Source organism: Passer montanus, unplaced genomic scaffold (genome assembly GCF_014805655.1).
Source record: "Passer montanus isolate IOZ18808 unplaced genomic scaffold, ASM1480565v1 scaffold13, whole genome shotgun sequence".
In the NCBI taxonomy this organism is placed as follows: Eukaryota; Metazoa; Chordata; class Aves; order Passeriformes; family Passeridae; genus Passer; species Passer montanus.
The window spans coordinates 241,935-386,113 of NW_024359832.1; the positions used below are offsets into that span (position 1 = coordinate 241,935).

Here is a 144,179-nt window from a genome sequence, read left to right on the forward strand (position 1 = left end):
CTGTCAGCGCACACTGACAACTCTGCTAAAATTTGTTCAGTTATGAATATGTCTTTTTTCCTGAGTCTTAGTTGAAGAAGTTATTATTATTTTTTCTCTATATGTATTCCCAAGTTTTTACCTGTCAAAACATCCCAGTCTTACCCATCAAAGTTTTTGTGGACTTTTCTCCAAACAGCACAGTACTGTGAGCTTATCTGTAACACAAGTTGCAGCGCACATGCATTTTCTACACCTCACTGATGGAGATGCATTCAAGTGGTCCCAGCACCAGTTTTCAGGAAGGTTGTATTTCTGACTTTACTGCCATAAAAAGTGACCATTAAGCCCTATCCTTCTTTGTCTCTTAACTGGTTTTCAAGTCATGAGAAGGACATCTCTTCCAATTCCATATAAGGTACTTTAATAAATCCTTACCAAGGGATTTTTATCAGTGTGCTTTTCAGACACTATTTTTGCCATCTAAAAGCTTTGTGAACCTAAATTCTCCTTTATACGAGTCCTACACCTTTTTCAGATGACTATGTATATCCTTGCTCTCAGTAACCTTACTCTTTATTGCCAACTAGACCATCCCATCAGTACTGGAAATTGTTCACTGGTCTGTAGCTTAGCTTTCCCTCTAGACTCTCCTTTTTATCAGTGATAGCTGTGCTGGCCATCTCTCAGGCCTCTGACACAGAGGCAATCTGTAATGATATGTGAAGGCACCTTGCTCAGCAGTTCTGCAATGTCACATGTGATTTCTTTCAGAGCTCTTTGATAAATGCCATTTGGTCCCAAGACCTTACCAGCACCTAGCTTATCTATTTAAAAAAATTACACGGAATGTGCGAGACCATGTTGACCTAAATCTTCTGGCCTACCTGCTGCAGAGAATTTGGCCTCTCTACCACAGTCTTTATCAATGGGTGTCCCTTCTTATACCTTTGTCATTAACTCTCTGACTAGGTACCTGCTTTGGGTGTATTTTAAGAAGTGTCTGCTACCATGCTACCATGATGATCATCATTTTCAGATTTTTTTTTAACCTGTTGTTTTTACGCTTGACTTGTGTGCTGCTGTGGTTTTATTTCTTTTTTAATTGTGGCACATATTTTATCTGTGCTTCTAATGAAGTATTAAACAGCCACCAGACTGTTTGTAGTTGTCTCGCTTTTTACTTATTGTTTGTTGTTGTTTGAGGGGGGTAGGTTGGTTTGCATTATTAGCTGCCTTTACTTCTAATATACTCCAACTTATTTCAGATTTCACTGTGTCCTCTCTTGCAACAACATGTACCCTACTGTACTGTGGTTCTTGTTATAGAGTAGCTATCCCATGAATACCTCTTGCATAGTATCTTAGCACCTATGCATTACTCAAGCTGCTGCTTTTGATTTGAATACTATTTGAGATCTATTAGTTGTTCCAGCAGGCAGTCATGTGTCACTGGGATGCTTTACCTCATCATAAATATTTAGTCTGCTCAGCACAAGGTCTTAAGGTCTCTCATTATTACTTCCCATCTGAAACTTGCAGTTTTTCTTCTTTCACTTTCCAGTCACTTGTCATCTTGATCAAGTAGCACAATTCTAATTATTTTTTTAGAGTACAACTTCCAGCCATGGAGACTTACTGCTTTGCTTCTTCTTTTTGCTGTAAGAGGTCCATGCTGTCGCACTCTATGTTGTCTTTCCCATACAGTCCCGCTTTGTCACCTGCACATCCACCTGTGCCATCCTTAAGTCATTAGCCTGATAACTGACCTAGTGATTTATTTCTTTTCCTACCAGGGCTTTGAATGCTCGTTATACAAGGGCTGTTGTTCAATATCATACAACTTAATTTTTCCATCCCTTTCTCAAGCCTCTACCACTGACACAAAGGTCTTGCAAATTCTGTCCTGGCTTCCTTGCCAGGAACTGCATGTGCCAGTCAACCAGAATCATGGGCAAGCTGATTGGCCTTCCTGAATAACAGCTGAAGCATCTCTAAAAAGGCTGAAACCCCCTCCACAGTCCACAGGTGTTTTGAGTTTGTTTTTACTCAGCTTCTATTCCACAGTCCACATCAACCAGGTGTTTTGAGTTTGTTTTTACTCAGCTTCTAATTTAAATATTGCTCTACAACCTTCTAGTGTTTGCACTAGGGTAACGAGTAGATCTTGCTCTGTTTTTGTGTAAGATATAAGCTGTCTTTCCTCTTTTTTTTTATTTTCTCTTGTCCAAAAATGTGTCCAGTTCTTAACATACCAGTATTTCTGGAGAAATAGGTAAAAACATAAGATGAAATTAGTTTCATGAAGTCTAGGCAATCTTATTCTCATATTTAGAGGCATTTTTCTATTATTAATGAAGAAAATCCTAATGCTACTGACAGTGAATTGGTACTTGGAAAAATTCCAGTTGAAAACTGCCAGTAGGGAGGAAAAGAAGTAGGACTGAGGTAGAGTCATCTTGTGATGATTGTTGTTTCCTGAGCCACTGAGAATATACTGTGTAGGTGTATACAAGGATTTATGAGTAATTCACATAATATGAGATGTGAACTGCTAAAAAATGGCATTTTTAAATGGCATTACTAATTCCTATATAAGCTTTTCACAGAGCTCGGTGGACACATAAAACTGGCAACTGCTGTAACCCCAGTTCCAACAGACTCACCTGTACTGTGTTACAAGCATCATTGAGTAATACCTTCCTCCTGTTGCTGCTTCAGAAAATAAACATGTTTTGTGTTATGAAGTACTGTTGCCCCCCACCCTTCCATTCTGTCACCACAGACTCAGCTTAAAAGGATCTGAGTTCTGACTGCTGTAAGCCTTCTTGCCTTCAGGATTCCACAATGAATTATGAATTGCATCCTTTGGCATGAAAGAGAGATGAACTTGTAATGTATGTACTCTACACACTGCTGAGTCAGGAAAAGAACTCCAGGATGAAAATGTGTAGAATAGAATTTTATGTTAATGGCTCAGCATGTCAGAGGTGATCAGAGACTCTATACAAATACTCTGTTACAGAGCAAAGTGAGGGTAAGGTCTAGTCATTAAATAGTTTCCACCAGGGTGTATCTCTTAATAGTAGATAAAGAACTGATGTTTTGTTCAGTTCAAAAACACATCTTGCAACAAACTTCAGGTGAAAAATCTCAGAAATACCCTTTGCATCCATGTAGTACAGTTAATAAGGAAGACTGAAACAGAAGTTCATTATACTGAAATTTATTTAAATTCTTGAGCACACTATATTCATAACAGTTTAGGACTTCCCAGTGAGATATTTACTATATGTTTCTATAAATTACGCATTCATTGCATAAAACTGCATTCATTTCTCTATCACCATACTATATAAATTATCACAAAAACAGATGAACCAACAAAAGATTCTTGAATACACATAACATTGGTGGGCTGAAAATAGCAGTTATAGCTTATCTTCATGGTAAGCAGCTCTAAATGAATCCCTCTTGAATTCATTTAATTAAGAAGCTGAAAAGAAAGAAAACATGATTAAATGCTGAAAAATGCATATAAAACATAGCACCAAAATTATTTGAAAATAATAATAAACAAGGACTTCAAAACATTAATTTGAAAAGTCATTTGACATTTATGTAATAATCTCTTAAGTTTTTATATTCCATTTAGTAATTACTAAGCAAGCATGAAAGCTATCAAATAAAACATAAGTGATTGAAACTTAAATTTGCCTATTTAAAAAAAAATTAAAAAGAAAAACACTCTTCAAACATCTGTTCTCTTTAATCAAGTGCTGCATCTGCTCTTACTACTTGAAGTGAGAAATCTCTCCCAGGGGATGTTTCAGGTTTATTTAAAGCCATCTTTTTTTTACTGCTGAAGTGGCCCCAGAGTTGGGAGAGTATAAAGTGATTGGCAAGGCTCTGTAGGGTTGCAGACTCTTAAATTCTAGGTATTTTTAAAAATTAAGAAGTTTCCAATGATATTGCTGTTTCTTTACACCTGGAAGAAAACTTTTTATTTCTAAAATGTAGATATATATTTTATGTCACACCTTTCCAAGTACTTTACCAAATCCCATAGACTAGGAAGTGGGAACACAGAGAGAGAGAGACTTGTGCAAGACTATGGACTAACTGTACAAACACAAAGCTAGGAACTACTAAATGCAAGTACTGCCTCTAGATTTGTCTGGCAGGTCTTTCAACTCCTAGATATACAGTGTGCACTAGCATACATGTTGTAGTAATTTCACCAGTTTTTCCATTCATGGCATTAATTAATTAATCATTATAAAACATAAATACAAGTGCCACAAGCTTAAAAGACTGTATCAGTATAAAGATGTTCACTGCTGCAAAAAGCAGCTGATAAGCTTGTTAGGCAAGACATACAAAGCAAGGCAAAACAGATGGCAACTGTCTGGTGCTGGAGGGTAAAGGGATTAATGATAGGGAAAAGCTGGTGAGAACAACTTCATGGAGAAAAGAATTGCAGAGGGCTGAAGGGGAAGTAAGTGAACGGTGAGCACACGTGACTAAAAACATAACCCAGGTCTAGAACAGATGTGTAAGGCCATACATGGGAAAGGATCTGAGAGGAGAAGAGAGAGGACTGATAGTAGTGAAAAAGTTTGGAGAGAAGAGTGGGAAGGGCTGAAGATTTCTTAAGCCTAGAATTGATAGGCTTAAGATGTGTAAAAGACTCAATGTAACAGCAAAGAAATATAAATACAAGAGTTGGATCACCATGCTACTACCACAGCTATTGATCCTTACTTTCTGTCTATAAGGGAACTCCACCTTTAGCAACTAAGAGACATGATACAGAATATAGATAAAAGAAATACTGAAAGTGCTAAAACAAGTGTAAGGAAAAAAAACCCACAAACAAAAACTCTAGGCAGAAAGCTGAAACACATCAAGTTCCATCTGAGTATGAGGACAAACTTTATTTCAAGGGTGAGAGAGCAGTGGAACAGAGAGGTTGCAGAGGCTCTTTCAGTCAAAACATCTGCCTGGAAGTGATCTTGTTCAAACTGCTATAAGTGAACCTACTTTAGAAGAGTGATTCATCTCCAGGAGTCACTTCAAACCCAGCCATTCTTTGACTCTATGGGAAACTACAAAAAGCCAAAACTCCATGAAAAAACCATAGAGTAACCACAAAGGAGGAGATGGGGGGTGGGTAGTTTCTAAAAAATCAAGAGTAACAAATTGGACAACATCTGTTGGGATAGATCTGCAGACAGAAGAAAACATGTTGCAAAACAGGGTGAAGCAGAATAGGAATGCCTGGATAAACTGTGCCCCTCCAGACATAAACTAGAGGGAATGGATAGAAATAGGTAAAAGTAAATGACAAACTTTAAGACTTAGAGGGAAGGCATACAGGCAAAATGAGGCGTTTTTAATGGTGATAATCACAGAAGGAAGGTCCTACTGGGAAGAGCATCCAAACTGTTTGCCACAGTAAGAAGCACATCTTATCCTTCCTAAGAGATCTGCTGTGGTCCAGACATCTAGAATTCAGAGCTGCCATTTTTGAAAGGATTGGAAACCAGCACTGATGTCAACACGTCCCATAGAGAAGAATATGGAGGTGTGTGGCTTTTAATGAATTCAGCTTGCTGCTAGATGTTTTAGATGAACAGAGGGAGACTGTACTGTGTTGCCTTCCATTTCCACAGGCAGCTTCTTTCTTGAACAACATACTGTTTAGCCACATTAACAGTAGTATATAGAAAATACTATATGTAAAGGCTTTATTTTAACAACTATGTATTGTTTTCCTGTCTTTTAAAATAATCTTGATTTCTGCTGTTTTAAAGATAGTAGCCAATTTTTCTGGGCACAATAGATCAAATTGTGGATCTTGGTATTTATCAGATATAGGTTTACCAATTCATAAACTTAAGGTAAATAAATTTAATTGTGCATGAAATATCTAAAAAGCTGGTAATAGTATGCTCACGTTTATTAATAAATTTAATTTCACATGTCTGTAAATACTATTTGTTCTATGTATTAATATTTTTCCAGTATATTTCCAAGAAATAACTATTCTATTTTATTAACGTGCATTTAATTTCAATTCTGTATTATACATCACTTCTTTACTGAAACTAATTAAATTACAACACGGGGTAGATGTGTATACAGTGAATGTGAGGATTTTTCAAGCTCTGGGGCATCTTGCAATTTGTGTATCCTGTTGCATTGACTGTCCTTCCCCAAGCAATAAATGAATACTTTATGTCTGACTTAACATTTATGGGTTTTTGATGAAAATAAGGCATCTCTTATTTATCATGCATTGCACAGCTTAGTTCATTTTCTCAGCTAGCCAATAAAGAATATGTATTTTCCATTCGATCAATACATAGTTCAGAAGGCTGATTATTTTTTTATGGTTTAACTAAAAAAATTACTCTTGTAAATAATACTGAAATATAATGGCTATGAAGGATAATTGGATAATGAAACATTCAATTGCAAGGCAGGTTCTAAAAAAATTCAAAAGCTACTTAATGAAAAATTATGAAAACGTAGAATTTTCAGGTGTTTAATTCATTTAAATTGAGATTAAAACAACTAATGATAAAATGTAGGCTTGAAAGAACAATTTAAAGCGTTAAGAGTAATGAAAATGTGCTAGAAGTTTTATTCAGAAAAAACAATCTAGGGCAGTTAAGGTGCAGCCAAAGCTAAAAAAGAAAAAAACTAGACTTTTTTAATATCAGTAAAGCGTGGATCAAACTTTTCTCTCTGTCCTCTTGAAGCAGTGTAACAAATATTTACATGCCTAAAATTCCCAATAATACAATACTGTGCTTATGTACTGATATCTTCTGTTCTTAGCATCCTCTCTCATTATTTTTCATATTCTGTGTGCTTTTTGGGCTGAAACTGCCTAAGGTGTGGTTTCCAGAGAGCCAAGCTCTTTCCTGACTTGCAAGTCAGGAGAGTTTTCCTGACTTAGAGCTCATAGTTTTGGCTTATAGTGAAGAATAGTCTCTGTGTCACTCCCATGTGTACGAGTTGACAGATGAAATTCTCTGCTGATATAAAGACATTTCATTGCTCAGTCACTGAGTATCTGATATTTAACATATAATTTATTCACTTTAAATAGCAGGGTGAGAAGGCTTCCTAAAAACATTGAGTAAGATATATAAACACACTTGTCTTATCCAGAAAGAATTATGAAGAGAAAATGCTCAACAGTATAAAATGACATTATTACATCATCTTTCAATAGTTAATGATATCAATTAAAGTGAAAGTTTTAACAAAATGAAATTTTTCATCTTGTTCCCATAAAAAAGGTAAAATAATACAGCCATGAAAAAGTCCTGCCATGGCAAAAATGGCTCTAGCAGAGAGATTTGCTGCGTGTGAGCTCATCCATCATGATTGTATTTGCTTAGATGAGTAGCCTTTATGATGATCCCTACTTTGCATCACCTTTCCCATTTCAATGTAAGAATATTTTACCAGTGTATTAATTAAACAATTTTTTTTGCCCAAGACTAGCCTTCAAGAAGAAAATCCTGTGAAAGAAAGAATCAAATCAGAATTGGAAATGTCTGAAGTGGATCGAAAAGTCTGTCAAAGTTTCTGTCCCTTTCTATATACATAGCCTCTAAAGAGCACCTTATAGACCCCATTAGAAAAAGAAATAATGGCCTTTCTACAGTTTTTGACTCTGACTTTGTTTGTCTACCTCTGTTTTGATTTGTCTTTGCTACATGGAGGTCACTGCAGAAAAGAGGATGCAGGTTGTGTTACCATGCATTCTGACCAATGCATGCTGTTTCACACAGGACTGACTTAGTTGTTCAGTGTCAGAGAACAGAAACAATTTAGGACATTTGAATTTTTTCTTTTTTAAGTAGGACAGTGAAGTTGATGCTTGAGGTCATGCATATAGCATTAAAGCAATTTCATTTTTCTTTAACTGTTGCTTTAGGCAGGACAATATAATGTCACTTTTTTCCTGACAGATCATTAGTATGCATTGTTGTTAGTATTGTTAAAGGCAAAGCTTTACTAGCCTGAGGACAATTCATCACATAAAGACTGATAGTTTCAAGGTGAAATCGACAACCATTGGAAGGAAAAGGATAAACATATTTTACGTCTTATCTGCACTGGGATCAATTGATGAGGTGTGGAAATGGAACTTCTTGGAAGATCTTAAGGAATTCAGAAAAAAAATATTAAAGTATTTTAGCATATATGACTGAAGTTAAAATGCAAGATACTAAATTAAAAGGGGAAAGAGAAAATAACACAGTTCATATGATTGGTCCTCCTTAGTGTTTTGCATGTTCATTAAAATTCCTAAGAAGTATCCACAAAAAACAATGAGACTTCTCTAAAAAATGCTATGGGATTGTGAAGAAGATGACACATTGCAACCACTGAAGTGTCAAAGAATCAACAGTGTTTATTTATAATAACAGAAAATTGGGTCAGAGCTACCCAAGAGACCAACAGAAACATGAAAGATTTAACACTGGAAGGACCTGATAAGTAAATTACACATTTACATTTTAAACTAGTAAATGAAATTTGATAACAGCAGAGCAAAAGGATCAGCTGTAGTGATGGTTTCCAATACTACAGTGTGGATTTAAGATTGAGTGAGGATTTAAGATTGACTGATTAATTTATTACCATGAAAACTTGGAACCATCCAGGACAGACCAGCTAAGCCCAAAAGATCTTGCTTAATCATGCAGAAGCAGTAACAGTATTTAAAAAACCCCAAGAAAACCATATCACACTTAGCCAGCTATTGAATGTTTCCTATGAGTTTAGGCAAACACACTGTTCATTTCTTTATGAATTTACTTGATTTCTAAGTTGTGGTATTGAATCTAATGAGCTCCTTAAGACAGAATTTGGTTTATGGATGTAGTAATTTCTTCACAGTAACAACATGATGTGGCACTACTTTATTTTATCAGGATTGTGATGAACTATCCTTTTTCGTGTCCTGGATTTATTTATTTTTTAATCAGCTTTAGCATACTAACAGGTACAATTACTTTTGATATGTATCACCTGTCAAATGAATTTATTTTAAATTAAGTTTTTAATAGAATTCTGCCCCTTAGCCCCAAATCTTGCTCTCCTTTATTCTTACCTTGGATAATAAAAGAGAAGTATAAAATCTACATAGGCCTCCAACTTCTGCTAGACACTCCCATTAAAAGACATCTGGTATTTCAATAAATTCTAGATTAATTGTAGGGAGAATAAAATTTAAAAATCCACTCCACCTAGTATTTACAGCAAACAGATTAACAAGAAAAGAGGGAAAAGCCCTACGTTATTTAAATTAAGACTCCCAAAGCTTATAGTACCTGATACTACAATATATACTCAGCAATTAAGTTTGTGCCAACAACAGTGGTATCATGTTCGCATGCAAACTCACAGAGCACACTAATGCTCACAATGCTGCTCAGCACCAGACATCTTAGGTATCATACAGCAGCCAAAAACCCCTATTGCAAACTTTCACAAAAGCAATGCGAGGTCTGGCATAGATATATCAGCATGTTGTTAATAGGTGATATGAACATTCCTAACATGAACTCAGGTTCTCTTTAGTAACTGATAAATTGCATGGCAAGGAACATGCCGCTACCAGCACCTTCTCCATTTAATAAACTTGTTATGAAAAGTTGGAAGGGAGCTCAGACCATGGGTTGCCATTCTTTGGCAGTGCTTCTCAAGAGAGCTTTCAGCTGCAGATTAAGCTCATAAATCCTGCTTCTTTAAAGTTTAAGATTTAAGCAGTTAATGGAAGGTAAGAAAAGCTCACACTTAGGAAAACTGGATCCTGCCTGTCACCCCAAGTCAGTCAAGCTAGAAGTAATCTCCAGAGAGGATGTTGAGAAGCAGGACAGTCTATCCCAAAGGGCTATTAATTTCATACTGATGAAATTTTGCACTATGATACTACTGAGTCCTTTACAGATCTCTTTCCTTAGCAGAAATCACTAAAAAGCAGGAGCACATACTGCAATGGGAGAAGTTTCCTTGTCTTCAGTATGGTGTTATTAAATAATAAAACTAATCTGAAGTAACCTAAATGTCAATTAAACAGCGTAAAGAGACCAAGCTCTGTAAAAATAAAAACAGTTCTGAAGTCTTAGAGGAAAAACTAATAGAAGGTAAGGTAAAAATTGTAAGGTTATAGCTAAAATGTTACATCTCAGTTGGCTTTGCAAGGCTGAATCCTTTTTAGTGGAATATAACACAAAATACAAAACTGGCTGTTGTACTAATCATGTGGCCTAATCAGAGAAATCTACTTGTCAGAAAAATTGCAACTCTTTAACTGACAGGTATGTGTATAATTTAAAAAACTATAATCCTTTTTCATACTGCATGGTGTGGCTGACAAAAGAAAAGGGTATTTTTAGTGAAGTCAAATCTTATCATACAGTGCTTTGTTTTTTGTGCCCTGTCTTGTGTACATCTTAGTTATACAAAAATAAATATCTAATAAAGCCTTACAAACTAAAGCATGTTTTCTTTTCACATTTTTCAGGGAGCACTGCATATGTCACGCATCTGTGCTCAAACCCTTTTAACTGCTCTACTTTAACAGCTGCATTCCAGCCCTCTTTGGTTTGCTTAAATTAATCACCATTCTGCCTGCTTCTACCACCTTCCATTGACTTCAGTGGTAAAGATTAAAGATTGTTTAGCTGAAAGCAATTCGTAAACTTCTACAAAGCTATTACAGTCTATAGGATGAGAATTTAAAGACAGTTTACCTGTACGGGTAGCCATGGTATTTGGAGCGAAATATCGACAGCAGGAAGCTGAAGAAAAAGACCACAAGACCAAGGCCTACCAGACATATTACTGGAAAGAAAACAACTTTGTTTATTAGCACATAAAAGATTTAAAACTGCAATCTCTACAAACAATATTATTTATGTCAATCATTTATAGAGAATTTTGACACAGTGAAATACAAAATGTTACTGCCTTGACTACTGAAGCCCACTATCTTCTGACAGGATTTCAAACAGATATGGAAATAACATTTATGGTTATTAGGAAAAAATAACCTGTCAGGGCAAATGTATTTTCAAGAAAAAAAAGCAGAAATTTGAAAGTCAAATGTATGTGGATGCAAACACCTTACTGCTGATAATGGATTTAATAGCCCATTAAATTATACATATCAAATAATGTCATTTCAGGTATTTGCTTGTTCTTTTTGGAAAAAAAAAAATTTAGAAAAATGTCCCTTGACTAACGGAATCATGTTGTCTCTAGTCAACCATCTATGGCTGAAGTAGCAGTAAAGGCAGCTTAGTAACTACTTTATCTAGTTACTAATGGCTAAAAATGTCATTGTTCGAAGTTCCAAGGCTGGCAGTCAAATCACTTTTTACTGTTAGGTCACTAGCAATATAAATCTTCAGGTTCTGAAGGTAAATAACAATGATGCAGATACCATTGCATCTTTTCAGACAAAGAATGAACTTACAAAGTAAATGCTTAAATGAACAAACAAAATTTGGAACATCTGTTGGCATCCTGCGGAATAATAGCATGAAACCTTCTTGATTGTGATAGCCCAGTCTATTGCAAGTAAATAAATTCTTTAAATTGCGGGACATGTTACAAACTGAGATGCAGCTCATCTACATTAGATAGCATTTTGATTCTAGTGAGCTACTTTGATTTTAAAAACTCCTCTTCTTATACTATTCCTACTTTAGCCAACCCTTGCTATTTAATTGCAATATTCATGCTTCAAAAGTGTGTTGCCTTTGAGCAAAGGATGAGAAAACATGAAGCCAAGGAAACTGACAATGATGCATTTTTTCATTAAAACTGACCATGTGGAAAGTGACACATGTCAACTGGAATATAAAATTTCTACAGTTATTTTGAGAAAACTAGCCAGGTACAAACCTAATAAACATACTTCACTATAATGAAATCACCACTCAGAAATATGATTTACAAGCATGGATGAATAAACCGGAAGCATGAACACTGCAAGGCAGATACACAGAAAGCATTTATATAATGGCTGCAAAGAGCCTGAATTTTTACTGCAGTCCACTGATATTTCACTGTGCCTGTGTTCACAGGCCCAGATCTACGATCACATTCCAATTAAACTTATGTCACTGTATCCTTTTGATACCTTGTGAAGGCTGACCTAGAACAGAGACTAGACAGAGCTAAAGAATGAAGTAGGGATTTATTAAAAGGCCTCAATGGATCCACCATGGGGAGCACAAGAGCCCAGGCCAGGGCTACACCCAAGATGAACCAGAATAGTCACAAAATGGACAACTGGTCACAGGGTCTCACATTTTATAAGTCTTGGTCTGTTTGCATATTGGAGTTAATTGTCCAATTATAGCTTTATGAAGTCACATCCCTCTTGTTTTTCTCTCTCCATTCCACTGTTTATGCTCTTGGACCTGAAATTTGGATTGGTTGCTCTTGGTCCCCAGGTAGAGAAGGAATTTGTCTACCTACTCTGTGAAGAGAGCTTATCATCCTTAATATGAAGCTCAGAACTACACACTAAAGCAGCACAGAATCAATCTGAAAAATATAAAAAGTTAAAACTTAAGGCATCACTTTGACACCACTGGTAAAGCTAGTTACTATAGAAGATACTCAGAATTAATGACAGATCTACAGCTTGCTGAAGGAGACCTTCAAATCACTAAAGATTAGAGATATCTCCAGACATTCACCCAGTTATTATCAAGAGTGCTAGAATACTTTTAAAGAAAATAGTTGGCCAGCTCTATCTGCAATACTGTGTATTACAGGGAAGATAAAGAACTGACTTCAAAACAAAGAGGAGACAGTGTAGGAATTCTCGTATCTTCCAAAGACCTTCAATGGCTTATATGAGAAAAATGAGTTAGGGAATAAAAAAGGTGCAAAGGCAGATGGACCTCTTTGTTTCAACCTATGTCATACTCAGTAAAACCTTGTTTGATGTAACAGTGAGGAAATTTGATTCTGGAGAAATCACTTTCATATTGTGTGTTTATGTGATTCATTGACAAAAAAATCTCATAAATATTCTGAGTAACAACAAAATTCAGAAAATCATTAAAAATTGCACTTCAAGCTAAATATCTTTAGACATTACAGATTAGGTATGTTCTGTATTACACCTACTGCTGGGCTTCGACCTTCCTCTGGAGACTCAATACTGGCAAGAGTACCAAATAAAAGAATTTTCACACTTTTTTGGATGTTGTCATCTTATAACAACGTTTTGAAACTCTTGTTCTTTAATATCACTGACTTCTGATATAATTCAAGAGCCAAACATCATTTATGCAATGTAGTAGAGATACTGTGTCAAGCTGAACCTTGGCTGAGAATGCTTAAAGTATTTTTTTACTGTTACTACTTCATGTGAATGCAGTTTTATTAACAGAATTTTTACACTCTTCTCTTTTCCAAACAACTAAAGGTAAATACTGGTTTAAGGTAGAGACCGTCTGGAAACTTAATCAGACATTCACTTGTAATTTCACAGTGTCTTCTAATTGTCCAAGCATTACTTTAGCTATAAAGTACAACTTACTTCTCCTTTTCCCAACATCCCCTTTGGAAGTAGCAGCTTCATTCAGGAGTACCATTCCCATGGTGATAGCAGCATCTGAATCGCCATTGTCAAGGAAAGCAGCAGATGTGTGGATACCTCAGAAAGCCACAAAGGTACATCTATGAACTACAGCTTGCAAGTTCATAAAATGAAAGAAGGTATTTATATATAACAACTGCATATCACAATCTGTACTGCGCCGATATACTCACCTGTGACAAAAATGTGCAGGAATTTCTTTGTGCATTGTGGATTTTAAAAAAAATGAAAGAAGGTTCAAGAAGCTTTAAAGGACAAGTAGGACAAAAATTTTGGACAGTTATGGAAATACCCACTCACCAACATTTTAAAGTATTCTGTATATTGGTAGCAAAAGATTTTTAAAAACCAAAAACTGTAAGATCCAGAAATCATTTACTGCAATTGCACACAATTCACCCGTTATTTGACACAAACTGAAGTAGTTGGACTGGTTTATCTTCCTCTGCATTTAGATAAGACATTAACTCCCTCTTTAGTGTCATATTGCTTAACAGTTTAGCAGAGAAACATCTCAGAGGCAAAGTGCTCAGTCACTTTCAGTGTTTTGTTGTCTCATTATAACTGTTACAAATGGGAACAAGTACATAACGATAAAACAATTTCAATAATCTAGCAAGCTCTTAAGCCATTCTCTTAATTGTTTATTTGAAACCATATCAACAAAAAGGAACAGTTACTACTGTGCATAACATCTGTTCTGAAGCAGAGGCAAGCCTGAACACTACTCTGAAGCAGGTAGGAATCATGAGAACCAAAGGTCACAATAGCAGCAAACACAAACTTAAACACACTTTTACAGACGATCAGATAAGGTTGGAGTTTTCAACATTACTTAATCCAGGGCATGATGACTACAGACTTCAAGACTAAGATGTTATTATTTATGCACACCATTCAAAAAGATACTTCAAATGTGCTAGAACATAAGTAATACCTGCATCTTGTAACATTACACTGGCACTAATCATAAGATATTAGTATTTTTCATTTTAGAAATGTTCAAAATTAGACCAAAATGTTCAAAGACACCTAAATTTTCATTGTAAAATTTTACTTAAGCTAAGCTTGAGGAAAAGGATTTAGAACTGTCAATGCTAACACAATCACACTTCCTAAGAGATGAGAAGCCTGATTCAGGTTTGACATCCAAATTTTATACACACAAACTAAGAAAAGTCAAATGAAGAATAACAAGATTTTAAAAAGTAAACATCAATGGTGAAAGATGGCAGAAGGAAACAGGCAACATGAAAGAAATATAATTTTTAGCATCACCTCTTTGATGCAGGCACCTACCTACAGTCCTAAATTAAGCTCCAATTAAAATCATGCTAGTAGCTCAAATTCCTCACACATGTACAAGCTGCAAGACATAGAGCCAGTCTATGAATAATTGGTTACGTTCAAGTCTTCCAAAAGCTTATGACTGCACTTGAAAAAATACTTAAAAAAAACACCCAACAAAATATTGTGAAAAAAATTAATCTTGGAATCCATGATACAAAAAATTGCTTTCTAAAAGTTTCAACTTCTTAAGATTCAGATTCACAAGCATATGAGACTGGGAATCTCTTGTTCTACTGCTATACTTCCAGCAGGGAAAGAGAACTGGGAAGAATGTAATGAGAATAACTCAATTCTTCATTTTTCAATGTTACAAAAACATAAAGATTAATTAATTGAGGCAGTTGTCACAAAAAGGGCTGAGAAAAAAATTTCCATATGTATGTCTACCCTATTAAAGAAAAGCCCCTAAGGCAGCATTACCTAATAACCTTATTTTACCAATTCCTCATTTAGATTTATAGTAGTGTTTTTCTCTCGAGTTTAACAGTCAAGGGAAAAAAAACACAGCCCCAAGATGTAAAGGTAACTCACCAGATCCTCTTGGGAAAGTGCTGCTTTTCAAAGGTTTTGAAATGCCTTGTAAATAATTTTTGGTTTTATTTTTGCTTGATTATCTCATGCAGTATCAGTACATAATGTGGTTCTTTCCTATTTGTCTTACCTGGCTGCTTCTGAGAAACAAACCAACCAACCACACACTAAAAAGCCATTTGGGACACATCCCTTCTGTAACAAAGTTCTTATTTTCTTAGCAGACCAGGAGTCTAATTCACTTTTCTTACCATCAGGAACAACAATCTCACAAAAGTAAGTTGTTTGTTCTGCAACTGAGAATTATAGGTCTGTAACCACATGAATTGTGCTGGGGTTTTCTTTCTTTCTCTTTTGGAGCTTCACATCATTACCCCTGAAGCTTCCCTCACGCTGTCAGTATTTTTGCTTCAGTTGTTGCTTTCTAACTTTAATCAACATGGCTGAGCTTTCAGCCTCATTGGCTGCCTTTTACCTTCAATGATATCAGCTTCACAGCCACACTGTAACACCGTGCATGGTATTTGCCTCAGCTGTCTGTTGCTAAAATAAAAATTCAACCTGAGTTGTCATTTTGATACAATAATTAGCTTTATACCACAGAATATATAGCTTGTTACTATTTTTCACTAATTTCTAACATTCTGTGTTATGCCATTACAATGTATTGATATTATACAACATAAAGCAACAGTCCCAGCTCTGAAAATAATCTTTTACAGTATCACAATTCTCTAATAGTGCAGAATGCAAAATTTTGGCAAGTGGTTACTTGAACAATTTTTCGTCTGCAAAAATGATGCATCAAAAGACGTACTTATTTTCCAGTTCCTCTTTATCTGCCTCACTATGCATTATGAACCTACTTTGAAAAGATGAGGGGAATGTGGCAGTCAGATAAGCCATGGAAAGCAAATGTTTTCTGATAAAGTCATTGCTCTACTGAATTTTTTTGTGTAAATCCTGTTCTATACCTTCTCAAATTATTACACTGTTACATATGAAACTTCCGCTTTTCCTTTTCCCAGCTGATACATGTTTTCATAAAAAATGAAAACATATTATTTACATAGGGCTTTTGAAAAGGTTTTGAATTTTGATACAGGAAGAACAACAGTTTTAAAGCAGGATGAAAAAGACAGTAATAATCACAATTTATAAGCTTATACAGAAAATAAAATATTCAGCCCTGAAAAAATCAATATGTCTTATCAGAAATAGGGGAAAAAGCAGACCACCAAATCCAAACCAAAACAGAATAAAAAATCCTGGATCAATAAAATCCAAGATTATAGATATCCTACAAAATGAAACTAATTGCTAGTAAATTTGGGATACTTATTATTAGCATACTTTAATAGAAAATTTAATTACAGATTGCCCAAAAGGAAGAAAACCTGATAATGCCAAAGTTTATTAATGTAATGCATAATTTATATCTTTACGTCACAAATTTATTCCTAATTAGTAGTAAGTGAGGAGTGAAAGAAGAGAGAAAATAGCCTGACTAGCATTTGGTTACTTTTGTGAAAAAAGTTTGGTGGTCTCATTCATATTCAGTTGTTTTTCTGCCAAGGGTGCAAAATCTGGCATTAGCATTACAAACACAGAAAGATACAGCTACCTTTTAAAATGCAGATCACGCAGTTGCTTAATAACACATGAGCAAGAAAAACTAGAGAACAAAATATTCATCCACTTGAGCCTGTGCTCAGTTTACTGTTACCTAAAATGGGGATAGATCATCATGCAATCTTTAAAAATTGCTGGTTCAGTTTATCAGACATGGAACAAATAAAATCACATAATTTGTGTCAAGGATTAATATGATTAACAGAAAGATCTACAGAGGTTTTGTTTTCTCTCTTTTTTATTTTTTTTTCTTTTTGATTTTATTTTTTGTTTGGCTTGCTTTTTGCTGGGGGGTGGTGATTAGAATATGAGAAATTCTTGCTGGCCCCTTACAAGAGGGCATATTTTGCTGATAAGAGATATTTATTTTAACCTTTTCCTACTGAGACTTAAACTTGTATGCTTAAGATGCCAAGTCCTGTATGTTTCATCTCACTGAAGAAGGATGATTTCTAAATCAGAAGTTGAAAAAGTGGAGAACAGTCTAAAAATTATTTATCTGAATATGGATTTATGGATGAATACACAATCAAGCTGTATTGAAGTATCTTTTAGTGGCCTGAAATCCAGTTGTAATGATACTAACAACAACCCTGAACATACTATCTGTTTAAAACCATCTGGCTTCAAGCTTAACTGAATGTTTTTTCAATAATTTTAGGAAGTATCACAAAAGTCTTGGCATTCACGGAATTCTACTCAACTCCTTGAAATATGCATGTCACAACAGTGAAGTAGCTCAAAGTTTGCATTTCTACCATTGAAATGCCAACTATACTATACCACTTTCCTTTTTGATTATTTTTCATCATTTTCAAAGAGCAGATAATAGATTTCACATTAATGTAGAATTTCCTACAGTGAAAAAGTTTACTATTAATTTGATTAGTTTCAGCTTTAGTTTATGAACCTGTCTCTCTAATCCACAGGCAATCTGGATAGAGGAATTGCTCTTGTGATGCTCTTAGACATCTGAGAATGGAAAGGCCATATAAAAGCATCAGAAGAAGAAAAAGACTCCGGAATCTGTTTTAATTCAGCTGCAAAATGGAGCATAGAGATACCTGATTAAGTTTGTGTTAAATCGCTAATCAAACATGCAGTGTTTTTCAGCCTGATTTACATCCTAATTATTCACATTTAGGATCAGCTAAAACTAACACTGGGGAAATGATTTTTACGTTTATTATTTATCACCTTTTTGGCTGTATGGATTACATCTAATGAAATTTCAGTTTTAGTCCTGTCCATCTTGCAAATTTCTATAGTGTGGTTTGCCCCATAATATCTTTTTCTAGCTTTACTTATATTTTATAATCCATTTCTCTAAATTTTCAAATATATATTTCAAATAAATATTGAAATCACAAAAGTACAAACACCTTTAGAACAGGTAGATGTATAACAGTACTTTACTTTCATTAATGTTAAGCATACCAGAGAAACAAAGAAATGAGGGAATTTCTTAACAGTTTAATTTAACTTTTAAATGCAGACACATTTCCTAAAACAAACTTCATTCGAGCTTTTTTAGGTATTTATGAGACTATATAATTTTCTCTCAGTATTCTAACACTTACAAACATCTACCTTATTTTCAAGCACTTTATTTCAAACACTAGACCTACTATGTCTCATCTGTTTGTTAGCACACACTTGATACTTGCATGCAGGTACACTCTCTCTTGTTTTGCCTAAAAACCTATAAATATTTTTAAGAATATCACATATTCTTTTTCTATACCATAAGTCATCATCAACGTGAGTCTAGGCTATCATTTTACTCTCCATCATTGCTAGGTTCTAGGCAATAAAATTTATTTCTTAGCTGAATGCACTTGAGGCTACTCCATTTAGTAAAAGGCATCTGTGGATCCAAAAGGTAAAAAATTTAACTTTGGACTAGATTTCTGCATCTTTTAGCCATTCAAGCTAATATGTTTCTTAACCATTAAAATAATTAACTGAAGCCTAAACAAACCCTTAAGAATGTCTTCAGTCTGTGGTCAGTCAATGCCTCTTGTTGTGTAGACAAGTAGTCAGCTATTTGTGAAAGGCAAATAAAAATGGGCCAATTGCCAGTGCAGCTGACAGCTAAATTAGCTTTGCAGGGGTCTGCACTTCCATTGGAAAATTTTAACCAGAAACTAAAAACGGCTGAAAATCACTGAAATTCAGAGTTGGTAAATTCATGCAGAGGACACACACCATATGTGAAGGTAGTTCACCAATTCCAAAGTACTGCAATTAGCTGATGAAAGATTATGAATTATGTTTCATGTTGTGTTAACAAATGCCCAACTGTAAATTTAAGGTTTCTGCATATCTCTCTCACATTTAAGGAACCTTAATGTCTTTTCTAAAGGGTCATATTATGAACTGCTTTAAGGTCAAGCAGTAGTAGACTTAGGTAATGTAAAACTGTCTTGACTTTTCTATCTATGATGTCCTTATGCTTCTTTACATTTAGGAGGAATCAGACACCTTCCAGAAGAATCAGAATAAGTTACAAGATTCACAGGCAGTACTGGCAGCTAATGCAAGTAAATAATAGAAAATGTGCAGGATGTTCTGCTGCTTCGATGTTGGTTTCCAAAGTTAATTAGCAAGCATGCTTAAATGTGCTGTAATGTTGTGGTTTTAGTCCTAACTTTATCCAGCATGGTTTTCTCTCTCTCTCTCTCTTTCTTTTTCTCTCTTTCTTTCCTTCTCTCTTTCTTTCCTTTCCTCTTTCTCTTTTTTTATTTCTTTCTTTCTCTCTTTCTTTCCTTTCTTTCTTTCTCTCTCTCTCTTTCTCTCTCTTTTTCATTCTTTCTCTCTCTCTCTTATTCTTCCTTTTCTCTCTCTCTCTCTTTCGTTCTTTCTTATCCTTAAGATCAAGACTATAATAATCCCGTCTCACTGCTTTAGTTAGTATCCTTATTCACTTTACCATATAATCTCTGGGGAACACAGAAATAGTTGTGCATGTTGATGCACAAGTGACAGAATCTTACTACTGAGAGCTAATTGAATATTATTCTACTGACTTATGACTCAAAATTTCAGATTCTTATGCTCAGTGACTACTCTGACATACAGAAAGTTATCTATTTACATTCATCTTACGGAGAAGTTCCCTCACACCACAGAGGCACTTAATATATTTAATTTAAATTCCCTCTGTAGGACAGGAAATCTCTTTCATAATAACTGTCATTTTAACACTACCAAAAAGCTTTCTCCTTTTCCGTTTCAATCAATATCTTGTATCCACCTACGCAGGTGTCCCATTCAATTTTGCCTTGGGAATTCAAATTAGGAAACTGAAAAGACATTTCCATTTTTACTTAGGTGCATGTGTTTAATTAGCGTGAATGCTAAGTTTAACGAGAAAACTTACAGGGTTAATCACAACTGCTAATTCATATAATAATGGGTTTTGGTTAAAATATCTCCTATATAGGAGCTATATTATATAAATATATTATATAAGTATATAAGTAAATAGTTTGTTTAATAACCGAGACTCCTTTGATAATGAAAATATTTACTTTTAAATTTACTCCTTAAAGTAAGGATCCACTGTTACTACAAAAGAGAAAAAACTATGACATACTACATTCAAAACAGTTTTATTTCTCCAGAGAATAACATAAAAACTTGATGAAAATTCATTAGAAATACTAAGTAGTATCTACAAAAAGGAGGAATAAAAGAATTTAAGAAACCTTTTAACTTCAGCACAGCTTATCCAACATTATTATTACTTATCTTTCTTGCTGTATCTTGACACCCAGAGCAATATTTACAGCTGCACACTTCAATGCCTTTTTGGATATAACAGCCATATGCACTATCTCTATTCAACTGTAGTTAATTACAACTACAGTTGTAATTAACAGTAACACTGATTGGGTAGTTTACTGCACGTCATTTCTCTTAGGCAATGACAGCTCTTCATTCCAAAGTTATCTCTCTTTTGCCTTTATGTCTTCTTAATAACTGTAGCAACAGTACTTCAATACCCTTGTCTTTACTTTCTTGTCACTCCAAGAATGTCAACCTACTCAGCAGTTAAAAAAAATTTATCAGTACCCAATAATTTTTGCTGACTCCTCTTATCTATGACCCAATTTTTGTCAGAAGAGGGCTGCAAGAATAGACACCACAAGTCTGGAAACTCTTCTGCATGTGGAAAGAGAATTTTTCAACCTTGAAAGAAAAAACTGAAAGCAGATTGAAAAGATCAGCATATTTTCATGGGTATAACCTCAAATTAAATTTATACCTAATTCTTATTCCATATTATTTTTATCATTATTTCCAGATAAAAAGTATTTTCTTTTTAAATTTTTTTTTTTACCTGTCGATTTATGGTGAACAATGATGTATAATGTGGCATGAATAAAAGCAAACCTTGGCTTTTGTTTTATTCCTAGAAAATTAAAAGCTAAAACATAACGGATCACACACTTTCATTCCATAGATTGTTCTCCATTTTTTAATGAAAGCTTCACTAAAGCTCTTCCACCAATTCTATAAGGCTGGCAAAAGAAATCCAAAGGGAAGCCAAATGTTATGTCAGACAAGATTGTAATTCATACCAGAATGCACCATGAACTGTAGGTTGGAAGGTTCAGACTAGATGAAAAACAGCTTCACATCTGAAACTACCCAGAGAGATTACGTGATCTCCATCCCTAAAGTTCCCTGAAAAAATTGCACCCGACAACACCAAGAAAGACAAGCTCCAATGTTAATGATAATCCTTCAGTAACAGAAAGACTACAGTATATAGTCTTCCAAGATCCCTTTCAACCAACACTTTCACGATTTCCATAATTATGTCCTGAAGTTAACTCTCCAATACAAGAGAAAGGGGAGCCAAAGAAAAAAACTGAGTTAAGAGTCATCTTGGCAGCATAACACAGACTGCTCCAAGTAATAGCCTGGAAGTCACAGAAGTGTATAATATACAAGCACCAGGATATCTTGGAAGTAATTTCCAACCAACCATGTCTTTTCACTGTTCTCTGCTACATGTTCATGAAGACATGCAGTTCATTAAGTTCATGAAGAACTGAAGCCCACAGGAAAGGCTCACATTGGAGAAGTTCGTGGAGAACTTTCTCCCATAGGAGGAAGCAAGGGAAGAGTGTGATGAGTCCTCATCCTGAGGAAGAAAGAGAGGCAGAGACAATTGTGATGAACTGGACACAGCTTCGATTCTCCATACCCTTGCACCACTGTGGGAGACCAGGTAGACAAATCAGGAGCAAAGTTAAGCCCAGGAAGAAGGGAGGGGTGGGGGGGAAAGTAATTTTAAGATTTGTTTTTTATTTCTCATTACCCTTCTCTGTTTTGATTGGTAGTAACTTCAGTTAATTTCCCTGAGTCTCTCCCTGTCCTTATCTTGACCCATGAGCCTTTTGCTACATTTTCTCTCCCCTGAGCATCTGAAGAGTGACTGAGTGGCTTTGGCAAGCCCCTGTCCAGCGAAGGTCAGCTCACCCCTAGTGCCAATGAAATTCACCTCTCGGTGAGTACACTGTATATGTACATATACCTATGTAATTAGTAGCTTAGTATAGATTTTACTGAATTTAATTTTGCCTTATAAAATGACTTAAACTGTATCTGACATCTTCAGAAGTCCTTCTTACCCAAGTCCTAATTATGTAGCTACAGCATGGAAAACCAGATTTTTATATAGAAATCATCTAGCAGATGGTGTAGGATCACTATCTAAAATAAAATACAGAAATCCAAAGGAAATTCATATTTTTTCATCTGAGGTATTAAAAATTCACTTTATAGAGAAATACAACATTGCATTTCAACATCCAGCAAGAAGTGACAAGCCTACTACTACAAAGTAAAAAGAAGCAACCAAATGAAACATGTACATTACCAGAATAGTAATGTCCTGTTTTAAAATTCAATGCATCTTTCAAAGGATAAAATGAATCTGGCATATTTTTTCTATTTCCCATATTTTATAACAACATTTTCTGAATTAAAAAAAATTAAGAAGCAATTGAGCATCTCATAATTACTAGCAACATTGAAAGAATAAAGGAATAATAATTTTCATGAGTAACTGTTAAACTCTGTCAAGATTTTTTGTGAAAGATTTCATTCTGAAATTTGTGTGTGACCAAAAATCATCTCAACAGTATTGAGCCATGAAATGAAACCTTAGAGAATTCTTTCTGCAAGTAGCAGTGAACAACATCACTGAAAAGATTCTTTCAGACAGCTGCATTAATGTAGCTAGCCAACTTCCTGATTTAGAGACAGTATCTGCCAACAAAAAGATATGACTTTCATGCCTGAGTCAGAGAAAATATGTAATCAACAAAATTTTTATTTTTAATGTTCTCTGGTTTGGGGGCCTACTTTTGTCAAGCAGTCAATGGGATTGTTTTAGATAACAGATTTGTTTAAATTCTGGCATTTCAAGAAAAGCAGAAAACTGTGAAATCATAAATTCCAGCTCTACAAAGGAAAGCATAAAGGTGATACAAGTAAGATACATACTCTATCTAATAAACAAGAAACTTTTCATATGGAATGCAATAGTTGTTTCCGTGTACTTTTTAAAAAATGCAGCATTTAAAGCAATAATCACTGCGTTTTGACTTGGCAGTTTTCAGGTGGAAACACTACACAGATGGAAACTTTGTAGCCCCTCTGGGTAACCTGCTTCCATGCTTGCACACCATTATGGTAAGAAGCATCTTTTTGTCTTCAGACTGATTTTCCTGGTTTTCAGTTTTAGTCCACTGCCTCTTGTTCTCTCAAAGGGCACTACTGTCTCCCTCCTCTTCATGTCCTCCAGATATCTATTTACATTGATGAGATCTCCCTAAAAGTCTTCTTTAAGTTTAAACAGTTCCAGCTCCCTCAGCCTTTTCTCACAGGATAATCCCCTAATGATCTTCGTGGCTCTTTGCTGGACTCGCTCAATTAAGTCTGCAACATTCCTGTACTGGGAGATCCAGAACTGAAAACATCATTCCTGTTCAATTGCAAATATTATATTTGCTCTGGAAAATATGATCATAACTTTGAAACTAAATTAATAATGGCTATTTATGAAGCATATAAGGTTTCACAGGTAGCAAAATGGATGCCAGGCAAATGAATGTAATGAAGGTGTAATGAAGGTGTTGTCTTTGGATAGGAAATGCCAAAGATGAAGGTAGACATGGAAGTTAGGGGAAGGGCAGGTTCTAAGGCAACATAACTTCAGAGAGAGAACAAAAGAGTAGCCACAATCATAAAACTAGGATCCATCTATTACCGCAGATTGGGAAATATTATTTTCTTTTGCTTGTTCCTCTTAGAGAAAGGTATTTGTGATGGAACTACTAAACTTTAAAAATGTTTAATGGTGATTAGAGTTCTCTTTCAATGAAGAAAGATGGAAAGAATCACCGTTTTAAAACCCCAGAGAGAACAGAAGTTTTTCTTACAGTATATTAAAACTTTCACAAAAACCCAGCGCCTGCCTCGCCCCTGCTGAAAACCCTTACTTAACTTTCTCTGACACATTAAGACTGAAAGAGTAAAAGTAGGTCACAAAGTCTTTCTGTGAGGAGGTGATGTCAGAGCAAAAGTGATTGAGTTATTTGTTTCAAGAAGCAGTAGTAAACTGTTTATATTAGGTGGAGAAAAAAAAATGCAAGGACTATTGGAGGACAAATCATCTTCATGCACACTTGGCAAATTTCTGTATGCCTTTCTTGTAAGTAAAAAGAAATAAATTTTTTTTCATTGAATTTTTAACTATTATAATAAAGATTAAAAAAATAAGAATATTAGTTTTTGCCACTGGAAGGGTAACAGTGAAAAGAAAAAAAAATTAAGAATCGTAACCAGGCATAAGACTAACAAAGGCGCACAGAGGTGAAAAGCAATGCCAGTGTTACTTAGCAGTAAATAGAAACAACAATGAATATTTATTTCAACATATGATAAGTAAGCCAAAATACAATACCTGTTTAAATGTTCAATAATATTCACTGCTAGAGTAATTTCATTTAACAGCACACTGTGCCTCACATTGTTTTTTTAATATTTATCACCAGTTTGAAGGATACTCAGCAGAAGAATAATATGCGACTCTGCCACAAACTGAGCCTGGCTGCTTCCATGTATGTAACTCTGTAAAATAAAAATGAAAAACATTCCTTTTGAATAAATCCATTGAAAATGGCACAACCAGATATGTGAGAATAAAACCTGTTTTGCAGAAAAAATGCAGGTAGCAACAGATAGATATTAATAGCACAGTTTATGTATATAGATTTAGTCAAAATGAATGCTAAAAATTTACACAAAACACACATATAGAGTAAATGTAATGTTTCAAACAGGAAAGCATTATGCTGGGCTCTTCTTCACAGTGCTTCTACTGTGGAATAAAGAGCATGCATTTATTTGCTCAGGTGATAAAACTTTTCAGAAGGGAGATGATAAAATCAAGGGCATTGCCACGGCATTGTTTTTACAAAGTTGAAAACTGAAGCCTGTCTTAAACAAATAATTCCACTTTAGTCTTTCTCAGATTGAGTGAAGTGCCTTCATACAAAGTCTATTTTGTCTTTCTCTGGTAAGGGACAATTGTGTCCATCAAGGTTCCTAATGCAGAAACCATCTTATTTACAGGGAAATATTGTAAAATAAATGTCAATACTAAAACTAAGTCTAACAGAGTCTACTGCTCTCTGTCCCAAATAAATATTATTAATGGGCCCCCTTTGTACACTTATTTTAAGAACCTGTAGTATACTAGTGAAAAGCTGTTAGTGTTTATTGTTAACTATCTATGACAGCAATGAGGACTGAAGGACTGTCAACACGCACGAAAACAGGGAGAATCTCTGTCTTCCTCTCCTGTATCAATTGCAAACACTGAGTACAGTTTGTCATAGCATGCTATGTGAAGTTAAATATATCCGTGTTCTGAAAGTATTATTTATATATATTATTCTTAAGCATAGACAAAATTTTCACCCTAACTAAATGGAAAGAAAAATGCTCACTAGTAAGGTAAAGAAACAGAAAATTTTTTGCCCCCAGTCTAAATGCAGGGGTTTGTTTGTTTATTTAACTTACACATGTTGATTTAGTTCAGTTTATTCTGAGTAATTCTGGCTTAGTAGCATCCTTGTCATGATTCAGAACTCAGATTTTAAATAATTGGATGCTTCATACAAAAGAATGCCTTCACCCTCATTAGTTAAATGCTAGATACTGTGTCAGCTCATATAATTTATATCTACTCAGTAGGTTGCTATCTATAGTTTTCAAAATTTAACCATATCATGCTCATTCAAGTAATCAATTCAAACCTAAACAAGGCGAGACCTTCATGCACCTAAAGTTTGTATTTCTCTCTTTCTTTAACAAGACAAAAATCACTGATCTCATAAGAATATCTCATTGAAGTCTGATATGACAATGGGCCAAACTTGATTGTATTTCTTGATTTTTTTTTTTGCATAACTTATAGATTTCACTAAGGCTAATATATACACACACACACACACACCCCTATTCATGCTCACATGTACATAATTGTATAACTTATAGATTTCACTAAGGCTACATATATACACACACACACACCCCTATTCATGCTCACATGTACATAAGAGAAAGGAAGAAAATAAGAATATTTCACATTAATAAAAATTAAAGACAAAGTTAAAATGCTTGATAGATTGTGTATTCTGATTCAGTTGTGACCATTGTCCTGTGAATAGTGACCTTCTGTCGTTATTTTGACATTGCATTTTTCAGTTTTTCTCCTAAGACGAATGAAAAGAGTCACTTGCAAAAAGAGCTACTGCTTCAGATGACAAAAACCTGGTCCATGCTGGGGAGGAATCACATTTCAAGTGCTGGTCTTCATTGTCCCTAATAGTAACTTTATTTAAAAGTATCACTCCAGTTTGTGTGACTTCTGGTTTCACTTGGGAATAAAAAAAAAAACAACTACAAAGAATTTTATTAATGAAATAAGACAGTTTCATAACCATGTATCTGTCAAACCTGTACAGTAGTGTTGGTTTTAAAAATGCCAGCAAATATGCTCTCAAGTCTGAAAATTTCGAACATGATTTTTCAGTTGCTATTCACACTTGAAAAATTGACTGAAAAATTATCTTAAGGATCTTAATTATCTAAAAAATTATCATCTAAGGATGATCAGGAAACCCAGTCTGCAATACTATCCACATAGATTACTTATAATGCAAAGCTGAAACACCACAAAAAAATACTAAATGCTTCAAAAATGAATTAGATGGTTGCTGCTTTTAAAATAATTTCTGGTTTTAAAAAGAAGGAAGTATTGGAAGAAATTCTGATTTAAAAAACTTTACGGAAAAGTTTTGAATGTTATTGAAGTGGTATAGTGATTTAATGTAATGCACTAGCAGGCTTGGTATCACAATAATATAAGGATACAACTGTTGGAAAGACATTCTCAGAAATCTCTCATTAGAATAACAGAATCATAGAATGGTCTGTGCTGGAAGGGACCTTTAGAGGTCATCTGGTTCAATCCCCCTGCAGTGAGTAGGACCATAAACTAGATTAGGTTGCTCTTGTCCAGCCTGACTGGATGTTCAGGGATGGGCCATCTATCACCTCTCTGGGCAATCTATGCCAGTGTCTCACCACCCTCATGATAAAAAAAAAATTCTTTCTTGTATCTTGTCTAAATCTTCCCTCTTTTAGTTTAAAACTATTACCCATTGTCCTATTGCAACAGGTCTAAAACATCTGTCCCCATTTTTCTTATAAGATCCCTTTAAGTACTGAAAGTCTGCAATAAGGTCTCCCCAGAGCCTTCTCTTCTGATTCATTGTTAATCACTGTGATAAAATCCTAATAACAACAAAGAATTTAGAGCAGAATATCTTTCCCTGCCTGTTGGTTAAATTAACAGAGCAATTAGTTTTATTACATGATGCAAAATATGCATATTTATATCAGAATTCAAACAGTCTCTCAAAAGATAAAAGTCCTCAGGAAACAAAATCATGAAAACAAAGATACACTCATTATCAATATTAATTAGGTCAAAATAGCTGCCATCTGATAGTATAAAGAAAAAAAAAATAACTAGATACAGCATATTTGCAAACGTGAAACTTGAACAAACCAAATAAAAATCTGAAGCAACAAAAAAACCTGACGGAAAAACCAGAATATGAATTTCTGGCTAAATGTCTCATAGGGATCCCTGTTATAACTCTATTTCTTTAAATGCAAAATGCTAAAGGCATAGCCTTGCTTACAAGGAGGTGGATGTTCTTTGCTTTAGTTCTGGAAATCTCCTGTGTATATTAAAAAGCTAGTAGGAGACAACTGTTACATTTTCAGAGAGGGAACAGAAATGAATCAAAGCAAAGAGAGTAGCCAGCTTGAACACAAAAGCCAAGTTTCACCTTTGAGAGGTCAGGAGACCTCAGGTCAACAGAGAGAGTTGAAGTAAGTGAAAGCACTAGTTGAAAGCCATTCTGTTAAAGTACTAAATAAGGCAGATGTTTATTGCACAGTATTGCCTTAAAAAAAAGAAAAAAGACAAATCATCATTTTAACTACCACCTTCTTTGTTCTGTTACAAATGTTCTTAGGTAGATTATTCTTAAAAGTTACCTAGCAATCTAGCAATAGATCTGTGTGTGATCAACAGGGTCCCCAAATTGCATTGCTTCCCTAAGACATTGTTCTCTAAGTACTCAAAACAGTAGCATGGCACATCTCCTCTGTAGCTATGGGTCAACTGGAGCAATGCTTGGTAAGTACAGAAAGTGACAGACTATTCCAGGGATGAAGATTAAACAAAATAATTTACATTTGACAACTTATTGTGAATCACCTGAATTTATGACAGTACCTTATCCTATTTCTTATGAGGAATGGATATTAACCACTTTACAAAAGAACTGCAGGGTGTGTGTCAATGAACCTTCAGACCTACTTTCTAAGAAAAAAAACTGAGTTAAGTTTTCAGATGACAGAAGAACAGTATTTAATGTAAAAAAAATATGGCAAGCAATTTTTCCTGAAGAGTGAATGGTGAGAACTGTATGGCATTTTTCTTTGTGCCCTTCCCTACAGGCATATGACAATACTTTGAGGCCACTTGAAGCATGGATTATATGTGTATTGCTACATATTTATGCAAATGTACCACCCACACGCCAGTTCTGTACACTGCAATGGCCACTGACTCATCAAATTCATTTCCTTCTGTGACTCATACTTACCTAAAATAGAAATGTATTTAAAGAAACATTTTTAAAGGACTATTGAAGGATTAGCTATTTATCAATTCTCAAACTAAAGAAAGGAACTGATCACATGTGAGGTTTCTTGCTTTTCATACTACTTCTTTCCTTCTGCAAGTAGATTGCTGAATGACATTCTCATGAAATTTTATTTGAAGCTACAAACTTTTAAAACACTGAGAAGTACAATTTCTGGTTTTGCTAAGTTTTCTGCTTTTTGACACTGAATCCACTTAATATTTGGAAACTCTATCTGAAGAGTCTGATAGTCTTGAAGTCTATCTGGCTGCAAATGCTTTAGGCAAGTGCTTTAAATAAATTCATTAATAAACTCAGATTTTTTCTTTCGTTTTAAAGGCAGCAAGAGGGAAGACCAGGTAAGATGCAAAGATAAAATCTGTCAGAAGAGAGGCAACCATAGCTTGAGCAGAAAATTGGACAGCCACACAATTAGCATTGCCACACAACAGACAACAGCAATGTCATAGTGGTAGGACTAATAGGGGAACCAGAGCCTAAGTAACTCACACTTTAAAAAAACAGTCCTTTTCCAACTCCAACATTCTCGTGTATCAGGTCTTATTTCAAAGAAGCTATTTGAATTCTGAACTGAAATAATCATATCCCTAAATCAGGCCATTTTTCTTTGGCAGTGACAAACAATTGTTCAATGCATGCATATTTTTACAAAACTGTGTTAAATGTTTATCTACTATTCATAAACTCATTAAATATTTAGTGTTATTGAACTGCAGATGGTACACACACACACGCATATATACATAAATATATATAAAATCCCACACCAGAATACTTAAGGGTAACAGCAATGTAATATCCTTTTTAAATTTCCCTAAATGCAGCATATGTTTGTGATTTCCCTTCAAGAGTGATAGTTGTCATGGTTCAGTAATAGACTTAAGTCTAACCTGTGCTCTTTTATTTCTTTCTGTTAATGCAGTGTAAATAAACCAGAAACAAAGTAAGGAGAAATAAGGGCTCTGCAAGTCATGTGGTTAAGTCTTAAGGCAAGAATAATTTTGGACTACCCAAAATTAAAACATGATTTCAGGTGCTTTCTTAAAACAAACGTCACAATGTTTATTTTTCATTAGAATGCACAGGAAGGATACTAGGGTGAAGGGAGCTGATTAAACTGAGCTGGGTTTAGTAATAGCCTAAAATACAAGGCTACTTCACAAAGTATAATTTGGGATAACTGAGAAATAACTCATCCTGAGTTTACGAGATATGACACACATCTAATTAAAAAGTGTTCTGAAAACTGATCAAAAGCAGACAATTTTGCTAATAACTACTCCTGAAAATGATGAACTGAATTTGGATTGTATGTTGAAGAAGTCCCTAGATGGAGACTGTGCCCTGAAGGAGACAACAGGCCAAGTTCAAGCTAACATATGTAGAAAGCAATGAAGCAACAGCGTGGTTAACTGCCCCAAAGAGAGAGTTATGAATTCCAAACCATGAGGATAAGCACTATTAATCTGTCTTCTTTCACTACATTAACATTCAGGGTGAAATTCATCAGAGAAAGGAATATTACAGAAAGCCATGGATTACTTAATTATGATTGAGCCTTTGGAATGGCATATTTTAATTAAAGACCACCAATTTTGCCAAGAACATGCATTTGATTTAAGCAGATGTTATTTTCTCTTAACTTAGAGAGAAAAAGAACCATGCAACATTATCTATCTATTCAGATTTTACATAATTTCCAAATCCAGGAACTTTCAGCAGGACTTTCAGAAGAATTTAAATGTTTAAAAAGCAGAAGTTCTAGAACATTGTCCCACAATATCATTTCCAAGACCTTTTCATTTTGAGTCCAGAAAAAGCTTAAACATTTTATGAAAGACAAATGATTCATTCAGTAAAGCAAACACTTTGAAACCAAACATCAAGGTACATAAATAAATGTTTTACAGTGTGATTTCATTATCATACCTTCATTTCTCCAGACAGGTTTTCTTCTAAGCAAACTACGTAACACTTCAAAAGCAGCTAAAACTACCCAGCAAGATTAAGAAAAAAAATTTTATATAGTTCAAAAGCTGAAGCTTTCTGACTCTGTTACTGCAGCTACCTATTTAAATATTATGATTTCTAAAACCAGCACAGTTTCACATAGCTTCACTTGAAGCATGCACTCCAAATATGATTCTTTAATTCCAATGTAGTAGTATTTGTTCAGTTCATACAGGCAAATCAGTTTTAACTTACTTACAGACCCAATAGGGGACTTCCAATGAAGTTATTGGCCTAGTCAGGTCTGTGAAAATCTCAGAATAGAAGCCTAATCTAATTCCCTGCTTTCTTTCCATCACAGAAGATACTATTATCTGCTGGGTATAGCACATGTTCGGTGACCTATTTTTCCTGTAGCAGCCAATCCTAAAAAGCTCATCTTGTGAGCAGTGATGTGAAAAACCAGGAGATGATACTGGTTTGGGCCTACGTTATTCACATGTGTGAGAATGGCTACCAGCTAGGGACATAATATGGGTATGAGTTTATTTTAAAGAACTTAACAACGAATCTCAGTAAATAAATTTGTGAATCCCATCACAAAAACTAAAGAAAGACAAGTCTTGAAGCTAGTTAATTTACTAAAAGAAACCTCTGACTAGTCTAATCACATATTATTGTTCAATAGTTAGGAAAATGTCCAAGTATTTAATAGGGCAATTGGTATTATTGTAGATAACTAGATATAAAAGGGGCATCTACAAATGATGCTTAATGACTTCAACAATTAATGTAGTAGTAAACACAAAATAAATCTAAACTCACCACTTACTGCTAACAGAAATCCTAAATAAATGAATTTGCATTTCTAGCAAAATGAAGACCACATATGACAGTAAGAAACATGCAGTCAGCTATTTGAGACAATATCTTCTCTAAAAATCTTCATTTTATTTAACAATGAACAGAAACAATAAACTTTAATTTAACACTAACCGTTTTGAAATAAACAATTTCTTTTGAACAGTTACTAGCTTTATGAACATTTCTAACTCAATTATAAACCAACAGTTCACCAGCATGGTGAAAATTTCATGTATTATAATCCTAGCAAGCAATCTCTCTAAGTAACATCTCTACGTGAAATGCCATCTAGCTCAGTTACAGACAACCAAGATCAGGACCAGCAAAAGAGCAGAACTGCACACACCAGCAGTTATATACACTATATACAAGATAGTGAGGAATAGACAGAATTATTAGATGTTTTATTTATGTACTTTCAGTAATTTTATTCCATTTACTCAATCACCTTACTCTAAAAATTATTAGGATATCTATAAAATCAACCGGGCCTCAAATAAAACTCCATGTGTTTATTATTTTCTCAGCATCCTTGGTTCAACAGTTAGTGCAAGTATTCAGACTTACTAAATAAGACCATAAATCATATCAGCCACTTTTGATGGGTGGGTTTAATAGCTATGGATGAAATCAACCCTTTTTAAGAAATATTTACTGAAGGTGTTTTTTTAAGAATCTATGTAACACAGATACACACAACAATCTCATACAGACTCTTTGATTCCCTCATTTTTAAATTCAGTGAATATGAGTTACATTTTCCAGACCTGAGCTCATTCCTGTGTTCACCATTGCTCAAAACAAAAACTGAGACAAGAGAAGCAACCAGTTTTCATAGGACTGGCTGTCTGAAACAGCCTGTGCTGGCTGCCTTCCATGAAGTCCATCTGGCATCAAGCTCACTTCAGAATATGATCTGGGTTTCCAGTCCTAGAACAAAAGTGGAAAAATGCTGCCTTACTTTTGAAGACTAGCAGGCTGGAAAGGGTAGCTGGTATAATTTAAAATAGCATACAAATCCTGGTTTACGCTGCTGCTTCGGTTGTTCCTAGACAGCTTTTATAGCTATATTGCATTATTTAGGGTTTCTAGAAGTACTATCAAAGGAGTCCACTACTAGAGATTATCTCACAAATCTAGAAACTGCAAACACTCCTCTCAAATATAGAGGCTTTGATATAACCTGCTGAATAAGAATTAATTCTGAGGGACTTCTTCCATATTTATTAATCACAAAATAGTAAGAGAACAAAAGATGCAGCAAGCCTTCAAAGAGTCATGAGAGTGGATTTCAGAAAAAACCCAGAACTTAAACCTCTCATTAAGAATAAAACATTGCTACCCTTAAAGCCTTAATTCCTGTGTTACATAATGGATGGAACAGGTGCAAAATATCTTCCCTCTAAATGTGCAATATGACACATGGTACCCAGGTCAGAGACTTCAACAGAGATGGAGACTTCCAGGATCTCTGAAATAGCATGCTGGTAGGCTGGGGAAGTTAGAGTGACACAGCTTAGCCTACGTGCTTAAGGAAATAATTTTTTTTGCAATTGTGATGCCTTGCTTAACAACTTGACTACTTTTTAATCAACTTGAAAAAATGGTAAAAAAATTCTCAGAGAAGAGTGATGCTCCTGCACATTTCATTACAGGTGAACAACCAAAATAGTGATTCTACTGAAAGAAAAGCTGTGATTAAAGTTCAACAGTTAATAGTTGTTCTGGAGTATGGACTGCTTGCATATTACATGGAAGCCAAACCATAACACTTCCAATTAGGAAACAAAAGTAATTGAGATGTTTTTTATGAACAGCATTTCACAGAATCACAAGGTTAGAAGACACCTTCAAGATCATCGAGTCCAACCCATGCGCCAGCACCTCAACTAGACCATCGCACCAAGTGCCATAGCCAGTCTTTTTTAAACACATCCAGGGATGGTTACTCTACCACCTCCCTGGGGAACCCATTCCAGAACTTTATCACTCTTTCCATAAAAAACTTTTTCCTAATATCCAACCTATATTTCCCTTGATGCGGCTGAGACTGTCCCCTCTGGTTCTGTCAGTGCTGCCTGGAGAAAGAGACCAGCCCCACCTGACTACAACCACTTTTCAGGAAGCTGTAGATGGTCATAATGTCACCTCTGAGTCTCCTTTTCTCCAGGCTGCACAACCCCAGCTCCCTCTGTTGTTCCTTACAGAGCTTGTGTTCCAAGCCCCTCTCCAGTCTCGCTGCCCTCCTCTGAACACGTTCAAGCATCTCAACATCCTTCCCAAACTGAGTGGCCCAGAACTGGTCACAGCACTCAAGGTGTGGCCTCACCAGTGCCAAGTACAGGGGAAGAATGACCTCCCTGGTCCTTTCTCCAAAAACACAAACGTATTTTTAATAACAACTAATTTCTGACTTCACAAATATCTCTTTACTTTTTGCCGTCTGATGCTGAGCACAATATGGGATAAATCTCATTAGTCTCAAAAAAAAGAAAAAAATAAAGGCTAAGTATGTACCTAGATTCTGCCATATATCTGTCTGTTCCACAGCATGGGAGTGTGATGATCTTTATAAAATTCATGTTCTGACAAATAATGGTCATAGCAAAACAGGAAAGAGAGCTACAGTACAGTAGAACAGAAGGTTTCCTTACAAACTATACAGATGGAAGAGCTGAGAGAGCCATTCAGCTAAGCTCACGTCGTTGCTGTTATCTAAATTATGGTTTAGAATCTAAGACTAGTGAAAAAAAAAATTGCATCTTTAAGTTTCTGTTCTCCTGGATCTGTAGTAATATTTTCTTTTGACAAAGAAATTACAGCCATTTTGGATAAAGCCTTCAGCATAATCCCATATACCTTCTCATAGTATTTATGACTTAAAAGATGTTTTTAATTTCCTAATCAGAACGGCAATATTTTCTCTTTTGAAACTTTGAAGTGTTATTTCAATTGGATTTCAAGCTGTGAGGCATAGGAGATATTTTCACTTAAATACTGAAGCGCTGCAAGCAGAAATGAAGACAGACAGACTACTATGACACTAGTTGCAAAATACACTGAAATCAAAAGGCTGTGAAAAACAGAAACAAAAGGAAGTTTACTTTGTAGCAGAAGCAAGAGCAGGTGTCAATACCAAATAACTTCAAAGCTACAATCCAATTAACAACAGAGAAGTTGTGAGACAGTGAATGAGTCTGTTGTTCTGATAAAGACCAAAACATTTACATTGGTATCTGATGATAATTAAGTAACATTAGGACCCTTAACTACAACTGAAACCACAGATGATTGTCAGGTCAGCAAAATGTTACTAAAATAATGCTGTATACAGCTACAGAGATACCAAAGTTTGGCCATAAATTAGGTGGGACTGAAATCCAGCAAATGGAACCCTATCAATACAAGCCATATATTTAGATTCCAGCTGATATGGGAGCACAACATTAATGCAGTGGGGTGCTGAGAAGCTGGGTGTACAATATGGATGGCAAGGAGTTAAAAACACTGGAGTAAATGGAGCAAGAATTGTTATCTGTCAAACTGCACAGGTTAGTTTGTGGCTCCTGGGCAAGCAGTAAAAGTCTTCTCATCTTAACCCTAAAAGCAATGCAGTGACTGAAGTGTGGCACCTGCACTCCCTAATTCAAGAACTGCTGGTGTATCACAGTGCTGTATTTTTGCTGCAGCACAAAACAAATGGATGAAGTTATATAGCTGCTTTGGCACCACTACAGCTTCAATACCAAAAAGAGGAAACCTAACAGCCACAATACAGGCACCTGAGGTGGTTTCACATTCTCCTAATTCTAATGCCAATGCTGCGGAACATGACAAGCTTTAATTGGAGTTTGTCTGGAAGGGAGGACAATACACCTTTAACAGGCTCCTGCATAAGTATAAACATTCACCCATGATTGCACAAGCTGTGCTTGCTGAACTTTTACAAGCTATCTCGCTCCTTCCAGACATCAAATTAAACAAAGAAGACCCTCCTGAAAAGATGGGAGAGGCACCACCAGCAGTGCAGCAAGCATTTAATGAAATAAAAGTTATAACTCCACCTTGAGAGATATCAAGTTCAGGCAGTTAAACAACTTGAAACACTGAAGGATAATCTATTGGGAAAAACCCCTCTGAGACTTGTGTTGTTTTCCTATTCCAGGAATAAAGCCAGAACACCCTCACTGAAGATCAAAGGAACCAGTATGAAGTGGGGGAACTGCCATTCTCTCAATTTACATGAGAAAGCTCACAGAAAACAGCCATGATAATGCAAAAAACACTTTTATTTAGGTCCTTTTATCTTTTTGGTTACTTTTGTGGTAGGCATAGGAACCTTATCATAATCGATGGATTATTTCTTTTTTAATAGAAGGTCTATAGTAGACGAATTGTCATGTTTCTTTTTATAGGAAGCTGCTAAGAAATTAAATTGATGAATGTGATGAATAGATGAAACTTTCAGTTTCCACCATAACTGCCAGTTTTTATTTTATTAATGTGATTGTGTTTTCATCACAAGTGCCTTGTCTGGAAAAAAAAATTAGCAGGATTGCACATTTTATCCGCACAAAAAATGTTAGCAGGACTGCACATTTTATGTATTATTAGTTTGATTTTTGCTAACTTTGTCTTTTTACGGAAAAAAATGCTGCGAAGAAAAGCTTTTATGTTTATCTTATGGATGTATAACTTTGTTTCAAACAAATTTAGCCTTGGAGTTGGTACAAGAATTCATATTTGGAATCAAGGAAAAAGTGTTCGGCTTCCCAGGTCCTTTTCAGAACGTTTTAGATCTATTATGGTTTGACTAAATTTTCCAGAGATATTAACAAGTGAACTAAATAATGTTGACAAAATAAAAGTGTTACATACAAAATGGTTCAGTACCTCTTCCTAGACCAGAAGGGGGAAATTCAAGAGAAAAAAAGTAAGCTGGGATTTATGATCCCACCAATAATAAAGTCACAGTTTCTGTTTTGTGTCAGGATTAAATTACATGGAGCTGTACTCTCTCTACGTGCTAAGAATACAGTAAATGTAATGTAAAGGTGTGTTTCCATGAAAACCTTTTATAGGGGAACTTTTTTGTATTTTTTTGAAAACTGTAAGCACAAGCAGTCTTGTTGAAGGTACACTACTACCAGTAATGCATCAAATTACAGAATTCTTAACTAGGTAGGGCTTCGTCTCAATCTTCCTCTTTTGGATTGCCTTAAAGGAGTTAACCCCCATTCCTGGCCTCTCCCTTGCTCTGCTCTCTTTTCTATTTCCTTCTAATCTCTCTACCTCCAATTTTATTGGTAAATAAAATCCCTACTGACTTTGGCATATGATGTCTTTTGCACCCTAATTCTTGTAGAGGCATCTCTCAATAATTGGACATTAACAACTTGTTATCTTCATGCCAGTACAATCTCTCTCATTTGTTCTTTGTTTTTGCTAATTAACACTTAAGATCACAAAAAAGCAGTCATTTGGAGAAAAGGGCTAAGGAAAATTACAGGCTTAGCATGATTGTAAAAAAAATCAAAATAGAACTGAATGCCTAAAAAAAAGGTCAAAACCAAATTCCCAATAAGTTTTGCTGCACTTGATTTTAAACTTTTTATCAGTATCCTAGAATAAGCCTATACTAATCAGAATTGTACAGCTGAGTTATTACAAAAAAAGTGTTCAGTGTTGCCCAGAGCAATTTTTTGTATAGTATATTAGGTCTAGTTACCAAATTGGAAGAAGTACTGCTGACATGACATAGCAACTGAGTAAAATGAAGCCTTTAGTAGGACAAATTGAGAATACAAGAATCACTCCATGTATAGAATATAAAGTTTGAGAGCAAGCACACCTGACAAACAGGAATTTGTTTCACAGTAACAAACTCTTTGAATCCATGCTTTATGAAGGCAGATATAAGAGTCACTTATTTAAAGGCATTGCTTAATGCACTAGCAGATGCTTCCTAATTATTCGAATAAAGAGTGAGAACATTTTTTTCAAAGGAAGTGCATGCCATTAAGAGTCTTGTACTGCAGCAACTATCACATTTGTGATGATGTCTTTTATAAAGTTTTGTTTATGATGTCAGGCAATCACTGAATATAACATAAACACCAGTAACTAAAACTTTTATGTTATGACACAAAACCTCAGACCTATCTGCTGTATTATCCTTAGCAAGCATTCCAGCCTAAAATGAACACAAATCGAATACTGCTGTCAGCAAGCCTAGCTGCATTTCAAATTTCTTCCATCTGCTGTCGCCAAGAAAAACACCCAAACAGTCAAGCACCAAAAAGTTCCAGGATTGCAAAAAGCAACACAAGTCATATACACACTCTGAATTATCATTACATTCAAGCTTATATTGAAATTTTTTAAAAGCTAGCTTTACTAAAGAAGCAACATTAATACATTCACACCTAGAAGAGGAGAAAAAAAAAATTGAACAGTGACTGTCCATGTATCTGGGACAAGGAAAACTAGGAATTATTTGATATGAAATAAAAAAAATCTCTTACCATATTTTAAGAGCTTGTTCACGTGAGACTTTAATACTTGGACTAAAGTTTGCAAGGAAGTTAAGAGTATTACAAGTACTTCATTGTGAGATTGCAGTTTGCTTCCAGCTCAGAAAGGAGAGAATAAGCTTAGTTGTATTCTACAAATATCAGAGTCAGAGTTATTTAATGTTCAATTATTGTGCCTCAAATAATAAAATAACAAAGTTGTACTTTTCAACACAATAATTGTTGTGAAATAAATAAACAGGTGACTCTGGACAAATAAGTTTTTAGGCCGAAGGCAAAGATAATATAATGAATTTCATTAACAAAGACTGAAACGCAAAGCAGAATTTTGAGAGCAAAAACAATACCTCATGATAAACTATTCTCTTTCTCTGCAGTAAGACAATAAGTTTCATAGCTTTAGTAGACCATGGCTTGCAAGCAAGTACTACTAATTTGGGCAAAGCTGTTGAAAACCAAAAAATTTAAGATGGTTCAGTTATAAGAATAGCATATTAATTAACTAGAAAAAGGCAAAATACTGATGTCAAAAATAAAAAATAAAGGTTTCAACACACACCTCTTTATACAAGGTATGAAGCTCTAGTTAAAACAGTTCAAGGTGACTTTGACCCAAGCAGATTCCTAGTCCCACATATTCATAGAAGAGCAAAGAATTTTCTTTGTACCTGAAATAACTTGGATGAAATAAAGATTCAAAAGAAGTCAATAAGCACTTTGCTATTGATTTCAACGAGCCAATATTTCATTCTGATGGTTTATTGCTGATAGAATTTCAGAACATTAATATTTAGAAAGATATATAATATTGAGTAAGCCACTTAATTGCACAGAACAAACTATAAAGTAAAACCATTTACTCTGTATTAAAGAATTTCAATATAACATTTATTTCTACATAACATTTAGCTGCAGAATCTAAACTGGCTGTCACAAGAAAAATCAAGCTTTCAATATAGAAGAATAGGCTCTGCAAATAACCTTGGGCAAGAGATTCAGCAGGTAAACTGTCAGACACATTTTTGGTGGTTAGAAATACCTCTCTCCCAAGTTCCTTCTAAACTGACCTGGAGATTAATTATTTAATAAACCAAAATATGACTTACATTGAGTGACTGAACAAGAAAACATGTAAGAAAAGTTTAACAACATCCTCCTAATGTTCCAGATTCAATCTGGTATCACACATTTAGCAGTTGAAGTTTCTCAGGTGAGGTTTTTCTCCACTTGTTCTGAGAATACTTTTTTTTTTTTAACCTAAGTGAATATAACTTGCTTACTCCAAAATGCAACTAACAGATGGAGCCTCAACTTTTACAGCAGTGTCTATCTTTTACAGCAGTGTCGATCAGTGATGGCTAGAAGCTTCTGTATGTAATGTATGTGGTCACCCTTCTCAAAGATTATGAAGGGAAGGTCTGATCACACATCAGGAGGAAAATAGTCAGTCCTTTAAGTACTAAGTACTACTACTACTACTCCTATCAACTAGTACTACTACTATCCCTCAACTCCTGCTAGTAGGAAGCAAGTTTCTGCCAATTCCATCTAACTATCTTTTACATGTCCTAAAACTCCTTCAAGTGATATGGAATATGGCATCTGCCTTGATAAAGTACTCCAAAATATAAGCTATTTTCACTAGTGCACTATATGCACTAGAAAGTACATCTTTATGTATTTTCTTAAGCAGTTTAAGAGACCCCTATTAGTGAACATCTTTTATAAGCATCTGTCCCCAGTGATCTGTAGCCCCTCAAAAGTTAATCTGAACAGCTGGCAAGTATTGCAACTGCATGTATTAGCATGACTGTGTATTGCTCCCGACCAAGCCACGTCTCTTCTTCCCTTCCTCTTTACACCTTGCTAACTCCAAAGAACATGAATTAGTACATACACTGTGTAAATGATTTAGGATGACCTTTGAAACAGGTTAGCTGGCCAGCAAAAAGTTAAGAGCAACTTCAAATATGGATAATTGCTTAGCTATCTTAAAGACACAATACTTTTATTTTTAAAAGTTAGTCTGTAATATTGTAAGTAAAACATTACCAATAAGCCTGTTCTGCTGTCAGAGAATTTTGAATAAAATTTCTTTAGTTCTCTATGTACCTGGAATTTTGAAGACAGTCTTTTGCATACGCATTACAAAAAAACCCTAAAACAACTACCTTCTATAGCAGAAAAGTGTAATTGAACCACTACTATCTGAATTACTCTGGTAGATGACAGTCTTCAGAAGCTTCCTCAAAGAATACTGCTCTTTATCATTATATGAACTAAATAATTGAAAGAAAATTTGGATAATAAATGAAGTATTTTTCATCTTGTGTCTGTATTTTAATTTCTTTCAATTGTCTTTACTTTCTTTTTACATATTGGAACCTTCTAGAAAGACAAAATCTACTAAGATTCAACTTGGTAAGGTATGAAGAGAAATATGAAAAGATATATTTGAAAATTCATCAGTTTAGGTATAGGATTTTAACATTAAATATTTTTATCATTTTTAGTGCACTTAATTACTCCATCAGAAACAGGAAAATTGAGAAAGAATGCACTTAACCACTGCTTCAACCATTTTTGCTTTCCTGAAGGCAGGGGAAGAGATAAGGTAACTAAGAACAGCAAAGCAAAAATAACCCCAAATTTAGCCTAATTCTGTAAGATGAATACTGTAGTCCAAACTTTCATGTACTATAAAATATGTATTGTCAAGCATGTACCTTGCTAAAATCAGTAATACTCTGACAAAAGTTTACTTTTATGTTATGACACAAAGAGTTCTTAGCACATCCAAAGTTGATCTAAATAAGATGAATACTGTAGTTCAACCTTTCACGTACTATAAAATATGTATTGTCAACCATGTACCTTGCTAAAATCAGCAATACTCTGACAAAAGTTTACAACTTGCAGAGTTCTTAGCACATCCAAAGTTGATCTAAAGGCCACTGTATGAATTAATTTGGAATCTTCCTGTCAAAATCAACATGTTTGTTATCAGCCTCTTGAGTGATGATAACAGGGAAAACAGGCAACTTTATGAGATTTGGGATGCTGTTAGCACACCGAAACTATCTTCAGTAATAAAAGTTCCAACCATTACGAATTAATTCGGACTCTTCCTGTCAAAATCAACATGTTTATCAGCCTCTTGATAGAGGCTGTTCTTATAAAGTTGCCTGTTTTCCTTAGGGAAAACAGGCAACTTTATAAGACTTGGGATGCTGTTAGCACACCGAAACTATCTTCAGTAATAAAAGTTCCAACCATTACAAAATATGGTCAATTATGTGTGATACTAACAAGGTCTAGCTTTTAGCAGAGCCACAATTCTGTCTACACAGAATTCTCCAAGCACTTAACATATTTGATGATTTTTTGATTTTCTAAGAATGACTTATTTGATTTAAGAGTTATTTTCATACACTTCAAATATTTCTGATTGCTGGTGAAACGTTAAGTTCTGTGAATCTTTATTTACTAACCTATATATTGGAAGATCAGGATTTCATTTAAGTAAAAACACAAATATTACTTCAGAATACCTAAATGCAGTAATTATTCATAAGACTACCTATATATTTTAGTTGAGATAACACATAATTCTTGTATAAATTTTCTCAAATAAGAGAAATATTGCTAACAATGACCAGTAAGTCAATGGAAATGAAAAGATAGTCTTCAAAGCTTTCTACAGTCCACCAGTAGTGCTTAAGCCCTTGATTAATTTCAGTGTAAATGCTAACAATATTGAAGTGGGCCATATGAAAGTTTAGCAGAATTTTATTACCATGCAAAATTTGCACGATACTTTTGAATGCATTGCTATTTTGTGCATTAGCTAGCCCATAGAAAGAAAATAAATTACAGTATTTAAGAAATAAAACTATCAAGGTGCTCTTGAAGAACTGCTCAAACAAATTCTCAAAGATAGGGCTTGAATGCATAATAAACCCCTCCCCCCCCTAAAATTCCTACTTTCGTGATCACAAATAGCATGTAATGGTATTTGTATATTACATAGTGTGCTAGTTTATACTCTGTATTTCACATTCCAGAGCAAAACTTGGAAGTTCCAACCCTTTTGTAATTCAACACACCCCAGAAATAAAACCATATTTAATGTCAATTTACTAAAGAGCAGGTTAGAAATGTTTTTGAAAATTACTTTTTTTTCCCCCCCCAAAAATGCTCATAAAAATCTCTGAAAGACACCAGAGTGTTATTTCATACTGTATCAGGACTGACAGAAACACTCAGAATTTATTTTAACAGTCTGACATATTTATCATTACATTAATATCAAAACTGTATTAAAAAGTGAATTTCAGTACATGCAATGAGAAATTGGCTACACTACAAAAGCACTGATAATAGTGTTATCTCTTCTGTTCCAGCAAATATAACCTCAAAGAGGAAGCTTCCCTCTACTGACAATTCAAAGTATTCACATTATAAGTCTGACGCTTGCATGACTGATAAGAGACAAAGTCAGAAAAAGTTTGAAGGTCATTCTTTTGTCTCCCTTGAAACTGGTATTTTTAATACCATCTAGCAAGCCTTTTCTGGGAAACTCTTTCTTTGGAAATGCACTCTATTTGGGTAGATATTAAAATGCAGCTACTGCGTGACAGAAAGTATTCTAGTCAGGTTTTTTTATTAACTTGACATATTAAAAAAACCCCAAAAACTTCAGGAATAATAGAACTGACCTTTAAAATTAAAATATACATATTTCCTATATGTATAGGAAATATACATATACATACAAAACGTTTTCTAGTTATGTTAAAAGATCAAGCTTTTAAAACTGATTATGTCTAGGATCTAAGTAGCAACCTAAATATGTATTTTCACTCAAATTTCCAAAGAGTTCTAGAGAATTATAAAAATATTAAAGGACTGAAAATTGTATTGGAAAGTCAGGGGAAACAAGATTAAAAAATATTTCTGTGGTGTGACCTGTTAAAAATAGAAAAATTGTATTCATAATATATTAAAAAAGCATATTATCCTGATAGTACATTAAAAATGAATATATGACAAAGGGGCCAGAAGTCAACCACTGTAATACTTCCAACAATTACAGATAATCCACACTGAAAAGTTTTTTACATACAAAGGATGCAACCTATTTTTAAATTATTATCACGCATAAATGACTTTTAAATGGTTTTATAGTTTTTCAGATGAGAAATTAAATTTGATAATTAAACAAAAATTACATCAAACTTGTTTCTAAAAGAGTTAAGTAAAGTAAGTCAAGATGTTAAATTGAAATATTCATTTAAATTATTGAGAATTTGAGTTAGCTATTAACTACACACAGACACCATCCCAATTCCCCACCACATCTCTTCTCAACCCCAAAATTACTCTACAAATTTGGAACAAGGAAGTTCACCCTTTGGTATACTCATTTTCTAAATATTCATTTAAAGAGGCATCTTTACTGTCAATAAAAAAAATACAAGATTGAAGAGAAAGGATCTTCAACCTAAGTAGACAGTATACTGTCATATCCAATGTACAATCTACCAAAGCCCTTAACTTAGGAAAGCAAAGCATTTAAGTCAAGATTCTGAGGAGCCTACAGACATTTAGTCTTCAAGAAATGAGAGAAAAGAGCAGTACAGTGCAACTAACATAAAAGCAGACAGGACTCAACTTTGTATCTTAGCTTTTGTTCATATATATATATATATATATAAAGCAAGAAATGGACATATATTTATCATATATAATATAATATTCTTTTAATGATATTTTACCAGAATATTTTTTTGAAAATGTTTTTTTAGAACACCGATTATATTAAAAAAACCCATAAACCAAATTCTTCTTTCATTCCACTGACCCTTATTAGAAGTGTGAGAGACTGGTAAATCCAGACAACTTCCTTCTTTTAAATGGTAGTGCTATTTTTATTTCATGTAGAGCATTTTGCTATGCTAAGTGACCCCAGGACCTGTAAACACGAAGGAGATTATTTCATGCTTTTGTTTACTGCTCAAAAGCTAGAGTTGCAAAACTTCCAGTAAAGAATGCTTTTTAATTTGCACTGTACCTGAAGTTGAAGAGCCACAGCCTTTAACAGCTTTGGTTTAAATATTAATTATAGACTTCTATGGGGAACAGTGAAAAATGTCTCTTTTTTGCAGTACAAACATATACAGAAGAACTACAGTCTATTTCAAATAAACATGAAAGTTTGAATCTGTGAGTACTGAATACTAAGAGCAGGTGATGCACACAAAATCTGCTTCTCAACCCACTTCTGTACATAATATTAGCTTGACACAAGATGCCTCTAAAATCTTTAAAGAGCAGATCAATTCTGCAAAGTCTTTTTAAGTGACAGACAGAAGTGTGTGTTCCTAAAAGCTAGTGTGAAACAAACAAAAATAATTCCTTGTTGTAAAGCTTGTGTAAAGCCTACTCCTTCTGTGAACTTGCTTCTCAACAATGTGGACATAAAAGAAGTTTGAATGCTGACCAGAAATCAGGGTAGAAGTTAAATTATGTCCTCCCCATACTCCAAGAATAAGGACAAAGCAGTTTGAAAACAATAATTCCTTTACAAACATTTTGGTGACTTTTTGGAGAAATAAGCTTGCTGCTTACATAGCAAGACATAGTAATGTCTGCTTCTAAATATAAGCATTTAAAATGCAACAGCCATGTAAGCGATTCTTGAGCAAGATCTAGTTGGAATAAATATAAATCAAACTTTTCACCAAATAGTTTAGCTTGAACATGTTCTTTGGACATAATGGAAGAGCAGAAAGCTTTAATATTAATAATACATGTTGTATGGTATTTCTGGTAACACAAGCTTTATAGAATTTGCAAAATAGTTTTCAGATTTCCAGGATAATTTACAGTGACTACTGAGAAGAAAAAAATATATATGCATACATTCAAATTCTTTTATAATTACAATAATCAGAATAAACAGAAGCACAACACCAACCAATGAACATAGATATAGAAATTATTAATCTGAGAAATGCAGAGGATTTAGGAAACAAGATCCTAATTAATTGAAAGATTCTCATTGTTTGTTCTAAAGCTAGAAAAAATTTATTTCTGCTATTGAAGTATTATTGTGCCAAAAGAAAAATGAATACAAACATGTTCCTCCTTTAACTTGATTTTCACAGTTGCTTTGAATAGGTCTATTGTTATAGAAGTCACAAACACCACCAACTCCTCCTCTGCTCTCACCAACAACAAAAACAGATGAACCCAACAGTCAACTTCTGCCTTTACCAGAGCACATACTTTCACATTCTGTTCACATGTATAACATTGCCAAGTACCAGCTTATTCTATTTTAATTTTAGTATAGGAGTAGGTTTTGCCTGAGCACACCAGATGAAGTCAAAACTGATTCCTCAGCTACCAGGGTTCAGACTCTGTTTAATCTTAATTCAGTTTTGCTGCTAGAAGTGGAGAACAAAAAAAAGCAAACTACCAAGAGCAGGACTTTTTAAAATCCCAAACAAATGGAACAAATAACAGTAGTTGCAGCATCATTAACCTTGAGAATATTTATAATGCTTCAAAACAATGTGTAAGGAAAACAAGGAAATATGCAAGGAAACCAGGTTTGCGTGTCTGTCCCTGATTATGACATATATCTACATAATTTGTGTGGTATCATGTATATATAAAAAATTAAAAGTCTTCTGTATGATTCAAAGAAAAGAAAAATGGAAAAAAACCCATAGAAACTGCTATTTAATATCGTGAAACTCAGAAATATTTGATATCTAATAGGTGATGTATATAGCACCACCCTACTTGCCTTTGAAGGCAGAAGAAGAGACTGCATGTACAATAAAACCTTTTAGTTTACCTTTTAATTTAGTCCTTATGTCTTCTACTGTATCTTCCTTCAGTAACAGTCAGTTAACATGAAAGGTTAGCCAAAGAAAGGAAATAATGCTGGCACCAGAGCTAGACGAAAAAAATATGTCAGAATAATTTTTGTTTCCATGAAAACATAGAAAAAGCATTTTATATTTCATAAAATATCGCACAGCAAATAATTTTTGCCTTGCAGGAAAAGAAGAAGAAAATGAAACCAAAAATATAAACACAAGCAAAAATTCCTTATGTTCAATAAAAAACCACCATAAAAAATAAGTAACAACAATAAAAAGGTATCTTTCTGAACCAGAGATTCAGGGTGAATTAGTCCATGGAGTACTACCTGAAGTATGCTGCTTCACGTACGTTAATACACTCAAATGCATGTTCCTTCTCTTGACATAGTCCACAGGCATAACAGAAGTGAATCTGTTACACCAACATGATAGCATTAGAGCTAAGTAGGAAAACTATATGGAAAACAAGAGCTTACCAACTCTAGAAGGCTCTGCAGGATAGAAAATATTTTGAAACTTTCCTAGTAGTTCACAAGACAATTCCCAACTGCTGAAATTTTACTTCAGGAAAAGAATCTTGCACACATTATATAGACTATGATTCTACAGAGAATAGATAAGATTCACAAAATAATCCATCAAAAAGAGTGAAAGATGGTGTTGCAGAACATGAAAAATATGCTCCTTTCCTCTCCTCTGCCTCCCCCAGTCTCCAAGTTGTAGGATTTTAGAACAAAACAATTGTTTAATACGTACAAGAAGAACATGTGCATGGCTCTATTGAGAGAGCAGAACCTATACAGCAGAGTATCTCTGACTACTCCAAGCATAACATTCTCTTGTTTTCAGTGTGGATTTTGTAGTGATATCATAGTGCAACTTAAGCAAAAGTATGCTGTCAGAAGGTCTGAAAAGCTGTACCACTCATCTAAGTACAAATTTTATTGAAGTCAATATTAAATTCTAATTAAGAACTCAGCTAAATCAGCTTTACTGAAGAGGAAGATAAATTTTACCATGACTGTTTCTGAGGGAAATTAAAAACAAAAGATAAAACAAATTAAAAGGTAAAACTAAAAAAAAAATCTGTGAATGGTTAAACACTGGAATAGGTTGGGAAATCTCTAACCATGGAGACATTCAAAATTCTCTTAGACGAAGACCTTTGTCTTTGTCTAAGAGCAAGAGAAAGAGCAACCTTTGAGCAAGCAGCTCGACTACACCATCTTGAAAGTTACCTATTAATTGTTTTAATAGATTAGGCTCTTACCATATACATCTCCACAATCAGTAATGTCCAGGAAGACAGAAAAACTATATTCCTGTGTGGCATTTAAGCTGGCTTTACAAGAATAGTTCTCGTTCTGTTAGCAACAGAACATGAACCAGTTATTCCCATGTGCCATTCTGGTTTTCTGCCTTAAAGTATATTTTACTGCATTGCATTATTGTTCTATCTTCAGATACTTCAAAAATTCATTTTGAGGCCTCCCTGATTTCTGACATAGCTGTTCTGCAGAAAATAGTTCTTCCAAATGAAAATAAATGGCTTCTAGTAAATTCAAGTAAATTCTTCCCACAATAAAAAAAAGAGTACCAAATATTGTGTAAGGTTTCCCTTTCCTAATGTCAAGGTAGAAACACAAGTTATACAGAATGCCAGATACAATCACCTCTGCAATCTTAAAAACTTTGCACTGCCAATTGATAACTTTTTTGACTAAATTATGACAGAAATTTAATTGAAAAGCTTTACAAACCCTTTACTTCTTGTAGCTTCTGAACAGACTCCCTGCTTTGATAACACCAGGAAAGCTATTTCATTAAAAACACTCATAAGTAATGCACTACTCATTTCAATCCAGCATGCCATTATAAATAATTGGCTATTCCAATAAAATATTTAGATATATTTTCAACAGTACTATGACTGTGACTAGTAGCAACAGAGGCACCAAAATATTGCTGTGGTAAAAGTCAGGCCAATCTGGATACCTTATGTTAGGTACTAATAATAACCTGTATGAACTCTTTTTTTATCTGAAAGCAAGACAAAATATTTTATCATACAGTAAAGTGACTTTTGTCTGTATTGCACTGCTACTACCAATATGGCTACTTTTAGAAAAGTCAGGCATTACAAAGACAATCTTGGCACACTTTACTTCAATCATGCTTCCAGATACACTGAAGGCCAAAGGACAATGAATTTAATGTGACTGACTGAGCTTGAAAGGGTGAGTTGTTATTTAAAAATGTTTCAAGAAACCATTCCATAGATTTTAATTAGATTCTTATCAGAAACCATAGAAGAATTAACATTGGTAAGTGACATTTTATCCTGCTTAGCAGGAGGATAGTGCAAATTAAGAATCCAAATATTCTTAGCATATTTTTTTTCAGAATAACTTTGTTTTGTATTAATAAATGAAAAAAAATACTGGCAGTGAAATTATTTTTCATTTGGCTTCAGAAACATACAGCTAACTACACAACTGTATCAGCAAGAGAAGTAAAGATCAGTGGTTATAAAAACTACAAAAGGTAAGTAGGGGAAAAACCCAGGATGAATAAGCCCTACAGTTAAACAAATATTTATATTTAATGTGATATTATAAGGTGTTTTATTTAAAAGATCTTTTAATATACAAATTGCTTTCTAAGGACACAACTTCTGTTATACTTAAGAAATTTCAACAACCTTTAAAGTATAAGACAATTAAAAAAATCCTGTTAATATAGTGGCAAACAATAACATTGTCCATTTCACAAAGCATCAACTTACACAGGAAAACCACCTAATATCTGATAATAAAATACCATATTTTTTCTCTTCATAGAAAAACTTTTCTAAGTTCGAATACTTTCTTGAAGAGAAGGAAAGAAAATTATGACCTTTGGAAATCATGCTAATTCAGCATTTTAGATTAAGCTTGCCCTGTTCTCATTTAGAGCAAACTTCCAACCACTTTAAAGATTCATTCTTGAGGGTATAGCACAATAAAAAAATGTCAAATTTGTATGCATAATAATAATAATAGGCAGCTAACTCATGGACAGATATACATAAATGTTCTCTTAGCCATGGCTGCTGTTTGTTTAAAAGTTGATGAAAATCTAGTGAGAATTCTTTGCCATTAGGTCAATTAAATAGCAGCAGAGCTACCTCTAGAGAAGGCTCAAACCCATGTAATTGCTTTCTCCATTTCTACTTCTCTCACCACCAGCTCCATACAGGTCAAGCTCTGAATAAAAATCAGAAGTCTCACAAGGCTTCACACACAGACACCAACAGAATGTTTAATTGTCACTTTCAGTCCCAGTAAAACAAGTTAAGATTTTAGCATAACACAGTCAGTATGGTCCCAATCCTAACAAAATTATTTCGCAATAGATGGATAACTTTAGAAACAAAACAGAAATAAAGTATGTGTCAAGATCGAAAACTAGAACAGTTTCATAAATCTAACCCAGAACTGAAATAGCAAACAGTGTTATTGTCTTATTCAGCTTTCTACATAAAAAAGGATGCTCTTCCATGTGGACCCAAAACCCTGAAAATAGTTGATAGTAGTAGGGAATGAAGGAACTACCTACAACAACCGCAATAAGAGAAACCGTCAGCTTTATAGAATAGACCACACAGAAATATATAAAAATATTTCAAAGCTTCAAAGAGTACAGTCATGCAGTTAAAGTAGCTTAGGTAATCATAAACACAATGCAAAAGCCAAGTTTTAAAAACTGGTTATGTTATGTGCACAAAATATTGGCAAGAGTAAGTAGTGTTGTATAAGCAAAGGAAACACATGTCCTCTCATCCTTTGAAAAACCCCCAGGAATTTAAGAACAAATTAAGTGTCATCTAAAATTACAGCAAGAAGAAAGCATATAATAGGAGATATTTGAGGCAAAGAACAGTTTATGAAGACAGAGTATTACCATTTTCAAAATCTGTTGGCATATCAGGCTATTATAGAACTGAACCACTAACTTATATGAAACAAGAAAAACTAAGAAGCAATAATTTTGAACTTAATAATAAAACTATTAAGCTTGGTGAGCTATTCCATATGTCCTCTTAAAACCAGAAACTTCTGTGGTCAGACTGTCAACAAAGTTTCGGATTATTACATGCAAGTAATCCTTGCAAAAAATTGGCATGCAGGTTTGAAACTGTTACTAAATGCTAGACATTGGAAAGAAAGTGTTGAGTTAAATTTCATCCAGATGTAAAGACAGCAGCTAGTGACAATTCACAGTGTTACAGTGAATTATCATGGTTGAATAAATCTCACAGAAGTCTAGATAAGCAGATTTATTGCTTCAAATTCACAGAAACACAGATAAGTGTTAGAAAAATTAAATGGGAAAATGTTCAAGTGTTATTTGAAGGAAAAAAACCCAAACCATAATGTAAAATAGGTAAGGATTTATAGCCTACTTATTAAGCTTTAACACTTCTCAAGTTAGAGCTTTAAATGACAACTATTCTGGTCAGTGATAGCTTAATTAAAGCAGGATCTTGGTAATCCTCTATTTATTCTTCTTTTAATTCTTAGAGTCTAACTGGTTTTACTTACTGTCACATACAAAGCAGTCAGAGCATTGACACAGAGAAACAAGGACAGACAGGTGAATCAGAGGCACAAATAACTTACCTGAAGTCATAAAATGTGTCAAAGCCAGAAAAGAATTTTGGCCACACAATAGATTAGTAACTAGAATTTAAAACCATCTTTGCCACTATTTCCATTACTTAGTTGTGTGTACTAAGATTCCCAAAGTAGTAGCACTTCAGACCTACCGGATATGAGTTCACACTCTAAAAATGCAGACAAGCCATAAAAAATTCAGGAATATTTAAAAATTATTAAATGTATACTTCCAAAACAGGGGTTTAAGACAGGCAATGTGTGTAAAATTGGACATGGTAAAAACTAATTTGTCACAAACAGTGCTTTTTGTATATGACATTTGTTCTTTCTGTCACTCTATTGAAAAGTGTCATAAATTTAATCCTCCAAGGCAGTAATGAAAAATTCCAAATTTTCATAAACAGCATTTTATTGAGATTATTTGTGTATCATCAAATCTATATCTGAATAACAAAGTTCACAGATGAAATCCTGTTCTATTATAACATCAATATTCTGCTTCATTCCTGATAAAACACAGATCAGTAATTAATTTCAAACCATCATTTTTTGCTAGTCCAATTAAGATACGACACAAAGAGAGAATAAAATAAGTCTTTTCTTTAAGATGTAATACAGTTTCCTTTAACTAGTGATGGACAAACTGAAAATAGCTCAATGGACTGTGAATTATTAAAAACAAAAACCTTCCTGGTAATTGCAAGTTTTGTAGATTCCATCTCAAGAAATAACTTTAAAAGGTAAATAACGAGGAGTGATTAGCAACTAGCCAAGGTCATTTTTACTTTCCTAATATGCAAAGAGAGTTTATTCTTCTGAGATCTGATGAACATTTGTTAAATTGTGAGCAGGAAGAAGCAAATAAGGTAATTCTTTATAGGCAGCAGTAGCAGGATATAAAAGCAATTCTGGCAAGAGTCAATGGTAACTACTTAGTAAAGCTGATAAAGAGATTAAATTGAAGGAGCACAGAGATACAGGAAAAAGCATTCTGTAAAAGCTAGTGGAAGAGTTATAGACATGATGGAAAATGGTATAAAGCACATGAATGCCTCCTCTTCTAACTAAAATGATTGTGAGGGGAAGGTAAGATGTTACAAACCTCAAAGGTTTGTGTAAAAAAAGGTTTGTGTAGCCTAAACGTAGGAAACAAAACATTTGTTTTCCACTGTGTGAGGAAGCACATCCCTACAAAAAGACACAACATCTACATTTACCTTTGGGCAGCGGGAATTGTGTGGTATAGAACAATTTCTACCACATTCACTACAGCTGCAGAGAGAGAAGTTTGAACAACACAGCCATTCATTTCATTGCTCAAATCAGAGATGGTGGCACTTTCTAAAGATCTGAAATTCCAAAACAGACTGCTTGCAACTAGATTTAAGACTCTGACAGACTTTCATACAGACCTATGGACCTGCAATTATTTGCAATTGTAGGCTCACTGTAGCAAGTGACTGTTTACACATCCTTTCCCCTCAAAATAAATTTAAAATAACCAACTCACCACTTGCCCATTCTGAGGGTTTTTATGTGCATATGGTGGTCCACGGATATGATTCCACATCTGACCAGATGTCATAGCAAATACAACGCACTAGAAAAAAAAAGAAAAACAATATATTAATTAATTTACTGTGAGGAACTAAACAGAAAACCATTCTGCTGGTTACTTTTGCTCTAGATATGTATTTTTTTTCACTAACCAGACACAGCATCTACCTCTAGTTGAATTTTAGGATAGTATCTTCAGATGCATTGCTTTCATAAAATTCTTAATGACTTCTACTATTCTGAAAATGAGTTAGCTCAAGCCAGATATTCCAAATCTCACTTGAAATAATCCTAAATTTATATACCACATTTACACATCTACATGACAACAAGTACTTGCAGCAGTAGAAGGCATTCATTGCAAATGTTCTGGAAACCAGTACTCAAGATTTATACAACCTTCCATGAAAATATTTCTGCCTCTAAATCTTACATAAATATTTTTGTTTTCATGTGTCTGAAATTATATATAAAGTAATAGAAAAAAGCCAGTTATTCAAAAAAATCTGCCCTATTTTATGAAATTTTCATTATGTGACCTATATGGCTGTGATTCATTTAGTTATGACAAATAGCAATGGTTGATTTGCTGGAAAGATTGAAAATTCCCAACAGAAAAAAGTGTGAGGTTAGGCTAGGAATGTGTAACAACTGTAAAAACAGACTTTAATGCTTGTAGAAGATTGTACTGTAGAACACACATGACAAACAGGAGTCGTACCAAGAGTCTAAGACTATTTTAAAGAAGAAAGCATAGTATTTTTGATTACCAAGTGAGAGAAATAGGAAACATTGTATCATCTAAATATGTCTTTTATCAGTATAGATAATCCTTACAAAAGCTACATTTTAAGTTCAGTACATGCTCATTTTTACTGTACATCAATATTCCAAATAGCATCATAAAGTCATAAAGATATGGCAGATGGATGATGCCATAAAGGCATATGCATCATGAATGTAAAAATTTGTACCATAGTGACTAACTAAACTAAAACTCTTTAGAGTGTTTCCTTTAAAAAACATTTTGTAACATATTTGTGAAGTAAATAAAAGCTAGTGTAGCTCTGTATCTCTGTAAATGCAGCATTGCTACCTCTAGAAGTAAGAGCAAGGCTTTATTATGGAATCTTGTCAAACTTTATTCAAATCTGTCTTGTCTCATATGGCTTTTTTCTGTTGTTTTTGTTTGGTTGTTTTGTTTTTGTTTTAGTTTTTGTTGTTGTTGTTTGGTTTTTTTCTGTTGCTGTTTGGTAGTTGTTGGGGGAGGGGGGGAGGTTTACCTATTTAGCTAAAACAGCAATTTTTCCAAAGACCAGGTGACCATGCCTAGTTTACATTACATTGGCAGATTATTTTTCCCCCCTCTTCTGTTTAGGATGGAATAGATAGGACCAACATATTGATGTATTACAGTAGTGATGAGATGACAGCAGAGACAGCCAAAGTGTAAATATAGGCTACAGTGTGTCAGTATGGAATGACAAGAAATGATGCACAGGATTACACTGGAGATCCCAAGCCTATAAATATTACAATAGTGAATAAAGAAACACAGACCTGGGAGCTTGTAGAAAACAGTTTTAGTGCTAACAAAGAAAACAAAGGACAAGCATCCAACCTATTTAAGACCACTTTGATTTGCCCTGTAAACTCTGATGTAAAATTTTGCTGCAGATCAGTGAAGAAGCGCAAGGCATGAAATAGCCCCAAGTGGATCCTAAACCAAGGAGGAAGAATGCAGCAGCATCATACTCTTCTCAGCAAAGACCATGGAACGCTGACAACTCATCACAATACCACATCACCCCAAGGCAAGAGAATGATCTGCAGATCCAGAGAGAAGGAGTGGAAGAGTAACCATGACATAAGAGAAATGCAGATACCAAGAAATGCATGCAGAACAATTTAATTGTGGTGTTATTAATGAGACTTCTCTTGTAATAGAAAGAAAATATATATTCAAATACAGTTTAATTACTACTTTGCTGTAGTATTACAATTTTAATTACAATAAGAACAGGTTCCTATTTTTAATATAAAATGTGTTTCATTTTGCTTTTAAAAGGATTGAGAATGTAACAGCATAATAACTAACATGGCAGATCAAGACATACTGGTAGTGATTGCTAGCAAATGCATTGTGTTTTTATTAATAATATGCAACAAAATGAAAAGAGTATAGAGTGACATTACTGGGAGAAGAGTAACATAGTTATTTCTATACCTTGCAGATAGTTTTAGCAGAGAAATTTATACTGCAGTTTTGGTGATGACTCACATAATAGCTCATGTGAAAGCACAAAAGTGTAGAAATTGAAAATATGGGTATCAAAAGTGAGTGGTATCAAAACTGAGGTGAAAGATATTTAGAAAGGCAAAAAATTAGCTAAAAAGTCAAACACTGTAAGATAAGAGATGCATAAAGTACACAAACTGTGCCTCTCTGAAAGTGTGCTTTCCATGAGAAGTAATTTTTCTCATTTTTAAATTACTGTTTGTAATTTATATTCTCTAGGGCCAAATCTGCTTCCACACAGAAAGATCAAAAAGACTCTACCCCATTTTATATATAGTCATATGTTTCATAAATTATAAATCTCCCAAATTACTGAAGATCTTTCATGCTTTAAATACCACACTGTGAGACAGTATAATATCTAGCAGAAGAAGTAATTAGGAGACACAAGAGTGGGGAGAAGAAAACATCTAATATAAACATAATTGAGAAGCAAGGACTCAACAATATGGTTTTGTAACCTGAAGACATCTTTCATAGTCTTTCAGTTCAGACTATTAGTGACCAAAAAAACTAATTTGGTCTACCACACACTGGATCTGCAATGATTTCCTTCCATCATGTTCCTGCTTATGGTGTTTTTCCAAATTACTTTTTCATCAGCCAAAATACATTTTCCAGGTTCTCACTCGTCCTTTTCCAATCTTCATCTAATTTTAAGCATCCTAAGAACTGAGCATTTTCATCATATTCCTTACGCAAGAATTTAGTATGCTACATATAGTGCTTGACATTATAGTTCATTTTGCTGTGCTCTATATTCTCCAATTACAATCATCTGTGTAAAAAACCCAACATTGGAAACTACAGATTTCTACTGTTTGTAAAATACACACCATTATTTGTAGAACGGATGCATGCCTCTGTAAATCACACTGATACACGTTTACCATTCCAAATGGCATAGTTCCATAGGATCCAATACTTTGGGAACCAAAAGTTTCCAAACTAACCATTACTGTGAGTTTATTTTTCACAGTTAGAAACTTTGCCAAATTAATTCCTAAAAATTATCAACTTGTTCACATTTACTCTCATATGCAGAGAAATTGTGCCTTTCTGCAGTTTTATTGTATCTTGTCAAAGTTCAAAGGATGAAAACTGGAATAAACAAGAAGATTGAAGTTGAGCACTTATCTCTGATCACAATGCCACTTTTCCATAGCAGAGTCTGTATTTCAGCAGTTCCACAGAGAGGAATACTATAGACACACCTTTCCTCCATCTGCTCCTTCTTTCTCCTTGTCAGTCTTCAAGAACATCACTAACTGCTGCATGCTACCTGATTCCTCAAAGGAGATCTGGGTTTTTTTCAGGGTTTAAGCTATTTTAAGAGCTTCCAGATATAGGTAGCTTATTTTACATCTAAATGATAAAAGCAAGCAGAGTATTTGGCTCTGTAGCCAAACATTGGTGTTCTAGGTGAGTACACTCCATGTGTAGATGGATTTGCTGCGGGACCTTGTTAACAAATTACAAGTGATGCTTCATTGATGGTTTCCATCCTTAGTTTCACTAAGGGGGAGACTGCTTTAAGCTCACCCATAGCACATTTGTGTGTAAATCACAAGGTTTCTAAGAACAGATAAAAAAGATAAATTAAGCACCAAGAGTCCCAGAAGAACTCTGAATGGCAAGCAAGACACAACTTCACAGGTACATAAGCAGAATTTCTCAACTGTTCTTGGTCTTGCAAACTTTGAAAATTATTTATTTGGGTTTAATACATCCCCTTCTCAAAGGCCTAAGTTTTGTTTAACACTGTCTGCTAGTTCATCAAACAAAACTGCTGGAGACTTTAAAAAGTCATTTAGTATGCCTTTTGAAGTGAAACTTCCTATTAGCAGATAGTATACAAAACCAATAATTAGATTTCTTTGCAAGTTTAGACCCAAGAACATGGGAAACTTTGTAATGTAAGAAAAATAATGAAATTTTAGATTAATTTATGAATATAGTTAAATTCAAGCATAGGTTCAATAGAAAGTGGACACATGACAGCTAGTTCAACATTTTATTTCTATATTGTTCTGTATATGTAAATTCTAAGCATTTCAGAATTACTGTTTTTAAAAAATGTAATTCTTTCTTATCCAGTTTAGCATTGTTTTTGCACCCAATGAAGGCTCTCATGCTGAGATCTGTACTCCATTTCTAAATCCATCACTTAGCAGATTCTCCAATAAGAAATATACAATTAAAAACAGAAAAACAGAAGCAAAGAGAATTGTATTTTTAATTTCTACATCTTTAAAACCTCTAACTATAGAAAGTAAAGGAAATTAACAATCAGAATTTATTGATGTTCTTTTGAATGCCTACCTAATCACACAGAGAAACCTTCGTTTTTCTGTTTATCTTTGAATAAAGCACATTAATTTTTTATCATTTCCAGAAAGGGGTGAAAAAGTCACTAATAGCTATAAGACCCTCCAAGCTCCTTTGGACCAATAACTGCTGATGAATGTACTATGTGGTGTAAGTACTGGGGAGTGTATCCACACAGTACACATTTCTCAAACCCATTAACTGTTATGAGAACAGCAAACACGCATTTTGTCTCCTCATTCATGTGATCCGTCATATTTTGCCCAAGAGAGTTAAATCCTAGGCAGCTGCCTTCTAATCTCAGCACAGATTTTGTCTTCCCTGATTCCACAGGTATATAGGCAAATCTGAAATATACATGTAAACTAAAAACTGAAAATTACATGCAGCAAAAAACAGCCTGGTAAAGAAAACGCTGTCAAAAGACAGTCTAGCCAACAGAACAGAAACTCTCAGCACACATACTGTTGTCTAAAATGAAGCAACTCCTTATGTAAACTGTTAGAACCTTGCCTAGTTTTTACCATCTGACCTTTTCTTCTGTCTGCTTAAGAAATGAAGAGTCCTGAAGAGTCTGAATTGCTTCTTGTTACCACCATAAAAGACAGGAGTCTGCAAATATCTAAGGATTGAAGTCCTTTGTCATCTTTGTGTTGGCATGTCAGAGGGAAAAATATCCATAGATGAATAGCAGAATTAGAATTAAAGCACAAAGTAATTTAGGGGATAAATTTTACATGTCATTTCAAAAGATATCTTTTGGGATATTACGTACTGGGATCCAAGTCATCCTGATTTGCCATCCTAAAAGTCTTCTGGGTAATGTTGCAAGTAAAAATGCCTAAGGCATACAAGATACTACCAGAGCCTGCAGTGCTTCAATGAGGGGATGAAACCACAAATATTGCTGTGGTGCAATCTAATGCTGAGGGCAAAAGCAATTTGATGGCCTTGTGTGAGCTGGCACTGGAATCAATGTGTGAGAAGAAACCTGTGGTCTTGCTTCTACAAGTCTATCAAAACTATTAGATGCATCATTAAAAATTGCATTCCTAAATATTCTTCTAAAACACTACTGGAAATACTGTCTATGAGACACAACATTTTTATATCAATTAAGTTATCAAATTAACATTTCTGGGATCCTCTTGTCAAAACAGCACAAGACTCTTTATGCTGAGAATTTTCTTCTAATTTTTAGCAAGAGATCATTCAATCAGGCAGAGTGACACCATCCATTTTTCATTTAAATAAAAAGCAACCAATTTTTTTTTCCTTTTTTAAGATTTGGGAACATAAAAACTGTTCAAGGAAACTGAGAAGCTCTAACAAAACAAGAAAAAGAAAACAAGAGTCCTCTGTTTGCAAAAATACAGGTTTCAGTCACTGAATGCCATAATGTCTATAAAAAGATTTCAGTCGGAATTTAAAAATGTTTTCACTATGTTTAATAAGTACTAGCTACCTAGCAGTACATACAAAAAACATTTAAACCCCAAACCTAAAGCTTTTAGAAAAGAACTTTCATGCTTTCTCAGCTCTATACCATCTGAAAAAACAACTGCCAATAAGAACAAAATACTTGTCAATACTTCTGCTGAAAATGTGGGCTTTCTGTAGCCTTTAAATATCTTGCCAGGATTTCTGTTTCGTTTGCTTTTGAAAGTTCAAAAAGAAAAAAATATTCATGATGAACGTAATGATTTATAATTAAATATTTATTATTTATTTATACCCCTCATAACAAGCATTTTCCTAGGCATTACTCTCTCTCCTTAACTAGACACCATCTCATCCATTTTTCCTTCTAATGAGCTTTTATCAAAAAAGAAGCTCTAAGTTTAGTGGTAGGGAAAAAACCAAACCACTATGGCAGAGAATCATAACTGTACAATATTGAATATATTATTACCTTATATAATAATTATTATATATAGATCTATATATCTTTTTATATATATATAATATTAGTGACTGCCCATTTTCTTCTATGAATCACAACAAATTTTAGTCACTAACTGAGGTCATCTGTCCAAAAGTCTGCAATCTGGATTCCCTGCTGATTCCACCAAAAAGAAGTTATAAAATTAACTTGTATGTCTATGCAGGTCTGAAAAAAACAAAAGGACTTCTGGTAAATGTACGATCTCTGCTAAACCACCACTTTATAGGGTATGGGGCTTTTACTACATTGTGAAGTCAGAAAAATAACAATTAAAATATTAAAGATTTGGCTCAATGCCATCATTAATTACAACATACTTTCAAATATAAGACCACTTCCTAGAACATCCTTTAAGTGCTATTAAATTTTAAAGTAAACAGAATTTTACAGGGAAAAGTATTAGCAACAATATAGGGCTTTAATGCCATTTTAGTTACTTGATTGTCTATACAATCAGCAGGATGACAATTACTCAATGACATTAATACATTTCTTAAAATATTTGATTACATTTGGATCTGTCCTCAGGAGTTCAGCTGGATGTCATTATAGGTTTTCTACATAGCAATTAACAGTCATGTTCATATGGAAACTCTTGAGCTTCTGCTAAAGAGAACAGCAAACAGTCTAAGAAAAAATTGATGCATTCATTTTCTCAATTACATTAATTACATCTTCAAATATTTATTGCAGCTTGTAGTAGAATGATTCTACAATTTGAAGAACTCATTTTTAACCTCTGCAAGACAAAAACAACAATTCCACAAAACATTGAAACAAACTTCATCTGAAAAGTCTGAGGTATGAAATTGAGATGAAATTGCTGTCTGCAGAGATAGAGTGCATGGTTAAACAAAGGAAATACCACTGATTACATATCTTTATTTGATTTTTTGACACAAGTATTTATTTTGTTGTGATAATTATTGCTTCAGTCAGGTTGTTGCTAAAGCTTAGAAACAAAAAAAAAATTTAGACTGATACATATCAGATGTGAGATTAACTGGTGGTAGAGCATCTTTAGAAAGTATTATCACTGAAAAATAATGGTAACCTAGAAAAGTGTATGGAACTAAATAAAAAAGACTTTGGGAGAGACATTCTGTGCTAGATCTCAAGATACGCCAAATGACATCCTGGAACAGAGAAGATATTCTGATCCTGCCTCTCTAGATCAAAAGGAAAGATCATTCTACTTGAAATCTAGTCTTAGTGGTGGTTTATTTGAAAACTTGTTCTGTATTTCTTCCCCATTGTATGGTGTAGATTAACAAACTGCTTAAATAAAGACATTTTCCTACACTAGCAGGAAAAGCTATGGCAGCACATAGAAAACAGCATTATCAGTAGCCATTATTCAAGATTAATGCCAAATATTAAAGAATTCAGAACAAAGAGCTTTCCTTAAAATCTTACCAATAATCTAGACATAAAACCAGAACTTACCAGATATTAGGTAATTTTATCTTTGATCTTTATGATATAAAGCCTGCCAAAGGCCCCTCAGGTGACAGTACCACAAAAAGAAGGTATTGTCTCACAAGTTTTGAATCAGAGCAGAACAGCAAACCAGTAATACGATATTGAAAAGGACAGTTTTAGGGTAACCTAAGTCTAGCAGAACTAAAACAAAACTAAGACACACAGAACTATAAAGTAGCCCTGGTTGAAAGAGACCTCAAAAAACCAATTGGTGCAAGCTTTCTTGGGAAAGGGAGCCTAAATGAGAAATAAAACATAAATGCTGATGTAGAAACAAAACTTATATTCCATATAAAATCCTAGCCACGTCCTTTCAAGAAAGTTAATTCATATTGATACAAGTTGAGGAAAAGTTTTTTAAAATGATCACAGGAATAAATAATTATTTAAATGGCAAAAGAATAAAAGCTTTGTTTATACTGCAAAAAACACGTGAATGAATTTCTAAAAAGTAGTGTTCTCCATTGACATAACTACTAGTACAGTAAAATACTGGATTGGACTCAATAATTACAGACACTATTCTAGTGTTGAAACCCATGCTTCTGATGCCATGTCCCTGAAAATTAAGCCTTTGATGCTTCTCCTCAGATTTTTCCTCTTCTTTCGGTCACAACCATATCAGAGAAATGTGCTTGTTGATGAATCTTAAGAATATCTACCATCCTGAATACTATTTCCTGTTTAAAACTGAGCTAAGTTGCACTCCCACATTTTTCATCAGTCTACTCAGTTATTTGAAAACCACCATGTAAATAAACACATTATTAAGCAAATTCAAGCTTCATTCATTATTTATGGTTTTGAGGATTTAGTTGACTAATATTTCAAACACACTTGGCTAGATCTAGTCTCTCCTCAGAGCTAACACTAAGATCATCCTATACTCATTTAGGTCCACAGTAGAATATTAAGGTCAGTACTACTGAAACCAGTTTTGAAAAAAATTCCTTCTTTTTCTTTGTTTCTCAGATCTTTTATCACTGTCTTAAAAACATATAAGCCTTTGTTTTTTTCTCAGACTTTCATTACTCTAAAGTGATATAGTCTGACATCAACATCTATGCTAAAGCAATCGACATTTTGGATTTTATCAAAGAAAGGCAAGTTGAACCATAGCCATAAACATCAATAACCATTATTGGAAATATTTTCATGCTAAAGTTCAAATAAAAAACTGCAGCTATAATAGAATTTGCTAATTTTCATTGCACCACTCATAGTAACTGATATTTACTTCTTACGAAAATTAGACCCAAAATCTGGATTAAGAATCTTTTCCTGACAGTATCATTCTGAACAATGTACTCATTCAATGGTTTTAAATTTACCCTGTAAATAATGAAAAAAATATATGCTAAGATGAGAAATTAATAAAAAACATATTAGTAAGGAAAATCTGCATACCAGAGCTGCCATGGCCCAGCCAGTTTTGTTATAGATGAACTCTAGATTATTTCTTCGCAGATATAACAAGCCACCAACAAGAGATACCAGAAGAGCCAGTGCAATTGTACCAGAATAGTTAGGAGGCCTGAACACTCTAATCTGGAAGGAAAAATGCAAATACAGACTGTAATAAATGCTTACATCTTCCACATAAACATAATAGAGTACCTGAAATCTGGCTTCAGATACTATAATAAGAAAAAATAGTACTTTCTTTAATGAGCACATACTATGAAAAATGTTCATGTTTCTTTGGAACTGTGCAACTCTGAAACATTATTGCTTCAACAGATTTGCAGGTTGTGTCTGAACTAAAAGCAGCTACCTTTGAATCTAAGTGTTTTGTACATAGTTTTGTAAAGCACATTTTATTTATTAACAACTAATTATTACTGCTTGTTTTTATCCAGAATTAGACTATAACAAAGCAAGAATGGAATATAATCTGCAGAAGTTCTCACAAGTACCAAAAATGTTATTTTTAATGTGTTGTAGAACCCTCACTTGACATAGAAAGTTATTAAGGAAAGATGGAATTTATCGTCAACCTGTCTCAAACCACAAAGATACATTTTCCTTCAACTTTTAAAATTGCTGAAAGACTTACATGAACATCTGTTCTGTCAGCTATCCATTTAGCTAGCTGTTCAGCTGCAAATCCGATTCTCTGCAGGTCAAATGTGTCAGCTCTCTTGGGTTTACCCTTTGGAGGAAAATGCATGAAAGTCGGAGCAGAGTTCATATTCAGCTACAAAACCAGGAAAAACAGCAGGAAAAAAATTATTAACCTTATCCCCAAAATAAAACACCATAATAGCCTCTATAACACAAATCTAATTAGCATAAAAATATCACTAGGCTCCATACATTACATTTTTTTTATATATTCACATATACAGTCCTCCAAAAAGAGTGCTGACAATATTCCTTCCAGTAGATTTTTCAGGATGTTTAATTATTTAGAATGTTTCACCCACAAGTTTTCTATATGAGTATCTTATGCTTTAAAGTTCTCACACACTGTAAGACTGTTTCTGTAATTAGTAAAACAGAGACCCTGCACCCAACCAATCTATTAAAGTATATTAAGTTATAATTCTAAGGGAGCAAAATAGCTTGACATTGTTTGGCTAGAAGAGACTAACCATTAGTGACTAGGTTTTTTGAATCCAAAAAGGACTGAATAACTAGCTTAAACTAAATAACTTGACCTAGAAGTCACTGTTAATTCATGTTTTGATGCCACTGGAACAGTGTATATATATATATATTACAGTATATTAAAACATCCTCAAAAGTGATAAAAAAATAGATCTACATATACATTTGCTATTTGAAATTTTGACTTCAGCTTTGCAAGGTAATATAGGAAAATGTAATTTCACTACATAAAATTCCTCTGTATTCAGGCCATCTCAGAAGTCACAAAATAAGGCACTAGAAAAAATGAAAATTAACATAAACAAAATCAGAGGTAATAATTAAAGGTGATGCAATATGGAGCTTTTTATATAAAGAAGTAATTTTTTTTAATTCCTGAAAAATGAAGTTCACACCACATTAGCAAAACTTTATATTGAATCAAGTACAAAGCTCAATTTATCAATAGAAATTGCCAGCTATTAAAATATTTTCAATTTAAGAAAAAAAAAATAGCCCTCTTCTTTACTGAAATGATTTGGAAATAAAAAATATTCCAAGAAAGGCTAAGACACATGTTGTGAAATAGTTAAATAAAATATTTTATAAGATGAAGAAACATTCAGACATTGTATAGAGTTTGGAGGTAGCTGATCTGGAACTGCTTTGTCATTTCTCTATAAACATGGCAAAAGCTGCAAAAGTCACATTACTTTTTTACACAATGCATTCTAATATTTCAACTTAAAGTAAAAATATCAAATAATCATATTATTTACACTTTTTAAAGTAAGTATTTAAAATGACATATTAATCTTTTACCCTGAACAATTTAAGGCACACACTTCACCAGAAGGCATTTAAAATATACAGATACCTTAAAAGTTTTTCACTCCTCCTAATCTGCACTTTTAGCTTCAACAATGGACAAATATCAAAGATAAGCATGTCAGTATTTAGTATTCATTTTCAAGAGATGCCTTTTTCCTTGATTTCTCAATGTCACAGCAGACGTTAAACTATTTTCCAACTTTTACTCTTCATAGCCCACAAATAAAATGTAATACAGTCTTTCCTCTTTTCCCTGAAGAATTTCCAGACTAAATATCACTGAAGTTGAAGAATATTGTATTACACAAAAGCAATTAAAAGGCTCTTTTACTAAAGAGCTTTTTTTTCCCTAAAGAGAAAATAAAGGAAATCTTTAAATGAAAATGTTACTTAGAATGCGTTTAATTCTAAAAAATGGCCTAAACAATTGCTTAGAAAAAAAGTTGCTTGTATATATACATATAATAGAATCTATAAACAAAGATTATAAACTACACTGGGAAAATACTAGAAGTGGTTATCAGTAGAGTCTGTCTTCACTGATGTCACAGAAACTGCTGTGTTTTTAACCAGGAGGAAATTGTACACAAAACAGGGGTACACACCTACAAACAGAAACTAATTTATCTTGTATTATTTGAGAAATTGACATGTAGTTCTAAAAATTAACAATGCTTTACAGTATTCAACATTTACCTGCTGAAAAACATCTGCCCCTTCATCATAATCCACTATTGTGAAAAACAGTTTGTTTGAAAAAGCAGATGAATAGCGCCATGAATTAGCCAGCACTTGATATTCCTCATTAGCTTGCCTGTTAAGGAAAAGAAACAAATGTATATCCATATGCCATTCATTTGTCAAAAATATCCTATAATCAGCTCCAATGGTTAGATGAATAACATTTGCAGTATCATTCTCAACATCCATACTATCAAATAAAACGTTTCAGCTTCTCATGCAACTTTCTGTTTCAAACTTGTCACCTCCAAAATTAGAAATGTGTTATGTTAAACTATACAAGAGAAATCCCAAGATGATGTTAAGAAAAAGTAATGTTTTCCATATGTAAAGTCTCAGTAAATAGGACTGGTCTGAGTTGCAAGTATCAAATAGATCTGCTACCAGGACCATGCAAGGATATGCTTACATGGCCCTTGAGTGTGCTATCAGGATATACTTGCTAGAAATAGCTATACAAAAGGAATTCTGAGACTAGCAGACAAATAACACACAGCAGTGAAAGCAGTATGTTCCTAAAATAGCAGAGCCATAGGAGAGCCAGATAAACTGCTAAGCACCGGGGAAAAGATCCTAATGGAATAAAAAGTAGGCTTGTAAGCAGTATAACAAACTCCAGACTATTTCTCTAAAAGTCATTTTAAATGTGCTAATTTTGTACAACATATAATCTTTTCTATCAGTACTAGAAGGTGATTTGCTACTAAATATCCTTGTAAATAAAATAACCAAACAAAAACCAACCCACCAACCAACAAATCCACCAAAAAAACCAAAGAGAACACAAAATAAGCAACTTTGCTCTCACTTTACTAAGGGGAAGGGAAAGACAAAGGGAATTCCAGGACAATAATAGTAGAAATGACATCCTCTAAACACACAGTGCCATAAAACCACAGGTTATTCCACAGGACAAATCTATACCAACAAAAATTCAGGGTGAAAAACCCCCATAACGAAGGAATGCTTGCAGTACTTTCTGATTTGGACAGACTTTGCTAATTTCCATACTACTGTTTAATCACATCCAGTGTAGAGTCCAAACCAGTGTTTTATCACTTGACAACTCAGCTTTGAATATGATAAGATTCTGAAGTAGTATAAATGTGTTCTGCAGCTTTTCTCAAAAAGTGTTTCTAGAAAAACAGTTCTATGTGTTTCATGGTGCAGAACACTATTTAAAAGCTGTAAATGCAAAAATCTGTTTGCTGCAAGAGAAATTCTGCACTAAGCATATATAAGAAAGAGCAAAGAAAGGGAAGACAATTACAGGATCACAGATATTGTAAGACCTTCCCCATTTCTCCATAACAGATCAACTTTAGACATGAAATATATTACATACAAACTCCAGCAGAGTTGTGTAGTATTAAGAAATCTACTGTACATTTAAAAAACCAACATAAAATGCCAAGAGTTAAAATGAAAATTGATGATCTCTTACTCCCACAAAGAATTACATAACATGAAGCACAATAAAGCTCAACTTTCACTCTTATTACCGGACCCAGTAAAATTTGCTACTTAACACCCTTAGTCAATGGGCAGTTTGCAATTAAAAAAGAAAATAATCAATTTGAACATTAGATTGGTTACTCTGAGAAACAGATATTATCACTAAGCAGACTAACATTCATTTTCATCCTGAAGAGGGCAGTCAGACAACATCAAAGGAATGCTGTAAAATCTTAAGCAATATCTGTAGTGCACTCTTCTCTTAAACCTGCTATATTTAAGCTGAACCATTTTTATTATAAGAACAAGAAGAAAATCAGTTCATCTTGATGCCACCATTCTTCTTTATCTACCTTTCACTTGTGATGAAACAGTATTTCTGGGAAATTTAGATACTCCACTTATGGCACCACTATTTGAGATGTCTCTTGTTCCCATTGATCTCCATGTATTTTGCATCTTTAAACTATTTTGAATTAATGGGTAACATTTAAAGCATTATTCTACAAAGCAAAATATTTTTGTAATAGACTCAAAGCACAATTTCATCCTCTCACTGAAAATAGCAAATAATTCTATGAAGCATACTCATAGAAGCTCTTAAAGGGTGAGGAAAAGAGTGAAACAAGGAGCAGCAGGAATACAAAGTTAAAGGATTACCACACACACATAACTGAAGATCATCCTACACACCACTGTATCACTTCCAATTGAAAAATTCTGGATAGAATAACATTAGTAACTTTTTGTAGCACTGGTTCATTCCTTTTCAGACACAATAACAGTAAAAACATAAGCACTTGACTGAAAAAATTCAGTCTTCAAGTATTAGTTATTAACTTGACAGTGTCAACTGTCAAGTTTTTATCTACCTATCTCTATAATTAGTTCACACCCATTCTATCAGCTTGTTTCTAGGAAGCAATGTTAATTATACAAAATTACTAAAATAATTATGTGAAAATCTATAAAGGCATAAGAGCAAAGAACTACACTTGGTCTGAACTCAACAGAACATAATGTTAGCATTGCTCGTTTGCTTGACAGGATTTTTTAATAGATGGAGAAGATTTTAATGCTACTGCTGCTATAGTCACCTCTTTAGAATTTCATCATAATAGCAACACAGGAGCTAGCAACAAAAACAGTAATATTGACCAGCTAGCAGAAAATAGTATCCAGATCAAAAGGGAATGCTACTATTAGATTTAGTCAGGAAATTCAATACACTGGAAAGTAAGCTGCTAAGCAAATGCTCTACAGAAATTCTTCCATTATGCAAGAGGTGCTCATGAAATATTAAAAGTTTTATTTAAAAAGATTAATTATGTGTGTGTCTATAGCAGTTAATCAGATTTGTATAACTTGAGCTATATTTAATGAGATTAATTTTATTCTATTGGTCTGACATTACAGTAAGGAAAACAGAAACTGAATATTAGGAAAAGAATAAAAGAGTATGGAATTATTTGAGAAAGAAAGTAGTAAAGCATTATTTTCTGGCACACTATGTACAGTACTTAAAAATGTACAGTTGGCACAGAATGTACTACCAGGTTACTTACACATTCTTATCCATCTGTTTAAAGTAAGTTGTGATCAGTGCTGCAATATACTTCCAATACAACTTCTGGCTTTTATTTGCAATGGTGCTCCCCAAGCTGAAGGAACAAGGGGCTAAATGCATATGTTAACAACTTGTTGGTGTCAAGAAGGCAAAAAATTCAGAATGCTTACTTGATTTTGCTTAGGATGACTCATGTCTGGATGAAAAGCACTGGAAAATCTACAAACATGTCCAGAAAATTCACTTAATGCAACAGAGAGTATAAACACTCATTGAAAACCACACAGGTTTTGCAATCAAGGTATCTATAAAAGGAGAAAGCAAGCTAAAATCTGCGCTATTCTATTTACAGCATCCCATGAAATTTTCAATATTCTCCAGATGAAAAGAAGCTATGAGGCCCTCTTCTGTAGAAGTTGCAAAGAAAAAGAATAAAAAATTGTGATCTCAGGAAGAATAAGGAGTCCGTTATGATACAAGTACAAAATTACTGCCTTGTTAAGCAGGACTCATCAATACTTCTATCAAGGTCCTGAAGTGCGCAGGAAAAGCAATTGCAGAACTTTCAATAGCTTGTTCCAAATTTCCTGTTCCTTCATTGAACAAAAGGTCTCACTACATTTAAAAGACCTGTCAACGATTTTCTCACTATCTGCTCTTTATCAGCTAGCAAAAAACTAAAAGACATTGGATCCTGTTTCTTCTTTCTGATGATGCTCCTTGATGGCCACAATTCTTCTTGCTGTTGACCTACTCTTGCATCAGCTACTTGTTGTCTTCTGAGAATTTTTTTTAAGCAGGGAACCCCACAAAATTATTTTCTTTCTTTTTCAGAATTAAAAAACCTCCTCTTGGAGGTCTCATTAATATGGTAGATGCTAATAAAAGTATTTGGAATCTCTTTTCACGTATTTTTCCATTTCTTTCTCATCTTTTCAAGGAACAGTATTAAAAAAAAACAACATAAAACATGCATCTTTTTGTTGATGGGCTTCAGCTGTTGCGGAAAAGCTCAAATGATCAGTCTCATTCCTCTGACCCAGATATCCCTCTCTAAATGAAAATACCCCAGCAATTAATTTGAAAAACGAACCAGACAAAACTGTGAAATGTTTGATAACAAACAAAACACCTCTTGTATGCACCTGTATTCAAAGCAGAGATGGTTACTTCTGCCAGTCAGATAAAAGAAGCAGAACTTAGAAAGCAAACTAAAATACCTCATATAATGTGTTTATGGAGTGGTCAGATGGTACAGCAACAAACAAAAAAGGAGCTAATTATAACAATGGAAGATGCAGAGGAGCAGTCAGCATCAGCAGGCTTGAACTAAGGCCCTTTTGTAGATGAAAATCAAAACACTAATAATCAAGTGAGGCAGGGGAGGTCACTGAATTCTGGCTGGTAAAACGTGCTGATCACTTTGGAAAAATGTAGTGATAATAAAATGAGGGAGCAGATTGCAAGATGCAAGCAGATGAAAGGCACAGAATATGGCAGCAAATTTTCCCCCAAAAACGCATTCAAGTTAGTCCAATAGTTACTATTTGCTTGTATGCAATACAAAGTACAGGCTGAGGAACAGTCCCTCCATCTCTGTGAAGATATTCCTGTCAGAGTGAATGTGCTTTTTTCTCCTTACGTATGTAAGTAATTTTTTTCAGTAGTGTGACTGATGTTGGTAAAAGAGATAAACTATCTAGTTGAGTGAAGACCCAAGGACAAAGGGAAAGAGGAAGCTAGTCTTACATCCTGAGGAGTCGCTATTTAGAGTGAGATTAAATCATCCAAACTGATTCATCATCACAGTGCATCAAAGGGCCTTTCAGTATCTACTTCCACTGTACTGTTGAAGAATATATACACCAAGAACAGCAGTAACAGGTAAATCAATTAAAACTAACTAAGTTTAATTTCCTGGAACGAGAACAGTTTAATCAAACACATTTCCAAATATGCATGGAAAAAACCCCATCCTAAGCCATTAGAAACACGTTCCACCCCTGTTCAGGAGCCCACTGAATATTAATCAGTTATTCCTACTTCATTTCCTAACACCAGCTATGTTATATTGAACTTAAATAACTGGGACAACAGAAAAACTGACATTTATGCTACCACTAACACAGTTGTAAAGGCATTAGACATATTTCAACACTCTTTTAGATCAGAAAACTGGAACTTGCTTCTTTGTCCACAAAGCTGAATGAAAGAGTTCTGCTTTAGAATAAAGACAAAATTTCCTTGAAAAAGGATCTAGAAGTGTGACTCAGGGCTCTACTAATACATATACATAGCTGCTTGTTTTCAGAAATCTTCATGTGTAAGGACTAGATTGATTCAGATAGGATTGACTGAAAGGATATTTTCTACATACAAAAGCTTTATCTAAATATCTAGTGTTCCAAAGACTTCTTTGTAAGCAGTATTTTAACACTAAGTTGATATGATTTCCATACACTTTCACAAATCATTTGATTTGTGTGACTGATGTTGTAACACCCTTCTTGCTGCACAGAGAAAATCCTCAGATTGTCTGAGACAAATTTGGCCAGCTTTCCACATGTATCATAGACAGATAAAATACAGAAGTGTCAAATCTACCACACCAAAAGGAAAAGAAAACTTTTTTTTTAAAGCTTTGTGGTAAATAAACAACGATGCTCAATTTTTAGAGAGGAAAAAAGTTCTCACTCTTGTGACAAAGTTACTCAAAGATTTCAGACTAGGTACTTCTTCATATTTGAAATATGACATTGTTTTTTTTCTTTCAATTTTGACTAGTAGCAGTTAACTTAAATCTTGAACAAGAGCATCTTCACAGAACATTACAGATTAAGTTAAAAAATCAATTTAGCCTTTAGGCAAAGTGGCTAGTGAACAGCTAACCATCAAATAACGCATGTGTTTCAGTTCTATATATCCTTTCAGTGCTCCTGTCCATTAATTAACCATTGATTTGAAAATGTCAATTTTCCTGATAATGGTTTTATGTGCAGTATGATCAAGCTCATTAAATTCCTTTTATTTCACATGAACAAGTGGACCACAACTTCACATTTATTTAAACAAACCCCACTGAAAGTAGTATGCTGATTTTTCCTTAATTTTATGCTTAAAGATTCTCAGTTGCTTCTGTACAAAATATCTTGTCTGGTCTTTCCTAAGATGAAGCTTATAAGCTCTTTCCAGCACAGTAAACAACATACAGTTGCAAACAAAATAAACTTCCTTAATAACAGCAATATTTATGTTGTTTAACATGCCCTACAAAAGACCTATATGTAGAACACAGAAAAAATTTGCCACGACCATTATAATGACAAATACAATGACCCTTATAAAGCTGAACTTGGTGCATCGCCTGTAGCTTTACCCACTGGGTAAATAAGGAATGATATGAAATAATATGGTAAACTCTCCTGTATCATCTCCTGAAGCTGAACTCTGGAAACATAAAGAAGAAACAACAAAGTTGTTTCAAAGAAACTGCTGAACAAAAAATTAACTTCACATAAGAATGTTGGACAATTTCTGTATCTAATCCTTCAGCTTCACAGTTCATATATGGAGGGTGAAGTGGAAACATAATGTATATACTCTTCCTCAAAACTGACTTCAATGACAGGAAAGTCATATATAAAAAAACCCAAAAATCTAATAAAAAACATAGACAATTACAGACACCCAAGTTGAAGTATCACTTGTAAATGTCACATTCCAACACAGCAGAAATATAACAAACTGCTACATTTACCAACTTTGCATATAGTTAAAATAAATGTATTTAAAAAAAAAGAAATAGTATTACCTCATATACAGCCTATGTTTTTCATAGCCTTACAAAATATTTTGCTGCCTATTTAAATGGTGTTTAGAGCTCCCTGCTCAATAATCCCATTTATTGCTAAACACAGTAATTTCTAATGCATATTTTGGCTAAAGAAGGTTTTATTAGCATGGTTTCTGATTTAGTGAGGTAATTAAGTGCATGACTACCTTTCAGCCCTATTTCCCTATCATTAGTCATTTTTGGATTAACTGATTGCACTAGGAACTTGCAGAAAGAGATCTTGAACTTAGAAGACTACTAGAGGCACTCTAATACATATTCAGAATGGAGCCACCAGAACACATCAAACGGCTGTGACAGACAGTATTCCACAATACCTATGACCTCATGGGAAAATGTGCTAGCACGTAAGAACTATTCAAAGCTGTGAAATCAGAGGGTAAGATATCTTCACGAGCACCTTGTTCATCTCTTAAGAGAGAACTGAAGAAATCAGTTCTTGACTGAAGAAATCAATCAAGTGCCACATTATTAAATGGTAATGAATCACGTTTGTCACAAAATGTCTTTAGCAAGATCATGGTTAGCTGATAATAAAATAAAGCTGACTTCTTAAAGAGAAAGTCTTCCTCAGCTGTGTACATTTTATTCAACTGCAATTTAAAAATGAAAACCTGGATGAATTCTAAAATGTGACACATATATGAAATGCAGTTTTAATGATGCTGTAACAGGCACACAAGCCTGTTGACTAGAGAGCATCTATCCCACACAAAGAACACCCCTACTTGGCATACTGCACATTGATTCCAACACTCACTTAAAAACCAAGGTAAGGAAGATAAGAACGGTCACTAAGGTATAAATTACCTGCAAACAGAGCACTGCCTCTGTGGCTGGAGAGCAGTGAACATCACTATCACAGAGTAGTTACGAGGTGGAGCCTTCACAAATCTTCGGAATTTATCTCCATTCATGCGGATGACTGAACGCCTTGAGCTCCACTCCATCAGCTGTTCCACTTTCTCAGCCAGAAGATTCTGTAATTGAGGACAAGCATGATGAATGTTAAAGTTTAAAATTTAAGCACTTTGTATCTATATTCTGCCTTTGCAGCCTCCAAACTCCTCTGGACTCAAGATGGAAGTCATATATAGCTGTATGTAGCAGAGTTGAGCTAATAGCATAATTTAGTCTTTCATGTAGTCAATGGGACTTTAAGTATTTAAAAGAATAACTCAGTGTGGTCTTAAACAAAAGAATACATAAAATCAAACAGGTTGCTACCAAAGACAAAGAAGTAGAGTAAGGATCACTGCCTAACTGGAAGTTAGCAGTACAGCGATCATTTAATTTCCATTTTAAAAATTGAAGTTTTGTAAAACACAGCCTTATGTCATACTTATTCTATTTAGTAAAAATCACAGCGGGATATTGTCAGTCACTTGAATATAAAGATGAAAGAAAAATGTACCTACAAAGAGAGAGAAATAGTTACTATGTTTAGAATTTCTTACAAATGTATCATACTAAATTTAAATTTATGCAAGTTTTATATTTTGCTAGAGACAAGACTGCATTGTCATATAAACTCATCTGGATACATTCCATTACGAGATCAATGTTTTAAACTGATCTCAAGACTGAGAAGCACAAAATATTTTGATTGAACTACCATTGTATAAGAAAAATCTGCTTGTGTATTGTCTTTTGCTTGAAAGCATTCCATCACATGAATGATTTAAAAGCACACTATGAGACATACTAAAAGACAGATCTCTTTATCTACCTAATCCTATGAAAGTCTATTTAGGGTTTTGGGTTTTCTTTTATCAAGTAAACCTGATTCCACACATGCTCAGCAGAAAGTGTTTAGTTTCCTAAGTTACCTAGGTTCAGCAAGGTTGTAGTGACCATGCTGTAGTGGATTGCTGCATACAGCATATCAAGATTAATGCATCTATCTTGGTTTAAGTCTTCAGCTCCCTGCTCACTGGCCCTGTGGAAGCTGCCTTTATCAAATAAAAACTAAAAAAGGAGTGTAGGAAACTGAAATATTCCAACTCAGAAGCTAAGTGCTGAGAGAAAGTGAGAAGGACAGACAGTCAGGAACAGAAAGGGAGGATGACATACCAAACGAAGAGGAAACTAACTTCAGAAAACTTGAAGATGCAAGAACTCTGTTAAAATACACATAAATTAGTGAAAGGGTCAGTCTCCACTGGGGAGGGATTGAACAAAATAGCTTAAAAAGACTACTGAAATAGGGACACCCTCACAAAAGATAGCCCGATGACAGGTAAAAGCCAAACACTGTAAGAACAACTGAGCACAGAGACAAGGCTATTCTAAAGAAATCTTACAAATCTGAATAGAGTAAAAAAAATAGGTCATCTAGTAACATTTTGACAAATCAGTAATGCTATGAATGAGAGTAGAGATAGATATATGAGGGGAAGGAAGGAAGGAAGGAATGACCTGCAAGGATAAAGAAAAAATATATTTTGCCCATCAGAACTTCCACCTTCAAAATTATCAGAGCCCCTTAGGGGCTGTGCCCCCTAGGTACAGGTCACCAGAAGGCCTGAGTCCAAAAGAAACTTTGATGAGTACGGATCATGAACAGTTGTGAAATACCTGCATCTACTTGTCCCTACAATAAAAAAAATCCTTTAGGTTTTTGTTCCTGTTCTCAGAATTTAGCTGGTATTTATAATCATGAATGTGAAGGAGAGATTATAATACTCTGTTTATCATGAGAATATCAATGATTCAATTAAAATTATAATTTTTCTTCTTCTAAAAGAAATATGTTTCCAGTGGGTTTGCCTTAAGACGATATTATCTAAGTTCTTTTCTTTAAAAAGAATCATAAAGGAAATTACACAAAAACGAAGCTTACACATTTTTAAGATTTTCTTCAATTAGCAGTGTCAGGATTAAATCTTTGTTCACTTCAAAAGATTCACTCGTTTTGCATCAGGCACTCCAGTCAGTAATGCACAATAAAATATGAGGAGCTAAAAAGGATGGGAACTAGTATATCCAAAAGCTTTAATTATTCAAGCAAAAAGATAAACCAAGGAGAACTAATAAAAAGATGTAACTTTTATATTAACAGAGGAACGATGCATAATATCCTACTTGGTACAGAAAAACAAGTACTTTTCAGATTAGGCCTTATTCAAAGAAAAGAAACCCATGAAATATCATTAAGGGTATGAAAGCAAAAGCATGATCTTGACAGAAAGAAAAAAAAAAGACTGAGAGGGAAAAAATCTAGCTCTATTAGTACTACATAATTTGCTTCTATAAAATACAGTTATATAGCAGAATCTTACTCAGAGAAGTCCCAATTGTAGTTTTACTTGGAAGCCAGTTGCCAATAAAAATTAGTCTTAATTTCTTTAGATTCAGCCATGTGTAAGGTCACCTTTACATAGCTCTTGTGCACTATTCGCTATAATGTTCTCAACTACTTTTATTTTATGTTGTTGTTTGGTTTTTCCTATAAGCACAAGTAAAAAGCTAGTAACTGCACTATATATGTGTACTACACTAGGTAAAATCAAGCTAATATTCCAGGAGTGTAGTCATTAGGTACAATGTATACACTTGCTTCACTGCATTCTGAAGAAACCTATTTTTTTCATATAGAAAGTTATGAAATAGACTGCAGATAGTGGGCTACCTCATAAAACATTCTGCTATAGGCTACACTTCTCTTGGGTAACTGACTGCACTTCAATATCCTACCAATATTTTGTATGCTCAATTTCAGAAGATGTCTTTTTCAGAGTAATTAGTAGAAGAGACCTTGGGACTGACATCTCTAGAATTCACAGTGCAGTCTTTATGACTTGTAAGTATTTAGAAAAAGATGAAGGTCTGATATTAGTTTTGTCATTTACAAAATATTTTCACAATATATGCTTCTGAGTAAGTTAGCAACCTTTTCCTCATTTCATTTAAAAATGAAATTGAAGAAATAAATCTGAGAAATAAAAGTTTGCATTTTAACCATGCATTTAACTTTAAAGCTGAGTCTTAAGGAAATATGGCACACTTGAAAATTCCAAATGTCTAATTAGCTTTGGATCTAAAAGGCACCCACCTAACAGACACTTGTTAGGTGTGTTAACACTCAGAAAATTGGTCATTGTGTTAACAGGCAGGGGGCAGGGCAAAGTATGTTTTATATATACTGAAGCCAGCAGATCAGCCTTAAGGATTTCATAATTCAGAATCTAATTTGGATATTTCTGTAAGAATTTATATTTTTTTTAAGATAGAAGTGTAGAAAACAGAAAAACATACTGTTGAATAGAAGCATGAGCTCTATGTCAGTCAAAAATTTTCTCCTGTGCAAAAGAAGTGTTGAAAACTGAAGAAAAATTGACAAAAAAACCATGTAGAACAAAAAGGCAAAATTTTTCATATTACCCTTAGAAAAATAATCTACTAATATCCTAGAAAGCACTGTTAGAAAAGATGATGGTCTATCCCAATTGTTCTTGCTGTGAAGAAGATGCTGAAACCAAACATATTTTCTTTCACCCTTTACTGTCCAACTATACAATCCATATGTACAACTGTCACCAAAGTGAATTCCCATTAGGATTCTAGACACTTACAAATGTTATTAACTTGCCTCTTTCGACCCCCTGGGTCAAGTCTTCTGCCAGAGAAAATCTAGAGGTAGGAGAGAATAGCTAAATCTAACAAAACACATATTGTGATGACAGACACAATAACTGTTACTCAATCCAGAAAACAAGGGACACTACCTCATTTTAACTCCAGATTTTCAATTTTCTTCTCCTTTCTATAGTCTCTGCAAGTAAAGACTCTGCATATATTTAAGTCCATTTATTTACAGAATTCTTCTAAGCACTTACCAGATTTATATTGATAACTGAAAGGGGTTTAGTTGAAACACAAGGGGAAAAACACCCAAAACCCAAAGAAACAAATACCAAAAAACCCAAACCCTAAGTATGAGAAAGGAAATTCTTTCTGTAAAAAGAAAACTCTGGGTGTGATGTTCCAAGTAGCTACAAAAGGATAAACAGATAAGTCTGTAACAGCACAGAGAACACTAAATGAATGAATGAAGAAGTAGCCATGTATCATTTATTTATTTTCATTAGCTGATGACACAAGCATAATATAAGAACATGTATGACCTATGTGTGCAAACAAAACAAATGCTAATTTCTGTAAACAAACAGAACTACAACATTACTTGCTGCTCCTACACTATTTTGTTGCAAGTGAAAATATATAGCACATCAACATTTTTACAAAATTAAATAACACTTAAAAATCTGAGAAAATCCAAAATCCAGTAATTTTATTATACAAGTAAAGCTGTTAATTTTTTAGAAAATGGAATTACTTCACAAAGCCAATTGTCTTTGCTCTTGAAATAGTGACAGTCTGGTATCTTTTCCTCAATCCTGTTAAGCAGATGAGCACTCCCCACTGAAATAAAAGCTGCTTGGGAAAACAATTCTAAAAAATTCCTCTTTTATCCCTAAGGCTAGTAGATGATTTTTCCATTTGCATTTTTCCCTATTATTGAGACATGAAGAAATCAAAAGAAAAAAGGTAAATTTCATCTATTATAGATCTTGGGTTCCAGTGATGTGATGAAACAACCAAGCTACCTGTCAAAAAGCTAAGTGTGACAAGTTATGAAACTAAATATGCCAGTAGGCCAAGCTTTTGGCACCTGCACCTGAAGCAATTCCCGATTAGGGACTGCTTCCCAGTGATTCCCCATATCTCCTCTCTGCTTCTTGACCCAATAGAGGCTGACATCTACAAGCCTTCCCTTTCATACTCTGTGACTAGCAGGTTAGCTACTGAAAACACAGCTTTACTTATTCATTCTCCCAAAACACAGTGCCTACTAGACAAAGCATAAACAAGAAGAATCACTTTGTATACACATGTGTTGCCTCACTTGACTTTTAATCTTTCTTGGCCAGATTTTCTAAGTTTCATTTGGTCCAAATAAGACTCTGTTGTGGGCAGGGAATGCCAAACACCAGAAAACAAAATACCATACATATTTTCCTAAGTACTGCTTGCTCTGTCTGTCCAGTGGATGTCCCTGATATTTTCAAGATTTCTTCTTTAGACTGCCTTTCATTTACTTTGCCTTCCGTTAGAATAACGTGGCAGAGGTAACCTAAGGCATAAGGGGCTATTGGAAAAAAAAGCAAATAACTAAGTCCTAATGATATTACTCAATGATATTACTTTCAGTGTTCAAATTAGACTCCTTCCCTTTGAAAAATACCAGCTCTAACATTTTAGATATTTCAGGTTTGATAAGAGGTTTCAGGTTTTTCTGATGTAATAGGGTCCTGAGTACTGCTCAATATGTGAACCTGGAAGACTAAGACCCCAGCTCTAGAAGGATTGGGTCAGAAGCAGTAACATGAGATACCTATACTAGGAAAAGCATAAATTAGCCAGGGACTCAATCTACTAAGAAGGCTGAAGCATTATTACTGAGCCATTCCCCTTTCCTGATAAATTCCAATTCACTCCAGTACCTCAAATTTCAGTTTCTGTAGTAAAATAAAGATTAATTAATTAAGGATTTGATACTACATTTGCTAATGGAGATGAGCTAACTACAGATGTTAAGTATTTCTGAAATGATGTTGCAAATTTAAAAAAAAAATAGGATGTCTTGACTTCCATATTTCCTTTATGTGTATTTTACCAACACTAGCTAAGGAAGATTGAAAAACCACCCTTGATGGAAATTCTGCTTTGTTCACTCAGGTGCATCAAATCCCCAAGAAATGCTAGCTCTGTACACAATTATTTCAGGACAACATTCATTGTGAAAAAAACAACCAACCAACCAAACAAGAAGCAAACCACAAAACAAGGTTGCAATGATACTGCAAATAAAGTATCACATAAATCTATCTAATGCATGTAGCTTAAATTCCAATTTACTTTAACAGTCTCCATTTTAGTCTTTAATTACACTAAGAATAATAGTACAGAGAAACTAATTGCACTAATAAACATATTTCACCAGTATAAGAACAGTTAACTTCTCTAAAAATGTGTCTGATAAAAATTCACAGATATGCAATTACTGATCCCATTAAAGTGGTGGCAGAAAGATGATGGATTCAACATTCAAACTGTTCTTACAGGCATTCACTCCTCTGCTGTCTCTTGGTCACCTGATGTCTGCATAAACATGTAATTTATGCTACAACATACCAGTATCCTTGAACATATAAAAGTATTTTTATAATTTGTAAAACTGAACACACAATAATGGCATATATTTAGATAATTTCATATAATATTTCCTATACACTAAAAAGGGAGAAGATATAAATCTACTTTCCTGCATAAGTCTTCTAAACAAGATCTCAAATAGCTCATGGACTTGAAAGTGCTAAGAAAGGTAATTTCTTTGATCTGTTTACATCTTAATTCTTCTCTCTAATATTTTGTAGGCTACTCTAAAACCTGGGGGAAAAAAAATTAAATATATTTCACTTCTGTCAAAATGTTTTCCTATTCACATTAATGAAAGCAGAACCAGTACCTTTATCAAAAATATTTAGTCTCTCTTTTGAACTTGTATTTAAACAGGAATAGAAATCATGGGTCATGTCAAAGTTACAAACTGTAATTTCTTGATTCACAACCCTAGGCCTAATGGGGAACTCCAGGATTAAATATCTGAATATTCCAGTGAACAACACATTATTCTGCAGCCATACACTCATAAACTAATTATTCTACTGAGAATGACTATAAGTACAGCAAGTATTTTCTTCTCTAATTTCTCCTCTGCAAGAAAAGAGAAGCATGAATTAATGCAAACATTACTAACCACTAAGATATACAGAAATCTGTTTGAATATTTTTTTCCTTCTCTGATTATTTATTTATTTACAAAAAGCCATTGCCCAAATATAATTGAGAAGCCATGTAAGCTGGCACAGTATGACTGACTTAATATTATGCTCCATTGACTCAAAGTCATTTAGCTGTGACTGAGGATTTGCTTTTTGGAATGAGACACTGATTTTCATCTTTATGTAAAATGCCTACATTGCAGCATAATACCTAAAAATGTCCTTTTAAGGCTGATTAGATAAATGAACAGAGAATCAAAACTACTGATTTTTTTGTTTCTTCTTTTTTTCATTATTATTTTAGCCCATAAGTTGTTCTGTTAGAGTTTCAGAAAAATCTGGTTAATTTCCTATTACATGATGTTGTAATTTTCTGAATGTTATAAAAGTATTAACATTAACATTTTTTTACACTGTGTAAGATGCAACATTGAAAACAGCCTGCATAACGGTTTACATGGATGTATTTTCTCCAGTTGATATTACAAAGATCATCAATTTCCAGAGTACAATAAAAACTGACAACTGATTTCAAAATGCAAGAAATTCACCCTGTTTTGTATTTAATAATTTTCAAAATTTTTATCATTTGTCACAAACTTTATAGTAACTAACATTCATTTAAAAATAAAGTTCATCTGATTTAAATAAAGCCTATAAGATCAACAATATGAATTACCGAGTAAGATTCTAGTACTGTAAACAAGAGCACAGCTTATCTCAGGAAAGATAACACCTACTGTATTGCATTAAATAAACAAAAGTTAAATGATTTAAGTTTTATAGAAATAAGCCTAGGTAAGATGACTTAAATGACTATAGGCTTTTCACCTATAATTTTATTTTACTTTTTTTTTTCTTTATAAGCATAGGAGTAATTAATTACATAATGAGAAATATCACAAGGTTGAATTATGAATTAGAGAAAAGATTCTACAACAGAAGCACCAGCTAAACCTCAAAGTACATTTTGCTTAGGTCACCTTTATACTGTAAGGATATTAGTCTCAGGAGAGCATAATATAGGACATCCAGGATGATTCCAAGAGTGCTTGTTATACACAAAAGCTAAAAAAGCTCCATTTGCTCTCAGTGGAAAACAATTCAGGGTGACCTAGCAAAAATATTGCAGAAGTTCTTAAATATGGGAAGAACTCTTTAGCTAAGTATTAAAATTATGCACTAAAAGTTCTAACTAATTTTGCACATACATTTTAATTCATTAAGATCAAACTCCTAATTCTAAACTACTATAATTTTTTTCAATATTCAGTACCTTCAGACTCCTGGGAATTGGATTCAGCCATACCTTTCAGAGTGGAAAGTTTATGATTTCTATGCAGATACTGCCAGTTAACTCTATGCACAATTATAATCTCACAAATGAAAACTCTTTCTAAATCCACGAACACATCTCAAAGCTGCAGATTATCAAGATGTTTAATATCAACTTATTTGGCCTGCCATTTTCAAATATTTTTAGGTTAAATTAAACTTAACTAAGCCAGCCTTTTAAACTAGTTGCTATTTAGATTGTAATTCTGAGTTTCTGGACCCCAAGGAGGTTTTTTTGTTAAGTTTAGCTTTTGGCAAGAGTCATCTCAGAGCATTCAATTTACAGAGGAGAATTATGAGTTAACTACTGAAAGCCATTCTGGAACTAATATATACTTTGTGTACCTGTCCCTTGCTACAAAGAATATTGACTTCTCAACACATTATTAACATTGTATTTATGTTTAAAAGTAAGTAAGTCTTCCCTTTACTTCTTCAGTGTTTGCTGAAATCAGCAGGGAGCCTTATTTAACCTAGATCATTTGAAGAAATTGTATTTCTCTACTAAAAGCAAAGGTTTGACACTACAGATATTTCTCTCCATTTTTTTAATTCTAAAAGTAAGAGTCCAGTGTCTCTGAAAATGTGAAAATAAGTTCTTTCTTTTACTCTCAAGGACTGAATGTAAAATTGAATGTTCTACATACAGTGCTATATAACCAGCTGTTCCCTCCCAACTTTATCGCAAAATATCTTTGCCAGCTGAACCTCTTACACTATTAAAAAAGAAAGTGTTATAGAGTAAGCCATAAGAACCTGCTAATCCAGGATCAGGTTGCTCATATACTAGTTTTGTACACACCAGAACAAGTAGCTCCAGTATCCCATATACCCCAAATTACATGCTGCCCTGGGAAAAATTCAAATAACTTATGTATTATGTTCCTTAGGGATAACAAAGAAACAAACAACCCCCCAAAAAAATTAAAAAAAAAAAAAACAAAACAAAAAAAACCAGAAAAAAACTAAATAAACCCCCAAAACAAATAACAACAAAATCCAAACAAAACAAGCAGCCACACCTAACCTCTGGACAACTCTTGGCAAAGTTCAGTCATCATCACAGTACAGAAGTATTCCCCGATGTTTGGATGGAACCTCTAGTGTTTAATTTTGTGCTGGCGGCCTCCAGTCCTGTCACTGGGCACCAACGATTCTGGCTGTCATTTTTATCCTTCACGTATTTATTTACATTGATATAAGTCCTCCTGAACCTTTGCTTTTCTAGGATAAACAATACCAACTCTCTCAGCCCTTCTTCAGAACATTTTCAACTTCAGAATGTTAGGTGGAAAGCATATTTAAAGGACGTGCATGAAAAGACATCACTTTACTGAAGAGTGGTTCCATCCTATTTTTTGTTTTTATCATTAATGTAAAGTTCTGCTTTACAGAGCGGGTAGCATCTAGAGAAAAGGTGACTTGGACAGACATCAACAAAATTGTTTCTTTGTTCAAAGTGTATTTGCTCCTTGTTTCACAATAAAGTAACTCACAAACTGAACTGCTATTGAAATACTGCCAGTCACCTTTCCCTTTCTATCCCTTACTGCCTATTTCCCCGCATATTTGTGGAATGACAAGATTTTAAGTTGAAAGCTGATAAAGTAATGATGATAGCAACTTCACAAAGAGGTAATTCACCTCAGAAATTTGAGGTTGCTTTGACTTCGATGGAATGCTACCAATAAATCACAGTTTGAATGGGGTCAAAAAGCCAGAAGAGCAACAAAAGTTCAGGGTATTTCTGGATTTTCTCCCCGAAAAATTAAAAAATTAAATAGAACCTGGATCGTTTTTGCTTTCTGTAAACAGGCATGCTAGAGAGACATTTTACAAAGCCATTGATAACTCGGCTCTCTTCTCTGTGGAACCACATAGAGACTAATCCCTCAAAGCCCTTAAGCACTGTGCTACAGAATTACCCAGACAACCTAACCAAGGCTAATGCTAAAAAAATATCTTTCTTCATCTTCTTCACTTTTCTATGTGATTCCAAACACCAGTTAAAATACAAACGCTGTATTTCCAATCCCTGGAAGTACAGAATAGAGACTAAACTGCTACAACAAAAAGAAGTTTTATTTAAAAAAAAACTTATGAAAGGCTAGCTAAGGAAAGCATAAAGAATTCAAAGTGAATTAAATTATAAAGGAAGACTAGGAAGGGGCAGTAGCAGCTACTGTTAAAAGAAAAGTTAAGGATAGATCGCTTCAACAACCATTTGAAATGTAAAATGCAGAGTAAATACAGAAGAAATCAGAGAAAATTTGGTTCTATGAGTGAAAACATAGCAGAATGAAGGGGCAGAAGTTGAATTGTTTCAAAGCACACAAGCACTGTTTGATAATCAGAAATATAACTGCTTGAACAGGAAAACAATGACACCTCAATCAAGCATACTGAAATAATTTTGTCAGAATTTCTTTAAGAATAACACTTGCTTTTTTAAAAAAAAATTGCTCCAACAAGGAATACAAGAGTACTTCAACTTTCTTTGTTGCTATATAACAGACATTTAAAATTAGGGTAAATAACATAAAAGAGTTTTAGAGGAAGCCTAGTGACCTTTAACAAAATCAACAAATCAGCAGAGTTCTCCACACATGCAAAGAACAACTGGTTAACTTCATAGAGAGAATACATAAAGCATCTATTTGAAAAATATTCTGGATATGAGTACTCTGGTTTCTTCATCTTCTAAAACATTAAAAAAAAACCCAAACAAACAAACCCACAATCAAACAAAACCAAAAAAAAAAAAAAACCAAACCAAAACAAACACAAAAACCAGCAACAAGTGCCAAAACCCCAAAATAACACACAGGCAGACATCATGAATTTGTCTTTTTGGTATTACTGAGAGAATTGTCAAATACCTATTTCTCATTGGCACCTTAATATAAAAGGTTATCTTTCTGATTGGCACACTGGGAAGCTAAAAAAAACAACAAACATAAACCAGAATTAAATTTCTCACTTGCCTCTTCACAGCAAGTGAATTAAGAGAGTAATGTCAGAGGAAAGATGTGGTGATGATAAGTAATTAACAATTTCTTTCTGTCTCTGACAAGACAAATACTTTCTGAAATAAGATACCTAACTATGCACAAACTAGTCTGTGTAAAATTAAAGAATTTTAAAACTTATAATCAAAAATTGCAGACAAAATAATTAATTTTTAGAGTGGAAAAAGTTTGTTACTGCCAAAGGCACTGGGACATCTTGCAACTACCTACCACAGATAAAATTTTGCTTCCTCCTTAAAATTCCATGTGTTCTTTATGTTTTACTCATTAACCCAAGTACCCATAGGATTAAACCTCCTATGGCAGAAAAGAAATATCATGCAAAATATTTTTACTAGTCTCACTAAAAAAAAAAAGATAACTCCAGACTTGGCTAATAGAAGACCTATCAGGGTTAAAAACAATTACAGATTTAAAACAAAGCAAAACAAACAACAACAACAAAACACCCACCACCCAAAAAAAAGCGAAAACCCTCTTAGATTATTCCTTTGCTAAAGCGGGACATAATTTCAATACCTAAACCAGTCAAGAAATCATAAGCTTCAATTCTATAAAAGACCAAGTAGAGATCTATGATTATTATGCATCTAAAGTTTAGGTAAGCAAAAAGAATACTGGCACTTTTAAAGAGTAGGGTGCTTAAGGGCAGAGAAAAAATAGAGAGAAAAAAATTATTTGACACTTTGGTTTTTGTGGTTGATTTTAAGGAGTCTGTTGATATAGAATAATGAAAAATATAAAGGAGAAAGCAAGCATGATTATAAAATTTAATACTCCACAGACCCGTCCTAGAGTTTTGCTTTGAAAACAATCAGAATAATGAATCTGAGAAGCACTTGCCCTATTTTTTCCCAGCTGAAAAAGAGACATTTTTCCTAATTTTCTCAATAATTACTTTTCCTGATTACCTTAATGCACACAGATATATTCTGAAGTCCTCTTTACATCCCAAGTCCATCATCGTAGGAATATAACAGAGGCAGTACCAGCTCAGGCCACAAGTCAACCTAGTCCATGTGCAATAGTGGATTCCCACAGAACTCAGGTACTATTGTAAACATATTAATATACTAGTATATATCTTCCCAGCCTTCATCATTTGCATCTCAAGGACATGCTGAGGTAGAAAACACCATCTTTGTATTTAACATAACTCCATAAAGAATTAACACTGAAAAATTACTGAAGTCAAAGGCTACATAATCTTTATAAGGTAAACAATTCATATGTGAATAAAATTTACACACATTCTTGTCCTGTATTGGTTTGAAGCTAGCTGAAAAAGATTCAACATAGCTAGTTCAGCCTATTATCCTATATTTAAATATTCTAATTTTGATATCTGCATTCTTTAAGGTCAATATTAGACAATAGTTAAGCACGTCACCTTCCACTTCCCCCCCTCAACTACCATTCAACCTAGATTTTGAAGTCAGTTTGGCAAATAAAAAATGCACCTCAGAAATGCTTACTTATAGCCTGGAGAATAAACATAAATTGTTTCCCTACAAGAAGTTTTCCTTATTGAGTGTGAAGATCTTCTGTTCTCCACTTCCCATAGAACTCTAACACAGCCCTACTTCCCTTACAAATGCTGCAACAGTAGCCATAATAAAGAACAAAGTTTGCCAGTTAGAAGACAGAACACACTGCCACTCCTACTTTTTACAGTAGCACAATGGTCTAAGCTAAAACAGGTGCTATTGGAAGGAAAACAGGAAAACTGAAACAGTAACTGACCAAAAAGCACAGAATGGTTCTGATCTGTTCACTTCTCAATTTAACAAGACAAAATAATTGATAGAGATAACCAAAGAGGCATGTTAACTAGTGAAAGATCAAGTGAGAAAAAACCTTTTATAAGCTTACACCCCTCCTGCTCCCTGAAGTAGAGTAAGAGGGAGGATCTTCTGATAGATAAGGAATAATTGCTATAGAGAGGAAGATTAGATAGCCCTGAAACCAATGGTAAGTGATAAGTAAGTGCAAAGCACATCAATATGCTTAGCAACAAAACTAGTGAATATTCATGGAACATGCAAGAACAAACAGTAAATCACTTCATTACAAGGAAAAATGCCAATCAGGAATATTGACATTGGTTGCACCACTTTAAATATAATCAGTCTGGGAGATTTTCATCACAGAAACTTCCTTCAGTCTTAAAAACATGACAGAGAAAAAGCAGGTAGTACTTCTCAATTCATTCCAGTTTTCATCCAGCACAATTTACACTCCAAGGGAGTTTTCATCCCACACAATTTACTACACAAGGGAGTCAGACTTTCACAGTTCAAGAACTGGACATTAAAAAAAAAAAATACATTTTCTACAGAACTGTATTATTCATTCTGTCAAAATTTCCTTTTCCCTGCATTATATATGTGCATGTCCCTAACTAAAATTCTCAACATACACAATTAGTTTGCCCCCTCTATACTTAGAAGAAAACAGTTATGACAAACTCTCATTCTGACAAGCCAAAAGATGAGTAAAGTAATAGGAATTACATTCAGATTCAAGAAATCCACTGCAGACATTTCAACTCCTTCCTGAACATTCAGAGAAATAATACATCAGTGACCACAGGGAGGAGAAAGCATCACCAGAAATTAGATGCAATTACTGCCCTAATCCCTACAGACACAAAGACTGAGAATACACTTTATCTCCATTTGACAGAAAGCTATCCTTTTACAAGAACACAACATGATTTGCTATAAAGTTTTAGGTCTGAATCATATTTAAAAATAAGTATGAGGCATTACTTTCCAATTTACTTTGCTGGTACACAAGTCCTTATCTCCCACTCCAAGAATGTAGCTAAACTGAATTGAATTTACTCTGCCAAATAATGTATATAGGCAAAATAAATACAAAAAAGAAATTTAAATAACAGAGTGAAATATCCTGCATTATGTATACACATGGACTTACCTATACAGGACTGAAACTGGATGATTACTAACCAAGCACACAAATGGGTTGCTTTATACGCACACTCCAACTTGACTGAGATCATCTGACTGCATAAGTAACTTACTATAAGTTTGGCTCACTGGCTTTGGCCAAATATCCAATAATTTATTTCTGAGTTAGTTCTAATATGGTTAGAAGAGACCATATTTTTTCTGAAAAAGTACTGCTTTGTCGAAAACTATGTAAATTAATGGTTCAGAAAACAAATAAGAGTGCAGAAAGGCAAGTATTTAAAGCTTTCATAATATAGAACAGACATGGCTTGTGTGCCAAATGGCTTTTTACCAGCTGCTTGTAAAAGGGGCTGTGAGAAATAATCTGTAGCATGACTAAGTCAATTTGCAGATACACAGTTCTGTCTTCAGGATAACTTACCAGAATTTGTAACACTAAAATAAAGCTTCATATTTATACAAAATCAAATACTCCACCTGAGGCACATTAACAGTTCCCATTTAGAAAAGAGTTAACCAATGAGTTAACCTATGAGAAAAATTTACTCTCCTGGTACTTCTAAAAGACACTTAGACCATCAGGGAGAAGTAGAAATATGCAAATAAAGCAGTTTTCAGACAACTAAAACTCAAGATATCAATGAATACAAGAAGTTTCAGAAAAGGGTATATGTTAAAGACATTAGCGTAAAAAGGCAATGCTTTCAGAGAGGCTGCAGGTTCTAAAGGAAAATCATCCTAGAGTCCGTACTACAGCTCCTTTTTCACTTTATACCTTTTTCATTACCCATTGTCAGGAAAACATCCACTTTTCCCATGGATATTAATGTGAAGAAGGAGAGGTAAGTACTATTGACTTACTGATGTCAGACTGGGCCACCAGAACTGTTGGAGCAGAATACAGAATGGTAAAGAAACTCAATTTCTTCTTGTAGGAAGATTTCCAGGAGATATTCTAAAAGGAGAACAGGAGCAACAATGATACAGGGAGGAAAGTAGACCTGGAAAATGGTCAAGGGGTATAAGGACAAAGGTGCAATGTAGCATGCTAGCTATGTGAACCATATGGCTGAACAGTATAATCTAGTATGTGTTACATATCTGAAAGAAGCAGGAAGTTACATTCAAAGTGTTAAACAAAAACCTCCAACAGAATCCATGACAACTGTACTGAACTCACAACTGAATACAGCCTTTGAACTGCAGAACAATACACTTCCTCAATATTACTGACACAGAATTTATAGGCAAAAATATGTTGTTCAATATTCAAGTATAAAATCATAGTTCCATTTACATTGAACCAGTTGTGCAAACGACTTGTTCTTTTGGTATTTTTTTTAAGTAATCAGAGCATTAAGAAATCCTAATGAAGGAGCAGAATTTAATTGTGTGTTACTGAAGAAGTGCATTAGAGACAGTTTGGGTCGCTAAGAGTTTGGAAGCTGCAAGTCAAAGAAGGCAAAATACATGTCATTTGCTTATTTATATATTTCTACATACAGAATACAAGAGACCAATGAAGCCCATGGATTAACATGGTCCACAGTTGCTTTGCCACATTTTTTCGTCTAACCACAGACAAGATTTTAGAAACTTGACAGAAAAATGGACTCAATGAGCTATTTAAAAAAAACCAGTTTTGTAGTGCTTCGTGATGTGCTATTTCAATAGGAAAACATTAATAAAATGAATCCAGAGATACTTGTTTTTAAGATTTAAATGAATGGACAACAAAGAAGATGCAGGATAATGAAGAGCAAGAAGTTGATACAAAAGATTGCTTACACACAGAAAGGGTAAAGTAAAATATCTTTGGTAACTTTTGTTTACTATTCATAGTTGCAGAAGTAAATGATATGTAATCTGTCAGATATATTGATGGACTAGAGCTAGAAAATAAACAGAAGACAGATGTGGTAGGTAAAAGACTGTCATTTTTGTAAGTTTTCAAAGCAGCCATTGCCTTAATATTCATTAACTGTAGAGAATCTTTATTTTATCCCTGAAGCCCTAATTATTGTGAACCCACACTGTCATCTACATTTTTTTGCAAGACTGCATCCTCTCCCTTTTCAGAAAACTTAATTAAATCTTTAATAAGCCAGTATAAATGTAAAGGATGTGGAAAACATAATATCACCTTATGCATATTTATTAAATTTCTGCAAACCCTAAAGCATTTCTCCCCAAATTAATGGTATGGAAAAAATCAATTTTAGTTTACCTACTAATTTCTTTTCTTGCAATAATTCCATCTGTTAGTTCTCATGGCAGGCATCTTGCTACTAAAGGGCATCTGAATATAGTCTGCAGAAGTTGGTATCAACCCCACAGCTGATCACTTCTCAGGTAATTGATTAAAATAATGCTGTTTTAATCATTGTGTGAAATTAAGCATGAAATCTACCCACCCTCACCAAGTGGACAGCCTTATATTCATATGCTTGCACAAACTGTAACGTATAATGCAGCTTAAGATCATCCAGGAAGGTACCAATGACATTCTAGTGGTGTTACCACCATATAAATATGAATTGTGGCATTGAAACTGGTGATAGTATAAGTGCAATTCCTAAAAATACTTAATCCAATACAGTTACTTCAGGTAACTCATTAGACCTCTTTGACAAGCAAAGATCCTAAGATAGATACGACAGATCACTGAACCGAATACTAATGGTTTGCATGCATGCAATCTTATCCTAAGAAGAAACACTACTTTCAAATAATATTAGCATATTTAAGTCATCAGGGGACAGAGGAGGACAAAATGCTCAAATATTATAAAGAATTGTAAAACTGAACTAATTTTGGAGAAATTACATGAGCTCCAAAAAAAAAAATTAATCTTAATTCCAACTTTGAGGTTTGTGATGAAAACCCTATCAATTAATTGATTGATTAGACATCTGCACACTGTTGATTTCCTCTGGTTGTGGAAAATTTAACAGCTACGAAAGCATGACTTGCATTATTCATCTGGTCTAACTTTGAGAACTACAAATGGCATTTATAATGTCAGCAACAAATTTCAGTGCTGAGCATGCTGATAAAATATTTGGCTAATATTCTAAAAAACTATATCCAACCACCTTTCAAATACCCAAAGTCCGACGACTAACAAGATAGTGGATCTAGTCTATCACTCTGCAGTGCATGTTTGTCAGCAGTGATATAAGAAATGGTTATCATCACCTATCGATGGCCTATCCCATGTCATTATGATAAGCATATGCAATAATATAATTGGCTAATTACTTTCTTGTTTCTTTGTTCAAAAATTGCCCTCTCCTCATCAGCTTAGAACTGGTATTAATTTTCAAATGGCTGCCATTCTCCTCACATCCCCCCTCATCACATCTCGTAGAAGTGACCTTCACACTTTGTTCCCCAGCACACAGAGCAATCAGGTGGGTGAGTACAACATAGAGAAAAACTGCATCATTAGTTTTTAATCACAGGAAATAACCCTTCTCATGCATAAACCTACTTGTCTCTCTCCAAATGACTGATGGAAGATGACCAACATATTAGACTGAAAAAAAGTATCTCTTATCAGTTACTTCAAGATCTAATGTGTATTCACTGCAGTACCATTCCTTTTATCAAGACGTAATACAGTTTTAATTAAAATGGTTTTAAAAATCATACATTCTTGATACTTAAAATTATTTTAACAATTTTAAATGCTGTAGAGGTCATCCCATTCAAAATTCACCTCAAATCATGGTTAAACTCAGGAGTTTCCATGGGCTGCTGAGGGCATTGTCCAATAGTTTATATAGACTGCAAGGATGGAGATTCTGCAACTTCTACAGACATCCTCTTCATTATTAATTATTTTTTCCCTTTAATTTCCACTGAAAATTTCCTTCTTCCTGCACCCTCTGGCTGTCATTTCACTATGCAAACTACTAGATTACGAATAACACATCCATTCCTTGTGTTTCTTGGGAAAAAACTGAAGAAAAAGATGAAGAGCCCTGATCTTTCACCAAGTCAGAAACTGCATGATTTTCAGACTGATATTTATCCACAGGGAAGAACTCCTGCTCAAAGCATGTACAATATAAAACCTATACAATCTGAAAAACTGATTAAGTTCGATATGCCATATTAGCTATTTGTGTGCATAGGAAAAACCAAATGTGTTTATCATAATAGTAACATACAAGTCCGGTTCTGCAAATTTAAATCTCTTCTAGATCAAATGGGTAATGTCCGCTTCAAAGGCCAAACAATCAGAGAATTACACCTAGGCCAATGTTACTTAATTACTCTCAGTCCCAGACAGCTGAAGCTGCATTCATTGTCTGAGACCATCATCAATAAAGATCCAGATACCAACCAGTTATCATTAAAGAAGTATGTGCTTCAATAAGAGAATGGGCTCTTAAGCATCTGCAGTGCAGAGGCCAATATTTGGTAGAGTCTTAGTGCAGTATACAGTGGGAAAAGGAGAACATTACTCTTAAGAATGCTGACCCACTGTGAAGAACATGTTCCCGTCCTACACTGATTAAGATGTAAACAAACCCCCTCCATGGAGATGGTAAAAACATCATTGCAATCCAATCTGTGCATGGCAAATTATAGGACTGATGACATAATAAGTTTGAATATAAATGATTTGTCATCTTCACTTCTTTCAATATTCAAGGCTAAGAGACAGAAAAAAAAATCTACTTCAGGCCAGAAGCAATTCTTGTAACAGAACAAATTAACTATGAAGCAAGGCAGCTGTAAAGTCTTTTGAACAGTAACTCTGTTCAGTGAATTCAGAAGTATGTCAAATGGACAACACTACTCTAGATAGTAGGAGAGATGAAAAGAAGTTGCTTTTTTTGACAGCAAAATACTTGGCAAAGATGAAGATTAATAAAATGACAAGGCATGAGCCGTGAGACTTGGCAATCCTCTCTCGATGCAGTTGTAACTACAGATGTAGATTCCTTAACAGCATCACTCTGTAAAGCATGGGAAAAGACATGCAAGACAGGACTGACGAACAACTCATGACTGAGCATTCCTCATGGAGACATCCATTAGTAGAAAACATTAGGCTCAAGAAAACCAGAACTGAAAAAAGTGGAAGGGTGGAAGATTACAGGTTGGTGAGGAGATAATGCTTCCCTTCTCTGGGTATCCATTTGCATTTCTCCTTAGGAAAAAAAATAAATAAATACTGGATTAGGTGAACTCCAACTGAATGAGTTAAGCCATTCTTACCCATTTTACATTGAGATCCTAGATGATATGATGGTATAAAATATTCAAAGCACAAAGTAGTTTTAAACCACTGCTCAGAAAGGAATTAAAAAAGAAAATAGATCATCTGATTATCACAATATGGCACATGGTTTCCTGTTCTGGGAAGAGATATCATCTGAACCATTTTCATGCGACAGAACACAGCAACAGGACAAAAATCACTTCCAGGAGGGCTCCTGTCAATAGATGGACAGTAAGAGAGGCAATGATTAGAGCTTAATGAATTAGAATCATCCATTTTATATATTAGAGCAGAGAGTGATCATGATGAGATCAGAATCTATTACTAGCTTTATGTATTTCAGCAAACTGCATTAAGGACTGAAGCAGGAAAAATAAAAGCATTTAAAAGAGATCGTATTTGTTTTGATAGCATTTCACACCATGTCATTTCATTTTTCTTCTCCAAGCGTAGCAAAGAATTTATAGAGCTAATTCATGCAGCCTAACTTGAATTTTCAGGGAAGAAATGCAAACTCAAAACATACAAGTCACAATGAAGACCTCCAAGCCAAAAGCAAGGAACATATTAAATCTCAAAGACAAAAGAAGGTCACAGGCAAAAAGAATCATGATGAGTCTCTGAGAACTACTACTCTTTATGCCATAATTAGAAAAGTCAGGTCCAACAGAATAACAATCTGTATTGAATATCTGTAAAACTTAATGCCCTTTAGTAACTTATAGTAATTGGGGTATCTGAAGGATTTATCCTTGTTACTTTGCAGTGTTTGGAAACACAAGGAGAGCACATGACACTTAAGTATATGCTAACAATCAGAACAGTTTCAGCAGGAATTTCCACAGAGAAAACCTGAATCACATGAAATAGCAACTGAGTATTTCCTTCTGCAGTATAAGCTGCAAGATTACTTTCTAAAACAATGATTTATCAACCTGGAAACAAATGAATGATTGATTCAAGAGCAAGTTTAAAAAGATAGAAGCTGAAAAATGAATAATAAAAAAAGGGATTCTTAAAATTCTGTCTTTACTTGCAAAGGGTATAGACCTGGAAGGAAAGCTGACATGAGGCAAATAACTGAATTAAGACTGAAAACAGCACTCAGTCAATTTAGCAATAGAGAGACACTCAAATAGTGACTGAAATAGGGGGATGGCTGCTAAGAGCGAGAAGAAAATAGTATGACATAGTCTTTCTTGAATGATGTCAAATTGAGCCCATTAGGGGCCTGATTTATACAGGTTATATCTGTATAAATACCAGCACTAAATGTGCACATGGGCTCTGATTTTAGAATAAATCACACAAATCAGAAGGTAAGAAAAAAGATAAGTACCAAATAATGAAATCAAACCATCGATTCCTTTCCACATTTGTCTCCAGATATTGTCATGATTACAGGTGTGCTTTCTGCTCCCACTCCAAAGAAATCCAGAGGGGTTTACGGTAAAGAATGACAGAAAAATTTCTAAACAATACAGATCTCTTCAGAGCCATCAAAATTTTACTCAACCTACTTTTGCATTTCATTCATCTCTCTCCTTGGAGGAGAGCAAAATCTGACAATCTATCTTAGAACAACAGATATAAAACAGATTGTGGGAATACTTTTAAAATCTATCTGCATATACCAAGAAGAGTAGAATACAGAAAAGAAGGGAAAATTTAAAAATACCAAAATTCTTGAGAAGAATGTTGTAAATATTATAGAAAAGATTAAACTAAAGGCTATAAGGAAAAATATCTGGATAATCACAGAATTGTGACACCAATTCAGAAGTATGATGACAAAACACATGCAAAGGAAAATCATCATATGAAGAAAAAGTAGAATCACTGGGAACTGCAATATGAATAAACAGACTGGAAGAAAAAGAATGCAGTATTACACTGAAGGCAAGAGACATACAACCTAATACAGGAAGTGAATGTAGGCAGTCTAAAATTTGACTTTGAACAGACTACAGAACAATTTTTGGCATAAAATACGTGCATAGCTTTTCCCAGGGCAGCCACAAATGTTCCAGGATGAAGTCTGCTCTTTGAGTTGAGCAGGCTTTAAGTTTGCATCAGTATATGTGAATATTTTATTTCTAGAAAAAAACAGAAAAAGCTAAGATAATAACAAGAACTAAAAAAAAAAAAAAAAGGAATTAAATTATAAGAATCAATACACACACAAACAAAAAACCCTCACCATCTGGGACATAGGAAGGAAATAAGGAGACTTTTAGGTTAAACAGAATATCAACATAGTCACAGGAAGAATAAAAGTAACTTTTCCTGTATCAACTTGAGTTTGTAGCTGGTGAATCTGCATTTGATAAAAACCCAGAGGGTCTGGAAAACGAGTTATACTTTGAAAAACAAAAGAAAAAAAAAAACAAGTAGAAAAGGCAATGAAAAACTTTATTAGAAGATGACTACAAATGGCAAAATTCTGCAGAATCCCTATCAGAGGAAGGATACAAGATTATAAGAGACAGATCTACTATTATGCTTTTTCTTCATGAGCACTACGGATAGAGCTGCATAAAATTAGAAAAATTTGCACCCTTGCATCCACACTTTTTCAAGACCATATTATGCTGGCATTGTCAAAGTTTTAAAAAACACCAGGGAAACTGGGTTTTTCTGACCATGTGCAACCATAAATATTTGATGGACTTCTATTATACATTCAGTTTGTTCTGCTTTCAGAAAATATCATAACACACAGAATTCAATTTCATAAATCCTTTTAAGTTTAACAGACTTTTGCAGATGGACAAAACCTATCATGAGTACTTACAGAACATTTTTTCCAAAATTAAATTTACTAAATTTGACACATTATTTGCTACTAAGAAAGGCACAGACCACATAAAGACCACTACTTTTCCAAGAAGAATTGAAAAGAATTTGTGTTGCCATACCTCAAAAATAACAACAAAAAAAGGAAAAAAAAAAAAAAGGAAAAGGCAATGTATACCCCCTTCTTTGCTATGAAATGGAAAAAGCAAGAAAAAAAGGAAGTACCAACCTTTACAGTTTGTAAAATTGACAAGCAACCAAAGAAGTTACACAGGAAACCAGTTACATATCTAACAATTGAATTGAAATACCTAAAGTCTGCAGATGACTTCAGCATTGGGGCAGTCCTATCAATGTTTCTCTCTCAAGGTGAAAAGATAAGACAGCAAAATTATTTCTTCTACAAGGATTTCAGAAAGTAGTACCTTATTTCATTGCTTCACATGAAATTCATGAAAGCCCACTTTGGTTTCAAATCCAACTCTTCCAAAATTTTTTTTCTCCAAATATCAGTCAATCTGCTTTAGGACACTAACAGTAATTATCAAAAACAATCAGAAATATATACAGCACTTCACATGGTTTACAACAGCAACATGATCCAGCCAATTTAATGGACAACCAGACCAGAAAGTGAAGGGTCCAAAACAAAGCATGCAAACTAATAAAAGTCCTACTTCATATTAAAGAAAATTCACATTTTCTCTTCTTGCCAGAAATGACTAACTGTAACACAGAAATATTCATATGATACAACTATTTAATCACCAAAATTTTGATGCAAGCTCAAAATGTTGATTTTTCTTTCTTTCTTTTCAAGATATGCAAAAGCATCATTTTCCTTTTTTTGTGTTATGAAAAAATATTTAAGTAAAGAGATTCTACAAGCAATTTTAAAAAGCTAGTGAAGTAGGCAGTAGAAAAAGTTTTGAAGGTATCACAATTAATTGAGTGTAAGCTTCACTTTCAAAAATTAGGAAATGTGTACATTACAGCCATTGCACATATTTTAATGTATGTTTCAGAGTACTATGTCTCCTAATGATTTCTGCAAACTTTTCATCACAACTCATGGTCATTGTGAGAGGAATCTTCATCTACCCTCATATTATTTCACTGTCATTTGGCTGCTAATGATTATTCATAAATTCTTTGCCATCTCTGACATTCACTCTCCATAGTTTTATTTTATCCATTCATTGGTCACTTTATTGTCACATTTTCCTAGCAAATTCTTTTTCTCAGGAGGCAAAAACACACACATAAATATGACAGAACCACTAAGTTCAGCCTTCTTCCTCATGCCTAGTACCTCAGCATTTTTAAACAAAACATTTAACCTCTCTCAGCCATCCACATGAGGTTCTGGCATACTTGCCATTTACCCACACATAAGAAACAGAAGTATCACAGTTTCCTGAGCAGGAATTCTTTTAATCAGAATACTACCTTCCCAGTAAGTAGTTCATTAGAACAGAAAGGACATAGCATGGCGCTAAGTTAATTAATGGATTCCGTGGTACAACAGAAGGTAGACAATCTCCAGTGGCAGATAAAGCACTTAATCCTTTTAATATAAAATAATTACTTTGCACTTTTAGATCTATTTCTGAGTAGTTTAAGGAAAAACTATTCATAGATACCAGCACATTAATTTTTATCTAAATAAAAAAATATTATTAGTAGGACAAAAGCAGAAGTTCATTGTGGAATATTAAATTATGATTGTACAAGCAGTCAGGAAGCTTTAATAGAAAACCTAATGGTTTTACAATGTTAATATGCTATTGCTGTTTAAACACCGATACTCAGCATTATTTTCTATGCTGAATATTAAAAATTCAGGTATTTTATAGTGAATAACTCAATAAATCACATTGAGCAAACTGGAGGTGAAAATAATGTCTACATTAGAAAAATAAAAATAAGAATGGCTTACCAAGATTACATTTCATTCTCAAAAATAATTCTCATACTATCATGAAGTCTATATTTTTACCTTTCAAAATTAGCTTCTAAAATCCACATAAAATCAAATTTCTAATTCTATACATTTTTCAGAAAAAGTTGCTATAGTTCTAATGATGGAAACCAGCTAAAAGTGTCTCTCTAAGCCAATTTTAAAGCACACTTTTTAATTTTTTTGTAGTCAAAATTCAGTATAAAGACTTGAGTAAAAATGTGCTTCCTCCAGAACATTTTTTGTAGAGAGAACATTTTTACTATCAAATCAGCTCATTAGAATCAGAAAAGTTCCATTTTCACTTGGGAGAAGTACAGACATCAAATTACTTTTGAAAACAAAGCTGCTGTATCAGCTAATGAACTCGTAATTTTCTCCCTCACAGCCAAGCAAGCATGAGTTCTGCATGAGAGCACAATGCATTCATTGCTCAAAAAAACTGATGTTGCTATAACTGAACAGCTTCAGCTACATTTTTAAATCACTTAAGACACATGCCAATAGATGAATACACTAACACAACCATAACTAGATCACTTTAATACGGTGGGACAAAAAATGCAATGAAAAATTACAGTTTAGTTTTCTAGTATTCTACATGTCATCTGAATGCACAATATATACTTGAATTCACGACCCATCTAACATTGCTCACTTGAGGCTCTTGTAAAATGAACACCATATCTGTCCTAACTTTATGAAGGGAATAAGGAGGGAAATATTCAGTTCTTACACACGTGGGACCATCTTCATCAGTACTACACCCTACAGGTGGCTAAAGCTCCAATATCAACATAATGGAATTCTAGAGTGGGTGACTTAGGGCTTCATTGCCTCCTGGTGTAGCTCACTTGCTAATATATTTTCTACAGTATAAAAAATTTTGCACTAAAATTTATCAGCTTTAATGCCTCTCCTCTCATTTATAATTTCATTAAAACAAAGTAAAATAATGTAGTATTTGACCACTTATAAATCTATATAATCTATAAATCATTATAATCTTGTGCTATACACTCTTTTGCTTGGTATCTGTAGAAGTATTGAGGAACTTAGATTAATCCACACAGAGCAATTAATCGAGGAATTTGGATTTACATCTAACAGAAATGGAAACCAGAGTGGGTAATTCTAAAGTGGAACAAGCTTCTACTGTCTGCCACCAGATACTTACAAAACATACCTAGATTTTGTGTAATCTCCCCTTGTTTTGATATTACTTTCTTGTAATATCCAAATGGCCTAGAATTCTGAAAGAAAAATTCAGATTTGAGAACCTTTATGTTCCCACCAAGACCACTATTACCTTTAAATATTCCAGGGCTGATTCTCTGAGCACGGGTTGTAGTGCACTGTGTACTTAGTTCCTTCAGCCACCTCCACTGTCACACAAAGTTACAACTGAGTAGGTGATAGCTGCTTAATCAGAGAAAGCAAGTGTACAGAGGTTATCCTGAGAAGCCTTCACTACTTTAAAGTAACCTTGATTTCTTCCACTGCCTTCCCAACTGGTTTGGCAGGCAGTACTCATGTCCAGATGGTGGACAAGTAAACCTACTTGAACAGATTGTATTACAATGTTTTACACTGAACAGTTATTGGATTAAATGTATAAATAGCTGTGGGAACCCAGGACTTTCCTCTTTCAAATGATCATCATTCAGCTAGAAAATTATCTTCCTCTTGTCACTCCTCTGTGGGCCAGTGAATTCTGCAACATTCTCCAACCTCTGTCCGTGTAAGAGGACAGTACAGAGCGCAAACAATGCTCTACAGGGAGAAAACAACAGATATACTTCAGAGCAGGAACTTTTTGAATTAATACAATAATGAAGATCATCTTCAGAGGATCCAAGCACCCAAAGGAACAGACAGAAAAGTGTTCAGGGTTACTTTACATGGACCAGCATAAAATTTCCCAGAAATCAAATTAATATAAACTGCTCCCACTGTATCAGTTTCCCAGACATGCTTTAACCATAATTCTACTGTGGAAGAGGCTGAGAAGTCACATTTAATTGAAATTTTAAATCTATTGTGAATGTTACAAGTTCATAGCACACAATGACTTAAGGAAGCTTAGTTTCTGTCCACAGAATGGGCTAAATTACAAGATGTCAAATCAGATGAGGACTGTCCTTCTTTATGCACTACAGCAGAACTTCAGGGAACTATTACTTTTAAAGAAATTGCATTATGTTAGCAGCCTCACAAATCAATATGCAGTTACATGAGGTCATTTTGGTTTAAAGTTTTACTCTGAAAGCGACAATCTTCGTGAAGTCTGGTTGAAGTACTTTGATCATTTATAGCCTAGAGTTACAGGACAAAAACCCACAGATGTCAACACCAGGGCAAATCCTATTTCATCTAGACCAGGGCAAACCAATGCATGTAAATATACGTGTGTGCATCTACAGGCACACAGCCCCACATCTTGACTGACTGATTTATTCAGCTTACAGGAAACAAAAAAATGAAAAAGCTTACAATGAATTTGAAAGGGAAAATAACTAGCAATGCCCCTGACAGAGTACAGGGAGAAGAGAAATGTTCAGATCCCTTGAAGTTGCAAAGTAGAGCTACGAACTAGGAAATTGGGTGAAAGAATGCAGAAGTAGACATAGATCGTAAATGTAGCTGGAACCAGCGGATAAACAGATAATGAGGAACCTAAGTGGTTTTGTCGAAGTCATGTAAAATCAAAAGAGTGGACGCCCTAAGGAAAATTCAAGACAAGGTCCCTTAAAATTTTGGGGGCTCTCAGTGAATACAACCACCTTTAGATGATCCTGTAAGACATAAAAAAACTTCCAGTAAGGGGCAAAGACATGTCAGTTCATTCTAGGAGAAGTGATGGTTATGTATTAGCTTGGAAGTATGTAGTAGTAACTATGTACGGTCATGATGGAATAAATACCCCATTGTAAAATTTCATTATATATATTCAACAAGAGGAAAAATCCTGTGAATGTGTGCAGCACTGTAATAAAGAATGCCTGATTTCTAATACTTGAAATTGTGACAGAAAATTATTCTCTGGCTCATTTCAGTATCACCCCAAACCAAAAAAAGGATAAAGGAAACAAAAAACAATTATAATATCTAGAGTATGTCCAGTAGATATCAATAACTTTATCTTTTCTTCTAAACAAATTGCCCACTAAAGAAGTTAGTGCACTGCTATCAACTAATAGAGATTTGAAAAAAAATTTAGAAAAGAGCTTCTATTCATACCTAGCTCAGAGGAAAACATATGTCACAACAGAAGAAAAATATTTGCGCAATAACTTCAGCATCAATGCACCATTTGTGTCCTGTCCATAACAATTCCTGTCTCGTCTACTCAATGTGCTGTCACATTGTCACTAACTGAATCCACCAGCTGTGGACAAGTAAGAGACATAACAGTTGTACATCTTCAGTTTTGGACTGAGCTTCCTGGGACTGGTATTCTTCAAATTCCTATGAAATTCCTGACATTCATTTTCCATTTCAGTTGAAGCTTTAGTAGAAATCAGGCATAGAACAGAAAAAAAATGGAAAAAGTTTCCACTGAAATGTTTTACAGCTGAGCCATCAGCTATCAAGAGTACAAACCATGGCTAAAATACTTAGAAGTGTGATGCAAAAATAATGTAGAATTCAGATAACTTTACACTACTAGTTTCTATGCTCTAACAGATTTCAGAAGGATTTAAAGACACTACTTCTGAGTACATTTGATCATTGAACTTGGCTTCAGAGTTTTTATTTTCCCATACATATTTTTTCTATCCTTCAGCCCAATGATAAAAAAAAATAAATCCTACTTTATCAAAGACATTAACTTCATCATGTTCCCTTTATTTTCCAAAACACAGGAAAAAACAGGAAATAATGTTCAGGAAATATGTGATGGTATTTTCATTTAAGTCACAAGAATGTGAAATGTTATACCAGACAGCAGATTTGCACATGAGGCTAACTTGTTTTTCACTGACTAGATCTGAGGAGAGAAGCTAACCAAGTTCATCAACACAGGCATCTGCAACACAGTAATTCTGCTTCCCATCCAACTTCTAAGCTGCACAGACATTGCAATGGAGGAAAAAAATTGTCAATGATCTCTAGGCCTCTGAACATGCCTTACACTTTAACATGCCAGACTTGGCCATGACATCAAGTTATAGCCCCACTTAAGAGTCAGATAACAAAGGTCGTAAGTGCATTAGTATCCCCAGGCATCAACTGAAAATACCCAATATCAGAAGATAATCCTGGTAAAAGGTATGGCAAAGGATTCACTTGAAAACAAAACCCACTTATTTCTTACGAGTTTGTGCACTCTTCTAAATTGCAGGGTTTGACTCAAGTAGGGGGAAGCATATTCAATATCATCTTCACCCATGTGGAAGTATTCGGGTCCCACATCTCAAAATCCCTGAAACCTATCCTATAAACCATAACCACTAAGCATGCTTATACCATCTCAAATGACCTGAACAGAAACCAGAATATATATACCACCTTGACCACATCACCTTAAGTACATCACCATGTGATGAAAGAAAAAGAAAACACTACTCTAATCAAGTTATTATATAATTATTTTAATTTTTATTATTGTTAAGGACTATGTACATAATCCTCACTGAAGAATCAGTATACAGTCATCATTACTACCTCTCCTCCTGCAGCTGAAGAGTACACCATACTTTACCAGCACATAATCTGAATAGCACAGCTTTTATAGTTTTGACTTTAGCATCCAAGTTCTGGAGAATTATAAGATTTCAGAAACATCCTTTTTCATTTTGTATTCCCTAGTTCAAGATCACCAGCTAAAGAGCGTGCTGGTACTGTGACCTATGATGAGGTGCTCTACTGTTAATTAAATTGCTCTACAATTCCCTCACCTAACTGTAGCTTGAATTCCTCTCATTGGAAAGACACCTAAACATATGTAGATACAGCTAATTCATTCTTTTACTGTACATAGCCCTAGCCCTGTAACTCCTAGAGTATCTAACTAGGTCAGTCAAAACAGACACAGGTATTCTATTTGTATTCAAATACCTTCTTTATCTTAATAGATAACCTTGCAAAAAACAAAGTAGAGAAAGGAACTGTGTCTCAAAAAAATCTGTCTGCTCAGCCTTCTCACTCCCTACGTTAATTTTCCGTGCAGAATCTGAATCGCTAGCTACATCTTTTCTACAAAGACAAAGATTCACACTAAAATACTTTAATAGGATTAAAAAGAAAAATAATTTTAAGTTTCATATTTTTAGTGTATTAGTACCCCAGTGAATCTAGTAATTATGGATTAAATGCAATTTGTATTTCACTGCAGTTTACTACCAAAAATAGAAGAGGGTCATATGCACTTGATAAGTAAGAGAAGTCAAAAGAACAAAATATTTTAAGTAACAATTTGAACCACAGCAAACAAAGACAAAACACCTACAATTACCAAGGAAAGTTTAAGCAGTACCAACCAAAAAAATACCTCTCTTACCTTATTGTTAAAATAACCATACTCCTCAGCATAGTGCAGAAAAAACACTGCCATGTAACAATTCATTATACTAAACAGACTCTTGCAGGACAGCAAAGTCTTGAGTTAAAGGCCCAACTTTAGATTCAGAATGCACCCAGCCACTGACAAGATCTGGAAACAAAATGTGTGAAAAAGCCTGAATGTGCATGTATGCCCTGAAAACATAAAATGAATTAGCTAATTAATTAACTGAACAACTGTCAATTATTTTTCATGAAAAACAGGCTAAGTATCAAAACACTTCACAAAACAATCAAGTTACAAAAATGCCTAGTATAAATTAATAAAAAAGCCCCAGAAATGAACCTTAAACTAGAAATGGGAATTTTACAGTATTACCTAAACTTTTGCTTGACAAACTCAAAAATCTACATTGAAGAGATATTTACATGGCTCAGACATGAACATATACACAGTGAAATCTCAAAAATCTAAACACAAATATCAATATCCAAGATTCAGTAGACTCATAACTGGCCTTTTCAAGGCAATTGGTTAACAAAAGCAGTTGAACATGCTAATATTTTAATAGTAGAGAAGACAGCAATACTGATTTAAAATTATGAAAAAGCTAAAGTAAAAGCAGAGTAGAAAATGGTTTCTATCCTTCAAGCAGCAGATGCTACAGACTATAACCTTGAGCAGCTCTGTGAGTTCAAAAAGTCATTCCAGAGGGACTGCATAACTGTAATTACCACTTCTGTTATGAACTTGGTATACAAAATGTTCTATGCAACACAGCCAAACTCTGCTAAGCTTAATGACCAGTTCATCTGAAATTCAAAAATTAGTTGCTTTAGATTCAGCAGCAAAGGATAAGAAAAATTAATGAAATGGCATAATTAGGCTAAGGACTGCAACTCCTTAGGAAGAGATTATGAATTTGGGGTATTCCAGCATAGTATTATCAAATACAATCATCAAAAGAAAGTAAAATCTTAATAGCAAATACTATTAGGTGGGAGAACAGTCTGTTCAGAGAAATGCTTCAAGTCCTGCCACTACTTTAGAACTCAGGAAGAAGAGTGTTTTCATGAAGAAGCCTGCAATAGCAAGGGTACAAATCTTTTCCATGTCATGGGACTACTCCGTAACCAAATTATTTCCAGGCCTTTTTTTGAATTTTGTCAGAAGTCATCCACTCAATGCACATATAAATTTATTTATCCACCTTAAAATATGAAGGACTTGTGAAAATCACAAATAAAAATATGAGTTTCCCTGTCTGAAATATAGCTTTCAGGTTCACTATAAAATATCTTTCCATTTGGTTAATGGCAATTCCTCATTATTGAAAGTTGTAACCAAAAAAAAAAAGTTATTACATTTTATATATACAAACAATGAAGAAAATATCATTATATACTTTTATAAAACCTTATAGCATTAGATAAAAAGAAAATATTGAATTGCCTTAATTTTAGCTCCTCTACTTAATAGATTTATTAGAGCAAGAGAATGAGGCCTAAAGCAAATACCAGGTAAAGGTCCTTCTTTAGTTCTGACCATTATCTTAGCCAATAAAATGTGACCTTGAAAACACTTTTAAAAATTAAGAGAATAAATCTGAAGACCCAAACCAACATCCAAAAAACCCAGTGCTTTCTCATTCTGCTTTTACTGACTGATTTTTCCAGAGCATGTAGAACTCAAGCAGATACAATCTGTATTTTCCATGTGGTTGCACAGGATGTGCTGTATAAATGGTTATAGAACAGAACAGGGGAGAAGATCAATTATGTCACTGATCTGTCTTATGACAGCAAGGATGCCAAACAGAGACATCTGGGACAAAAAGTTTCAGTAACCCTATCACAAAATGCTATCAGGCCACTATAAGCATCCTTTATTTCACTTACTGTATGCAGTCACTGAAGTTTTCTACACAGATTGGTTAAAGCCAGAACTGCTACTTAATTTTGCCAAGTTGTTGCAAAACTTTAATTAATTAGAAATAAATGAGAAAGGGATATAGATGTTTTATAGGGTTGCAAAAAACCAGCAGAAAAAAAGGAATTCTTGCAAATATTTTCTTTTTCCTCTACGCTTTCCCCATTCTTTTTAGAATTAGCATTAAACTTCATTTAATGAATTTTATATTTTCAGGAACGGCTTAGAACTGTTATTTCACTTCAAACTGAGAACACTTATTTTAAAACTTTAAGCATTGTTTTTAAAAAGCCTCTCTCTACTGTAACAGTGGTTAAAATGTCCACTTACATAAATTCATACAAAATCTCCACTTAAAATACATCTTTAAAATGGTTTGATGGCAAATCTACAGTGAGGCCTGAGCTTCCCTCCACAATTTCAAGTTTTGCCACATCTCAATTTTTAATGAAGTTTTTTAAGAGAACTCTGTAATTGGTGTAACTGCCAAATGCTTTCATGCATCCTGTGTCAAAAGAAAAAACTTGCAGTGCTCCTCAGTCTGCAGACCAAACACAAAATTTTCACAATTACAAGACGAAGAAGGCTTTATATTCAAGTTTAATTTTAAACAGAATTTCAGTAGACCAAGATGAGAAACTTAGGTTTTAATTATCAATGTTATTTGAACAGTATCAGAGATCTTGAAAAATGAAGAATTTATTCAACTATATGTGAAAATGAATATAGACTGAACACTCCCCATCCATCACAAACCTTTTTTCCTCCTTTCCTTTTCTCTGCTTGCTCTACCATGTTTCCTAATATTTCTGTCAATTAAACATGCAAGCAGAACACTGAACAAAAGAAAAGAATGTTACAGATCATTGAAAAGTAAGAAACTAAGTACTATTCTTTCCATTTTGGAGCAAGACCAAGCACAGCAGGTTTTGCTGGCTCTAGCTCTGAATGGATGAGAATTGCTACCTTTATGGTGAACCACTACCACAAATCAGATGTGAAAAACATTTTAAAGTGGAAGACGCCATTCTGGCTGCAACATTGTAATAATCAATAACTGCAAATAAACACAATAGGCTCACCATTAAACCCTAAATGAAAACAAAAACACATGGTGCAGAAACAAGGGGATAGTGCCTTAACCCCAGTTAATTTCAAATAAAACAGGAAAGTATGATCAGGACTGAAGATTCACTCAGAAAAATAATTGTATTTAATATTTTTAGTATTAAAAAAACATACAGCTTCTTCTATTTAATTTTAAAAATAACAACCAAACAAACAATAACCTGTTCTTTATGGTCACGATGAGGACAAGAATTAACAGGGTCAAAAATGCAGGCCTTGAACACACAGAAATTTAGGTTACATCTTTAGGGGGAAAGAAAAAGCCAGAAGCTGTAGAGCCACCATCACCAAAGCCTTCTGCAGGCACATCATATACAAACTGGTTAAGAATAATAGAAGTATGGCTGAGCTTTGGGATAAACTATCAATTAGATTGTTCTTCCAACTCTATCTCCCACAATTTCTCACAACTGCCATAACTTCTACACTCAGCTGGGGAAAACAGAGAGGGAGAAAAAGGTAAAGAACTATTATAAATATATGAATCTTGGAATCCTTTAAAAATAATCAGGGCAAACTAAGATATCACCGAACCTTGCCTTACAGAAGAGTAAAATTACTACAATATTTTTATATGTCTTCAGCATCATTTTTAGTAGACTCAAGCTCAACAAAATATTTCCACCTGAAGAAAGCTTGTGTCTAAACAGATACCTTTCCCTATGTCAGATTTAGCAGGAATGACAAACTACCTGCAGAAAAAGTTACTCCAATTGCCTATCAGTGGTTTAACTAAGTTTTTGAGCCACCTGAAAGGTCAAAAATAAACATTATCCTCTATGAGAAATGTTTTTAATATTGCAAACCCAATGCTCTCTTTCTGTGTGTTTCAGTCAAGAAAACAAGAAAATCTATAACAGAAAGCCAAGCAGTCTATTTCAAAGTGAATTACTCTGATTCCTTTAATTTTTCTAATAGTTTAACCCACCCCAAGTTTGTATAGGATACATAAAAAGCATTGCAAGGACTGGGAACAGAAAATGCATGTATGTTAATACAACTGTACTATCTCAAATGTGTGGAAAGAATAAATTATTACTTCTCTCATTATGCATACAGTTTCCAAGAGAATAGTCCTACTCCAGTGTCTTGTTGATACTTCACAATCAAGAACTTTTATTTACTTCACTTTAAATAAAGGTACTCTTCAGCACCCAAATTAAAATCATAAAAGTAGGCTTTTCAAATCTAGTTAGCTTCTAAGCGTGAGCTACAGGGGAAAGTTGTGGTGTTGTTCTTCATGTCATTTTCAAATTAGACATTCCAATGTTTTCTATGTATCTCCTCACTTGTGAAGGCTGTCAATAATATGGATATGTCCATTATCTGGAAAAGGAACAGCAAGATTAAAGCAAAACAATAGGAATGTTTGTGTGTTTATAAGTTCATGAAGTCATTCTAAAAATAGCTTCCATGAAACCAGATGACTGATAATCAAATTCAAATATATTTCCAAACAGCTCTTTAAATTCTTGCATATTTAATCAAATTTAAAACCAACCTTAGCACTTCTCAGTAATTTGCCAGAGAAGACAGTTTCTTCAGTTATCATTATGAACATTTTACTTTATAGGACTATGCGTTTTAGCAATTTAAGGACTAGCACATTTTCTAAAGACAGCTTTAATGTATTATTTCACAATCAACACAGAAATGTATAACAAAGTTTTCCAGTTTCCCTGGTTATTTTCTCTGCTAGCATCAAGTCCTTCAGAAACATCTAATATCTTAACTCGGTCCTCTCCTTCCTGCAAAGTCATCTCCACCTCTTCCATGCTCATACAACTGATCCAGACACCTCCAATCATTCAGACTTTATGCACACTTTTCTATGTAGTCAACATTTAAAAAGATAAATTAATAAAAAATAAAATCATTGTCTTCATCAACAATACTTTCCTTCATGAAGATTTAACTCCAACATTTCAAGTTCTTGTAATTTTGAAGTACTTTTCAAGTAATCAAGTTTTTTTTAAAAGAAAATTGATAGCGAAAGCAGTTTCTTCTCTCTAGTCCTTCATCTCTCTTCCTGGACAACCGTGTCAACAAACACACACACAAAGCACAGAGAAAGCAGGAAACTGAGACGTGAGTTGATTTTATCTCATGAGATAGACATTTCAACCCCACTACATTAGCTTTTCTCTTGCAGTGTTCACTTTCAACAAAAATGGTCTTCAACCATTTTTCCAACTTCCAAAAAAAAAGTTGTGTTTCAATCTTACCAGTCTTTGTATAGAACATCTTCAATTCACTTAACATATTGAACTTCCATCACCTTTACCTGTTACCAATGAGCTTCTGGACAGTGGTGTGAACAGCAATGTCCCACAGCACAATATCCTGCACTCTTTCAATTCACATAACTTTCCTCAGAACAGTTTTAAAACGTTACTTCCAAACTACTTACTGCAAGTACAAGTTTCATTTTTTGCATACAGATGTTTTCCTCATGATATATATCTGGTAAACTACCACAGCTTTTAACATGAAGGTTATGGGGCAAGAACAGTCAGACTTTAGCTCAAACATATACCACACAGAACCATACAGTGTATAAAACTCTGAAAAAACTGTTACACTTTATTTTAAGCTTGCATTTAAAGTGAAGCTAGAACTTACAATATTGTAATAGTTTCTGTAAAGATGCAGTCATAGATACTATGTCTATGTCCACATAAAGCCAAGGGTTTGTCTGCATGAGTAGACCATTGTCTTAAAAGCAAAATATTAAGCAGGAAGGAAAATGGCAGCAAAAAGATCCAGATGACTGTGATGTGTTAGTTTAAATCAGTTAAAAAGGAAAACACTGAATAACAAGCTTTTCATAGGAGAAATACATGCCTGAACTGTAATGCCAAATAGGTGGACAAACAAACATTTCCATCCTTTTATGTACCACCTCCATAGTAGGACTGGTAAACTTTCTAAAATGTAGTTGCACACGTCCATTTCAATTTGCCATTATTTACTTGTTAGGAAAAACATCTCACTTAAAAGAAAGATACCTTGGTAGCACAGCTGGCACTCCACATGAAAGTGTCAACAAAAGTTGCAGTGCCAGCACATCACAGCAAGACAGAATCAAGTGTCAAACATTAAACACATTTTATTAAGAAAACCTAATAAGTTAAAGTTTTAAAAAGAAGTTAATTATAGCAGCAGAAGGGCAACACATTTACTGCTTACTCATTCCAGAAAGAGTGGAAAAGACAATGAATGCCTAGAGTGAAGGTGTTCATTTTTCACAATGACACACAAGGGATTTATTCAATGATCAGATTACTTATCTTGGTAAGACCAGAGTCACACCATTATTTAGAAACTTAAGCAAGAATTTTACATACTAATTTAGAATATTGTGAGTTGGAAGGGACATTGAGTCTAACTCCCAGCTTCACACAGGGCAATCTAAAAGTCAAACCATATACACAAAAATGTTGTCCATATGTCTCCTGAACACCTGCAGGTTTGGAGCAATGACCACTTCCCTGAGTACCTTGTTGTGTGTCCAACCACTCTCTCAGTTAGGATCTCTTTCCTAATGTCACATCTGAACTCCCCCTGATGTAGATTTGAGCCATTCCTTCCATTCTTGTCAATGGACATCAGTTATTTTACATCTTTGGCCAGTAAGCCTTAATAAACTACATAGTTCTTTAAAGAAAAACAAAACAAGAAAAACCCGAAAATTTGGACCATGCTTCTCTTTGTCTGAGCTGCTAGTTCAGAGAAAGAATCAGCTATAAAAACTGTTCCTTCCTTCTCCTCCACTATCACAAAAGAAAAGTTCTCCCCACAACACTAACAGATATTAAAAAAAAAAAAAAAGACAAAACTCGGCAGTTTGGTTAAAAGCTAACTCCTCCCATAAATGAAGTTATAGTGACACTGTAGAGACACTACTGGGTGGCCTAACACTTGGTATGCAAAAGTCTGGCCTGAAATCTAGGGCAACCTGGAAAGAGAAGTGTAGGCAGCTCTAGTAGCATTGAAATCTGGAAAAGGCAAGTATGTACACTACACATTTTTGCACGCTTCCCTATTTGAACATAAAAGTTGGTGAAGATAAGCTGTCTATATGAATCTGAATTAACACTGCTCCTTCCTCCACGTCTCTCTCACCCAGAGGACACCACGAAGAGAGCACCATCACCTTCACCTGCACTCACAGGCACACCTGCTGCCACCGCTTTGATGCTAGTTATTAACTCCGGGCATTTCGCTCCCTTGGCACCACAAACAAGGGTTTAACTCCACCTCCCGCGGGCTCCTCGCCCCGCCCGGCTGCCAGGCCCCCTGGCCCACCGCAGCCGCCAGCCCAGCCCAGCCCAGGCCAGCGCTGCCCGGCGGCCCGTGCCCTCTTTGCTCAGAACCCGTCATTTCCCGGCCCCGGCACTGCCGGGCACGGCCTGGGCACGGCCAGCACGCTGGGACCGCGCTCCCGGCGCTGCTCCCCGCGCTGCCGCTGCCCTGGAAACGCCGCCGCCGCCGGCCATCACCCCCGAGCAGGGCAGGGGCACCGCCTGCCCAGCGCCTCCCGCCCCACCGGCGCCCGGCTCGGGGCTGGGGAGGGAGAGGGGCCGGCGGGGCGCGGGGGCGCCGGGCGGACGGGGACACGGGGACTCCGGAGAGCGAGGCAGCGCGACAGGGCAGCCCCGGCCGGGCGCGATGGCGAAAGAAGCGAACGTCTCTACCTCCTTCTTTTTCTGTCCTCCCCCGAGCTGTCCGCAGAGGAGGAGCAGGAGCAGCAGCAGCAGGGGGAGGCAGCCCCCGGCCGGCAGGTGCGGCAGCCGCCCCGCTGCCCCGGCACCCAGCGCCATCTTCCGCCCCCGCCGGCGGCACCTGCCGCACCGCCACGCTGAGCCGGCCCGCGCCCGGCCAATCGCAGCGCCCCGCGGCGCGGCGCCGCCTGGGAAATGTAGTTCTGCGGGGACTGCGGGGCAGGGTCGCGCTCGGCTCCGCGCGGGTGCCGCGGGCAGCGCTGCGGATCTGCCCGACCCCGGGGAGCTCTGCCCGACCCCGGGGAGCTCTGCCCGACCCTGCCCGCCCCGGGCTCTCTGCCCGCCCCGGCTCAGCTTCACTGCTGCTCCGGTCCGCCTGCAGCAAACAGTGCAATCCGGGATGGAGACTGTAAAACACAACAAGACAAAACACCGAAAAACCCCACCAAAAACGGACCCAAACTATAGAGACTTCTTTCTTACACCTTTTTGCACTTTTCAGATTTCATTATGCATGCACAAAGCCATCTTTGCAGAAAATAATATTAATGCAATATGCTGATACAATTAATTGTAATTTAATTCCCAGAGCATTAACTGTGCAGCTCTAAATTGGTATTCTGATTCACGATACAGTCCTCAAATCAGTGATTGTGTATTTCTTGAAAGTGCACACTGCAGTGCACAGGATAGGTAATGTTAAATTAATGAGCACATACTTCTCTTTTTTTTTTTTTTTTTCCTAGAATTCCAAGTACACTCTGTGCTACGTTAGTTACTTACACACAGCTGTGCTGAAGACTCAGCAGAACTGTTCATTTCTTTGGAGATCTTGCTGTATCACTAGAAAGTTTTGTGCATTTTATAATGAAACAATCACAATGAAATAGAAAGCTGAGGGGCCAGGAACATATTTTAAAGTATCTCCTTTTTTTAGAAAGAGAAATTTTAGGTGGTATTGTCATAATATCAGATGCTGGTCTGATGACACAGCTAGCATCTCAGCACCAAGCAGTTAAAACTTTAAATAAGCCATTTTTCTCTCTTCAGTTATTTTGCAAAGTGTCTTTCAGAAGTTACATCCATCCCTAGGAATAGTAGAATGTATTCAAATAATCTACCAAACACTCAATAAGTTCAAAAGAGTTCAGGCCATTTGTTGTCCACATCCATCAGGTTCTGACTATGTTGGGCAATAATAACAACCATAAAATGGTATGCAGCCATGACATATGATTACAGAGATTTCTAAGACCTCTACTCTAAAGAGACAAGATATAAGTATTGATCAGATCTGTGTGTTTTTAAAAACACCTTTTTTTCCTTGTCTTTATCTAGGTAGGAGAAAAAAAAATTCAGTGGAAATGCACTGGAACAAGAGAGGCATATGTTAATTACTGTGCTAAAAAATAACATTCCATTAGAAAATCTCAGGCCACTCTTGCTAAATCCAGAAGGTGAGTCCACTGGAACCTTGTTTGAAAACCTCTTGGTATCCTCCTGAGCCTGATAAACTGCGGACCCTTCACATTGTCACTGTATGAAAAGAGCATTAAAACTGCTGAGAACATGAAAACAACTGGAGTTCTTCACTTCTTGAAAAGACTACAAAACTCATTTGACACAATTCAACTCTGTCAAATTTCTAAGACTTGTTTTTAATCAATTCTCAATCACCTGAAGTCCATACCTTAAGCAGGAAACAGCAACATGGACAGTTTTGTTTCATTTCTTTTCTGTTCGGTTTCATATAAACCAGAACTTTCACAGCCTGGCTGTTTTTATCTAGCTCACTGGATAAAGAAGACTTCACACAATTGATGCAATAACCGGGATGTACTTGCACGCAGAAAGTGACCCAGGGAACCTGTAACTGCAAAGTGTTTTTCCCAGATGTAGAATACTCTGAGCTATCTGAGTCTATGCCGATAGAATGAAGCTCACAGATCCTGTGTGCAGCCACAGCTGCTGCTCTGTGCTGGGTATGGACATGGACCTGGAAAGGAAGGCCTTAGGTGAAAGGAAGGCATCTCTATTCTTTCCTCAAGGAATGAGAGAGGAAGGAGTATAAGCCTGAAAAGAAGTGCAGTGCTAGAGAAGGTGAGATTAAAGTGAAGGATTATATGAAATCTGACTGGTTTACATTTGCTGTGTTGTTCTTGAGAGTTAGCTCTGTTAACAGAGTAATAAGTGCAATGGGTGCTCTTACCTTAGAAAATAGAACATTTTTGGGTGCTGAAATGCAAATGCAATGCAAATGATCTTGGGACAGCAAGGGAAGTACAGTGGGGTCGAAGTCTTCTAAAGGCTTAATAAAGAAAAAATGTGACCTACTCATGTCTTGTGAACTTAAATTTTCCTGCGAGATGTGTTAAATATAAGTGTTGAAAAGCCTCCTGTGAGGTGGAAGGCTGCTTTTCTTAGTATCACAGGAGCCCTCCTAAAATGTAATAGAATAACCAGAGAAGAGCTGTGGGAGTTGCCTAGATGGGTGAGCAGAGCAAAAACAAAAGCAGTGTGAGGCTCAGATAGCAGAGATGGGATAAGTTCAGGAGCAGACAATGGAGAGAGGGTACCTAAAACAACAGCAAATGAAAAGGTGCAGTGGTAAGTAGGTGCCCTGTATGTGGCTGTGGTGACAAAGAGTGTTGTGAAGCTTGGCTAGGGAGAATGAAGTGAGAAGCAGCTAAAATGAGCATGACAAGTCAACAGATCACTAACTCAGATCAGACCTTGCAATCCAGAAACATTTAAAAAAATTTAAAGACTGAAGATAGCTGCATGAAGGGGAAACATTAGCCTAACATTTCCCTAGGAGAAAAAAAAAGAAATCATTAACTGATTAAAAGCACTTTAGTAATGCTTTGAAAATTAGTTATTTCTATCTTGCATGAATACTTTTTTGTTTTTAATAAGAATATTTATTAATTCATGAGTGAAGAGAATCAGCTCTCACAGAACCAGAAAGTTTAATATAAAGATCCAAATGTTTATAGATGGAAGTCAAGCCAGCATTTTTTTTCTTTTCAAGTAGTCTCCTTAAATTTAAATCTGACCTTTGTTATAGCACATCAAGTCCTGGCAGAAGACTTAAAGGAATTAGGGTTGGTCATATTCAGACATGTAAAAGAAAGTTACTGCTCTGATTGTCAGGTATCGTCATTTTCCAGATTTAATTGGAAAAATTCCCACAACCCTACAAATATTTTTTGCAGCAGTACAGCATTACGAGCTCTAAAACAATGAACTTATTCAGGTGTTTTGATTTTTATGAAGCCCATCTATGGAATATTTACTTACAGTAGCAGGCCCAATGAGGGAAATGTCACATGACGCTTATATGCTGCAGCTTCATGGAAAGAGGAATTGCATTTGTCAAACACAAATTAACATTTAACTAACATGAAATGATATAGTTGGATCATTTTACTGTACTATGATGAACCATATTAGCTCTGTGAATGCTTATGTGTTTCCTTAAAACTAACGAAAAAAAAGGAAAATTATCAATTTCATCGTGACCTGGGATCAAAATAAATAACCTGTTGGAATTTTCTGCAAGAAATTCAGACTTCTGTTCTAATTCCTGCATCTGAAATTTGTAGAATAATAGGCTTGCAAACTACTCAAGTTAGTATAATCTTGCTTTTAAGGAGATAGGTGTGGTGTATAGGTGATGATACAGGCAAAGTGTCAAAGGTGGTAGTAAGGGCTTCCTCAAGAGAATATATTGCAAACTTCTGGACAAACACAGTTTCTTAAGGAAAATATTTTACTACTTTTATGTGGACATTTAACAGTCACAAGTCAGAAGTTGCAAACTTTAATGTTGAAAAATGGATTTTCTCTTACAATAAAATCTAAAGTTATCCTCTTTTGGCTTTCAGCCGTCAACCTTCAGAGAGCTCTTTTTCATTCAAGCCCCATTGATCTCTCCCTACCCAATGAGCCACATCACATCCAATTCAGGTCTGAAGGGTGGTATACTGAGTTATATATTCTCTTTCTGCTGAAGATGAAGCATGCAAAACAAAACTTAAGAGTTGCTGAGTGAAGCTGCCTCCCAGAGAAGCAAGGTGCCATTAATCAATTGCTGTCGTCAATAGGACTATTACTTCTCACAGATGTGCTTTTCAGGATACTGAGGCTCTAGGGTTTTGGCATTGCACAGATCTTGATGCATGCCACTGGAAAAAAACCTGCTCATGCAAATGGTTGGCAGTAGTGTAGCAATTGCTGATTTCTGTTCTGAGCTTTGTTTACTCACCATAAATAGGAGCAAACTGCCTAGCTACCTGTCAGCCATCCCAGCTTATCAGTTTATGGAGTGACCTATTTCACCCCTCCTTTTTTTTTGAGGGGGTGAGGGGAAGAGAAAAAGAAAAAGGGAAAAGAAAAAAGAAAAGGAAAAAGGGAAAAAGTAAAAAATTATTAAAAAAAAATATTTAGAAAAGAAATAAAAAATGGAGCAGTTGCCAGGCTGGTAATACTGAAAAATATGATCCTAAATTGAAATCAGACTAACAAGTTTAGTCATAATGTTTTGTTCCTGAACAAGACACACCAATCTCTTCCTTGGGAATACAGCTATAGTAGTTGCAACAAAGCACACTGTGTTTGCTTTTGCAAATAAATTTAATAGCATGCTTTATGCCCCTAATATAAAAGATAAGTACTAGATTGACTAGAAAAGCTCATACCAACTTCACTACGGTTTTTTCATTACATTTAGTATTAGTAAACTTCTTATTCTTCTGATGTAAATATTTCTATCATCCTATTTCACTGACTTTAACAAAGAATCCAAGAAATATTGGGCAAAGAATTAATAGTTGGATTTGAATATTCAACATGAAATAATTTACATCTACACCAACACTCCATACATTTGAAACTTTATTTTTGGTTTGTAAACTTTCCTTTTGCTTTGTTCATAAATTGCTTTCATAATATTATGATGAATGCATTTCATGTTATCTTGTTTAAACAGACACATGCAGAATAGAATAATCCATATAGTCAGGGAAACTAAACCAGCAATCTAAGCATAAAAATAATTTTCTTAAGATATATATTATATTTAATGGTTTAAACTTTTACATGGATGTATACTTAAGGTATCTATCATGTCATGTTTGTTTTACCATTATCACAGCAAATGAAAAAAATGGCACTCTTTATTAAGTGCTTTAATGGTAATCTTAAATTGAATCATCTCTCCCAGTTAGGGGGTATTCAAAAATAAGAAATGCCAGGGCTCTTTAGCTCTGTATTAATATGATGGTTTAATCACAATTTAGGGTTTATAAGCATGAAAACGTTAGAGTATCTTGAAAAATTAATCCCAGCAGAGTAATTAATCTAATCATCACAAATTATATTCTCCATCAGTACCATATTTTCTAGTACACATAGATATATTAGAAATGTAATTTATAGCTAGTCCAATAAACAATCTGCTTTCTATGTTACTGAACTGTTACTACCTCAAGTATCATGAGGTCTGTTGACCTTTTTAGACAATGTTTTTTGAAAAGACACTTATGAAAGTCAAATCAGCATTGTTGTGTAAGAACATCCAGGCTGAAAATGTAAAACATTTTAAAGTTTTGGTGGGTTGACCTTGGCTGGACACCACTGTCATTGACCTCCACAGCTATAGCAAATGGTTCATGGGTCAAAATAACAGCAGGAAGAAATCATTCACCAGTTCCTGCCATGGGCAAAACAGATTTAGGGAAAATAGTTCAGCATATTACCAATTCAATCAGAGTATGGTAATGAGAAATGAAACCAACTCTTAAAAATACTTCCCTGCCATACCTCCCTTCTTCCTGGGCTCAACTTCACTACTGCACTCTCTGCCTATTCCCTCCAGTGTCACAGGGGGACAGGGAATGGGGGCTGCAGTCAGATCATCCCGTGTTGTCTCTGCCACTCCTTCCTCCCCAGAAGGAGGACCTCTCACACTATTCCCCTGCTTCAGCACAGGGACCCTCCCATAGGATACCATGTTCCACCAAGTTCTCCAACCTGAATCCTTCCCTAGGCTGCAGTTATTCACAAACTGCTACAGTGTGGGTCCCTCCCATGTGGTCACAAGTTCCTGCCAGGAAACCTGCTCAACTACAGGTTCCTCTCTCCATTGGTCCACAGGTCCTGCCAGGATCTTGCTTCTTTGGGCATCACCCTGCTCTGGCAAGGGGCCCTCCAGGGGCTGCAGGTGGATCTCTGCTCCGCCATGGATTTCCATGGACTGCAGGGGCACAGCTGCCTCACCATGGTTTGTCTGTTTCCAGATGAAAAGATAAATCAGAAAAAAAAGTCATACTTGTTTGAAAGCCATTTAAACATCAGCTTACACAAAATGTCTTCAGTCTGTGTTAGGTTCTGTGGGGACAATCTTTCAGCTAATTATTTAATACATATCCATATAAATGTAAGTACCCAGAGCAAAGAGATTCAGCTCTGGATTAGGAAATGCAAATCAGCTTCAGGAATACCAGCAGCAAAGCTAACAAGAGATTAGCATAGAAGCTGCAAAGCTAACAGGGGATTACCTTTCAGAAGAGCTTACTAGTTTATCATTGTGAACAAAAGATATAGCAAAAAATATAAGAATGAGAATAACTATGAAGAAAAACATTCAGGGTAAAATTACTAAGCTGTTCCTGCAGTGAATACACGGCACTATATTTTTAAGCACAGGCCTGAACATACACTTCACACTAGATCTTCTACCTCCAACAAGCTGCAAGTCAAGGGTGCTTTTTAAAGCAAGGCACTTTAAATTAAATCAATTTCAAAGCCTCCTCCATATTATTCAGAAGCCGAGTTTCAAGCATGTTTCTATCCAGAGATAGTTGGACTCCCATTGTAAAAAGGTAAAATAGGTTTGCTTAGAAAATATAACAACAGTTGGGCAGAGACAGTGACTGCTTGGCTGATACTGCTTCTGTTTCCAGCACAAACACACACAGACACACAGAGATATATGAGTACAAACCTAAGTGACACATCTGTCAAAAGAAGGGTGTACAGTTGAGAGGCACTAAGTACAAGAAGTTAGAAGGTTTGTAGAAATAACAGACCATATAAATAAAGTGTTAAAGCAGTGAATCCTTAGGGAATGCTGGAAATTATACTAGTGCAACTAAAAATTTCCTGAAATGTGGAAAGTGGCACCCAAAGTTTATTTTGCCACAGAATAGCAGAACTGCTTTGGATTTTTCACAATATTCAGTCCTATTCTAATATGTTTCCACTATAATTATGTCTCACTTAAAAACCTCAAGCTCAGTGTGCTGAACTGTCCTATCTGTCTGCATGGCAAGTTTGAAATAACTGAGAAAGCTGAATTGAGTTCAGATGAGGTCTCACCTGAAACCATTATCAAGATTTTTCTTGCAAGTTGAATGCTTCAATGGGAGCCAGCATTTGCTTTTCATTACCTCTGTTCCACAGACTGGGCAACAGACACCTTCCTGCAAAGAAGCTTGGAATTCATCGGTTTGGAGAATATCAGACATACCCAACCTAGCATACTCTTACCTGCACTGGTTTTCTATTAAGTGATTGGTTTTTAAAATTTTAACTGTCAATAATTACACAGTTTCTGTTCTGGAAGTGACAGGAAAGTTATAGCACATAAGGGATCTGAAAAATAATTGCAGTGAACTCCAGGTCCTTTCCTAACCAACCACAAAACTGCAGTCCCTTAGAAAGTTAAAGATTGCAAAAAATACCTTCATATACTAGCAAATTAATTAGGAAGCCTTCTCTTTGTAAAGCTGGAAGTATACCTAAAGCATAATAAAAATTATTAATATCTTAATTTTTTATGGCCTCTGCCTATCATAGTGGGTACATATGAAACATTGTACATATTCACTTCTCTCTTAACCAACTATTTTGTTCTTAACTGTATGAGGGGTTAACTTGCTTCATATGTGTAATGAAAGGCACATAAATTTTTGAACTAAATTTCAAGGTCTTGATCTCAGTCTTGTCTTGGACTGCAGACAAAGCAAGTAGAGCACCATGCTGTGTCCCATTCAGTAAAGTTCATGTATACATCTCTGATCATCTGGATTAAATCCACACTGAAGCATTTGCTCTTCACAAATATTTCAATGAATCGTACCTATTACAGATGAATTAACAGCAGCATGAAAGAATATTGAGGTAAATCTGTCATCCTAGTTCTGCAAAGAGCTTTAACCCAATGCAAGAGGCAAATTGTTTACCATTCCTGTTCAGTGGGCTGTTGTTACATTGAAATTGGACAGATGTAAATTAACATTATCCACATAAATTTACTTGAGATGCTAGATTAATTAAATTTTCCAATTTAATTATGCTGACATAATATTTGTGACATGCATATTGCACATTATTTTACTGTTGGTTAAGTCAATCTCAAACCATTCATTCTTGAAACCCTACCATTATTATGCATGCCTTAAAGTGAAGAGTGGTACAGGTTAAGGAGGAGATGGATGAGTTTGCCAACATATCTTCCTTCTGCTGCTATAGGTACTTGGCCTTCAAGACAAGCATGACTGCATATTTTATCCAGAATTCTCTGCTTATTACTACTAAAACACAAAATAATACCTGCAACTTTTGAACTGCAGCATTACCTTTAAAATATAAAAACATAATCTTTAAGTAAAAGAAAAAATACATTGAATTTCCTGTGGAACACGTAAAGATGCTGCAACTGTCCTTATGGCAGTTCTGTGGGATGAAAGTGTCTCAATATTGTAGGCTTTACTGAGAGTCTCCTAATGTTCTGGGAAAACAATTTCAGGCTGATGGCAATTAAGCCTCCAATACCAAAATCACCTGTTTCTATTTAACTATAATGTATCTGCTACAGTTACAACCCTCTACCACAATAATCATAGAATATGGTATCAGCAATACCACAAAACAGCAATTATTTAAGAGAAAGCTGAAGATTTAGCTTTTTAATTCCCTTAATATATGGTTAGTGAAGATTTCAGAGTCTGTTTTCAGAGTTTGAAGTCTCATATATGCTACTAAATAGTCTTGACTTAAATAAAGCTGTGAGTACTTTGCATGTTGTGCTCTGAGTGTTCAAATTCATCTTCCTCCCACCTTTTTTGCCCTCCCCCGTGACACTCCTGAAAGATAGAGTCAATAATGCCACTAATTGTATGTTCTGGAAAATTCGTCCGCCTACACAATATTAGGAACAGACTCACAATTTTTCTTCCATTATTAAAAATACAATAAGCACTTGTGTTAGGAAGACTATCATTTCTGCCTCAACCTTCAGGTTCAGCTGGGTAGTTTAGACTCCTTGGAAAGAACAGGGGCGCTTATGATCTTAGTACTTTTGACAAGTAACTTAGACATGCTTACTAAGTCTCAGTAACTTACTGCAGTACAAGCAATTGGATGGCCAGATTCAGAAATAGCCTTTAAAAATGTCATTCTTATGCTTGCTGGTTTGTGGAGCAAGTAAAATACTGATCCTAAAGACTTTACCAGATCTGAATGCTGTATTTTTCTTTTTCTTTACAGAGTAATATTCTCTTAAATTACTCTCAGATTAGTTTGAAGTAGAACTTTTGACCTTTAGTAAGTCCAAATGTATATGCAAGAAAAAAGGAACATGTATGAGTGCTCCTCTCTGGTAGTAACTTGGTCAATGCTTACTAGTGTCTTCAAGAAAGGCAGGGTTTTTAGATATTAACAGTACTGGATACAAATCCCACACATACACATGGTCTTAGCTGACTAGCTACACATAATGGATTTAGGAAGTGGTTTTACTATGCTTATTTTTTTTTTCTTGCAGGTGATTAAAGCCAAGTGAATTTTTGTTTGTTTATTGTTTGTTTTGTTTGTTGGGTTTGGTTTTCAGTTTGCTTGTTTTGCCATACACAACAGTGGATTTTAAATAATTTGTGTTAGACTGTAATCTGTACATGATACTCACCAAGTTACTCGCAAAAATACAGCACTATTTCCTTTTCGGTCTGTTGACCCCTGAGGTCAGACTCTCAGACAGTGTAAAACTTCGGCTCTGGAAGTTTTTCTTCCCACTTATTTTTGTTTAGTTTTCAATTCCTAATTGCTACATTTAGATTTGCTCCCTGGTTGTTAATTTCTTGTTTTCAGAGAGCAAAGCCCACTTGGTTAGCTTAGGAGGTTACAAGGGAACAGAAAAATGGCAAACTTTTGTGCCCTCTGCAAATATGTTCTTCACCTGAGAGTTTTTTTTTATACAATTACATGTTGCACAAGTTAAGTAGCTTTAACAAAGTAGATCTAGAACAGCTACATCTCATGTATCAGAATAATAGTCATCAAATCAGAATGCTTCTGGTGGTGCTCTGCTGAGAGCAGCTAAATGCTACTATTGGGTATTTTGGTTACTATTCTAGCACAAAAAAACTCCCTAGACATACTGCTGACAAAACTTGGAGACTGTTTTGTTACTATCTGTTATCACCAACAACCTTGTTGAATCACTTAGATCACAGCAGGCGTAAGATATTCAAGAGCACAATATTTCATGCATCTATAAAAAATAATTTCAGTGTTTGGTCATGGGCAGGGAAACCCTGAAAAGGATTTACAAGAGAAAAACGTTTCACAGTAACCTCAGCATAACCTGATCCTTGGCTGTAAACAAAGAAGAGGGGACTTAATCTCTCAGGGTGATGTGCCTGACTGCATTGTTGGAATACTGCATCTTCTACTGCTTTTCATGTTTAACAAATTGGAGAAGGCAGAGGAAAGAATCAAAAATCACTGAGTGCTGAGAAAATGCCTTGGAGGAAGAGACTTAAAAACTTAATCTGTTTACCATGTCAAAAAGAAGATTGAAGGGTGGCTTGACACAATGCATAAGTATTTCTTTGAGAAGCAGATACCTGGCATCAAAGATCTTTCTATTTCCGCAAAAAAAGCTTTAATGAACCATAATAACTAGAATCCAGACACAGCCAAGGTAGAAAGAGGACATTAATTTTTTAAAAGAAGGATGTTTGTGCACTGACTCAAACTGATGGAAAGAGCAGAATCAAACTGCTGATTTTTGGTATAAGACCAAATGTCCTTTTAAAAATAAACAGTTGGTATCAACTGGCTGAAATTCAGTGGCAGATATCATACATAAGGTGACAGCAGATGACATAATGCTCCCTTCTGGCCTTATACACAAGTGAAAAATTACCTGTATAAATATAAAGTATCAGAAACTACAAAGCAGAACCATATTTGCATTCACTAGTGTGTTTCAGGGTAGACGCTAATAATTAGTTTCATTAGTAGATGCTAATAATATGCATCTTCTTCTTTGGGACTTGAACTCTACAATCAGATGTCTGAGTAGAGCATTATTACAAACAAAGCTACTTAATTCTTGTAGTGTAATCAACTCAAACAATGGTATACATATTAAGTTGGAGTCTTGATGTGGTGAGGACAAAATCTGAGCAGCAATAGCCCAACACAGGACAATATTGTCTTGCTTCTGTCCCAGCAAGAGCAATTCACTGGTATCCTTCATCAAGTGACCAAGCAGATAACCAGTAGGTGAGGTTTTAGCACAGATATTCTGTCTAGTGATATGGTTGTTCCTGCTCCTTATGCATATCCCACCTGCTAGAGCACTTTCTTCAGCAGAAGAATTTAAAAGTATAGGAAAAAGGGCCAAGTCCTTTGAAAAGGAACATCATGAAGTTATTTAAGAGCCCAGAAATACTTAACAGATTTTGAGTGACTGTACTACAGTGTAGACAGGTCTTCTGCATCAGGAGGCTGGCATCAGAAAGTCCTGATCAACATGTTATGGACCTAACTCAACATGTTATGGACCTTTCACCACAAAAGCATGCCAAACTAATCAATGACAATCAGTCTAAACTGTCCAAAACCTAATTTAAGGGCTGCATATTAATTTCAGTCCTTCTTCTTCCTTAGATAAATCTAAGGACAACACTCTGTGCTGTTCTTTTGCCTCTAATTTTCATTTATGTGTTAAAATGTAAGAATTGGTTTAATACTTATGTGATTTAGCCAATCAAATCAAAATAATAAATACTAATAAAATCAAAATCCTTAGCAAAACTTTGTTGTTGTTGTTGTTGTTGTTGTAGTAGTAGACAATAAAACCTTGACTGGGTATCTTACCTTATACTATCCTATAATACTCGTACATATAGACTAGGAAAGAATATCTGCAAATATTTGCCAATTGAAATAAAATTGAGGTGAGTCTGATTACAATTGTAATTAATGCAAAACAATCTTAAGCTTATTTCTATATTTTCTTAAGGAATAAAAGTTAATTCTATTAATAGAATGTACTATACTTTGCAGAGAAAAGAATTAGTGCAAGAAAGTAGCAAAGTCAAAAATCATATGGTAATATTTTTCTCTCTGGCTGAAGCTAAAACCTCAGGTGGTCTTAAGTCATAATACGTAGAAAAAGATTTTTCATTAATAGATTTGTCTGATTTAAAGTTGGAGCATCCAGGCCCACAAAAATATCTTAGCTAGTGGTTATATTTTTTGGCAACTATTTTTTTCCTACATCACCGTAATCCTGAGTGAAGAATAGAACTGGTACCCATCTAGTTAAGTCCTGTACAGAAAAAGGAAATTTTAAAAATTGCAGTGTCAGTATCTCCAAAACAAAAGACAAAAGCAAGAATATAGTATTCCCTATTAGGTATGTATATTACATAATGCATTAACAGGAATTGAGTTTATTTGAGTGATTTTTAAAACATTTCACTGAAGTATTTAATGCATGAAAGTTTAAGGCACAAGCTGACAATTTTTAGAGGAATTATTTAAAAGCGCACATGATAAATGGGTATTCCTGTGTCTGTATGGTGAGGTCCAGAACATTTTGAAATCAGAAGGAAGTGCAAGACTTCATAAGTAGATTTTGATGAGACACTTCATGTCCAGAATTAAAGGGCTCACAATCAATATCTAAATTACATGTTAATGACTAAGCTTAAAGACTTCACAGTTCAGACACTGATGGAAGGAATTTGCCCTTGGAAATAAGTTGAGACATTGCTTAGTTTGTTTCTAGAGGTAATTACATTAACTTGGGGTTTTTTCTCAGCAATGCCTCAAGGGCAAATGAGTAAATCAAGTCTGTTTTGATAATTTGCATACAAGGTACCTTCTTAATTGTATTTAACCATAAAGCCAAGGCACTAGAATGCTGCTCGGGTAATTGATCTCCAAAGTGCATCACCTATGTTCTCTCCTCTACATATTTCAAGTTGACATAGGTGGCTTACAAGAAGCATTCTTCTTCTCTCACTTCACTTTTGGGGCAGTCTCACAACTCTTGAAATGTAGAAAAGGAGAAATCCCTGTGATCCACCAAGTCCAAAGGCTACAATTAGACAATGTCCTTATTCAAGCCTCACAGGCTCTGGATGAAGAGAAAAAGTTGATTCCCCTTTCTCTCTGCATACATCTGCATAATTTCTGGGTACAGTATGGCCCTTTGTGAGATAACATATATATTTTTTTTGCAAGAAAGTCATCCTTCCTGGTTTAGCAGCATCTTTGAAAGTACTTGCCAGTGGCAAAAGGAGTGGAATGATCCAAATGATCACTGTAATTACCAGTGAGCATGCTGGGGCCCTAACAAGACTGATTCTGGATTGTCAAGTCTTCACTGTAAAATTGTATAATCTCCATTTCTACATTAATAAAGATACTTCTGACTCAGGACTTTACACCATTGGTTGTGAAACAAAGTACACACACTGTGATGGTTCAATTGCTGGCATATTACAGAAACTAACATGGAAATTACTTGTTTTGTCCTCTAAAACCAATGGATTGATCTCTTTAAATGCACACTGAAAAAGGCACATGTCAAGTTCAACTGAATAAGACAATAATCATCTTGAAAAACATCTAAAAGATGCAGCTTTTGCTTTACAGCTGTTTAATACTGTCCTCTAACTCCCCAAGCTTTAAATTTCCCTTTATGTAGGCACAATAGAAATAATAATAATTTTGACATAATTATATCTTAATAAAAATGTAATAGTGCTTATATAATTAAATAAGATTTTGTATAACTCCTTTCTTTTATGGTTGCTATGGTATATACTATAATTGGTTAATGATAAAATCATTTTTTTTTATCTTTCTTATCTTTATCTTTCTTATCTTTCTATCTTTCTTATCTTTATCTTTTTTTCAAGGGTCATGATAGCTTACTTTTAAGTAATAGCTTAAATAATAGCTTACTGCTATTATTTAATAGCTTACTGCTCATACAAATACTTCACTGATTTTCTAAAACAAGCCCTACTAAAGAGAGAAAAAAAAAGATTTGTTTAGCTTAAATCTCTAAATATGACAAAGTAATACTTTTAAAATTAATATGAAGTTAATTTCAATTAGTTAGGTTGTGAGTTTATAGTTCCTCTAGCAAAATCATTATTATTTGTTCCTAGGCTGCATACCCAGAATGTTTACTGAAGACAGACAAATATCATAACATGAATCAGAGAAGTGATCTGAGCAAGGGATGCCTAGACCACTAAGATCACTTCTAGATGAAGTGTAGTAAACTAATCTGTTGCATTAAGTAGAAAAACTAAAACAAACCTGACCACTGCATCTAGAAATGAGCCTTACAACTGGAGTGCCTCTATTAACTTACTCTTCTGCTTTCAGACAGCATAGGCAGAGCTGTCTGCCTTCACCTGCTGGCTTATACACCCAGGGCAGGGGGACTTCAAATCTATACAAGCTTGTAAGTAACTAATGGTCATTGTGAGTGCCAGCATGTGGAAGCACTATTGAGTAGCTAGTGCTGTAAATGACAGCCCTGAATGCTGTGTACTAACACCTCTGTGCAGGCAAGCTTTGATAAATCTTTTAATATGACTGCTAGAGTGAAAATGTGTTCAACTGCTACCTTGTTTGAAATATCTTTAGACAGGACTTTGCACAGACCAGAGTTGTTAGTGGCAGAACACAAAAGAACACAAATATTTCTACCTTTGAGGTCAGGACATGGGTGCTCATTGAGTAACATCTTTGATAACTCAAGTGAAGCTAAGTGGGGAAAACTCTTTTTTTACAAGAATAGGTTGCCAGTCTGAAAAGCACCTTCTTCTGTTACATACTGTTGCCCAATAAATCCTTTATATTCTTGAAACAACATAAGAACTTCCCTGGAGGTGACAAAGTTTCAGTCTCAAGTAGGCTTTTGTCTGTTTCACCTGAATTTTATGGCAAGTTACAAAACTTTTCCAGTGAAGAGATTCCTCCCAGGGTTAAGCTTTTTTTTTTTTTTTCTCTTCCGTTTTTGTCCTTAGTTTTGCATTTCTGGATAAGACGATCAGAGGTTTCTCTGCACTCCAGGTTTTGATTTTCTCACTCAGCCCTATGACAGCATGGCACTACCAGGGAAAGGTTTCTTCAGCATTTGCAGAAATACAAACTGTGACTGTTAAATCTAAACAACCCTACTAACACAGGTTTCTAATTATGTCAAATATATAATTTTTGCTGGATATATGATACAACTTGTTCACTACTTGAAATGGCTTACTAAATTCTAAAAATAAAGTAATTCTTTTTGAAACTATTCACAGTGTTGCTCCTACTCAATGCTGCTGTTGTCATTGTTTCTCTAACTGTGTTTTTTTGGGTTAGCCCCCATAGGCAACTCAGTACGACACAGCTGCTTGCTCCATCTCTCATTCCAGTGAGATGGAGAGAGAGTCAGAAATGTAAAAGTGAGAAAAGCTGTGGGTTGAGATAGAGACAGTTTAATAACTAAAGCAAAAGCTGTGTGCCTAGAAAGGTAAAATAAGGAATTAATTCACTTCAGCAGGCAGATATTTATTCATTCCAAGGAAAGCAGCACTTTATCACATGTAACAGTCACTTGACAGTACAAATATTATAACTCCAAGTTACATCCCTCCTTCCTCCATCTTCCCGTAGCTTTTTTTTTTTGCTGAACATGGTATCCTGGGATACAGGAGATCCTTTTCATCATCTGGATTCAGCTTCTTGGGTACTCCCAGCCTTCTGCCTGGCAGAGCAACATGAGAAGCAGAAAAATCCTTGACACTGTTCATCCCCATTCAGCAAACAATAAAATGTCCCTGTGTTACCAAAACCGTTTTGATCACAAATCCAAAACACAGCACTATACCAGTAACTATGAAGAAAATTAACTCTATCTCAGCCAAAACCAGCATAATCACTACTCCTTATTCCACATCACTTAGGTCATTTACAGGGCCCACTCTAACCCATAAGTTTTTGTGAACCATCAATCGCCTTGCCGTCCTTCGATTTCTGTAGATGTCAATCACTTAGTCTACAAGGCACTCCTGAAACATGCCCACTGAGTTCTTTTAGCCTGTGACTTGGGTCTCCATCTGTTCTGGTGGTCACTTGGGACAGGAGAGGTGATGTGCTGTGTCATATTTGTGGGAGATGAGCACGTTGGATGCCACCTGTAAGATTGTGTCTCGGCAGGCTGCTTGGGTCCACTCTGGCTAGCTATGGACCCCAGCCCACACAATCTTACATGGATGAAAGCAAAAGATGAGAAGCGCTCTTTTCCATGTGGAGCCCAAGGTGCTATCTTTATTTCCAAAGTGGAAAAGAGACTGTTGCCTCATGGTGGGAGACTTTTGTACCCAGGGAATGGGGGCGGAGGAAGAGGTGCACAGACAATACTGGGATGCCAGTGAGGAGGGGCGTGGGGAGGGGTAACCCAGGGGAGAGACCACTGGGGGTACTGGGGTGGGTGAGGGAAAGGCCATGTGATGGGGGAAAGGGATAACAAACCACGACATAAACTATTCAGTGCAATACAAAGACAACTCAGTGCAAACCCTTAATCACCCAGTGCAAAACAACAACTAAATAAATTATTTAGTGCAGTACAACACCTGGACACCAAACCCAGCTCTGTCCAGGTCACTGCAGCACTTCCATTGCTTCTTGTAAGTCTTTCCCTCCTACTATAGTACACAGCATCTGTTAGCTGGAAGCAAGAGCTGGAAGCTAGAGCGTAGGCATACCTTGAACTGTTTACAAAACCTGTGCCAGTGATCTGGCTGACATTTCTGAGCAAGTTTTAAAGATTGTGCAAATTTCTCATGGGTAATGAGAAATGCCAAACTTTGTTTCTTCCATTTCTACAAAACTGGAAACAGGTCTGTAGAGAGCATTCTAAGCAAATGATTGTTCACATGAAGAATTTTTGACTAGTCTTAAATGCTCACAACAAACCAGGTAAAAAGTAATAATGTGCTGTGATTGCAAGTGAAATGAGTATTACTAAAAAAATACTTTAATTTTATGAAGAACCATGGAAAACTATAGAACGTGCTCATCACTAGTCATGAGCATTTCTAACAAAACTTAAAAAGTCCATGTGGATCCCTTATACCAGGCATTAAAGGAATAAAGAGAAAAGCATGGGGGAAGAAAAAGGTACCAAATATTACATTACTATGTTTTCTTGAAAACAAGAGATTTTATTTATCTTTGCTTGCTAATACTATACGAAACGCCAATGAGGTTAGATGCCAACACTCAAGGTTTGATGGAAGATAATGGATTTGAAACTATTAGTTGTGTTTGTTAATTATTTAATTACAGAAAATCTCTGATCAGGCATCTCTGTCCCTCTTCCCTAGTCCTTTATCCTTCTCTACAAAAAAAAAAAAAGCCTTGTAGAAAGTAGCTGTTCCTCACTGTCACTGTGACCACATCTACATTTTTAAAGTATAATGCTTATAAATAATTTGTAACACCTTTTTTAAAGGGCAATTTAGCTCTATTTTTTATGATTTGCATCAATATTATTTTCAGCCCTTAAATGTGCACCTTAATATAACCAGCAGAAAAATTTCTGATTCACCAAATAATCATGATATTAAATGAGAAATTTTGTTCACTGTTCAAAAATTCTTAAAATGTATTCTACAATAGATTAATCAATTAAATAATGACAGGATTATTCCTAAAAATATCTTTGTCTTTACAAATTCTGAACAAGATGACTTATAGTGCTGAAATTTAAACTCCAAAACTTTTTTTGAACCTTTCCTTTTGTTAATTAATTGAATTATTTCTCCCCCCAAAAAAAAATTTAATAGTAATTTCATGTACAGCTAACCCTGACATAATAGTTTACAGTGGAATATTACACTAATTACATGTTGGCTCTGTAGTCCATATCAGTCTTTTTTTTTTTATATACATGCCAGCTAATTGCCAAGGAAAAACTTCCTTATTTCTGGCTGGGACCCTTCTGAGTAGGTGTGTGTACACAGGTGCTGTTTAGCATGCGTGCAGACTCATACCTCCTGTTAGAGTCAGACCAGCTAGGCTTTAACTGCAAATGTACAGAGAATTTGTATCCCTCTCCCACCCTCAGGAAGTCAAATAATTTGTACAATACCGGCACTGCTGGTGTGATGTTGGCCTTACTGTAGCTGCACTGTAAGGCTGAGCTGGTTATTTGCCTGTCTGCAAATTCAATAGCAGAGAAACCCGTGTGTCAGTGCTTCACATTCCCTCCTTGTCCCGTCCTAAAATTGAAAGTTCAGGTGTCATGTTTGAAAAGCAAAATAGAAGAAATCTGTTTTCCAGATTCCAGGTCAAGTTTATTTCCCTAATGACTGATTCCCACCTCTAGTAATACAGCTTCAGGTTAAAAAGGCCATAAAGCAAAATTAATTTGCTAGAAAGATGTAGTGTTCTTAGTGTTATTAAAAAAACAAAAAAAAAAACCCAAAAAAACCCCAAAACAAACCAAACAAAAACAAACAAACAAACAAACAAACAAACAAACCTCAATGTCATCTATTTTACATGGACAGGGCTGCTATAAACTCAACATATTTGGAACCACAGTTTGCTGCAGGACCCTTGCTCTTTGCAGTTATAAACCCAAGATGATTTCTGAGCATGATCTACAGCTTCTATATGTTATGTTTAAAGGCTTACAACTTTCAGGAAAAAACAGAATTCAGCAACAGATCAGGATAAGCTTCACTGGAATTGAGGCAGAAATATTATACCCTGGATATAAATAATGGCCTGAAAACTGCCTGAGATCTCAGGGGGAAAAAAGCCAACACCTGAACAAAGAGCATATCTAGAGGAACAAAGCTGCTGGTAAAGTTGTTTTATTTGTTCTCCTTGGAGGAGAAGGCTTCAACTGTTGTTCAACCTCTGTAAGATGAGAAGCTTTTCTAGTAGCTGATCTCTGCTGCTTCACCTGCAAAACCTTAAGAACAGCTCTAAGAAGTTGGAGTAAAGCACAAAGCTCATGAATGTCTGAGCAGATAAATATATGCAAATTAGACCTTGTTGTCACACAAATATCTACTGCATCACTTAATACAATCTGTGTTCTTGACTGCTCTACATAAAACTAGGAAATGACTACACACAAACAACTTCCCTGACTAATTTAAAATGAAATTTGCACACTATATTTGAAAGGCTTTAATAAATAAAAATATTATCTTCATGTCATGTGAACTGGGAAGCTGCTGAGTTATAAAAGGGAAAACTATCAGTTTACACCTTCTCAAACAAGTTAAAAAATATTTACAGATAACTAAAGTGCAGCTATAAGAGCTGCACCTGTATCAGCAAAAAGGAAAGGGCTGCTGAGCCTTTCCCTGAATAGGGACACACCACAGTGCCTGTCAGATCATTATATATAAGCAATGAAACTTTTTTCCTGACTCTCTGGAAAAATCCAATCTTGTAAATAGCTTCTCTAACAGACAGAAGCCTCAATTTGAAGATGAAGAGTTTGTGGAAACATCATGGCTTAAAGAGTTCCTGCCTTGGCAAGCTGTCACAGCTCACTGTCCTCTGTTCAGTGTTTTGCTGGATTCCCCTGTGGACTGAGGGCAGCACAAAATATAAGAGTACAGAGGCAAAAAAAAAAAAAATGGAGGGAGAGGCAGCAGTGTTTAAAGAGAATATTTTGGTCCAGGTTGAACCTGGCCATGCAGTCATTTGGTTTGAAACAGCTGACAACCTCCCAAGTTGCAGGAGAAATAACAAGAGCAGGCACAGCAAGGGTTTGGAGGGTGACAAGAGCTTTTGAAATCAGCATTGCCACGAGGGCCATTCATCCAAAACTAAAGGAATTATTTTTATATCACAAAATGTGAATGACAAAATGAGAATCAAGTATTATGGCTCAAGAGAGAAACTTCCTACCACTTAAAGATACATGTATTAGGAAATGAAATAAGGATAAATACAATTTCATTAACATAATCTGATTTTAAAATTAACTAAAATTAAAATAGCCTCATCTTTTCATCCAAAATCAGCCATGCTCCAGTTACAAAATAGATAATTAAAAATTAGTAAAGGACATGATTTATTCACCTGACAGTGTAATTAATCCATTGTAGAATCTTCATTTTTTAAAACAAGTTTAAGGATTTTACAGGCAACTTCAGAATTTACCATCAAATCTTCTGCAGTTACTTTAGATAAAATTAAAATAATCCATTGATATTTTCATGCTTCAGAACATGTGCAAGAACTGACTGAAGGGAATTGAAAAAAAAGCTTCTAAAAATAGGTTACCACATTGTTCTTGCATTTTTCAAATTTACAATGATTGTTGTCAGGCAGAATATATTAGGTTGGAATGATCAGCATTCTCATCTACAGCATTACTGTAAACCAACCCATAAATGTCATACAATGATTTTGTATGTGGCTTCTTGTATGACTTATTTTGCTTATAATATAAATGGATCTTTTTACCTCTAAATCTAAGGAGACTATTTAAAAAAACATGAAAATCTGTGCAAGTCAGATTGTTGCCCATCTAGAAACATAATTAAGTCCAGGAAAACAGGTACTTTACTAGTTGGGGAGCAAAAGTTTGCACAATGGCAGTTTCCTGGAGGTTTTTCTAAGAACACTACTATGATTTCTGCTACCAATGTTATGGGCTGCTTGTATCAAAGGAATCTTAACAAGTCTGAGTTACTTCTTTACAGAAATGTGTTTAAAACGTGGCATAATCTTATAAAGGCCAGGTGATAAATAGCTGCCATTGGTAAGTAGCAAGTTTTTTTGAAAAGTGCTAAAACTAAATTAAGGACACAAAATAAATGTGTGAACAAAAATCCAAATTTGGAGGAAATTACGTTGAACAATATAGGGGAAATACAAAGTAAAATATTTCAAACAATTAACAAGTAATGAAGTCTAAGTTTCAGTGCAAGATATATTGAATGTACTGCCAGACAATATCACTTGGTTAAAGATTGAAGAAAAATCTGTGCCATCTTCAATGAATTCCACTGATCATCTGACTGATGAAGGATCTTATGAAAGCCAAGAGAAAACTTACTGGCTTAGAGATTGTCTAACAAATGTTTCTTCTGGTGGTTTGTAGTGACGTAGAGTTGCATGTCAGCATATGGATGTGAAAACCAATGTGTGTGCACAGATATTTTTCAGCATATTAATTGCATTCTTCATCCCTGCTGCTGAAATTTCCCAACAAGTCTAACAAAGACAGGTAAAAGAAAACCCAAATGTTTTCTATGGAGATAGCTTAGAGGCAGAAAAGCTTTATTTTTATACAGTACCTAAGAGTTGAAACTTAAATAACTAAAATACTTTGAGAGAGATTTTATTGGATTTCTTTAGCTCTTTTTTCTCCCCTATGTGCATGGAACTAGATTTCAGGACTGCTGAGTGATGTCATTTTACTTAATAAAACTAGCTGGAGGGTCTTTGAAATTTTATGGCTTCTGCAGCATAAAAAAATCAAAACCATGCAATTTTCCCAGTCCTTGGTAGGAGTTCCCAGAGGAAGGAATTAGTTTTCACTTAACCACAAGAGTGCTTAGGTTGTGGGCAGAAAGACACAGGGAGCATCAAACTGAAGTTTGTTTCTGAAAATGCTGAGACTCGTTTGATGTTTCATACTTTGAAGAGAAGCTTAGCTTTGCTGAAGATGGAAGCTGCAATGACGAATGACAAGTTGTTCAGAGGTGCTTTGAACAGAATTTTAGCACTAATTACAGCAAAGGCCAGGCAGAGACCAAGGCACTAACATTTTTGCTAAAGATGCACAGCAGGAACTAAGGATGTTTTGAAACAAAACTGAATGCTAGAGCAAAGATTTTAGTCTTCGTGTTATGTAGCTTCTGTTCTTCTTTTTGTTAGGATTTTTTCTTTGTTTTACTGTTCTGATGTCTTGAATGGCTTTAAATGTTTCTGCAATAATTTCAAGTAATATCCTGAAAATTATGGAGGAAAAAAAGAATAAAGTCTGTAATTTGGGTTTTAATACATTTAAGCTATACATCCAATTCAGATTAATTTTTCTGTTACCAGTTTCTTTCTATTTTTTCTTTGAGAATTTGAATAATCAGTGTAATTTTGAAAGAAAAAAATATGTCTAAGATAAAAGACTGAAGTCTGTCAAAATTAAAGGGACAAAGGAAAACTACATTGCACAGCTCATTTTGACATTTAAACTCTGAAATATGATGGAGTAGGGAAGAATTGTGTAAAAAAAAAAAAGATTGGTAAAATAAGAAGTAGTTACTGCAATAATCAGGAACTAGAAGGGGCCTCTGCAGTCTGGTCCTGAGATAAGACAGCTCAGTATAGCTCTTCTTAGACTGACTTGCACCAGTTTTCATGGCTCTTTATACTCCAGTTGGCATCCTCCTTCATTCAGACCACCACTCCTGCAGTACTTAAACCTCCTATTTTTAGATTAATTTTGTTGTGATCTGTTCCAAACCCTTGTTATCCAGTAGCATCATCATGCAGTTCAAACAGTTCTCCCTCCCAGAACGTGCTTACTACCAAATCAGACATGTCATTAGTTCATTGTTGTCATAGGGTTTTTTAATTGAATTTCTTAGTAAGGGTTAGTTGGTCCTCAAAATCTTGGAGGATTATTTTGACTTGAATTGGCAATGGAAATACCTCTATCCTCATTTTTAATGGTCTGGTACTCTAGTCACAATTTCCCCCTGTTAGGATAAAATGAGATGAAAGTTTCATTTTGTCTTTTAGACTGTAACAATATAATCTGAACTGCTAATTACCGCTTTTCCCCTATTCTACTTTTATTTGTGTGGTTTGTTTTTTGCATGTAGAGTGTTTAATGTTACTCTTGATTTTAATATTACACAATCAGTCCTACTTTAGGCTACATTTATTTTATCTCTGCAGTTCTTGATTTGTAACATTCAACTATTTTTTTAATGAAGCTTTTCATCCTTCCTTTTCTAAATTCATTCTTTAATCCTATCATGCCCTGAAGAAGGATCTGGAATCTATTTAAATTTCTGATAGCATTTTTACCTTGCTAAGAAATCAGATTCCTTTGATTTGAAGAAATTTTGAACCTCTTCTAAATTCAAGCTCTTAAGCTCTTTGTTCCTGTAGTTTTACTAACCATCTCTCTTCACTAATGAAATGTAAGCATCTGAAATTCAAAAATTTATCACAGAACTCTATCATTCTCCTGTTTAACAGAAATAAAGTTTTGGTAGTTGATACCACTTTCCTCCCATCCCTCTTTCATGCCAACGATCACCATTTTCATCACATTTTAAGATCTTCCTGAAATTACTTCTGGCATTATTTTTCATTATTGATTAACTGATGAAAAACTCTGTCAGCTGTGAGATTCCAGAATATAGAGACCTGTAACTGCATTGTCAGGTCTATCATTAGGAGACTGAGGTCTTCACTACTGATATAATCTTCTGTATGTATTCTCCTGCTTTATTTCTGCATATTTTATTCCTCTCCAAATCCAATCCAGGGACTTCATTACAGTAATACACAAACACAACCTATAAACCTTTCCTAAAATTACTTTTTTTCGTGAACCAGGTTTTAGTTTATTCTTGGCTGTCTTTTTATTCTTTGCATCTGATACAGAACCACTTGCAGTGGTATTCATCATCTTTAGTTTCATATCTGTCCTTCCAGAATGATTTGTGTCAGGCAGTAGCTATGCTATGGCATGATTGCCACATTAATAACTGCTTTCAATAATTCTAGTAGCACTATTTGGTATCTGAAGCCCTGAACAGAGTACAAACCCTTCAAGTACTGCTTGCTCTTTTGGTGTCCCATCCAAGATTTCACTATTTACATTACTTATCTGCAGTTCTTACCTTATACATCTTTCTGACGTCTAATCCTGTTTTATTTGCTGCCATAGTTTCACGTATCAGCTCTTCTCTGCATGTTTTATGGTCATGTGTAAAGTTACAAACATACCTCTCAAAATTCTTATATGTTTAAACTTTTATGCCATTATAGACCAAACTCAGCCCAAATAATATTATTTCCTTAGGCTGTAAAGTAAGCAATATCTTCTTTAGTCACACTTCTAAATTTTTAAACTTTCTTCTAACTCCCTTGAAGATTTATTAGTAGTTGAGCCATTTCTTCATCTTCCTCGTTGCTTTTCCCTTTGCTCTCACAGGTCAAAAAAATTTCACTGAAGATAAAAAGCTTCCTGCTTTAACTATCTTTCCTGCCTTACCCAATGGACATTTTCCATATGATCAGGCAAGTTGTAATAAGTATTATTTCCTGAAATTTGCTGGATGATATCTTGCAACAAAAACTCTGGTGTTATATCTTATCTTGGCATTCAAGCTGGTGACAAACAGATCTGTGTTTTGGTAGGAATCTAGAAACCTCTCTCCCTACACTGTTGTATTCAAAGAGAGGGAGTTTCTCTCCAGCTCTCAGATGAGAGAATGCAGAGCCTTACATTGGCAGAAATACAGCAAAATTAATCTCTGGTGGAACAAGGTGTGCTTTTCTCTTACTAGGCACAAATCTCTTTCATATTCTCACCTTCAGCTTTCAAATTCATACCACAAGAGACTAAAGTTCATTAAAGCCAATAGAGAAACTTTGTCATATTTTCAGTAAGGGATCATGTCCATGCCATCTGTAGTGCTTAGCCTTCTCATGCACATATATTTCATTTACAGTGTATTGTCTTCCAGATTCTTTTAATGTTTTCTTTATGACTGAAGGTCTGACTATATAATTTATATCTCCATTTTCTTTTTTTATTCAGCATACTTCTTACATGCCCTTTGGTTTACCTCTTCTCTAAAGTAACATATCCTATGAAATAAATTTTAAAAGAAAATTTTCAAGACTGTTAATTTTTTTTTCAGCTATCACAGAATAACAGGATGAAAGCAAAGCTGATGAAAGCAGATAGCAGACATTTTTAACAGCTGTTATGACTGGCAGAGACATACATATTGTTCACTACATCCTTAATCTTTCTTTTTATTCCTCCAGATTTGTCTAGCTTGATTACCAATTTGCAGTAACTAATGTCATTCTAAAATAGGCAGTTCCTGAACAGACCAAATACTTCAATCATACATAGAAGTGACAGAGATTTCTCCTCTGGCTATTATACGTTCACTGACTGCAACTACCTAATTTGCCATTTTGGTTTGCTGCTACAAAGCCAACAGCAGCATAAAAAAAATAAACAAACAAACAAACAAACCCCTAAATTTTTATTTCACCATCTAGACTTGCAAAATATCAAGAAATATATATATATATATATATATATATATATATATATATATGTATGTAGCCCACTAAGACTCATGGTTAAGCAGTAATTCATCAACACACAGTATATCAAAGAAAGAGTCTCAGTATTTATACTGCATTAGAGGTGTAAGTGAGTTCTGTAGCTAAAGTTAACATGGAGTACAGAGCTCAGTAGTATTCAACGGACATACATTTCCCTCCTCTATTATCTAAACTGAGTTCTCTAAAAGATATTATGTTAAGGAACTATCCTACCACCAAAAAGTCAAGTAAAGTTTTCTTTCTATGAAATCACAGAACTATTACTGAAGACAATGTCAGAAACATTCTGTGATGGGTTAGAACTCTTATTTAGTGAAACTAGACAGATTCATAAGGTCTAAGAACTGGTCCTTGAGATTGCAAATTTATCTTGCCTAAGATCACATTCTTTCTTGCTCACCATCCTTTGTGTCATGTCTTTTGGCCAGGTATTTTTGATTTAAAGGGACAGTTAACATATCTTTGTGCCATCCTTGCTCCAAATTGGAAGGTAGATAAACTTGATATAAGTCAAAATATTTAGCTGTTCTCATAATTGAGTAAATGACATCACTTCATCAATTAAAGCAAAGCCAAAACAGATTTTTTAAAAAACCAAACAAAGAAAACGTAAACAAAAACAAATCCAACAAAAATAAAGCAAAACAACAACAACAAACCACGCCAAATTTACCTTAGGCAATGTCTCTAAATTTTAGCCGGGGATCAAGAAAAAGAAAAGGTCTTTTCTCAATGAAGCAGTTGCAAGTGACTCTTATTAACCCCAGCACCTGTTTTAGAGAGCTTAAATTTCAACACAGAGCCTGAGGCAAGTCGGTGCCATGGGATGGGATATAGCTACCCAGCAAGCTGAGTAGGAATCCACTGAGTTAATAAGAAATACAAGGCACAAGAGCTGTTCTTCGATTTCCCTCGGGCAACACTCTATCCATCACCTCAATCCCCTAAAAAAGATTCCTTATCCTTCCTCCTCCTTCTCCCCTCCATTGATTTGACCAGAGTGGTGTTTTTCGCCTCCATTTCCCCAATGCCTGTGTCACTGGAGGGGCTTCTACTCCCTCTCCTAACAGCCCCTGGGAAGAAAGAGATTAAGTCTCAGCTTCCATCCACTGCAGGGACCAGAGCCACTTTGCCAGGAGTGCTTCAGATACCAGATGAAAGTTCCTTTCAGCATACAGAAGGAAAAAAAGTGTTAGCTTATTACAAGTCCTCAGTTCTGAGTTCTTTTTCAGCTGGGGACAAGTGCAGGTTTTGCACCCCTCAGGAGCTGTCAGTGGCTGCAATCTTCTGTCTCCAGCCTTAAGTGAATGAGTCACTAGGCATTTCTGCTAGGCAGCAGGACCCTGGTACTCACCAGCTTTTGTCTCTTGATCTTGGTGACTAATGGCTCCAACTTGTTCTTTGTTTTCTTGCCAGGATCTCTTACTGGCTTCAATCTATTGTTTGGATCCATCTGTCCCTCACTTTCTCCGGCACATCTCCTTTGTTTTTTGTGTGTTAGGCAGTCTTTCTTTTCTGATCTAGTATCTTAGAAGCTGGATGTAGTTTTATGGTAATACTCATGACCTTCTCAAAAAGACACTATTAACCCATGCCAGTTTTATTCTTCTACCCTTCCTTCAATGCCTCCAAACTCAGACTTTCCCATCTTGATCTTTCTCTGTCTTCTTGTGTAGAGGGAACAGACATTTAAAATTTGTCATTATGTTACTTAAAATGGTAATTATTTAAAAGCATCACATTTTAAAATTGTGCTGAATTAAAAAAAAAAAATTGTTCTAGCTTATTAAAATTTTGGAACATACCTATGCATCAAAAGCTGATACTAAACATTTGCTTTAGAAAACTTGAGTCTCATTATATTTTTGTGAATAGAACTCCATTTCATCCCCCAGGAGCTGAAGGATGAATCTAATATCCTTTAGGTTTTTAATGAAATTCAGACATTATTTTGGAATTTTGCTAGCTTTCTTTCTGTGGATGTTGATTCAGCAGAGCCCAATTTACAATGTGGAACTTTAAAAAATCAGCTGTAAGTATAAAACAAAAGCAATGTCAGATGGCTTAGGCAAAATTTCCCTGGTATATTCTTTCTCTATGTATCATTCACCTTTTTTTTTTTGACTCTCTCTTCTGAGAATAAAAAAAAAATATAAAATCTATTCTAAACTCTCCCTAACTCCTAATGTACACAGTTCTCATTTTTGTGTCTCTAAACTTACCCACATCAAATCAGTACCACCAACTACTATCAAGAAAGAACAGCAGCAATAGCAACAAGCAAGGGAAAAAGACAGTGAGAGTTATCTTCATACACTTTCTTCAGTTCTTCGTGTTAGGAAGATTGAGCTGTTTTGCCAATTTCCACTCTTTGACTGCACAGGTGGCTATGTTAACTATGTATTAAAATTTTAGCCAATAGGCTTTAAAGATTATTATTCTATATATGTATTGATAAGTTCTCTTTGTGTTTGCTGTATGAACCCCCAAATTATTATAGTATGAATGACTATAAGAATAAGGCAATTCTGCAGAAATAATATAAGCAGAGCATGATTATCACTTTGAGGAAGTTTCAAAAGTGGTTTTGAGTGATTTAATATTTGATTCACTGGCTCTTAAATGTTCATGATAACATTGTATTTGCTCATATAGCCTTCCATTATAAGTGGCTTATCCACTTAATAGCTTATCCAGGAGCAATTCTCACATTAAACCTCATGTTTTTGAAGCTGAGGATTTCAAAACATTTAAAGGCTTTGATTCCATGTCCAACTATTCAATTCAGTTGTTTGCAAATGATTGCTTATCATGTTAAAACTGCAGTTAAAGACAGCTTGGAAAATGCCATCTATTAGTATTGCAATTCAGTTTTAGATTTTTTTCTTTCCTTCTATGAGGAAGTGTTTAAAGAAATTGGTTTGATACATTTCCTAATCATGACTAACTCTTTCAGTACAGTAAGTACCTAATATTGTTATGGACCTGACCCTGAAATCCCTTTTAAAAACTGCTTTGCTGTAAGATATTTAATTTTTTTGGTAAGATATAGGAATGGAACTTACTATGTCCATGTGCTTTACAGGTTTAAGTAAGGTGACTCTTTTTCTTTATGAGTTCATGGGATGGGATCCTATGGTAGTTTTCAAGAAAATTGCTACACCTTAACACTTGCAGCATGTTAGGCATCTTCAACATGTTCTTGGGAGAATCAGGCAGTATTTAAATTCTACAGGAGATTCTAAATAAGTAAAGAAAACATTTTTTTAAATTAGTGTTTCTATCAGGATTTTTGCCCATTGACTCTGGACAGACATTTGTATAAACGGATGAAACTGTTATGTTTCTGTTTCAGTAAGTAAAATGCTTCCAGGAAGCATCAGGCATATTGAGATTGTTTTGCACAGATGGTCTGTTCATGCACTGTAATTGGAAACCTTTGGGATATGTCAGACTTATTGTGCATACAATCATAAGAAAATAAAACTAGAAGGAACCTGGGGACAGCATCTAACCTAGTATCCTTTGTAAAGCAGGATCTATTTCTGGACAGGTGCCTCTTTAATCTGTCATCAAGTACTGCCAGTAATGAAGATTCCAGTGTCCCTAAGACACGCTTTTCAGTGCTTTACAGGACTGATACATATGAAAACATAACCAGTGTCTGACAGAAAACCTTCTGCTGCCACTTAAGGCCATTCCTTTTCATCCTGTTTACCACAGACATGGAGAACAGTTCATTCTCCCTCCTCTGTGGTAGCCTTTATATGCCAAAAATGGTTTAACCCTTTCTCAGTTTTGCCAGTACATATCACCACAGCTTATCTGTAGTGCATTCAGGGCAGGGCTTCAGACTGTAGTCTCACTGCACATCTGTATCTCTTTCTGTAGATGTGCTGCACATCTGTATCTCTTTCCACTCTTCTGACCCTTGCTGTTTCTACTTAACTGGGTCAACTGCTCTTCTGCAGGCAGTGTCAGTGCTCTCCAGAACATCCCCTGTGTGGAGCATGTGCCCTCTGACTGAGACACACATGATGAATGCCTGCAAGGTTTCATGAATTCACAGAAACTGCCTGAGGACTTTAAGCTAAAGTGCACCTGGAAATCCCAAGCACACACTTCAGGCTCATCCAAAGCAGTCCTGCATAGGAACAACTGCAAGGGAGGGCCCAGATGTGTGGCAGTTCTGTCAATGGGGCTAACACGAGCTTTTTTAAAGTTCTAGTTGTTTAAACATACAGACACACACAAAACACAATAATAAACTTTCTTGTAATCAGCTGCCCTATTTGTGATGCTCCACTCTCAATATCAACCAAAGCTGACAAGGGAAAATATGTCCATGTACATTATGCTTTAGAGAGATGCCAGCTTGAATATATAGTCTTAGAAATTCATTTGCAGCTTTGCCAGTAACATTTAATTAATGCACTCACTAAGGACCTATATTCAGCCCCTGGAAATTCTAGGATTTTCAGCTACATGGGTTTTATCACTTTGATCTCAAGAGGGAAACTTCTCCTTTCTTCTGTGCTTCTTGCCCAGTAAGCTGAAATTTAAAGTGAAACACTTTTGCACTTGTAAGATATAGGAATGAAACTTGTTATGTCCATGTGCTAACAAGCACTGTGGTAGTTTTCAGTAATATGGATTATTGTAACTTCACTGCCATTTCCCAGTATCTCAAGATGAAGGAGAATAAGTGGGAACTTTTACTTACAGAAAGAGGCATGGGTAATTAACTGAAATAATTCTGTTTGAAATCAACATGTGTCCTGGTTTATGGACATTCACAACTCAATGAAGGGCAATGCTTTAAAATGTTTTTTAAAAAATAGGGAAGGAGGATTTTTTCAGTCTTGTTATGATTTTTTTTTTTCAGAATAATCATATTTATGTGTGAAACTTTTGAAATGAATTTTTTCATTTCAGCAGGGAAAGTATATTTGGAATCCTAGAATTTGGAGCATATGGAAATGAAGCTTCCCAAATACACAACTGAAAATGGCACATTCAGAGAGCAACCAACAGAGATCTATAGGAGATGGTTAGCTGCCAGACTCTTGAGAATGTTTCAAGATAATCACTGGAGACCCAAAAGTACCTGTCAGCATTTGCTGAAAGTATGAGATATGAAAGAAACAAAATATTGTGAAACAGCATCCTAAACAACTTATTTCACCAAAGTAAAATTTCTCCACCTAAAATTCATTGTTCTGTATTAAGGACATCCTTTCTCCAAAAAAGTTACTGTTTATGTTACTATTTAAGTTGCTTTCTCAAAAAAAGTTCTAGTTTTATGAGACAGAAATAAAATAGCAGAATTGTGATGTGTTCTCTGCAATCAATAGGCTATATCACCACTAAACATGTGTCTAGCACTGAATTTGTGCAACAAGATAAAAAACAGTTACTCAAGGTTCCTGGCTAAGTACCACACAAATCAGTGAAGGAAGATCTATATATAGAAACCCATTTGATGCCTAGTAAAAGTATGCTGGCAGGAAAAAAACACTTTGAAGTGTTTTTGGCAAGTGAGACTTTGGAGTTTTTTGGTTGAAGTTCATCCTCTTTCTTTTTATCCACCCCCTTACTGTTCTTCTCAAACACTCCCTCCTCCAGTCCTTCCTGTACAACTGTTAAAGCCTTCAGTTTTACAAGGTTGTTAATAACCATTTTATACAAATCTTCTTCTTGGGACTCACTTTGATATAACATTTAGTATTTACTTAATTATTTTCCTCCCTAATGAAAACCAATCAGAATAATCAAACTCATCTAATAATCAGTAATGTGATGTGAGATAATATTTCTTCCTTTATCTGCATTCAGGTCATTTCAGGTCATATTTTGTTCCTCACTGAACCAAGTCTTAACTTATTTTGATTTCTCCCATAGAAATAAAGATAGTAAGTGTCATCTGCAGGTTTTACTTGGTTCTGTACTAAAGCTGGGTTCACCAGGGTATTTGGAAGAGTTAGAGGATATGGTTGCCAGCAGCTGTTGGCATCACAACTTGGCCAAGGTCTGTGATCAGAGGGAGTTTGAAGAGTCCTGTAGCTATGAATTTAGTGTCAGTAAAGTACAGGCTACTCCACCTTTTGCAGGGGACGTGACCATCATTTTCTCACACACAATGACAACAGAATCTTCTAACTCAGCTGGAGAAGGTTCTAGCCATATAGATCCACTTGGATGCCTAAAATAAGTGATATCTTACCACAGTTCTTTCTCAAAGAACAAAAGAGAAATACTCTGAAAATAGAAGAGCAGAAATCCAAAGGCTGGGATACCCTGCTTTACACCACACAACCTGTGGTACTGGAGTTCTTCAGAAGTGTGGTGGGTGCTAGTTCCATCTTTTATCTGCCATTTTTCAAAACAGGCAGCAACAATAGCTTTTTCAGTCTATTGAGTGGCTCCAGCTGAGAGGGGGAAGTGGAGAAAGAGAGCCAGATTCTGGGAACAGCAGGGAAATGAGACTCTATAAAAGAGTCTGGTGAGGGAATTGGTGCTTGGCACTGCAAGACAGTCTGATAATTGTTCCTGCACAGCAAAGGGACTTTCAGGAAGTGAATTGATGTTCATGGATTTTATAGCACAATAGTCCTATATGGTTCTTCCTACAATAGATGGAAGTCCTTGAAGGAAAGAATTGTAGAACACTTTTTCTCCTTCCTTTGCTGATTTACATTACAAAAAAAACCCCTCAACATTTTAATTCCCATTCATATTAAACACTACTACCTCTCATCTGGTTCTTAGCACAGCACAATTTATAGATCTCTATGTACCTCCTTTGCTAGTGACAAAGAATTAGAACACAGACCTTCCCTTCAAGGGCTGAGTTTTTAAACATCTTCCTTAAATCCAAATGTTTCTAGTGAGAACAGAATTGTGAACATGGACTGAAATTATATCCTTTGTAAATTCACATCAGTGGGATTTGTATAAATATGATGCACATCTATGTCATCACCCTGAGTTGAGACCAGCAGGGTACAATGGAGATCAAATACTAAACTTTCAGAGCAACTCATGGAAATTTGGACGTTCAAATGGTATTTTGGGGATAGACTTGCAGCACCTAATTTCTCCACATCTTTGGAGTTCTTGTTCTTCATAATAGCAATTTAAGCATGGCTGTGGAATGACGACTGCCACCAGTCCTGTTAAGACTACATTCTGCACTATAAAAAAATATCTGTTTTGTAGACCTGTACAGAAATTCTTTTGGGATCCCAATCACTAGCATTTGATCTTAATTAATTGGTGGTGGTGAAGTGTTAGAGGTCCTGCATATCTATAGGAAAGAAACTGGAATAAGTATTTAACTGAAAAGAAAATATTAAACTTATTTGGAGTTCATGTCACTTCATATTTGGAGCTGAAAAATATGAATAAAAATACACCTATAAATACAAAAAGCAATTCCAAGACCAGGCTGTGCTAACAGAAGTATTATAATTTTCCTTGAGGTCTCCAAAACTGCGAAATTAATAATCAGAAATTCCTTCAGTTTGTCAGAATCAGGTATAGAATAAACAAGCAAAAGACTTTGTAAAATGTGTTATTTGACAGATTCAATAAAGCCTGTTTCAGAACATGAGATTTCTATTTTGAATTAATTTTAATATCCGTATTTATAGAAAAAAAACAGTCTACTATTTTTTGATATCCAGCAACTTACTTCAGACTTGTACATTGTCTTAATTTCCTCTCTTATTAAACACACTCTGCAAAGATAAAAATGTCCAAGTCTTGAAATCAGTGTGTGAGAGGATTTTAAACCTTGCATCTTCCACTTTAGCAAGGATTATTAGTGGGAAAAATGTAGGAAGTGGGACAGGAATTATTTGTGTAATTAACACAATAAATAGATTGATTAAGATTCAGCTCTTGTTCCTTTTCTTATTTTAAATAAGAAATGGAACAATTTGTGCTGCAAAACAATGACAGTTTTATAAAAAACCTTGCAGTGCTTTATACATCATCCACTCTTCCTTCCCTGATATCATAACACCAGTTTGATAAGTCCTGTTTTG

At 34.9% G+C, this 144,179-nt stretch overlaps 1 protein-coding gene across 2 annotated transcripts; it reads right to left on the reverse strand.

Moving 5' to 3' along the window:
* Positions 1–3,189: 3,189 nt before the first annotated feature.
* Positions 3,190–110,606, reverse strand: TUSC3 (tumor suppressor candidate 3). Of its 2 annotated transcripts, none has more exons than XM_039699119.1 (10): positions 110,428–110,606; positions 72,839–73,008; positions 65,109–65,226; positions 63,049–63,189; positions 62,400–62,540; positions 52,892–52,981; positions 25,234–25,297; positions 13,574–13,648; positions 10,764–10,854; positions 3,190–3,475 (listed from the first exon to the last, which is right to left on the reverse strand). In XM_039699119.1, the coding sequence occupies exons 1-10, from the start codon at positions 110,551–110,553 to the stop codon at positions 3,460–3,462; spliced, it is 1,032 nt and encodes a 343-aa protein (XP_039555053.1). In that variant the 5' UTR covers positions 110,554–110,606; the 3' UTR covers positions 3,190–3,459. The 2 variants fall into 2 exon arrangements, with proteins under 2 accessions (XP_039555053.1, XP_039555054.1); XM_039699120.1 differs by lacking the exon at positions 110,428–110,606 and adding an exon at positions 102,671–102,739.
* Between the last annotated feature and the right edge of the window lie 33,573 nt (positions 110,607–144,179).

Excerpts from the sequence above, each read along its gene's own strand:
- TUSC3 (XM_039699119.1), bottom strand. The coding sequence starts at position 110,553 with ATGGCGCTGGGTGCCGGGGCAGCGGGGCGGCTGCCGCACCTGCCGGCC. Across the intron at positions 63,190-65,108 it reads GGGCAGATGTTTTTCAGCAG|CTGAATATGAACTCTGCTCC; the intron begins GTAAATGTTGAA and ends CTGGTTTTGTAG. Across the intron at positions 62,541-63,048 it reads CTGACAGAACAGATGTTCAT|ATTAGAGTGTTCAGGCCTCC; the intron begins GTAAGTCTTTCA and ends TTTTCCTTCCAG.